Here is a 144,179-nt window from a genome sequence, read left to right as displayed (position 1 = left end):
TTTTTAGGATGCCCTAGCCAAAATGACAAAAACGCAACCCTTAAAGTATTGTCATGTCCGTCTCTCTGTCAGTCTGTATATGTAATATCTGGGAGACCGAGCTTTGCTCCGAAAACATATAAAAACTCAGAAATTAGCGTTTTTCCAGAGATAAGACCTAGCTAGATCGATTTTTCGCCCCCGAAAACCCCCATAAATCAAATTTCATCGAAATTGTTAGAGCAGTTGTCGTAATAGAATAGAATAGTTTTTTATTCGTAAACACAGACAAAAGACATACATAGAAATAACATAGTGAAAAATAAAGTGTCACGAAATGGCCCCATCTCAGCATGTTGCTGGCGACTTCCAGCGCTGACCTTCCGATGAAACCATCAAGTGACAAATAATCACGGAAGGTAACAGACAAAAAAAAAATAAACATAAAGGGAAGAAACATAAAATAAGCCGAAAAAATGTATCCTTTTTGTTTTGATCGAAATTCCTTTGTTAAGAATGATCTTCTTCTTTGCTCATTCCCACGTTAGGTGGGGTCGGCTCTCCTAATGTTTCGTCCAGTTAAAACAATTGACTAAAGTCTATTTTTTTAATCGGTAGACTGAAATGACAGTTAATAGTATGGAATGACATTTCATGTTCATACTATTAACTGTCATTTCAGTCTACCGAATAAAAAAATAGACTTTAGGTATTTAAAAAAAATAGGTGCCTCACGAAATTTAAGACTATTTCGAGTATTTTAATATAACGAGCCGAAAAATAAAATTACACACAGTTTACACAACTAATACAAAAAAGAGTCACTACATATAAATATACATATAAATAAATAAATATACAAGAATTGCTCGTTTAAAGGTATAAGATATTTTCATCAAATGATTCAGGTATCTATCGTTAATAAAACAAAATGGTAGTGACATCTACGTTCGAGTCAAGTCAACGTTACAGGAAAAGAGAATTTTTAAAGAGGTACATTATCTGCTAGCATTACTTCCCGCCAGGCTTAGTAGCGCACTCTGAAACTACGGAGCCAGGAAAATTATTTTTCATTAACGCTTGGTTGCGTTTCAAAGTAGTGCCAGCGAAATTAAAATCAATTACGTTCTTCATGCAATAAGAAAATAGAAACGAAGCATTCCTAGACGATGAAAATTGTTTCGAATTTATTGGACACAGTTTAATGTTAACTTCTTTAGAAAGCGTTCTTATTTTATTTTATTTTTTATTTCTCCTCTTAGGTTAGGGTTTTTTACAATATTAATATAAAAGTAAAATATAAAAACACTTACAAAACGATAAAAAATACATATAAACATATTATAAAAAACCTAACCTTATTTATTTTATTATTATTAACTTACTGCAAAAAATAAATAGAGTAGATGCCTATTCCTATCCAATATTAATATAGAATATTAATTTCATTGAATCCCTTTCGCACGAATAGCTACATTAAAAAGCGCACTCGAACTGTGGTCAGTTATTATTATTAACCAAGTGGTTTTGGAAATATAAACAGTGCCTACTCAAAAGCTATCAATTGAACATTTCTCGGGCTATTGATCTCGGATAACTACCTCGACTGAAATTTGAGTGCCTTTAATTCCTCGGTTACCAATATACTATTGTAATGTCGCATGTTCCAACTAAGACGCGACATTTGTTATTACTACACGCGATATATACATATTATACATGTATTAATGATAAATAAATAAACTTTATTCTCAAAACTTAGCCTCCTACTACATATGAAAACATCACTTAACTACTTTACCAACCGCCCGAGTTAAATATTAAATGAATAAACAATAAATAAATAAATATTACAGGACATTATTGGGTGTTTTTTTTAAGTTGTTCCCTACACTTTTTTTTTCAAATTTGGGATTTTTTATGTTACGAGGGCTGTTTGATAAGTACCCGTTTTCCAAATGTATTAATATCACGGGCCGAAAATATGTATACAATCGTTTTAAGCCATTTTTCAGAGGTGGGAAAATTTAAAAAAAAACAGCATTCTTTTGTTTTTGTCTCATTTGACAGCGATTCAGTGAAAGCGTGAACTTAAAATTGTGAAAATGGAGAAAGAGCAGTATCGGTCTGTAATTAGATTCTTGTTTTTGGAAGGAAAAACATGTGATGAAATAAAAGTAAGAATGCAAGCGGTTTACCATGAATGTGCTCCTTCTATGACAACCGTCAGATACTGGTTTAACGAGTTTAAGCGGGGGAGAACAACCATCTTTGATGAGGATCGCCCAGGCCGCCCAATTGAGGTGACTACAGACGATATGGTTAAGAAAATTGAAAATATCGTTTTAGCCGACCGCCGAATTGAACTTCGAGAAATCGTTGATGCTGTAAATGTTCCAATCAAGCGGGTACAAAACATATTAGAAGAAAAATTGGGTATGAAGACAGTATCGGCGAGGTGGGTGCCGCGTTTACTCACGGAGGAGCAAAAACGGAACCGACTGACTACTTCGGAGCAGTGTTTGGCCGTGTTCAAACGTAACCCGAAGGAGTTTCTGCGTCGTTTCGTGACCGTGGACGAAACGTGGGTCACCACTACACCCCGGAAATAAAAGGGCAGTCGAAGCAGTGGATTTTACCGGGTGAACCTGCGCGAAAGATAGCAAAAATCGTTCCATCGGCTGGATAGGTCATGGCGATCGTTTTTTGGGATTCGCAGGGTATTATACATATTGAGTTCTTAGAAAAGGGGAAAACGATAACAGGGCAGTACTATGCCAATTTATTGGATGAATTTGACGCTGTGTTGAAGGACAAACGACCCCATTTAAAAAATAAAAAAGTACTGTTTCATCACGACAACGCACCAGCTCATTCGTCTAGAGTTGTGATGGCTAAATTAACACAATTACGCTACGCCCTATTGCCTCACCCCCCGTATTCTCCAGATTTGACCCCATGCGATTTATTTTTGTTTCCCAACCTGAAAAAATGGCTCGGTGGTAAGCGATTTGGATCAAATGACGAAGTCATTGCCGCCACAGAGGCCTATTTTAATGACTTTCCGAAATCATACTTTTTGGATGGTTTATTGAAGCTTCAATATAGGTGGAACAAGTGTATAGAGTTAAAAGGAGACTATGAAGAAAAATAAATGCATATAAACAAAAACAACTGATTATTTTTTTCATAAACGGGTACTTATCAAACAGCCCTCGTATTTCTACTCAGAATCACGAGCTCTTTCTATCCTAATAGGAGAAAAAAAGTGTCCCAAAATTTCCATACATTTTTCGGTCTTTCCATTCCGCGACCGCCATACAAAGTCTATGAAAAATGGTGACGGAATGGAAATAAAAACCTTAGGACACTTTTTTTCTCCTATTAGGATAGAAAGAGCTCGTGATTCTGAGTAGAAATAACATAAAAAAACCCAAATTTGAAAAAAAAAGTGTAGGGGAAACTTTAAAAATAACGCCCTATTACACAAATTGATTGTGGGACTTACTGCCGTATTCGAACTTCATCAACTTCAAGATATTCACAAGAGACGACACGTATTAGAACCATTCTAGATACGTTATAGTTTAGATTTCAACTAGTTCTCTTTTGCGGCGCAATTCGGGCAACCAATGTCACTTTTACGATAGATCGTGTTAGATATATATTAGATGTGAATTAGATCTCTAAGTAATATCTTGTGGAAATCGTTCAAGAGTATCTCCGGAATCGCGGAAATGTCAAATTTGACAGGTTAGATCTTAATCATATCGTTATCGTTTCTTGGCGATGTCTAAAAGACATCTAATAGATGTCTATTACAAAATCCGAATCGGGCCCTTAGTCAATTTGTGTAATAATGACCTTGTTTGTGTCAATATGAGTAACGATAATATAATATAATATATTCATACTTAAATACATGAAATATTAGATAGGTATCTTAGGTTATCTATATACTTACCTATATACTATTGAATTTCAAGCACATAGGTAAAGAAAAGTAAAATTATACACTCGTAAACCCTTTTCAACCGGAATTCAATAAGTACCTATGACGACCTTTTTTGACGCTCTCAGTAACTGGATTATTATTTTATGATATTGTTAAAGAACCAGGGTGCGTAGGCAAGATGCCAATCGTTAACGATCCATAGCGAACAAAACGCAACTGTCTCTGTCGCGCTAATACGGAAGAGTGATAGAGAGAGATAACTGCGCTACGGATCGTGAACGATTGGCATTTTTTCTACGCACCCAGTTCTCGCCAAGCCACTGACGCTATAAGAAATACGTGACTGTTTTACACTATCGCACCCGCGTCGTGAAAAATCGGTTGGATTCGATAGTGTCATGATATAAAGATTCTAATAGGCATTCATTCGATCACGCCGGTTACAGCGCATATTATAGATACATAGCTATAGCATATTATAGATACATAGAGTTAGACCAAGAAAAGTCTGCAACGATTTCGATAGCATACGCAGTGCAAGGTGTTATTTATACGTCTTGATTAATTTCATAGAAGTTTGACGTTTAAAATAACACTTGCACTGCAAGGAGTACATGAGGGAAGTTTTAACATACAGGCCAATACTAACGTACGTCGTACACTGACATCAGAATGACATCTAGCTGACGACAGTGTACGTTCAAATTGACATGTTAGGAAGTCAATCTTATGCCTACAATAACCTATGTAACTCATAGAGTCAGACCGAGAAAAGTCAGCAGCGATTTTGATAGCCCACGCAGTGCAAGTGTCATTTTAAACGTCAAACTTCTATGAATTTATGACGTGTAAATAACACTTGCACTGCGTGGGCTATCAAAATCCCTGCAGACTTTTCTTGGTCTAACTCTAGTAATTATTTATAGATAACAGTTTTTAGTTGCAGGCAGACTACGGAGTTTCATAAACAAATGCCAGAGAAAGAGATGAACCGAACTCGATCGCTGTGTGTATATTGAAACGAAATGGGCTCACGCACCTATAAGTACCGCCACGCTATTGGAAAACATACAAACGGCCTCGTGTCAACGCTTTTCTATTATCACTTTCATAGATTTATTGCCAGTTTTGTTTTACTCCGACGGCTGGACTGGAAATGACGTCTTTGTGATTAATTTGAATATCTTTAACCCTTTAACAATTTGACATACCTTTCTAAGTAGTAATTCGATTTCGGCCCGTAATTCTTAGAGATGCGTTTTGGTACAAATGTATTTGATTAAATAAAGTTTATTCCTGCGACGAATTAGGCTGGATGACGGCTAAAAGATGACTAGAACGGATGTAGTGACATCATTACTCAGGATATTGTCTCTTTCAACAAGGATATTGGTCTACCACAGGTCTGACAAGAGAGATTTCCGGAAAACGGCACTGATACGCCTTGTCGTCGTTTTTGCCTCTTGTCAGCGAGTGCGCGGTGAACCAGGTCTCATCACAAAACTTGTGACCCACCACAACACGTTTGTGCCAATCCGTAATATTGGGCAGCTGTAGCTATCTCAAGGCTTATAAGGTAGACAAAACCGGACTCATTTTGAGTCTGCTTTAAACTTTCCTTAACTATTGCCTTAGATAGAGTAGATATTTATTTAGAAGGGAAAATTTACAATACTTATCCAAAAAAATAACCGTTCTTTTCATGCTTTCACAAGTACTTGAAAATAACTCGGTGGGTTTTCGATTTCAGAAACTTGAATTTAACAAGAGTTATTTTGTCACTTTAATTTACAAAAACCATCTGACCCATATTGAATGCAATTAGGTAAATGGAATGAAGCAATTAAATGGGCTATTACGTTATTATATTAATTTGAAATCGTTTAGGTTTTTAGGAAATTAAATAAAATATTGAGGAAAATTAATTAAATCTTGCATCACACTCCGGTAAGGGCATTTATTTGTGTGATGAGCACAAATATTTGATCCTGAGTCATGGGTGTTTTCTATGGATTTAAGTATTTATAATTATATAGTTATAAATATAAACCTTAATATGAACCTTACGAGTTACAACCTTGCCAGTATTGGTAAAACAAATGCCTATAATCTTGGTAAGCCCAAAACTACCCTCTCTACCCACTTGACCGTCCGACGATAGCATAGTATATAGTATCCGAAAAAAATATGCTCTTAACCGTCCGCGGGAACCTTACTATCCAAAGGGGTGGAAGAAATAATTGATTTCAGAGCCATCTAACGGAATATTACGGCATTATTTACTAATTCTCTTGATGCAACAACGTAGCCTAACTAAATAGTTTGCTCTAAAAAATATAGATGGCAGTGTACGCTAGGGTTTTGTAGAAAGTTGCGGATGGGCAGCGCGGGGCGTGAGACGCAAAAAAAAACCCGGACGGTTGAGAGGAAAACAGTCTCGCGGGCCGGACGGTCAAGTGGCTACACTACCGCGCATGAGTTAATACCAAATCAAACACCTCACAGCAAGTTTCACTAAGAGTCAAACACATTTGCTATCTCATAAAGCACCAGAGTGACAGTAAATTGTGCTGGAGAAGGCTCGAGCGCTTTAATCTCAACTTCTTCGTATATTTTTCTTCACACTTCGCTAGAGTTAACTGTATTGTAAATCGCGTTAAAGTCCGTCTGCTCGCCCGTAAATATATTTTTACGTTTTAATATTGAATACTTCATAACCGTCGTATTTCACCTACTGTATATTGGATTTATCTATAACAAATGTTGTGTGTAGAGTTTGCAATCCGGATCCGAAATGTATGAATTGCCATACATTTTGGATCCGTCGTGCAAACCCTAGTTGTGTGTTCATATAGCTTGATTTGTAGTTAACGGATATATATATTATGTAGGTAATAAATAGCTAAGGATGGAATTCTAGTGCAGAAGTGCTAGGGCTGCTTTGCTAATTTAATTCAAAGAACAATCAGCCAATATTACATATTATGGTGCTATAGGATAATATTGAGTTATCTTGTATACCTTCCCCACGCTATTAACACATTTTGTTACATTTGGGCACATCTGAATGTGCAGCACTAAAACTGTAATAGCGTTGATTTATTGCATACTTAAGCGCGTGGAAAAGCGTGGTATTTTGTGACTAAAGGCTCTTAAGAGATGAGATATTTACAAAAAGCAACGCAACAATATAAAAGCCGACAATTAAGTATTTGTAAGTTAATTTTATCTATGCCCTCATCTCATAAATAAATATCATAGGACATTTTTTTTACACAAATTGATTAAGCCTCACAATAAGCTCAGGAAGGGTTGTGTATTAGTTTTATCATTTAATTTAGTTTAATGGGTGAATTGCAATGAACATATAGTCAGAATAGTTATAAGCGCACAATTCAGAATGTTCTCATTTATTGTTTGCCAACAGCTACCCGTCAATCAAAGCATTTTATTCACAACTTCACCGTATTTTTATTTGAATTACGTAAAAAGTTCGCCTGCCGCGTGGAATAGTTTGACTGTGCTTGTTCACGGAGCGCAAAATAATATCCTCTCTGTCGACGCATTGAGCAGTAAGCGTTTAAAATATTGGAATTTTATTTAAATAAAAAAACTATTGGCACGGTTGAAAACGACCGTTGAATCCGACCCGTTGCTCGTGATATGTCGTTCGTATGGCAAAGATGTACTTGGAAGACTTTTATTTCGCATTTATTAAATTCTTTTCGTCAAGGCTGGTGATAGCGATCCTCTTATTCAATTACACGCCAACGAAGGCATGAGAATGGTTGACAATGAGCCGTAAATGTCGCTATTGAAATGTAATGCTCATTTTCCTGAGTTTGAATTTTTTTGAGGACGGTTGGTAAAATTGGTTTCAATTACATGAGATAATATTAACCCTAGTATTAACCATGCTGTTAGCGTTTAAACATAGAATCGATGACGAATAGAATCTTTGACAAGAGATAGTTAGTGTATTATTTGGATTAAACGTACGGCTTGGTACGGCCTAAACATGAAAAAAAAACGAGAACGTTGCAAAGGACATACCTAAGTTATCATGTTTTCATGGTCCCTTTGACCCTAGCGGGGATTTAGTAACAATCATAACAGCCTGAAATAGAAATGAGCACCCAAAGATTGGCCTCTTAACTAGACATTAAACTTATAGCATTTATTATTTACATGACAACTCATGATTTTACTAATCTAAGTACCCGAGTGTATCAACATTCTTATAAAAAATCCTTAATCGGGTGTTACAATTACTAGACATACATATCTATTATGATTTATGAGTTATGACTAGCACATTGATATAAATATTTAGGTTTCTTCATAAAGACACATTAGGTGGTTTAGCATTACGAGCTATTTTATTAAACCTAAAGCGTATAGATAAACGATATAGCGCCAATCATCAATCATGGACATGAATATAGTAAGTATTTATTGGGCAGCGGGGACCTCAGTCTGCATAATACTGGTGGAGGCCCATATATCAAGTTATCTTCCATCACAATGTAATCTATCCGAGGACCCGATCCGATCAGATGAATTAAACAAAACGATTGTGTTGCTTGACATTATAGAAGGTTAAGCCGAGCTTGAAAAATGTTGATATCTATATTGGTGAGTCATAAATATCCCAAATCCAGTATTTTAAAACAGTAATTTGCGGGTAAGTGCGTTTTGCAATTAGAATTATGGATTAGGTACATTTCGTCCGTCAACCTGTCGAGGGTCGCTTGAAAAAATCTATTTGTTGTGTGCTCAATCTGCGCTTTTTATATATGTTATACCTAAAATATTAAGTCAAAATATGGAATTTAACTAAACATTTTGTAGAATACTTTGGTTCACACGGTAATGCCTTTGCGGTCAAAGTGATAATGCAATAAGTCAAATTAAATCAGTCTCTAAAACATTTTTAACAAAAAATATAATTTTACTATTTAAAAAAATAAACAGTATACATATAGATTTATATTTCAAAAATATGTTTTTAACAATTTTAACGACTTGTTTCTACGATAAGTAAAGGTAGACGGCAAAAAACAAGTTTCCTCCAACCCCATTAAAAAGCGAATGATTAAGTTACTAAAACGATTTCTTGCTTTCATATTAAATTAAAAAATAATACATAACAATTACTTAGAGTCGTTTGATGGACATATATTTAGGTAGACAATACATATCCTCTTAAAAGAGCCGTAAAATGTAAGGGCGCGAACATCTACTCGTATTTGGAAGTTTCGTTTATCTATGTACTTACCCTGTAATGATATGATAATTCGATTGCCTATTGTGTATTATTGCGGTCGGTTTCGGGCTTGAACCCACAGGGAATATAAATTTTGAAAGGTAAATACGTAAAAGGTATTCCCATGAATCTTTTTATGACGCTATTGTATAGAAAAATAATATCGTAAAGTTTAAGAAACTCGTCTCCAATATTGGAGTAGGGTGGAATATGTAACTTACACCGGCATAGCCAAAGTAATCATGACCGCCGTAATTTATGTTGAAGTTGTTCGGTGCCTACTCGTTTCTCATAATCCGTTTCAGTAGAAATTTCACTTGTATGACGGGAAACTATGTCTCCAGATGTAGGGAGATTTTTTTTAAGTTTAACTAAGCTGTAAGTAATCCTTTGACCCTTTGGCTTAACTGACAACACGGCGGGGTAATGAAGATCCATCCCTCGTGAGCCACCCATCACTTTTTGGAACGAAGCGTTTTTGCTAAAGAGGGATTAGTGTACCCTCCTCGGGCTCGATTTTCCTAAGATGCTTTATCATTGGGGTTTCGGACTAACATGAGGTTAACTTGTAATCTTAGCTTTATTTGGTCGTTGTAGCAACTTAATACCCCCAATCTCCAAAATGAAGTGGTTTTTATTAAAACCCTTCCTCGTTTCATTATGAATCACTTTCATTGGTTTTTATGTACATCGAGAATTGTAAACATAGTCTGTGCGGGAAGAGAAGAGTCGTGGAATGTATGGGAAGTTCCCATACATTCCACGACTCTTCTCTTCCCAGTCCACTCTTCAGTTCCCATTGGGAACCAATACTTTCTATGACTATTCTCTTTCTGTACCTAATTGTAACTTTTATTTAATTTGCATTGTTCGTATTTAATATAACTATGTAGGTTATAGGATATAGGTTTCCGCGGGCTTGGTTTCCGTAACTTGACGTCATTATACTGCGCCTATTTTGCGTAGGTTATGTAAGTTTCTTTTTTCAAAATTTGGTAATTATTTTTCCACCACTTGTTGTGTTATGCAGGTGACATTATAATACTGTAACAATGGCGAGCTGAACTGATTATGAAGGTGATGATGATATAACCTTGTCATTTAGGAACAAAAGCGTTATCAAAATTGCCGTAATTAAAACTTGAACCTGACAAAAAACACTTTTATAAACAAAAGCGCATACTATTCATAGGTACTGTAAAATTCTATTGTATGTATAATTATTGTTGTATTGTAGTCTGATATTTTGAATAGTATCGAAACAAGTATGTCAACGTCATCAATCTCATATTCCTAGCGTTTTCTAGGTTCTTGTCATTCGGCCAATTCGAACGAGCACTGACATCAGAACAACTTTTAAAAGTAAGATTATAAAGTATTTAATCGATCTTCAAACTTCCAACACATAACCTCACGTACTGTGCTAGATGTTGTTCCAGCACGGTTTATGTACTGTTTTAGTCTAATTATAGTTTTAACTTCGTTTTGTTTTCACTTGGTTGCCCTGAAAGCGCCATGGTATGCTGAGTGGCGTCCATTTTGATCTTTTGTAATATCTTATCTCACCAAATAAACTACTTATTTATATTTCTATAAGTATTTCGTTTATCAGAAAAAACTCTGATTTCTGACAAACGTTGACTATTTTGTATTGTGTTTTGTAGCTCAAAACAATATATTTTCAGGTTTCTCATCCTATACCTAGCCAGTTCATTACATACCTACTTATTTACGTAAGTAAGAAATAAGACGGTCATTTTATTTAGACGTCGTCATTCCAGAATAGGTAAATCTAAGCTTTGTAGGGAATTAAAGGTAGTTAAATCTACGAATTCGCGTTAACCACAGATTTTAAAAAGATGGGTATTTAATTAGCAGAAGGTAAAGTACAGAAAGTCTGGTAAATTGCCGTATTCGAACTTCAAGATATTCACAAGAGACGACACGTACTAGATCCATCCTAGATACGTTATAGTTTAGATTTCAACTAGTTCTCTTTTACAGCGCAATTCGGGCAACCAATGTCACTTTTACGATAGATCGTGTTAGATATCTATTAGATGTGAATTAGATCTCTAAGTAATATCTTGTGGAAATCGTTCAAGGGTATCTCCAGAATCGCGGAAATGTCAAATTTGACAGGAGTTAAACATATCGTTATCGTATCTTTTTATTTTTATTTTATTTTCCTTATTGGAGAAACAACAGAAGTAAGTAGGTACAGTAAAAGTTAATGATAAGATATACAGTTCAGAAGATGTGCACCTACCTCCTAAAACGCTCTCACTAAGAACTATGCATAATATAGGTAAGGTAATGCTACAGTAAACTTAACTAAACTTAACGCACACTAATAGCGACTAGATAGCAAGGAAAAAGCTTGGCGATGTCTAAAAGATATCTAATAGATGTATATTACAAAATCCGAATCGGGCCCAGTCTCTCTAAATAGGGCGCTTCTTATGTAAAAAATATGGAATACGGTGAAAAACGTCGAGTCAATTTGTGAGCATTTGTCTGGTCGCCTTTATTTGCCGGTCGAGCGGTCACGAGAGCCCCTGGCCAGCCACGGTAAATCAGCTTACATTTTTTCAAAGGTTTTCTGTGTTTGGCGGCCTCGCATCAGTGAAACACTTACTCCGTAAAAAACCTTTTCATTTGTACGCTAACTTGCTACCTAATGCTGGATAAGTAGATAAGTGACTTAGCTTAGTTGCTTGGCAAATGGTTGATAGAAGACTTATTCCGAAAGTAAACAACCCTGTTTAAAATAGTCTACTTTCCTTTCAAAGAAGTATTAACAACATCTTTTGTATTCTAGAAATTATCAGAGAACTTTAATAGATATTCATTATTAAGTACCTTTGAATGTGCCAGTAACTTGATCAATAAGTTCTCGTTTTTGTCTGATGCGGTGATCTCCCTGACTCTAAAATGTATGAGGGTGGTCGAATAGTAAATGTGATGCTGACGACGCTACGTGAGATAGTGTACCTGCTTATTCCGACGTGACTCCGTTCTAGTACAAGGGCCCGGGCCAGAACTACTTCGGCGACATTCTCAATATAATACGTATAAAATCGGTGCACTTTTCCTAAATACGAATCTAATAACCCATTCCAGGCACGTCTGGCCGGAGTCTATCGTAGTTTTCAATCCGAACTCGAAACTAGAAGATTTGTCACGTACATTTCTACTCTTATAAAGGAACAGTAGGTATCATTTACGTTTCATTGAAATTCGTATTCGTATTCTGGAATAAATGGGATTTTTGATTATGTGATTACCTATAGTATAAAATAAATATAGTATGCAATAAAATATATAATAGGTTTTATAAATTATTGTTCTTGACTCAATTCCGGGAAAAGCTTTTGGATATTTTTATGACTAAATAAAATAACATATAGGTACTTATTTATACCCGTTATATGCGGTGGTGGCCGAGTGGATATGACGCCCGACTTTCAATCCGGAGGTCGCGGGTTCAAATCCTGGCTCGTACCAATGAGTTTTTCGGAACTTATGTACGAAATATCATTTGATATTTACCACTAGCTTTTCGGTGAAGGAAAACATCGTGAGGAAACCTGCATACATCTGCGAAGAAATTCAAAGGTGTATGTGAAGTCCCCAATTCGAATTGGGCTAGCGTGGGGACTATAGCCCAAGCCCTCTCGCGCATGAGAGGAGGCCTGTGGCCAGCAGTGGGACGTATAAAGGCTGAATTATTACTTATTTATACCCAATATTTCAATTTTCTGACCGAGCCGTTGTAAAGGAAGATTAAATGACCAAAGTAAATGTAATACATGATCAACGAGGCAGTCGATCACAATCCATCAAATCGAGACACTGTTTACGGCTGAAGCCTAGGTTCAGCGCAATCCTATGAAAATCCTGGCCTTTGAGTGACTGGATTTTACATTATCCCATGACAATGGAGAAAAAACCTGACGAAAAATAAGAAGTTCACAGCAGGGCTCCAGACAAAGGTTCTTTTTCTGTAAGCTACTCAAGGTGACACTTTACCCGGATTAAAGTTATCGTAGTCTGCCAAACTGAATACAAATGTGGGCACCCTGGCAGCGAATTCTTTTGACGGTCGACGGGCGGCTCGTTGTGTTGATTGGCCCGTTGGCCTGCTTTTGGTAACGCGCGCATGGGTTTTCAGTAGACCGTGTTAAATGTAATACTGTTTGTGTACATTTTTAGGATTTCTTTAAGTTTGTCTTAGTAATTTTATAGAATTTGGTAGCCTGTATCTATAAAAAACCGGCCAAGTGCGAGTCGGACTCGCGCACGGAGGGTTCCGCACCATCAACAAAAAATAGAGCAAAACAAGCAAAAAAACGGTCACCCATCCAAGTACTGACGGGGGCCAGTACGGGGTTGGGCGGGCCCGACGTTGCTTAACTTCGGTCAAAAATCACGTTTGTTGTATAGGAGCCCCACTTAAATCTTTATTTTATTCTGTTTTTAGTATTTGTTGTTATAGCGGCAACAGAAATACATCATCTGTGAAAATTTCTAATATCTCCTAATATCTTCCTAATAGCTATCACGGTTCGTGAGATACAGCCTGGTGACAGATTGACGGACGGACGGACGGACGGACGGACGGACAGCGGAGTCTTAGTAATAGGGTCCCGTTTTTACCCTTTGGGTACGGAACCCTAAAAATAATATTTTTAAGTTTTTATATTGAAAAAATCGTCACAATTAGGTACACAATATCAGGTGACTACCAAAATTCAGTAATAACAGTATTAGTGCTGAAATAAGGTTAAATAATTATTGTTTAATTTATTTTTTTAGTAATATGTGAGGTTTGGCGATGTGACATCGAAATATCGTGTAAATATCGTGAGAATGTATAATCTTGAGGTTTCCGTTTAGAGTCAACTAATTGTAGTTTTAAACTTGATTTTGGGTTAAGAAATATTATACAATACACACAACCACGTATCACTTAAGGGATCTCTTTTAGATAACCATTTATGTAGCAACTTCGAGAAATTGAGATAAGTAGCTCAGTCTATTTAGGCTGTCCTGGATTGTATGTACATAAAAACCCATGAAATGTTGGATAGAATATTTTGCTGCCATTCACTGAAACCAAAACTTTTATCACAATGTGACATTCTGCATTATTAAGATATTATTTAGTCACGACTTTCATTTACCTAAGCCAAGAGAAGCTTAGCTTAAAGTTAATTATTAAAAGAGGAAGTCGTAAAATCCTTTCACTGTAGCAAAACGAAACGTACAAAAACGAATGCGGATGTCTCCCGTTGCGAGTGCTCCCTCAGGAATTACATTATTAACTTCGTCCGTCGGCTTTTTAGACATTTTTACCAGTCGCGTTTGGTTTCAGGGAGATCATTTTCTTATCCTTATTTTAAAGGTCACGTCATACTAAAGCGTCATGCCGTCTGTCAACAATGGTTAGGGTCGTTATGTGTTATGCCAACAACTGACGAAAACCGAGGTTTAATATAACGAACCCACTGACTCGATATTTCTCCATCGTCTGTCAAATAGACGAGCACAATAAATGTTTATTGTCATCGAATTACTCAAGTGAGAAACGGTATAAAGAGAAAAGAATGAAGCGTGTGGAAGGGGCCACGACAAAGGCGATCCTTCTTCGGAATTCGGACCACCAGCCGTGACGGCGCTTACATTAAGGTTATCGTCATCCGCCAAACTGAATACAAAGACTCGCCCGGGAAGAGCCCTGTGATTCATGTGACCGACTTGCTCTATTATCATACCGTAATTCTGTATTGAGAGAATACGCCACGGATACTCGTTGACTTAACGACTTTCGACAATACACTGAGCCGCTGAATAAAGCCGCTCAGCCGCTAACTATTTCTGGCTTCGGACTTCAGACAAACGGTATTAAAAAATAAAACTTCTTGAAGTATGGTAGCTGCATATACATTTTGTGAAAAGAAATAGAGTTAGACCAAGAAAAGTCTGCAACGATTCTGATAGCACGCGCAGTGCATGTGTTTATTTATACGTCATAATTTCATAGAAGTTTGACGTTTAAAATAACACTTGCGTGGCGTGTGCTATCAAAATCGTTGCTGACTTGTCTTGGTCTTAACTCTATACATACTTAATAGCACTCAAAAATCTTCAAATTAAGTGAAAGGCAAATGATGTTCTGAAAACAAAAGACTCGCTCACGTAAATGTGTTTTCACGGGTGTTTTATTCACATTAATAATGAACAAGACATTGATTCATCTTCTTTCCGTAAATATAAGTAGATATTTCTCGGTGCGAGCATTCTTTTTGAGCCCTTCGGGATTTGCCGGGCGCGTAACAGGTAGATTGTTAGACTAATACATCCATTGATCAAGAGATAGGTTTTGAATCCATTACCATACTTATCAATAATTTCGTAAGTTTCAAATTATAAAATTAACCTTTTCGCCGCCTCGTCAATAAAGTAATAAAGTGCCGTATAACATATCAAGTCGTGGCGCGAGGGGCACGAAATGTACCTTCTGACTTTATATCAAGTCAATGGCGGCGTAAAGATTAAATGTGTTATTATGACCTCGTTGCCAACTACTACTTCTGCTAGTTAAAATTGCAGAAATTGAAGCTTAGGGCCTTAGCAAACACTTTTTTTTACAATCTCAGCAGACTTATTAAATTAAATATGTAATTCAAATTTGATATTATGTAAATACATATATCGAAGAAAATATAGTTCGATGTAGAAATCGATACGAAAATAAGTTGATATCCCGCAGCGGGAATAAAGGGTAATACAAATCCGAAGTCATGTTGATGGGAATCGAGTAAATGCACAAAATAGCTAGAGTTAGACCAAGAAAAGTCTGCAGAGATTTTGACAGCACACGCAGTGCCAGTGTTATTTATACGTCATAATTTCATAGTAGTTTCACTTTAAAATAACACCTGCACTGCGTGTGCTATCAAAATCTCTGCAGACTTTTCTTTATCTAACTCTATGCTACTTTTAATTGGTTATGTTAATTTAAACACATCTAATACAGACACACAAATGCGGTAAATCTAGTTTTTACTTTACGTATGCAGAGCGATAAATCGTCCAACCGCAGCACTAGCAGTTAATCACTTGCAGCTGATTCGATGTCAATTATCATCAACTTCAGCCGCTGCGCTGCTGCTAACCGCGCCGCAAACTTTGCGCTGCATCCACTTTCAGCTTCAATTTCGACTCTGTTTAGGTTCGATGGCAATAAATTGGATGTTTACCTAACTGCAAAAGAGAGACGGTAGAACGGAAATTACTTACCTTCTACTAAGTACTATCATGAAGCTTTGTGAGGTTCTGCTCTATTGGTGGATTGAAGAACGGAAGCGGACCAAATACGTAAAATTTATTGCATTATATTTAGTAACTACTGGAATTTTCCCAGTAGATACACTGATACATATGTTCGCATCGGATAGTTATATACCTATTTTAACACGCCTTTTTTTATACCACAACGGTAGCAACAAGCGTGCGGCTCGCCTGATTTTAAGTGGCCACCGCAGCCTATGAGCGCTTGCAACTTTACTCTTTATCTAGTGGAGCTACACGCGGGTTGCAATCTTATAAGGATTTAACTAAACTCTACCCAAAACTAAATCTTTTTGTAATCTAACCTATCTTCTTTTTTGAACTCGGTTATAAACAGAGTTTACACAAAAGTCCAAGTAACGTGCGAGCAACGTAGATAAGTACTCAACTATTACAGACACAGTTTCTATATCGAAGGCTGCATACTAAGTAAAAACAATTTTAAAGTAGAATAGAATAGAATAGAATAATTTATTGCATATCACAAAACGTTAGTTTAAGTGACGCCCTGTAAGGAAACGGCAACATATTATACCTATACTACAGTTAACTTAAAAACTACTAGCTTAACAATTACAAGTATTTACAATTTTCATTAGGTAGGTAGGTACATATTATGAGATCATTTTAATCATATTTTTCGTTAAAGTAGTCTTTCACACTAAGCACTTATTAATAAGGAATATTTTTATCTTGTTTTGGAATAATTTGGGATTTTGTAAGTTTTTCAGAGAATTCGGAAGGTGATTATAAATTTTGATACCCTTAAGATGTGACAAGGTTTAATGAGCAAAAAGGCAATTCTAGTTTGTTTAAATTTCGGTTTTTTCTTTTATTGTCTGTTAGTGGTGAACAAAAATTATTATGTTTTCTGACAAATTTGCTTGTTTCAAAGATATACATCGAGGCCAGGGTGCTTCTGGTGATCTGGTGCTTAATAAAATAAGGTCTACAAGAGTCTAGTTGATCAATATTTACCAGTAGTCTAATGCATTTTTTTTGTACAAGTCTTTAAGTATAAAAATACCCGAATGTAATCGTAAGCACCTACTACAGCCAATTTGGCGCTAACAAGTAAAACGACACTAATATTTAATACCTTTTATGTTTAAATACGTTAAGAAATCCAGACCGTGCCAAACGAGATTAAATGAATTTTCTACGTCTTCCTTAAATTTGATAAAAAATATCTACGAGAGTAAGTTGTGTTTATTTCTTTGCTAACTTGAGCGAACTTTTCAGCACTGAGCTGCGAAAACAGCCGATAGTACAGCTATATAATTAATGTAACGTACCTATAAGACTTATACTATACTGTAAAGGTTACATTCGGTTTGCGGCTTCCCTAGAGTTTATACTGCAGGCTTGCTGATGCAGCGCTGTAAGAGCGGGAGATAGATGATGTGACTGTTAATTTTATTGTTAAATTGCGTTGCTGTCGTAATCGCATTGCTGTTGTGATTAGACGTTCAATCGGGCACTCATTTTATCAAGAAGTTTGACAAGGACATCGCCCGTTAACGGCGTTAACGCTCTGCTGCGGTCGCAATACAAATGTAACTTTTTAGGGTTCCGTACCCAAAGGGTAAAGACTCCGCTGTCCGTCCGTCCGTCTGTCATCAGGCTGTATCTCACGAACCGTGATAGCTAGACAGTTGAAATTTTCACAGATTATGTATTTCTGTTGCCGCTATAACATCAAATACTAAAAACAGAATAAAATAAAGATTTAAGTGGGGCTCCCATACAAAAAACGTGATTTTTGACCGAAGTTAAGCAACGTCGGGCGGGGTCAGTACTTGGATGGGTGACCGTTTTTTTGCTTGTTTTGCTCTATTTTTAGGGTTCCGTAGCCAAATGGCAAAAAACGGAACCCTTATAGATTCGTCATGTCTGTCTGTCTGTCCGTCCGTATGTCACAGCCACTTTTCTCCGAAACTATAAGAACTATACTGTTGAAACTTGGTAAGTAGATGTATTCTGTGAACCGTATTAAGATTTTCACACAAAAATAGAAAAAAAAACAATAAATTTTTGGGGTTCCCCATACTTCGAACTGAAACTCAAAATTTTTTTTTTCATCGAACCCATACGTGTGGGGTATCTATGGATAGGTCTTCAAAAATGATATTGAGGTTTCTAATATCATTTTTTTCTAAACTGAATAGTTTGCGCGAGAGACACTTCCAAAGTGGTAAAATGTGTCCCCCCCCCCTGTAACTTCTAAAATAAGAGAATGATAAAACTAAAAAAAATATATGATGTACATTACCATGTAAACTTCCACCGAAAATTGGTTTGAACGAGATCTAGTAAGTAGTTTTTTTTTATACGTCATAAATCGCCTAAATACGGAACCCTTCATGGGCGAGTCCGACTCGTACTTGGCCGCTTTTTTGTTGATGTTGCGGAACCCTCCGTACGCGAGTCCGACTCGCACTTGGCCGGTTTTTTTCGTGGTAATATGAAGACTAAAAACGTCAATCCATAGAAATCAGAGGCATCACATCAGCCGGAATGTTTGAAAAAGACATTTTTATTGCGATTTCAGCATTTTTCCCATTATAAAAGTTGTTCAGTAACCTATAAAGTCACTATGCAGCATATGACTTACTTGACTTATTGTCCTATGTCCCCTAGATGGGGCAGAGGGCGTCCACAGTGCGCCGCCATCTGGATCGGTCTTGAGCTTCGTGCTTGACTTCGCTCCAAGTCTTCCCAATAGCCTCTGCCTCTGCAATAATAGTCCGGCTCCAGGTCTGCCTTGGACGGCAACGTTTCCTCTTTCCTTGGGGATTCCAGTCTAGGGCTTGCCTCGGTATGTGGTCAGGATCCCTTCGGAGTGTGTGCCCAATCCAACTCTATTTCCGGAAATGCAGCGTATGGCTGGTGGTTAAAATTTCATCCTGTATAGGTACTCCAGCTTGTTGAATAAAATGGGTCATGCGGAAAAGTTAGATACCTAATTTAATTGTAAGTTTCTAATTTAGTCTTAAGGCGTACCTACCTGCGACACCATCCTGCACCTAATTCAGATATAAGAACCATTAATGTGGAACAAGCAGTTACAAATGCCTTGACGCATGATCACAATCAAATTGTTAAGAGCTTCTTAAATGGGCGAACGTAAAATTGGGAAGCGTGCTCTTTTATAATACTGCTCTTAAGTATAAATAACTCCTGGGATTGAGTGAGAGACTGACATATTTCACAGTTCTTGGGAGCAACTTCCGGAATATTGATCAGCTGAATCTCTCATACCGCAGCGCCAGCTGCGCACTGAAAATTACTTTCAGATAAATCTGTTCAACTTGTTACAGATGTTATGTACTCCCACATAAAATACGTCCCGACGGAGATAATCAGTAGGTAAGTAACGTAAGGAGTGTCATTTTAATTTGTGCTAATGATAATTAAATATCTGTAAATAATAATATAAATATTGATGGTGGTGTCAACAGTATTCTCAGTTATTCGAAATCTTGAGTATCGAAACATATAGGTTACCTACCTATAAATTACCATTATAAATTATGAATAGTTTTAAAACTCACTTTTATCAGACACGTTTTCAACCAACTATCTATCTATCGATCTATCTATCTATCTAATACCTTTAAACGAGCAATTCTTGTATATTTATTTATTTATTTATATATTAATATGTATATATATTTCGGGGATCTCGGGAACGGCTCTAACGATTTCGATAAAATTTGCTATATGGGGGTTTTCGGGGGTGAAAAATCGATCTAGCTAGGTTTTATCTCTGGGAAAACGCGCATTTTTGAGTTTTTATGTTTTCCGAGATGTTTTTATGTGAATTAAATCCCGGAATGGAGTTACCGTAAGGCGCGAGTAGGGTCCAACCTGAAACAAGCGGCAGATTCCTGCAGCCGACCTGCCTCCACACGTATTGGCTCGCCTTTCCTGTGGGTTAAGACAGTGAAGCCCAGAGGGTAATGCAGGTGCTGGGCATCCCTGCGTTTTCATAATTCCGTCCCAGGCGGTGTTAAGTCCGGAGAGGTCATTGTCTCTCCGATTTGCACCATAAATCGTCTGCAATAGATGCAAAGGCCAATGGATATATATGTTTTCCGAGCAAAGCTCGGTCTCCCAGATATTTACATATAAAATGACACGGCTGTCTTGTTTTTACACTTAAAAATATACAGATAGGGAGACCAATTAGGACGTATATTTTGATGTCAAAATGACGTCTTTTTGTCATCAATGCCATTCATCCGTGCGACTCCCTCGCGCCAATTGATACATGAATGGACACGGACACGGTCTGTGTTCCTTATAGGCATAGATGTAAGTAAAGTGAGGTAGATATGGTACCAGGCGCACGATCGTGAGCCATTAAACATAGGTTACGGAACCTATATTTTCTTAGTCGTATGGGTGACGCCAACTTGTCAAATTTTAGTTTTGTCAGCTATGAACGTCACACGTCTACATAAATAAAAGGTCATTGCTGATATACTGGGTCAACCAAATCTTGTCAGTAAATAGGAACAAAAAAAACTATACTCATCCTTTTCTTTTGGGTACTAGCACTAGTGTAAGACAAAGATAGTATGATTCTCTCTGTCTATGTTTGAAATCAAATAGACCTTTGACACACTATAGGTATTTTATTTTTTAAATATCTTTTATTTATATTAGCTTCGTTTTGGATTTAACACCCCTCACTAAGCATGCCGATGAAAGGTGAAAATTAATAAGTTTAAGCTTGTGTATCATAAGGGGAAAAATATAATTATGTTCTAATTTGCTCGGATGCTAAAACGCAGAATTAAATATTTAAGCATGTACCTATGTATTAATAAAGTGCTGTAAAAAGTTAATAAAGCTGGTACCTATGAATGATCACGTTGTTCCGAAGACAATATCTCAGTAGGTACGCGGAATAACTGTATTATCAAGTAGGCAGCGGCGCGTGGCCGCAGACATGAAATATTACACACTTACTGTACCTCGTAATATTGCGTTCTCGTGCAATATGAAAATTTATCGCTATGCGTGTCTAGATCTTAGAAAAATGGGTTTTACATGAAATTAGATTTTGATTGCTTATTTTGAAACTAATGTGTACAATTTCAAAATTCATAACATTTATACAGGTATATTCTCGACGGTAACAAACCCTTCTGCCAGTTCTGCCGCTACTCTACATGTAGCCGCGCCATTTTAAAACCGTGGCCGCGTACAAACCTCCTTAGCCCATACAACATTGGAGACCGTGTCTATAGTTCGATTTTTTTAGCATTACGCGGTTTCTTAAACCGCGTCTGTAGACGCGGTTTAAAAACCGCAGATTATTACGGCAAAAAAACGTGCGTGTTATACAAGTGGTCTTAAACGTAAACTGATTCAAAGAATAACAAATCACAGCATTGCAGCAGTGGGCAGTGGAAAACCGGCGATGTCGCTGTCAATGCTGCAGTTGTCATCCGAATGTCCCTTCCTGTGTGTGTTCCTTATAACATTTTTTTTAATTTAATAGATAATTCTAAGATCAATTTAATTTAATTAGGTACTTAACGTATGCAATATTGGTAACTGATTTAATTGAGTCTCGTGTCTATTTAAACCGCTATGAAACCGTATCAACACAAAAGGAAACTCAATAATGTGTTGCGAATACAGTAATAGGATGTGAGGGAAAATCAGATCGGGCGGGAACACCGGGCGGGAGATAATGCTCCCTCCGGGCAAGGCGGCGCCGCGACCTCGGATTTGTCTTGCGTCCCACGGTATTATGAAGGTACCGACGACTCTTAACCCTTTGTCTAGGCCTTTGTTTTGAACATTTTAAATGTAAGTTGCGGTGTTTTTAGGGTCGCTTAGCTAATGACTGGAAAATTAGGTAGTTAGTCGGGTTAATGTTGATTAACGGAGATCATCAAACTTTGCGAAACTTTAAAAAGTAATAAACGTAATTATGAGATAATGTTCTACATATTAAGCCACGATCTAATATAATAACCGTCAAAACGTTCAACTTTCTTCTGTAATAGTAATAAATGTCGCTAATCCTCAAGCGTCTACCTCACTGTCTACCTACTAAAAGCATATAGCAGTAAACCGTTAACGCATTGACTGCCAGCGACCCGCCGGGCGGGTTCTCTGTTCGTAGTCGCTTTTTGCTACGTAATACTCGTATTGGCTACGCTCGTAGCGCGTAGCACGCGCTGGAACTGAATGTGTTAATACAGACTGCCGTATTCGAACAACACAAGAGACGGCACGTATTAGATCCATTCTAGATACGTTATAGTTTAGATTTCAACTAGTTCTCTTTTGCAGCGGAATTCGGGCAACCAATGTCACTTTTACGTTAGATAGTGTTAGATATCTATTGGATGTGAATTGGATCTCTAAGTCATATCTTGTGGAAATCGTTCAAGAGTATCTCCAGAATCGCAGAAATGTCAAATTTGACAGGTTAGATCTTAAACATATCGTTATCGTATCTTGGCGATGTCTAAAAGATATCGAATAGATGTCTATTTCAAAATCCGAATCGGGCCCAGAGTAATTGAACCAGGAATGAATATTCTAGAATTAACCTATTCATCGAAATGGGCAATTTCACTCTTCAGGGCCAAAATGGACGGTCAGAAGGTACCACGACAAGAATACTTAGGTATTTCAAGTATTTCAACAGCTTAACATAATGCTAGAAAGTTACTTAACTGATACACATGGATATATAATTTATTTCCTAACATTTACTAGGGGAATTGATGATTGCTTACGAGTATGTATCGACTGTCGTGTCATATATAAGTGTATAACACTTGCACTTACAATACGAACACACAGGATAAACGCCCGACCACCATATTTCCACCAGGTAGAAATAATGATGTGTGTATTATGCACTTCTGACGTATGTTTCATGTATGACTGTATGCGTTCAAAACAAAAAAAAATAGCTTTAAAAATCAATAATTTATTACTAAAACTTTAAAACAAAAACACTAAAAGAAGGTTCTCCCGCGGCTGGGTAGGTACTTACCTCTGAGCGTCGAGACCCTCGGCCCAAGAGGATACTAATCCACGGCTTCTTCAAGAGATCGTTCCGTGAGAGTTCACGTCAATAGTATTGTGACTCATTTGAATTTGAGAAGTGATTACAGGGCAATTTTTTTTTGGTGAGATTTTGATAAAAATTGATCGGTTTGAAAAGGGGCCCCGTTGTTTCCCATAAAGTGTTACGTCATAATGTATTGTTTGTCATATTATCATTAATCATAAAACTGAAACCGTTAACTTTTCAGGATTTTCGACAGGTTAGGTTAGGTTAGGTTTGTTTTATGGCAATCCTGAAAAGTGACGCGTTTTTGAACCAAATGAATTATGACTAACGAAAATGCAAGCAAACAATACATTATGGCGTAAAACTATTTGGGAAACAATAGAGACCCGTTTGAAAAGCTCCTTAATCTGGTCGGAATAAATACGAAATCCAAATCGGGGACAAAAATGTATGAAAATTTCGTAACTCAATGGAAGATTTTGTAGGGCATATAGTGAAACTACGCTTATGTTGTACAGACTAAGGAACTCTATCTATCCACTAAATTAAGTCAACTCACGCTTGACTGCACATTTCTAATAGGTTTTTATAGGTAAAGAACTATTTTGTGTATTTTTTTTTTCTAAATTTTAGACCCAGTAGTTTCGGAGATAAAGGAGGGGAATGGTAATTTTTTGTATTTTAAAATTATAAAAAAATATATATTTGAAATTCTCAAAATAAGCTCTTTCATTTGATATATAACACGATATAGTTTGATTTTTTTCATTTTTAACCCCCATTCTTCTCATTCACCCCCAAAAGTAGCCCCGATGTTTAAAATTCATTTATTTACGTTACATGTTTTTCTTCGAGTCACTAATTTACGTATGAGTACCAAATTTCAACTTAATTGTTCCAATAGTTTCCGAGAAAATAGGCTGTGACAGACGGACAGACAGACGCACGAGTGATCCTATAAGGGTTCCGTTTTTTCCTTTTGAGGTACAGAACCCTAAAAAACATCGTTGTATGTGAAGTCCATAATCCACAACTGTGTGGCTACCACCAGTTTGACACTGACATAAACCCATCGAGAACGAAATTTACTTTCTATGCATCTCGCTCGTACTCGCATATTAGGTCGAGCGAGATGTATAGAAAGTAAATTACGTTCTCGATAGCGTATATATGTCAGTTATGACACTGTCAGTGACTCATGGTACGGGCTCTGTCCAGCGTATTAATCACTCATCTACTTACGATGGAGATATAGGTAGGTATTCTGCGTCCAGACGATGATGAGGCAGTATGTGTGGGTAGGGCATTGACGTATAATAATATTATATATTATCTAAGGACGGGCTAATGGGGCACTAAACATCGTACTAGTTCAGCGGTGCTACCCACGAATTCCAGCCAATCGTGCAGTCTAACGCGACTAGTTGCGACCAATAGCGCGCGTAATGCGAACTCGTCAACCAATCGCGCGCGTGATGCGAACTCATCAACCAATCGCGTTGTAGCAATTTCACACCGCTGTACTGGCCCCTGTCGTGCCTCATTATTATTGCCCGTAAAGCCAGTCCCTAGATATCTATGTCAATGGGGTAGGGTCATTTGTATGCAGTGGAACGGTGGAAGTAAATTCAGTAGCATTTAAATTTCGTGTGACTTGAACAACCACAAAGAAACCAATTCTCAATAGGTTCCGAAGTCCAAAATAGTCAAAATGTAATTTTGTGTGTCCACAAGACATAACATTGTTACTATTTATTACCGGTCAGTGTCCAGCCACCGTTAAAATCGGCAAGGTTATATATAGCCGTACCTATAGTTGAAAAGGTAGGCGGATAGGGGATATGGGTAGGCACCTACTTAGGTAACTAAGTTTATATCAGGGCTATTAATAATCAGATATTAACCTGGAATTTGGCATATGGACTCCTTAATCCGATTATACAATAAGTTATCAATGAACACTCATCGATTAGGAATATTTTTATTTTAAAAGATCATAAAATGATATCAACATCTTAAAGTTAACACTGATAAATAGATTCGCATTCATAATGTCATTGGTTTAACATGATATTTGTATATTAGTTACGAGTACAATAATGATTGTCAAACTTTATTGTCATTAGAATAAAATTAAATGGTAATTGTCATGATGTAGTTCATAATAATTGTTTGCCATCGTATACGCACGAACGTGTTATGCTATTTCAGTAAGGGCAACATTCCATTTCTGACCGCAGCTGCCACTACTGGTACTGAACGCGTCGCTGTTACTGTCAATTTCCATAGTAAAATGAACAGTAGTGCAGCTGCGGTTGGAAATGGACTGTCACCTTAAGGCTCAGTATAAAAAGTACTGAGATTGACTGAAGTAGCTCAACAAACGCGAACGTTTCCGATAAAATACGATGGCAAACAATTATGTACTACACTTGTACGACTATTTTACAAGCGAAACACGTTTTATTGTTTATTATTAGAGCTTATTATATTATATAGAATGTACAATAAATTATTAATGTCATAAAGCTGTTTAATTCATCAATTTCATCATACATTTTGCAAGATATGCATTTGATATCGAGTCAGATGGAATAAGTAAGTCCTAAAGTACATAGTATTTTTACCATGAATACAATATTTCCAGCATACAACGAGAGAGTTAACAACGTTAAATTTAATTTAACCTCATGAATAATATAGGTCACCCTTGTTGAATTGCAAGTAACCTAACACAACGTTTTTCTTTTTTATATGATGTTAAAAAAGATATTTTGTTTCCCACTCAACTTATTATAAATTAAGGCCAAATATTGAACTAACGAAATTCATTAGACTAATGACAGAAACAACTAAAAATGCAGCATTTTCATACCTCTCGCGTCGAATTGTGGTCCCTATGACAATTCATTTTTATATAACGTAGTTGTCAAGTAAATTGTTTGTTGACATTTTTTGGAAGTTTAGCACATTAATTGATGTATAAAACGGTAAATACATATTTCTTCAATTTTTTTGTATCCAAAAGAGACTTAAAAGGAACTGCCATCATTCGACGCGAGAGGTAGGTACCTATAGTATTTTAAAGATAAGCCATCCAAGACACAGATAAGTATTTAACTATTTATGAAGGTTATTGCAACATTAGTAGTTTACCAGTGGTCAGTTGGTTGCTAATGTATAATGTAATAGCGTCATTCGATGTGTCCAAAATTATGCCGATGATTATTATTACGCAAAGTCGTCATAGTTTTATTACGTGGTGAATGTAGGTATACCTATATACTTACGTAGTTTGGATTTGTGATAAATATCGACGTTACGCTTATTTAGTTTCCCTTATCAAAAGTGCATGTACCTACACGCCTTCTATTTCTACAATAAATTCATCCTCATTAGTTATTTCTACAATAATTTAAGAAGTCCAAAAGGAACTCCTCTTTCTACGATTATTAAACTTAGATGTAAGTATAAATTTGAATGAGCCGAATTTATATTTTAAATACACTATTCGGAAGACGTAAATTTATTATAATTATACTTTCAGATACTTTTAGCTAACCTTTATAACTCTTAAAAGAGTAACACAAATCTTAGGAATTCTATTATCATGTAATCTTGATAAAATATGTTTAACAAAAATTTATAACTATGTCATCTCTATTATAACAAAATTTTATTAAGATCTACCTTTAATAACGGGAAGAAGCAAACCATGTTTTTTTTGTCCAATACTTTTATGCGAATACCCAATAATAAATATTGTACATATTCTACGTCATATTACAAAAAATACTCCAAGTGGTTCGATATCGATCTGTTAGTCCATTTAGCCGTACATAACCCAAAGATCGAGTACATAATATATATTGTATTTAGTAACTACATTATCTCTACACATGCATGTTACGTTTGTTTAAACAAGTACGTTGGTCTCTATACATCCTTATTCTACAGCTATTGTCTTTATACTCGTATTGTCATATTATGAAAATAGCGCTAATTATTATCATATTAACGGTTGGCTTATATTATTACAACATAAATAATTTATTTTAAAACTTTAACTACTACTCAAAATGTTATGTCCAACGTGTATAGACCTAACGTTCGACTGATATGATGACTTAAATGATACACATACACTTGCGAACATTATCATCAAAAATCCAGTATAAAGGAAATATGTAGTATAAAGGTGGAACAAAAATTCGACCTCGCATTATTTATTGTCTTCATTTCCAATCAAGGCATTTAACATTAAGCCTGACCGATAACGTCTAAATAACGATGTTAATGGGCAAACATTCTAACAACCTCAAAATATGTAATACAAAATTCAACAGCCATATTTTATCACTATGCTGCTAAGGTAAAATTAATTATTTATACAAATAGTTTGATAAGTAGCGCAAGCGCGAGTGAGGGCTTCAAACGCGTGGTTTCGCTGTTGTACAGAACGTATGGAGGGCCGGATGGACGAGCTTTCTTCCTCTCTGTCCTCTGCGCGTGTTCGTTGTGCGAGTTGTTGGGCGGGGCGTAGGCGTTGCTGTTGTAGAAATTGATAGCGTTGCCGAGGTCCGCCTGGCGCATATCGTCGACGATGACGTTCTGGTTTTTGTGGTGGCGCTTGGGCTGCCGTGTCGTCGTGCTCGGGGATGTCGTCGGCGCTGGTGTTGTCGTTGTCGTCGTTGTTGTTGTCGTAGTTGTTGTAGTCGTACGCTGCGGCGTTTCTGTTGAAAATAGAAAGATAATGTTAAAATTTCTGTTTGTACTCTGCTTAAAATTTGTTGAAGAGGATCACCACGGATCGTGAGTTCTTACAAACAAAACTCCACGAACATTTAAAACGTCATGTTACGAAACCAAAATGTTTGTACCTACTTAATATGTCACAAACGGGTGACTAAATAAATAAATAAATTATATAAATCCGCAGATAAGTGAGGCATAGTGCCGTGTCAAAAAGTGTAATTTAAGGCCCAATAAGTTCGTGTACTTCTCTCACTCTCACTGAGCGTAAGCGTGAGCAAGATGGAAGTGCGTGCGTGCCCTAGACCTATGTTTGTGATTTGTATCTATCAAGCGAAAGTCAAAAACAGCATTCGAATCGATACATTCTCTCCAGAAAGGCTTCAAGATTGCTAATTAAATATATAGCAGCCGTATTGTGATCCAAAAAAGCACTACGACTTTTTAAAAACTCCGTTTTCTGGACCTACTATACATTGCAAAAGCTAGGCGTAAACTACACACCGACCGCGACTGAGACTGCGGTGCACTGAATAAAATTTATAAAATATCAAGACAATACCTATTATTACGACTTAGAAAGGTAGGCTATGAAATCGACACGATTTATTACGCGTTAAATACATAGTTGTAATGATTCTAGTTAGAAAAAAAATTCAACAAGAGGGTCAAAGGTTCAATTCAGTATTTGGACGCTGCGCGAATGAAGAGTATTTTTTTTTTCAGAATCAGTATCAGAATGCTTTATTTGTAAAACATAGGTATACATGGGTCTTAGGTATATACATTTGAGTGCTATGTTTTGCTGGTTGGCATACAAATGTCAAAGAGAACGAAAATCTTATTGAATATTGCAAATGTACTTGTAAAATAAATTAATCACAGTTAAAATTAGTAGTAAATTAGAGTTAATATGTATGTATGTAGGTAGGTAATAGTTTATTAGAACTGAAATATAGACATTATGAGAATGTATTAGATAAATAAATATTTAAAATATGTAATACTGTTGTACAATGTATATGGGATAGGATATACTCTGATTCGATAGAAAGCATGAAAGTCAGAATCCACTATAGCTTCATTTTAGCTCATTTGTAATGTGTATTTGTATACGTGATATACGTCCTCCTTAGTAAGAGCTATGTTCGGTAGAATTTGAATATGAAAAAAAAAACTAAAAAATACGAGAGAGTAAAAAAATGAATAAACATCAAAATCTTATCTTATCTTATACCTTTAAACGAGCAATTCTTGTGTATTTATTTATTTATAAGTATATATATTTTAGGGATCTCGGAAACGGCTCTAACGATTTCGATGAAATTTGTTATATGTGGGTTTTCGGGGGTGAAAAATCGATCTAGAAGTTCAAAATTAGGCCTATTGATATATGTAGGTACGTGGTTCAAATCTGTCGAGTCATTGGACCATCTTGTACTCGTATTACACTATATTATTTCGCAGGCACCCGCTAGTTAACATTGAAATCGTGGTCCTGTTTAAATGTACCGTATCACTAGGGTACCTACCTACGCTCATAGCGATTCACCCTAGCCCGTAGCATATTGTCTCCGTAGAGTTTTGACGTCATTGTCGGGGCTAGTTCTAAATAGACGAAATAACAATTTCTAAAGGTTTTCATCAGGGAACAGAACCGGCTACCAACGAAGGGGTATTGGAAAGGGTTCGATTTTTTTTTACAGATCCTATCTGTCCAGAAATGATATCGTTAACTTACCTACTCGAAACGGTTACTAAATCTAAAAAGTTAATTTTGAGTAAGCGCACTTAATCCCTACTTAACTCGATGAAGTTTTTTTAAACTCTGTGGCCATTGCGCCATATTAAAAGTGTTTCCATATTGTTAGGCTAACACAATGATAAGGGACTCCATATCATCCAAGTAACCCTATCGAAAATATTAATCAAATGAAGGGGTTTCCGGTCCACGGTTTTTATCTTGTTTTGATATGACCTTAAGGAAGCGAGCGAGATGCCTGATGACTCTGATTGCATTTCGGGAGCACCAATGAGTGTGAGTGTGTATCTCGTTTGTCTGTCGGCTTACCTTTGAGAGTGATGACGCCTTCAGCACGCCCGAACGCGTTAACAGCGGCGCACGAGTATTCGCCGAAGTCGCCCTTTTTGAGCCGCGTAACAGTCAGGTTCATCCGCAGCGCGTATTCGCTTATGATCTCCTCCGATATTATATACTTTGAACTGTTCATTAGTTTGCCACCTTAAAACAAAAGAAAATCGATTTCAATTATTTTTATATACCTACAAATTAATAATTGTAGTATAAACAATATTGTAATTTACCACCAAGAAAACCCGCTAAATATTCGAAATACTTTTTAATCAAAAACAAATGTACAATAAATCAAAATATATGAAATAAACGCAATGTCTCTAAGCCGAAGTCTAAATCAAGAAAGAGGCGGTCGCCGGTGTCGCAGCGCTTTTTATGCTGGTGGAGGGGCGCCACCACCACCTGGCCGGCCGCGCAGCAGGTAGAATCTCAGGGTTGCCAACACGGCCGTTCTGCAACGTGTCAGCCCCTGACACCACCAAGGTCCATCCAGGGTCCTGTTGTCCTGTAATATACGAAATTACATGTAATTAAAATGTGTTATTTCGATAATGTTTTTTTTTTTCCCCAGTAATTATTTCAGCTGGTTTGCGCGACATGAGCTTTAAACAATAGACTAACCTTTTATCAAGTGTTGCACACTTAGTACCAGGCAATTAATATATGCCTATTAAACAGGTCCTGAATAATAATCACTCGCACTTATTGACTCCAAGAGACCGAGTTAGATTATAATCGAACCTATTTATTCTCATTATAAAGTCACTTGCACTTAAAGAGCGAAAAGCTTCACTTAAGCGTTCCAAGTTCACTTCATAACAAGATTAACAAGTCTTCTTTTTATATGGTACAGCACATGACAAAAATTAGTTGTTTAGAGCCAAAATCGCCTATAAAACATGTATTTGACAATACCTTTAATGTAACATTAATATTAAATAAATCTATATAGGTATTTATTATTATTTGTTTTTTTTTTCTATTATTATTATCTTGCCAACACGAAATAACAATAAAAATTAAGACTTACATTTAATCTGAAGGCCAATCTCCTATTCGAATCCACGGCTTCATGTTTTCCGCCGCGGCTGTGCCCGAATAGCACTTAGTACTTCGTTCAGAGCCTCGCACATCCGTCACCTCGTATCTGTCATTTCCTAGGACGCTCTTGACTTGAAATGGTCCCTTATAAGTTGGCATTAGCTTCCTACTTTGACCATCGTTATTTTTGCTTTGATTTTTCAGCAAAATAAGGTCACCCACCAAATACTTGCACGCTTGAATTCGTGATTCATCAAATCGCTTTTTCTGATATAATGCATCGGCTTTAATATTTTCATCGACCTTTTTACGCAAGTCAGAAATATCAGTTAATACCCCGTTATCAAGCTCGGAAGTCAATAAATTATCGCTAGCTGTTCTTACACGATATCCAAAGAACACTTCGCTTGGTACTGCTTTGGTGGTTTTATGTATAGTACTGTTGAGTCCCTGCTGTAATACTTTAACATATTGGTCCCAACAATCGTCATCCGTGTTAGCGCCTAACGTCCTCATAGCGTCTAAAATAGTTTTATTAAAGCGCTCCACCTGACCGTTACCACGTGGCATACCCGTAGCCACTGTATGCAGCCGAATGTTATTACTATGGCAATATTGTGTAAACTCACTAGACGTAAACCCTGTCCCCGCATCCGTGATCAAGCGCCTTGGATATCCAAACGTCTTAGACATGAGTTCTAATTCTTTAATGACGTGAGCAGAGTTTGTTGTTTTCACGGCATAAATGAATACAAACTTGGTGAACGCGTCAACCATCACTAATAAATACTTATTTTTCTGTTTTGTCTCGACAAATGGACCTAAGTGATCCATATGTAATGTATGATATGGTTGAGCATGCTTAGGTAAAGGAAATAGTTCACCTTCCTTTGGCCCGCCTTTGTTTTTGAAATACAAACAATTTATACAGTTTTTGATGTATTTCTTAACTGTATATCTCACTCGTGGGAACCAATAAAAATGGTTGATGCGTTCGACAGTCTTGTCAACCGAAAAATGGCCCAGGTCGTCATGGGTGCTTCTTAGGATTTGCCAAATACATTTTTTTGGCACCACCCATTTTCGACCTCGGGGCGTTCTTCGGTAGACTTTATTACCTAAAAGCTCATAATTATTAAAAATGTCCCTATTGTCTTCGGCTTGTCCTGACTCGAGTATTTCTTTGATTTTTACTAACTCGGGGTCTTGTAATTGAACAGACAGCATCCAGTCAGCTTCTGTTATCGAAAGAACGACCTCACCCTCAGATCTTTCACCGGATGGCACGGGATTTCGACTCAACGCATCCACGTGTTGCATACGTGCACCTTCTCGATGTTGTATCTCAAATGAGTATTCCTGCGTTGATAAAACCCATCGTGCAATCCGAGGAATGATTTCCTTTTTAGTGAGTGCATACCGAACCGCGTTACAATCTGTCACAATTTTGAATGGGGATCCTAGCAGATATAACCTAAATTTTTGTAGCGAAGCAACAATTGCAAGCAACTCTAACTCGAACGAGTGGTAACGTTTTTCGTCTTGTGTGGTCTGTCTACTGTAATAATGGACGGGTTTTTCGCCTTCTTCCGTTATTTGCATAAGGATTCCGGCGATGCCCTCCCTACTCGCATCAGTATACAGTACGCGATCTTTTGACGGATCGAAGATTGTCAGTACGTTATTGGAAACTAACTTCTCCTTTAACATCTGAAATGCGCGCTCGTGTGTCTCTTCCCACGCCCAAGTACTATCTTTTTTAAGCAACTTCGTTAGGGGTGATGAAATCATGGCACAATTTTTTATAAATTTGCGAAAGTAACTGATTAACCCCAAAAACTGACGTAGTTGATGCACAGTCCTGGGCGTTGGAAAACACTTCACTGCTTCTAACTTGCTATCATTTGGCATCACCTTATCGGGTTTGATTTTATACCCCAAAAATTCTATTTCTGATTTGAAGAAATGGCATTTCTTTAAATTTAGCGTTAAACCATTGTCACGAAATATCTTAAGTACCTGTTCTAACAATTTTAGGTTTTCGTCTATCGTTCGGGTTACCAAATAAACGTCATCGAGGTAAACGATCACGTTGCCAAAGCGCAGACTACCCAGCACCTTATTCATCATCTGCTGGAAGCAGGACGGTGCATTTACTAATCCGAACGGTAAACGTAAAAAATTGTAGTGCCCATCCTCGGTAATAAACGCGCTTTTAGGTACTGAATCGGCACTTAGAGGTATCTGATAATAGCCACTCTTCAGATCAAGACTTGTGAAACACTTGTTACCCTGAAGCCTATCTACCAGATCCTCGATGCGTGGCATAGGGTACTTATCAGTTACTGTAACTTTATTCAATGCGCGGTAATCCACGCATAGCCTTTTCTCCCCGTTTTTCTTATTAACGAGAAGTGCAGGCGAAGCGTAAGGGGAATCACTATTGCAAATGATCTCATTATCTAGTAGTTCCTCAACCATATCCCGAATGATTTGCCTATCCGAGGGAGAGGACCTAAAAGGTCTACTTTGTACAGGACGCGGATCTGTTACGGTTATTGTCATTTCATGATTCTTTACCTTGCCTAATTCACTTAAATTCCTAGCCACACAATCACTGTACTTACTAAATAGACCAAGTAACTCAGCATGATTCGAGTCGGCGTCAATTTCAGTCTCATTAATTATCTTACAAAACTCATCATATTGTTTTGCATAATTAAATTGTAATACGTTGCCAATCCGCGAATACATTAAGTCAGGGCGCTCCGTCACATTCCGTCCTATTAAGATATCGCATCCTTCTAATTCATCGATTATGTAGAAATCAACATTTTCCAGATGCACTGAATCGAGTTTTAAGCTTGCATTTAACATATATCTAACCGGTTCTGAGATACCCTTTTGAAACCCATGTAAGAGGACAGGCGATGCGAGATGGTCGTATTTTAAACTGTGTTTTTGGGCAAGCGATTCGGTAATAAGAGAACAACTAGCCCCTGGATCTATAAATGCGTCATGGATAACCACGTTGTCTAAAACAACTTGTTTGACAAACTTATCCCGGGCATTTGTAGATGACACGAATTTAACCTCTTGTTTATCTATCTTTGATTCACTTTTTAAACCCTTTTTGTGGAAACAAGCAGATTCAAGGTGGCCCCTTTTACTGCAAAAATCGCATTTCACATCGCACTGACTTCTCTTATGATTACCTCCGCAAGTAAAACATTTAATCACCCGTCGCGTTTGTGAATGTGATCCGCTTTCATCAACACTACCGGAATGTGACGACGCAACCTGACCCACGGTTCCGCTCGAAGGTACCTTGGTAGAAATATTAGACACTGTTGACTGAGATTGACTCGACCTTGACGGTATGTTAGAGTTTGATTTTTTTATCTTATATGTACGACTATGCAAGAAGCTAGCTAATTGATCGCATGAGTTGAAGCTGTTTGTTTCGATATTTCCGTCTCCTATATTTCCTAGTATAATCGATATAATATCTTGATCCGAAAAATTCAAACGCAAACGGTCGATTCTACACTTTTGATCAAAATAAAACTCATACAACGATTGATTTTCGCGCGGTTTTTGTTCTACCACCTCTTTTAACAACTCAAACATATTTCTCTGAATCCTAAAGCTCGCGGATAGCTTGCTATGCCAATCAACCCATCTCCACGACGGCCATTGTTTATCAGTACGCAACAGGGAATCATACCACACCTTGGCAGAGCCTTTGAGTTTATTTAATGCTTGATAGCGGGTTATTTCATCTGACCAATCGAAAGTCTTCGCATACGATTTAATAATACTAAGCCATGCATCAATATCGTCTTTAAGCGGGTCGAATTCGGGTATGATATTATTTAAGGTATTTGAATTTGTGTGACTCACGGTTTCGCATCCAATTCTTGCCTTTTTTGTCGAACGATCCCTCGCCTTGCTTGTCGAGCGCGATGCCTTCTTGCGTCTGGGAGGCGGAGGTGACGGAGTTCTGGTACTTTCGCTGTCGTAAGATGAGCTGCTGGAACTGCTGGTAGCACGAGCATGTCTACGCTTACGGCTTCTTCGAGACCTACCCATACCGCGTGAATAATTTCCACTTCTGATATAAACAATATTGTAATTTACCACCAAGAAAACCCGCTAAATATTCGAAATACTTTTTAATCAAAAACAAATGTACAATAAATCAAAATATATGAAATAAACGCAATGTCTCTAAGCCGAAGTCTAAATCAAGAAAGAGGCGGTCGCCGGTGTCGCAGCGCTTTTTATGCTGGTGGAGGGGCGCCACCACCACCTGGCCGGCCGCGCAGCAGGTAGAATCTCAGGGTTGCCAACAGTAGGTAGTTAATAAACAAGTATAGGTAAGAAGGAACAAACAATTTTGCAATTTTTATTTAATGGAAGTACGTTATATATAAAGTGAGAAATCTCAAGAGTATTTTACTTTATGCCGTAACAAGAAGCATTAAAACGTATAAACTTTGCTAACATCCCAGCAGCAAACATTCGAAAGATACTTGTTTGAATAAAGTTTTATGCTTCAATGTAGAGAAGCAACCAGTTTTCCTACATGTTTACTTAGTATTCTATGTTGGCAAATAAAATATTCAAACTGAATTTATGTTGTAGTGCCCAAGTACCTATTGGATCAAAATAAACTTTTTTTGAGTAATGGAGTAATATAAATTAAATTAAGACCAAATAAAAAGTACCTTTATAGGTATTATTTGTCAACCGGTCTGGCCCAGTGGGTATCACTATATATTAGGGTCACTACCCTACCTATGAAGCCGATGGTTCTGGGTTCAAATCCCGGTAAGGGCATTTATTTGTGTGATGACACGGATATATGTTTCTGAGTCAGGTGTGTACTATATATTTAAGTATTTATATATTATATATATCGTTGACCGAGTAGGTACCCACAACACAAGCAGCCTTCTTGAGCGTACTGTAGGGCTTACTGAATTTGTGTACAGTCGACGTCAAAGATATATTTACATTTATTCCATTCAATTGTTATTTAAAGACACGCACTAACTGCAACGAATGAATACTTGAATAGGCACTGTCGGTACTTACAATCTGATTTCGAATCTTCGAGTGCCGTTTCATCAGGATGAGTGAGAATGAGATACCTACGCGAGTTGAACAGGTTTCTAATATACTTCAGCCAGTATGAGTTATGATTTTTTACTAAATAAGAACTGTTAAATAAGTTCTTACCGATTGGCGAGTTGTCCCGCTGCCAAGTGTTGAGCGACTTGGGTGAGGCCTCGACAAGGCACTGCAGCGTCACTTGTTTGTCGGCAGCCCGCATCACAACTGGATGTTCCACCTCCACGCTCGGCTTAACTATCATAAATGGAAAAGGAAATAATAAAAATATACTCGGCAGTTATAAACGTATAAGGTTCTTCATTGTTAAAGTCATAAAATAGGAGGGGCACAAGTTTAATACTATTAAAGTGTATCTGAAATTTTATATATATGAAGGTAAGTACCTACTTAACCTGTCGAATCCCACGATATGACGTCACCATAAGCGTTCTGGCTCATATATGAGCCGTGGGAGCTGACAGATTAAAAGGTTTCATCGTTGTTAAAGTCATAACAAAGCAGCACAAGCTTAATACTATTATAGTGTATCTGAAATATGAAGGTACTTGAATATAATGGTTAGATATTGTTTGCACATTAAGAATGTTCGTCATTCGTATATAAACTGCATGCTGCATTAAGCAATCCACAAATGATCGTAATCGACCACGCGTATCCTAAGATTCCTAAATACGCTTACTTTGGGAATACCATATCACTAGCATTGTCGCGTAAAAAATAGCGTCCATACTAGTTGTAACTCATATAGTCCGCGTTAAAGATATCGATAGTCGATAGAGTGCTTCGAAACATAATTATTACAATGACCATAACCTCATTTTTTCCGCTCCCATACAATGGAATTTACGGTGTCATTTTTCACAAAACTTCTACTCGCTCCATTTTAATTTTTACAAATTTTAGGAACAAAAGCTTAATGCACGACAGATATATTATGTTACATACTTACTTAAATGTTCATGCCAGGTTTCATGTAATATTAGAATGTAGTTTTAAAATGAGAGCGTAACTTCAATTGGATAGCGACGGCTTGGTTCTTTACAAGCCAACGTTCCAAAAATATATTTATTTTATTTTCAGTATCTTAGAGGCGTGAAAAACATTCTGAAATTCGGTCCGAATTGTTTACTTACAATGCACAGAAACCTCGTAGCTGCGACTCTTCGTGGGCGGGATGAGGTTGGATGCGATGCAGAGGTACGTGCCTATATCGCTGCGCTGCAGCCCCTTCAGCGCCAGCGTCGACCCCTTGAAGATGTCCATTACTGCACACAACATTTTTTTACTTGATTACTGCTTGGATTTTTTCACCTTTTTTTTCATTCCACGTCGGCGGCATACAAGTGCACAGCCGCTTGATAGTAGGCACTGGCACAACTGGCAAATTACTCTAATAGGCTAAGCATGCTGCTTAGCTACAGTAAGGTCAGGATGAAAAATCCTCGACCGAGTTCATTCCATAGCCAGACCGTTTCACGAGAATAATACCTTTTAAATAATACCACACATAGTATGCGAGCATTTAGATTGCAGGATGTAAGATTGAACGCCCTGGCAACGGAAAGCGATGCGACGAAATAGCCCAGTACTCACAACTCTATATTACGAATCATCATTGGCTAAATGTGTTCAATACACATTCTCAACGTCGATAAAGATAGGTACTTACTATAAGTAGGTAGGTATGAGTACTCTGGAAACATCTTTATCGCCGTGCTTAGAGTTAATCGGTATATACGCCATAACCAGCAATATGCTTACCAGTTCACCATTTAATATCAGCTGTCAAATTAAGTTAAATGGAAATAATTTATAACTTTATTACTTAAGGCTTACGACCCCCGCCCCTAAATTTGAGCGTAAACATAAAATACTGCGACTACGTAACGCGTACAGTATCAAAAGCGGGCATTGTATGAAATTGTGTTTTATTAAGGGGTTATAAAGTCGGGCTGCGACATGTCGTTGGCAACTTGTTACTCGAGTCGGCTGCGATTTGCCAAATTACGGGTTATACTGCGCAAACTAATTGTTTTCCGATTGTATCGGAGCGGAATTTTCTGCGTTTAAACACATTTGAAGTTGGCCGGCGCGGGCAGACGACAAAGGCAACCTTTTGAACAAGCCAGCGACCTAATGAACTGCGCCTGTGAGTGGCGGATGATTGAATGAATCGGTGGAAAGTGATAATAAGTAACAAATGGTACAATAGAAATCATTGTTCTTTATATTTTGGTATTATTTTAACCAAAATTTATTTTCAATAAGTGCTGTGCAGTTTAGACTTCGAAATAAAACTATAAAATTCAAATTCAATAAAATACGGTTTGCTACCTACTTCGTAGAACACTTAAGCTTCCAAACATATACCTAGTGTATAAGGGCCTGCATACCCTCATAAGGCTCAACAATAGATATCTACATCGCAACCAGCTATAATAAGTAGATAACTAAAATAAACTAACGCCCTCCCTGAAAGTGTCTTAAGATTTGAGTAACGGGTTTAATAATCTACTTGTTACGTTTTATAACTCGCCCGTGCTTTAATTAAGTCGACTCCAGCCTTCAGCGCGTGGTCTCGCCAGAAGCGAAGACATAATTAACTAATCATACTAGCTACAACTACACGGCACTAATTACCAACATGTGTGTAGAAAATATTTTTGACTCATACACACGTACAGTGGTAAGTAACGTAACGCAATAAAATGGGACTACAGGCAAAAAATAGTGGCAACACTGGTGGAAATCTCACAATAATGGCATTTTTATCAGATTTTAGTAACTATAATTTTTATTTTAAATATTTTGTTTGTGATGAAAAGAAAACAAAGAATGAATAGTCATGAAAAAAAATTAACGAAGAAAATAAATAGTAAACATCAGCATGAATAAAACAAAACGTATAGTTAACTCTGAAGATAGATAACGTTTAAAAGGCGGTTGGCCAACATTTATCGCTTTTTAGCTATAAGACCGCCTGTTGTTTGACCTCTTCTTTTCTACATATTGTAACTTAATGCACTGTAGTGTTGAGTCGCTCACTCGTGAGGCACCTCATTTGTACCACTCATTTTGTTAATTTGTCGCAGTACTTCGTACCGCAAAAATGTCTTATTTCACTTCTCTATTCATTTTACTCATTTACTCGCGCGCATTACATTAATCTGAGGTGGTAAGTTAGTCACTTCTATATAATAACTAGCGACCCGCCCGGCTTCGCACGGGTTAACAAATTATACATAAACCTTCCATAAAAAAATTGTCGCTGTTGGAATTAATGGAATAGTCGATGCTGAAAATATGCTAGTACCTCACCTCATTTGAAGTAAGACATTGTAACACCTCATTTTAGAAAATGAGGTGCTCATACAAACTCATTTTAAATTGATGTCCTACCCATCACTAATGCACTGTACACACTACATTCTAATGATAACTATTTTTACTGAAATAACAATTTAGTCCAAGAAATCTAAATACATATTATCCTAATACACTTTTGAAAATTAACTGAGATTATTCCAGATTGTTATCTAAACAAAAATGTAAAAAAGACCAACATCTATTATATGTATTTACTTAATCCATTATTCAATGACAAAATACTTAATAAAAGCCGTTACAAGAAACAAAGCAAAAACTTAGCAAAAGCTTCCGTAATACCTACAGCTTTAGAACAAAAGAAATGAGACTCTCAAAGAAAATAAAGAAAAACAATAAGAGCTTCTGTTTAACCAAATCGGCAATATTTACTTAGCAGAGCGTGTATAACATGTCCAATTAATACAAGGTACGGCCTCCACCACTCTGTTAACTATTACAACCGCCCTCTGTTTACCGAGCCCTGGCTGTCTTTTGTTTACGCTTAATGGCTTAAATAAAACGGGTCAAATTCGCGATACTACGGCTACAAAAGGTTTTAAATACCCTTCTAATGGTTCTCAACTCTGTACCTAGCGCTTCTAATTTTAGAGTATAAATTACGCTGTAAGATTATATCCGATTAAAAGGACAACGGCGTGTGTATGTGTTGAAATGAGTAGTCCTATAATTGCTTTAAACTCTGTCTTTTCACCTACAGCGTGGGATGGATCGTAAGGCTGTATCATTATAACTATAAGAGATAACAACCTTTTGTCAAGCCAACTCTAACTAATCCGTTCATTTAATTTCCTGGCGGGACCCGAATTGCAACATTATTTTGTTTAAGTTGTAATTGAGTTCTTTGAACAAGGTTTTTCCACGGAAATTAATTTTATCACGACGACGACCTCGAGTGCCACTTTTGAAATGCGTTAAGATCGGACAATCTCTTAGAAATATTTTAGGATACAAAAGAAAATAAGACGATAAAGGACCTTTGACGTTGTCATGTCTGTGTACGTAGTCACACATGTACACCTTTATATGAAACTGTTTCCAATAGCTAAGAGCGATATCTTAATAAATCCCATAAAACTCCAATGTTTTAACCATGGCGGCACCTGCGCCCGATCGAGGCGGGCTTTGAATGCAAAATAAGTCTTGTTTCTTTTTTACCACTTAGTTGGATCTCGCCGATGCGAATAAAATTCAAAGTAAAATTGACGTTTTATGTCTTTCTTTCTTTTTATATGCTTTTAAGACGGACGTCGATTATTGTTATTGTCATTAATTTGAAGCAGGTGTTCTATCTGCTGTAAGCGTATGGTGCATTAATCACTCCATAGCCGGAGCGTTATTATATATTACCTTATTTCTGAAACTGAATGATAAGAAAGTTTCATTTAACGTTATTGAATAAATGAATTATGTAATAAAAACTTTGATACATCCAGCATTCGCTTTTTAGCCGTGTCACATTGTCTGCAATCTGTGCGTTCAAGCCAAAATCAATTTTTTGACTTAACCTCGACTAGAACAATTTCGCTTCTTTCAGATAGCAAATTACATTTTCATGTGGCGCCACGATATGTTGCTGGAATAAGCACATTTTACAGAAATACGTGAACGACCGCCGCGTCGGGAGCTTTTCACTTCTTCAATCGATACTTTATCGAGATCCCATCAAATTATATATATCTACGCTACGTGTTTAGCGTTTAGCTTTACGCTTTGCTTGCGTAGCGATACAGCAACTATTAATGAACTCTGTTTTTTTTTTATACCACGAAGACAGCAAACAGGGGTTCCTGATGCTAAGCGGCCACCCCAGCCTTTGGGCGCTTGCAACTTTAGTGGAATTACATGCGCGTTTCCGAAATCTTCTCTCACTCTCACTTAGTGTATTAACCTTGAGCGAGGCGGCTATGCGTGCCCGGGATCGCAGATATCATGTTTTTTAATTATTATTTTTTTAAAGAAAAAAAATAGTATATAAAAGTAGATCAGAAATAAAATTACGCGTTTTCAGTTAGAAGCACTTTTCGTACTTTTAACTAAAATTTGAGAGACACTATGATTATCACGCTATCCATAGTGATTTATTTAGAATTCGTAGCAGCTAGTAATTGAATCCGCCTCCGCCACATGGCGCCGAAGAAAATATACGTCATTTATTGTTAGTAACTCATAATCTCAACCCTAGCCTTACGGATAGGATGCGTTTACGCAGTAACTAAGCACTTTTATGTCATACATATTAAGATAGTATTCGACCTTAACTTTCAACGCCGTATCGGTTGGTACTTTAAAATTACCCCACTTTGGCACTTTAAAATGATTACTATTGTTATATTGTTTAATGCACTAGCAGCTGAAAGCTGCTGCGCTGCGTAAGTGTGTGTGTGTGAATTGTAGCTTGATTAGTGCTAACGGTGTTAAAAGTTACCTTTGATCTGTTTCCCATTGTCGTCCCTAAACACAATGTTGCGCCCTCCCGTCCGCTTCCACGATATGGTCGGCTCCGGCACCCCGGTGGCCGTGCAGCGCAGCTCCACCGCGCCGCCCTCTAGCGCGCTCGCCTCGGAGCCGCCGTCGTTGGTGATGTCCGGGGGAATCACCACAGACAAGTGACCCATCTAAAACAACCAATTGAAAAAGCCGTTTAAGCTTTAAATACATGCTGCGTATTAAAATATGCCCACCAAATGGTGGGCCCGATAACAATAGCCGATATAAAACAAGTGACCCGTTACCCTTTTACGTTCTCAATTTTTAGTTTGGATTTCTTCAATTAGGTGAAATGCGATTGAAATTGACCACAAGTGACAAGTAAGTAGTACTTTTTAAGTAGTTGTTTATGTTTCTAAGCCGGAGCTAGTTAAGCATTTCATTAGGACAAACACCACTGCAAATGTTTTTTTTAAGAATCCCTTTTCTAAGCGTGACAAACGTAACCTTGCTAATGATCCTATGCTGTAACACAAGTATTTGTTCACAGAAAAATACGAAAGCAATTTTTTTTAAGTTTTTTTTTTTCACTTATTAAGTTATTAGGTATATAAAGCTCACCAAACGGCTTCTACGAATTGGATCCGGCCTCTACGTATTGGATCTATATGGACGCAAGCCTATCAAGACTGGGATTTATAGGCCCGTGAAATCCTAAATTAACACTAATAAATCTATACTTGCAAAAACTTGAACGCTGTAACTATAACCGGCCACCATCAGCAGCATTTTTATCAAAACGTAAATCAGACGAGTTACAAAGTCGTGATCTCCCGCTACCTTCATAATACCCAATATAACGTTGATAATGTAAGTAATACCGGGAGTCGGGCTCACCTGACTGACCCGAGTCCCGACCCTGTTTACGGGACTGTATTGCCGCACGTTGTTTTCTGCTCCTTCCCACATTATTAGGGGTGGTAGGGTAACGCTTTACTGCGGTTGTGTTCTTTTATTTTATTCAGTCTCGCATTATAGAAAAAACATGGTTTCGTCATTTGACTTATAATATTTTACACACATTTTAGATACCAGTGCACGAGTTTGTAGTCAGCAACGATATTGTCTTCGTCTACCTATAATACTATTTTAATATCAGCTTTTAGCTTGCAGGACTTGCAGGGGATAGTTTTCTGTTTTTTTTTAATGAGCCTGTTGTGTAACCAGTCACAATATTGTCTTCGATGATCGCGATAGTTACTCATAAAAGTCATGAAATAAAGCTATTTGTAACGTATTATAGCGCGTACAATGAATTTAATATACATCGCGACATTACGTTTGGGGTCAACGGGAGACTAAGGAAAAAAAATCACCTGTGCCAAAATTACAATGTGCATAAATATAGGTATATTTTTATTTATTATGTGACTGTGTGTGTATAGTATCACATCGGTCAAATATCGAGTCCAGCGTCAAATTGAGCTAACCAAATTTAATCAAAATATTAAATCAAAACATTCCAAAGCAAGTCCCGAGTATTTAAAAAAATATGTATCTTTGTAGAAATGCAGCGCGGAAATTCAGGCGCTGGCCAAAGTTCACCAAAGCAAATTGTTACAAATTGTAACCATAACTTGGCTTCCACTCAATTAGATACCGGCTGCAAAATACTATAAAGGCATGTAACCAAGCGTATTAGAAGTCGAATGCGACTCGAATACAATATTAATTGAGAACATTAACGAGATAGTTGCGCAGCAATGCGGACAAAGGAAAACATCGTTACAGCGCGCCCGCGGGAAACAACTAACTTACCATTTAATGTGGCCCCGGGTTAACTGAACCAGAATCGCCTCTAAAACCTGTTTTCTCTATGATAATGATATTGTCTAGGCCATATAGGTAAAAACAGAACAAAGCGTGTCTCGTACAGAGAACATTTAGTTTAAATATTAACGCAATATACCTACCCATAACAACTTATTACAGCGAGCAATACCAACATTTCCACGAGTAGGCAATCTTTCTTTCATATTAATTCAGATTCAGATTCAGAGTTTTATTTGCTTAAACATGGTATATACAGGTCTTAAATACTAATACAATAGAGCTACATGTTTGGTCATAGAGACATGCAAATATTGTGTGATGTCATGTGTGTCGCATGCATCATAATAGCGGATTAATAGCGGATTAGATAATCTTTAAGGCTTCATCTATATGCATGTACCTACACTGTATACGAAAATGGTAGGTAGTTATTTTTTCCAATAGGTACGTGGCAGGAATCCTATAGTTTATAAGACGGTTGTCCCTCCGGCTAATAATGTACGGGCAGGGGTCCGTGAATGTTGCATGAAGACATATTGTTCACATTCCAGGGTGCGCGGCGGAGTGACTTTGACAAAATTCCAGGGGCGCGCGGAGCGACAGGCCGGCCCAAGTATTTGTTAGGCCCCAGGTAAACTCGCCACTTGATTTTTACAATGATTATTATACCGTGCCGATGTAAACTTAAACACAGCGGCAAACAAATTTGCTTATTTAATAGGTAGGTACGTATTGTTGTCTTACTCGTATTATGTCATGTTAACCAATAATTGCATAATCAATAACCATCTTACATTTTATGTTAATCGCTGCATAAATTGCAGTATTTAGAGTGGAACAATAAAACTGTTTTTATTTTGTTCAACGTCAATCAGTGATCTATACTTACCTACTTTCAGCGGTTCCATTTTTCCAAAAGTTCAAACTCTGCGCCGCCTGAAGATGCCGATTTAGAATGTTGAAATTTCGCATGAAAACCTCTGAAAGTAAGTCATCATCGATTGACGACACCGGAATGAACAAAAAATGTTTTTTTTTTACTCCACCTTAATATGCATAAACCATTGCTTACCACAAATAATGTCTGTATTAGTTCAAACATATCTTGCTTAAGAGCCCCTGGTCCAATTTTTGAAGTACAAATATTTTATTGGTATCAGTTATATTAACATCTAAAACGAGGAAGGTCCAAAAAATTCGATAAGTACGCATCATCAGAACTACTTTGATAAAAGTCCAGCCGAGCGCATGTATAAATAAATAAGATAAATATTTTCTGCCCGGCACATGACGTGACGTCGAGAATATTGCTTCCGCATTATTTGAAATAGCCAGCCAGTTCCACAGATTTAATAGAACAATAAATGGTTTATTATAATATTTATAATATAAAATAATTAATGTATGGTATTTAGTATTTACTGTGAAATGGAGTATCGATACAAACTTCACTGGTTTAACGGTAAGTACCTTCTTTTGTAATTTAGTTCAGATATCTTTACACAAGTTTACTTCTTAGCTGTCAAGTACCTGTTGCTGAAGCTGTTTATAAAGTTTTTGTGTCCTGATTGATTCGTTTTAATACAGTGCTACATGATATGTAGAAATTACTTAAATAAAATGTAACTAAAGGCGAAACGTATTGGCAACAACAGTTTACTTGTCACATGTTTAATCGCATTTATGCCAGTTATTTTTAAACATGAATGATCTTTATTTTAAAATATTTCTTTGTTAAAGTAGTTATTTTTCTATGAGGAGAAATAGTAAGCATTAATAAAAATTAATAAAAAAAAACGTTGTCAAACTCGGAAGATAACGAACGTGTATTAAAGGCAATTGGTCAAAATTTCAAGTTGGCGGAATGAAAATTTCAGTTAAGCGGCAAAACTAGTTGGATACTGTATGGATTTTTGCATCATTGTGTTGACTGTTACAGCTCAGTGATGCTTTATAATTATAATGAATAGGTACATTTCTGGATTTTCTTGTCGGTCTGTACAACAATGATATAGCTGGTCAAACCAATTTGTCAGTCAGCAAGAACCAGGAAAACTATACTCATCCTTTTCTTTTGGGTGCTAGTATTAGTGTAAGACAAAGATAGTATGATTCTCTCTGTCTATGTTTGAAATGAGACAGTCCTTTAACAAACTATGAGTCAATATTCAAGTAAGGCCCTATGTTGAGTTTCTATTAGGTTGCAGAAGAATTAAAAACTGTCACATAAAAATACATATATTTGATAAGATAATTCATACCTACTTCCTTATTTTTAAATTTCCTTAGTGTGTAAATTATTCTTATACAGGCTGCTCGATGTCACATGAATTTTGCATCCGTTTGCACACTGCGAACCGCAAGGACATGAGATTTACATCCAAACAGCGGAGCACGCTAGCGTCATAGCAGATATGATAACAAAGTAAGTACTTTCATATAAGTGCAAAGGATTTTGATGTAGCACAATATTACATGCCACAGAATAAGTATATTCCTAATCAGTAATCAGCTGTAAGACGTGATTTTACATGGAATAAAAAATATTGTGTTCCTTTTTGTATTTTTAAGAGCCTGGCTACATGTTCACAGCGACACGTCGCCGCAGAAATTCACGGCACCACAGAAATCCACGGCGTCGCACGCCGCGTCGTGGAGATTCACGGCACTGCGCCGTGGAAATTCACGTCGTGTCACGACGCTACAACACCGTTTTCGGTGCCATGCTGCGTCATAAATGAATGAAGATGGTAGTGTTGAGTCGCTCACTCGTGAGGCACCTCATTTGTACCACTCATTTTGTTAATTTGTCGCAGTACTTCGTACCGCAAAAATGTCTTACTTCACTCCTCTATTCATTTTACTCATTTACTCGCGCGCATCACATTAATCTGAGGTGGTAAGTTAGTCACTTCTATATAATAACTAGCGACCCGCCCCGGCTTCGCACGGGGTAACAAATTATACATAAACCTTCCATAAAAAAATTGTCGCTGTTGGAATTAATGGAATAGTCGATGCTGAAAATATGCTAGTACCTCACCTCATTTGAAGTAAGACATTGTAACACCTCATTTTAGAAAATGAGGTACTCATACAAACTCATTTTAAATTGATGTCCTACCAATCACTAGAAGATGGTATATAAAAATTATGAGTATTTTCAAATGTCTCTATCATGTTTTGAAAGCATTTAAGCAAACTATCATTTCGTATAACTAAAAAACACATATTTAGATAAAAGATAAGGTAAGAAACCATAACAAATTTTGTATATTACTTAATAAATTTAATAATTTCGATATAAGTGTGACCATAATTGTTACAAAAACAAACAGAATTTAATTTCATAATGAACATTCATTTTGGTACTTATAATTCTTATAAAACTCAACAGCTTTTATATAAAATATAACTATCTAACTAAAAATAATCTTTGCATCAATAATTTCAATAGGTATACATATTATATATAGAGATTACTAATATACAAGCAAAATATATTATTTATGACGCAGCCTGGCGCCTTTAATTCCCACGGTGCTGTGGATCTCGAATAACCGGCCCGTGGCAAAGTGGATTTCGGCGGCGCCGTAAGTTTTTGCGACGCCGCCAGTTTCACGATGACGACGCCATGTCATGGACAGTATGTGGCCGGGCCTTAAGTTCTATTGCCAGAATTAGGATTTGTAGGTACTTATACACTTTGAGACTCGTTGAATGCACCATGAAAAACTGTACAGACTTTTTTGTCAAAAAAATGTATCCAACTGACAGATTTATATATGTATTATCTATCAATCTTTATAAAAATGTCCAACCGATTTTTGTATCGTTAATATTCCATTCACGGCTCCGGTGTCAGGTTTGATTAAAGTAAGTAATCACGGAGCGTTTGCAAGTCACGTTTCACGTTTCTTTTCCTCGTCACGCCGCGCGCCTCGGTCGGCCGTATGCCGCGTAGGCATCAACAGGTAAGCGAATCATTTGTTATCCTACTTATCCAACAAAAATATTTCACTTGAGTTAGGTCAACATAATAGACGCAGGGAACTTAACAAGATGGAAGGCAACTCGGACATGCAAAAACGCTTGCCTATTTGTCTGTTTATTTCATATCAATCCATCTTCCAACTTTGTCCATTCTGTGCTAACGAAAAAAGATTCTGAATTATAAAACTTTAAGATACTCGTAATGGTTTCATGAAACATATTTGTTGCCTTATAACTGTTTTACGTAATATGATAATTATGGTTTGATAAACATGAATACAATTTTAATGCAGAGATAAACCAATCATTCCCAAAAATACACATAGATTGTGGAATTTTTACCGTGCTCAGTATACCTAGTGTTAATGCACACAAAAATGTTTACTAGACATACTTATATATGTACATAGGCAACACTGAAAGTTCTTAGAAAAGGCCATAACAAAAAGAGGCATATACCTATAGGTAATAGTTTCTGAAAGTATAACTTATTTTTTTTGTCATTTGTATTTCAGCATGGTTGGCAATTTGATGTCCGGATTGTATGTTAAATTGTCGAGCGTTATGCATATTATGATTTTCATTGTAGGACAACGACAGGGATAAAAAGAGGCTTTTATAATGAAGTCTAGTTATCATACGATACGACTGTTTACACTTTGAATTGAAAATTTTAATTTAATCGCTTTTCATTCAATAGCGACGTTAAAAGTGTACCTACATCAAAGTTGTGCATTTTACGTTGTGAAAAACAACGTAAAATGACAGTAACAATTTCTAGGGTCAAAATTGTAGTAAGTACCTGAAATACAACTGACAACCGAATAACGGGATCGATGGGGCATTCCAATCAGCAAAAGACAGGTAGTTACGGTAGGTATTTTATATTTTAACTTGGCGGGTTTTCTATAGCGTTGGTAACAGTTCACAAAAAAGGCGACACAGTTCGCGAAGTGTCGACCCACGAAGAGTATAAAGAAGCAAGCACCACGAGTTTTTAAAAGTTCCCGAAGGAAAAGGCACAGAGCCACTGACACGTCGCTTAAAAACCGTATCGCTTTTCGAAATCGAATCCGTCAAATATAGATAAATAAAACTTGAAATTAAATATTCTATGAAACACAAACGCTTGCGCGATGTATCTCAACGCCAGTGCCATCTAGCGAACGGTTTACATATTAATGTGTAATACATGCCATACAACTATGAAGATGAAGACTATGAAGATGAAGAAGCCACTTAGAGATTCTCTAAGTGGCCGTTTCTAAGAACTTTCAGTGTATGTCATGTCTGTCGTAGATAAAACGCTACTGCTTGCCGGCGTTAGTCGATTTGCAAACGATGTTATGTAGGTACATATGACGCCGCATTACTCACCAAAGCGCTGGGGCCGTTTTTCCTGGTAATGACGATTCGTTTCCGAAACACGATGCGTCTAATTACTTATTTTCAGGCTTGCAGTCCAGCTCGTTCCCGACCGTCAGAAAGATAAATGATTGAAACATAAAGTTTTATTTAATACTAATTGACCTCATTTACATGTATTAGGTTACCTATCTTACCTTAACTACAAATACTTACCTACTTAATTTCAACATGCCGTTAAGAGAAACCCTGATTTTTCATCCTATTCATTTCTTGGTAATATTTTGTTAAACGAAGTGAATGTGTATTAATTTCTTACTCTACATGACGTTTAAGTTTCAAGCTTGCGTCGCCATATTAAACGTCAATTTTCATAATTCAGCGATTGACATGATTTGATTGCTTTGTCTCAGTAACACACAGAAATCTCTTTAATTTCTTTCCGTTATCATTCGATGTTCTAACACAAAATGTATTATGATAATTATGACCAACGAAACTATAAAAAAGGTAAAAGATTAGTAAATCATTGTTGATAGTTAGCTTCGATGTATTTTAATCTCTGAAGACTCTGAAGAGTGCAACTAAGTGTAAATGTCAAAAAATAACCTGATATCTAGATTACCAATTTATCAATACATAAAATGTTTGTTTTAAATAGTAACTCAATAACAATACAAGCTTAAACATAATCCTTTGAGTATAATAAATCCCGTTGGTACGGAGCTAAACCTTGCCACAATATTTAGGAAGCGGCTCTGGGTTTTAGGCGGCCGCTTTAAAGCCATGGTTTGGCTTTATGTTATTAAAGTAAAGGCCAGATATTTATGTTAGAGGTACGGTGGGCGCAGCGGGGTAACATTTTACAGCTCCGAGCTGGATTCCTTCGAGCAGTCTGACAAATTCCCCGAGCGCCCGAGTAAAGTGTTTGTTACGGCGTTAGTTGCAACATCAGGAGGCAACTATGTGTCGAAGAATGTGTTTACGGTGCCAAGAATGGAGCTCCTTAGCGAAGGGGATTCATATCGTAGGGGCTGCCTGTGAGCTACTTAGCGGAGAAATGGCTTCATTACCTATAGGTACAATTCCAATGTTTCTTAATTCTTGCCCCCAAATTAATAATGATTTCATTACTAAAATTGGACAAGTGAACGATCATCGAACATGACTCCAAACTGCAAATCCACACAACAACCACCACAATCCACCCTCGCTGAATAAATGTTGGTCAGTTGGAGGAGTTTAATTTTTTGCTCATGTTACAGGCCACACCCGGTATACTTTTTGATTAGGTTTGGCGGCCTCCTAGCCTAGTCGGTAGTGACCTGTACGGCTACCATCAGTTTGGCACTGACATAAACGCCGCCGTCGAGAACGTAATTAACTTGCTATACATCTCGCTCGTACTCGCATATTAGTGCGAAGGAGATGTATAGAAAGTATATTACGTTCTCGATAGCGTATATGTCAGTTTTGACACTGTCAGTGACTCATGGTACGGGCTCAGGTTCGAAATTCGAATACTTACTTGTGTTTATCACAAATATTTGTTCCTGAGTTATGAATATTATCTATAGTGCGTCAAGCAAATCTTGTCAGTAGCAATGTACTGCAAATTAAAGTAGGGTATTATCTTTAATAGCCTGAGCCGTGAGATTAAAGAGGCGGCTTCTTATGACCTGTTTGTTGAAAAGTTGAAGGCCTATTTGTTAGATAAGGCATTTTTTAACATTTGGAGAATTTTACTGTAAATTTAATGTTAAATGATTTGCATAATATTGACGTTTGTGATTATCTTATATGATTGTTTATTGTCCTTAATTATTATTATTTTGAACTAGTTATATTTTTAATTTAGTGTTGTTTATGTTGTATTTTTATTCTGGAAATGTGTCTATTTTAGTGTTAGTTTAGTTGTATATTTTGTGATTTTATTTTTATGTTATTGTAATTTTGACATGTGTTGTTAAGACATTAAAGTTTTTAAAATTGACATTGAAATTGAAATTGGTAACACCATGTAACACTCACAGAGCAGAATTGCTCTAAGAAAAGCAGCAATGTACATCGAACCAAAACGTGTTTATTTTTCCGCCCTTCATACGTCAGTTCGAGTGAATTATCATAACCTCAAATTTTAGTAATGTTTACCGTCAACGAGCATGATTGTACATTGTAGGCACCTTAGCTTTGCTTGAGGTCATGCATAATCTTGGTATTTAATGGTGACAGCAGAAATTTCTCTTGAAATAGAAACGATTCAGAATGTAAACAATAAGATGATGGCTGTCATTTACGATCCACATTCCACAGATAACACACCGATGACACGCGATTTTGGAATTATTCGAACACAGTGTTGCTAACCCGCGATTTTTCAAATTTGCCGCCTTTTACTACTGACAAGATTTGGTTGATCCAGTATATGTACCCATATAAGTTTTTATACATACTATATATTATATATATCGTCGTCTAGTACCTACCCTCAAGCCTTATTAATCTTACTGTGGGACTAGATCGATCTGTGTAAGTGTGTGTACGCCCTATAATATTTATTTATTCTATCCTTATTGAGTTGGTTTTCTTCTTTGGTAAAAAGTTTTTTTTTAGTTTTAAGATATTGTTAATAGCTTCTGAGTGAGATGTGATACATGAATAAAAACATATATTTAACGCAGAATCGTAAACTTTCCTAAATGATCAGTATTTATCTCTAGTCCACCTTGGTAACTATTCCTGTTACTAAATCCATCCTCCGCCCCATCGCTGACACAATCACAATCTCACGGCCCCTGAACCCCTGATCACTGAACTCCTCGACCCTGAACCTCCAACCCCTAATCGCCAATCTCCAACCCCCAACCCACACCCCTCAATTCCCAACCCACAACCCCTGAACTCCCGAACCCCGACCCCTCAACTCCTAACTCCCAACTCATGACCCCTCAACTCACACTCCCCTCCACCCCCCAGCCCCTCAAATACTGACCGCCTCAACTCCTTAAGCCACAACCTCAAACCCCTCAAACACCTCGCACGACTGGCTCACCTCTCAGTCTCGTTAGTCATCATGTGCCTTTCAAATTTGAGGAGTTCCCTCAATTCCTCCCATTCTCAGATCAAAACCAAATTAATATGGAACCACCTTGGATGATACTCGTATACGTCGTTTCAAACGAAAAAAATACTCAAATCGGACCACGAGGCTCGGAATATTCAGTGAACGTATATACGTTCACTGAATATTCCGAGCCTCGTAGAAGATTCTGTATTCGCTTGTGGCTATTGTAGTTATATAACTACAATAGCCACAAGCGAATACAGAATCTTCTCCTTCTTGGAATTAAAGTCGGTTTAAAGGCACTGGAAACAGAACATTAAGTGTGCATCACGAAATGGATCCAACTCAGCCTAATTCTAGCTGTGAAGAGCTGGTCTTCCGTAGGAATTTGTTTTGGTACTTGCGGACCTAATTTGCCCGTATTCAAATACAATACAATAGCTTCCTTCAAATGCCATTTCTGAGAAGAAAAATAAGTGTGCACCCTTATGTAGATATTATTAAAGATTAATTTTACAGCGCAATAAAGTTAATAATTCAATACTTTACCGAAGAATCCACAAAGTACTCTGTTCTATTACAGTTTTGTATTCAAAGAGGTCGTTCAAAGAATGTTAGTTATTTAAAATTTGCCGTTGTTTACAAGTCCGAGAGAAAGCGTGGAGCTGAAAAATATAGATAACTAGCTGTTGCCCGCGACTTCGTACGCGTGGATTTGTATATTGCTGGTTATAAATTCTACATTAGCTTAGAACATTATGCAGCAAAAGATAGCAGTAGGGACGGTTAATCATTTGTTAATTATTATACAACGCATGAGATTTGTCTTTCACAACCTGGCTACGAAGTTTCAAGCCCCTAACTGAATAAAATTGTTCTCGATAATCTCGATATAATCTCTCTCAACCCCCAGAAGATTTTCAAGTCCACTATTTAATAAAACCTACTACCTAACTACCTATTTACGAAGTTTGAAGTTCCTAGCTTTAAAGACAATTTGAACCCTCTACCAACTCTCAAGCCCTGTTTAAACTTTTAGGGGATGAATTTTTAAAAACGCTGAAATTACTTTTCTTGTAATATATATAATACGCCTTTATACAACGATTCAAGTCCCGCACTCCGATAAATGTTTGGGTTCCATACAAATTTTCGACCCCCTTCACCACCTTGGGGGATGAATTATCAAAAACTCTGAAATTAGTTTTCTTTTCTCTTAATAAAATACCTTTTTACGAAGCTTCAAGTTCCTAACTTTAAATAAAATTATAACCTATACAATCTTTCAACCCCTTTTTAACCCTGTTATGGGATGAATTTTTAATAACGCTGAAATAAGTTTTCTTGTGTTCTAATACTATGGCTTTATACAAAGATTTATGTCTCGCACTCTCAAAAATATTTGATCTCCATACAAACTTTCAACCCCTTTTTCACCTCCTCGGGGGATGAATTTTTAAAAACGCTGAATAGGTTTTTTTGTTTTTTAATAAAATACCTTTTTACGTTGTTTCAAGTTCCTAGCTTTAAATAAAATTTGAACCCTATACAAACTTTCAACCCCTTTTGGACCCTTATAGGGTATGAATTTTTAAAAACGCTGAAATCACTTTTCTCGTATTCTAATAATATGTCATTATACAAAGATTCAAGTCCCGTACTTACAGAAAATATTGACCTCCATACAAATTTTCAACCCCTTTTTCACCACCTTAAATGTTGAATTTTGAAAAAACGCTAACAATAGTTTTCTTCTCTTTTAATGAAATAACTTTTTACGAAGTTACAAATTTGTAGGTTAAAATAAAATATAAACCCTATACAATCTTTCAACCCCTTTTTAACCCTTTTAAGGGATGAATTTTTGAAAACGCTGAAATTACTTTTCTTGAGAATTAATAATATGGCTTTATACAAAGATTCAAGTCCCGCAATCTAAAAAATATTTGATCTCCGTACAAACTTTCAACTCCTTTTTCACCAACTCGGGGGATGAATTTTTAAAAACACTGAAATTTGTTTTGTTATTTTTTAATTTAATACCTTTTTGCGAAGTTTCAAGGTCTTAGCTTAAAATAAAATTTGCACCCCAAGAAAAAGTTTCATCCCCTTTTTTACCCCCTTAGGGGTTGAATTTCCTAAAAAGTCGCAATTCCTTCAAAAAGTTTCGCATTTGTAATGGGTTCAAACTTTCAACCCCTTTTTAACCCTGTTAGGGGATGAATTTTTAAAAACGCTGAAATTACTTTTCCTGTCTTATAATAATATACCCATATACAAAGTTTAAAGTCACACACTCACAAAAATATTTGATCTCCATACAAACTTTCAACCCCTTTTTCACCACCTTGGGGGATGAATTTTCGAAAACGCTGAAATTAGTTTTCTTATTTTTTAATATGAGTTTCAAATTCCTAGCTTAAAATAAATCTTGAACCCCATACAACCTTTCATCCCCTTTTTAACCCTTTAAAGGGATGAATTTTTAAAAACGCTGAAATTACTTTTCTTGAGTTTTAATAAATATGGCTTTATACAAAGACTCAAGTCCCGCACTCTCAATAATATTTGATCTCCGTACAAACTTTCAACCCCTTTTTCACCACCTCGGGGGATGAATTTTTAATAACGCTGAAATTAGTTTTCTTTTTTTTTATTTAATACCTTTTTGCAAAGTTTCAAAGTCCTAGCTTAAAATAAAATTTGCACCCCAAGACAAAGTTTCATACCCTTTTTAACCCCTAAGGGTTGAATTTTCTAAAACGTCGCAATTACTTTTTTTTTGTAATCGGCTATTATGCCTTTCTAAGAAGTTTCAAAGCATTTGTAATGGATTCAAACTTTCAACCCCTTTTTAACCCTGTTAGGGGATGAATTTTCAAAAACGCTGAAATTGCTTTTCCTGTCTTATAATAATATACCCATATACAAAGTTTAAAGTCACACACTCACAAAAATATTTGATCTCCATACAAACTTTCAACCCATTTTTCACCACCTTGGAGGATGAATTTTCGAAAACGCTGAAATTAGTTTTCTTATTTTTTAATATATAATAATACATTTTTACAAAGTTTCAAATTCCTAGCTTAAAATAAATCTTGAACCCCATACAACCTTTCATCCCCCTTTTAACCCTTTTAAGGGATGAATTTTTAAAAATCGCTTCTTATCTCTTGTACACTTTACAAATGCAACCTAGTGTGCAAATTTCAACTTTCTAGCTTTTGTAGTTTCGGCTCTGCGTTGATGAATCAGTCAGTCAGTCAGTCAGTCAGCGGGCTTAGCACGGGCGTATCATATTGCACGTGGTATGATACGTTGTCTTCTAACGTTATTGGTAAATTTGTCATATCGCTGAGCATGGCCCCGAGCTACGATAAGCCTACCACGTCGATATTGAATAAAGTTATCGACTATCATACGATAGTGACCACGACTGTCTATGCGTAGAGCTTATGAAAAATCTATTCAATGGCTGCCCTTATTCATATGTCGGACGTGTGTCGGACATAGTTTGAACATGAATAGTCAATTTTATTACTACACTTCCAAATTGAAAAGTGTTTAAATGAGTGACAGCTTTATACAAATTGACCTACATTATAACATGCACGGATAATCGTGTTTGACAATTGAGTCAATTGACAATAATTTGACATTGACAAGCATCGCGTACGCGCGTGATCAGTGAAAATATCAGAATACAAACCAAGTTGAAGAAAAATACTGATTTGCTGTGAAATCTAAAGAAAATGCCACGCATAATGTAAGTTTCTCTAAAAACCAATAATTTATTTACAGAAAAAGTTATAATTCGTTTGATCATAACTGATTTTGTCATGAATATGTTTTTCAGTCGATGCATTAACGCAGAAGAAAATGCTAGCAAAATATATAACTCAGCATCCCCTGTTCGCCTACAGGGAGTACAGGGAGGACCATGAGCCTCTCGGAAGCCAGAGATAAGTGCAGTGCTGCATACAAGTTCTATGAGAGCACGATCCGTACAGATCAGTGGCAGCAGGCATGGAAGTCGGTAAGTACTATGCTAATAATTAATACAGATCAACCTCATCTCAAACTAAGCAAAGTTTGTAGTATGGACACAAGAAACATCCATAACTTAGCATTACTTAAAACATTCAGTGCCAGCGCGAGCTACGCGCTACGAGTGTAGCCGATAACACGGGAAAAACCGTATGTAGCAAAAAGCGCCTACGAACAGTGAACTCCCCTAGTGAGTCGCTGGCAGTTAATGTGTTAATGTTTGTTGTTTATCTTGTTGATATTAGCCCAAATCCAGTTTCTAACTACCGTTGCAGGTAGGGTCATCAAGTCATCACTGAATACAATTTAGCTGTTAAATGTGTCAATTATCTATAAATTCTATTTTTATTGTCAGACTTGTCGTTAATTGAGCTGCAAAGTTAGAAAAATCAATGTGGCAGCAACCCAGGCTCCGCTAGCAGTGAGCGGTAACTCAACCAATTACCGGGAGAACTGGCTTGTCTAAAATGGATCCAGAAGAATCAAGGATTGGAGATGTAAGTACACCTTTCTTAAACTAAAATCATGAAGAGTTTATTGTGCCATTTAAAACTATTGACACTGATCTTCTACTATGACTATGTTTTACTAAGTGACAAAAGTTTGTTAAAAACTGTTCTATGACTACTATAATTGCATGAAGTTGTCATGGCAACAATGGATGTTGTAAAAGTTGATCCAACTGTAGATTAATTACCTAACTAGAAAGTTCTAGTTTGTTATACTTGTTTTTGGTAAACTAGAGTTAACAACATTGAAAGATACACTACTAAACTACCAATTGACATTTTTTTCACACTGCAGAAAAAGGTCATAATGATTGTAACAACAATTAAAAACTTTGGAACCCGTAGACCTCACTTTCAAAATTGTTTTTTTTTACCCTGTCTGAATATTGTAGAAGCTGGTTTTGTATGTAAGAATTCAAGTGTATTGACAAAAGAAAAACACCACCACACTTTGTGCCATGAATCTAAGACATAAGGATAAAATATTATTAATATTTAATTTTTATGTACAGTCTAACTGCACAGGTAAAAAGGCATTCGACTGCAGTTTCCAAACCGGCTTTACCTGTGCAGTTGAACTGTACAGTGTACATGCTAAACTGCGCAGGCATAGACTAGTGTGTATTGCCAGCAGTTTAATTGAAAGATTTAAGTAGGTACTCTTATTTTAAATGTTTTTATTTGCAATACCCTAAGTGGTTTGATTGTATACGTGACAATGGGAAGAATTATGATTTTAGCAGCCTATGTATGTAGGTATGTATGTATGTGTGTGGGTATGTTTGTGTCGTGTATTACCCTAGCATAAAAGCTTAACTACTGAGACAAATATTGTTGAATAAGATGTTCATTGGTATGTTTTTATGCCGCAGGTGGCATAGACTACACTTTAATACATAATAGGTACTCTTTAATAAAATAATAATAACAAAAATGCTTTAAATAACGGATTAATAGTTACTGGAACAAAATTTAATTTATTTTCAGTCGAAACGAAATCGGACCAATGAAACTATAAAATCCCCCTGACTTAAAAACGACAGCTTTCTAAAAATGACTTTAATTTCTTATAATTTGCAAATGAACCTCTGTACTAGCCTGCGCCACTATAGAATCATGACCTCATCTAATCTATTTGTTTCTGTTTCAGTCATAACATATTGGAGGACACTCAAGTTATCGAGGACACGATAGAAATTAACTAAAATCTGCAGCCTCAATTATTTAATGACTTATTTAGAAAAGGGATAGTCATAATATTTAGCTATAGAACGAGAGAGTGCGGCAAAAAAAAGTTCTGACTTTCTGCCTGGAACACACTTCTCAGCAGGCACGTCCATGCATTTCGAAGTCAATAGTAAAAGTGTTTATTTGTTAAGCATATGTAGGTGAAACTATTACAGTGGTATTTAAAAGGTTTTTTCTAACAAACCTTTAAGTTGCAATGTATCAAGTACATATTACAAGATAAATTAGACCCCACGTCTCTTTATTCGATTGAGCTAAAACTTAATATACATTATTTAAGTTGGGTGATAACTGATAACGCAATATTATGGTACCACCGAATATCTGATGATGGACGCAGGATGTGGTCAAAGAAACTCTTTGATATATATAAAGCAACCTAATTTGTGTTTGGGTTTATTAGAAATTGTTTTTATGAGTAGGTATTAATTGCCTGTTAAGGCCCCAGTACACAATGCGCCATTCTGGGGGACGCATTTATGCGTTAGAGGGAGCAAGTGATATTGCTATCTCATTCTACCGCATGGCTGCGTCCCTTGGTTTGGCCGGCGATGGCCCATTGTGTACAGGGGCCTTTATAGTCGGCAATAAAAACTTTTATCAAAAATATCATTTTTATTTGACAAGATATGTACTTACCACCTTATTCATAAAACTTTACGGACCTGATTTAGTTAAATAATTTTTTATCCCTTTCTTTCAAATACATAAGGGAGCCGGTCTACCTAGCTTTATTTGACGTTCATAAGCGCATTGTAATTATGCCTACTTGAATAAACTATCTTTTATCTTATCTTTATCTAAGTCAAAATGACAGATAAAGACAAACGATTCATAGCTAATTCAGGGCAGTAACACTTTTATGAATAATGCCACTAGGCTAAGCGTATTATGAGACGCAGGCGACGCAGTTCATGCAGCGCAGCACAGAGCAGATTTTGTAAAGTATGGAACGTCCTTACTCTGGAGTGTGTGTACCTAAAGGACGTTCTATACTTTACAAAAATCGCTCTGTGCTGCGCTGCGTGACCTACGTCGCCTGCGTCTCAGCATACGCTTAAGTTTCCGTCACACAGGCGCGTTTCCCGGGCGGGGCGTGAGCGTTTTATATGTAAAAGCGGCGCGCCCCGCTAACGCACCGCCCGGAAAACGCGCCTGTGTGACGAAGCCTTTAGCCTTACGGCTTGGCCATGACATTGCTCGACTGGCTTCGGCTAAGGCGACAACCATAGGTTGTAGCGAGACACAGCGATCGGACCTTTCGTTCCCATCTAGCCTTCCCTGCCTTAGCCGGAGCCAGTCGCGCAATGTGGCCAACGCGTTAGTATTTTTATAGTTTACCCCGCGACATCATTAGTAGTTTGTTTCAGTTCTTATAAATTGAAATAGATGTCATACACTAAAGATAAAGTGATCAAGTCCACCGGTGGCCAAGGCTGGAAACGAGGCAGGGTACGCGGCTAACGTCCCAAATTCTCTTATGTAAGTACATATATATGTTTTGACGACCGGTCTGGTCTAATGGGTAGTCACCCTGCCTGTGAAGCCGCGGTCCTGGTTCGAATCCCGGTAAGGGCATTAATTTGTGTGATGAGCACAGATATTTGTTCCCGAGTCATGGATGTTTTCTATGTATTTAAGTATTTGTATATTATATATATTAGTCTAAGAGCTAGCCACGGAAATAGGTACTTATGCAATTTATAGAGCAACGAAATCCCTCTAGTTAGTGGGCCATACTATCATTATTAATTAATCCAGCATGGCAGCAGTTCAGCGGTGGGTGTGTGAGTGGATGGGCAACAAAGGGGTTGTAAAATGATATCATAGCTAATTATATATTTAATTCAAATATAACAATGCCAGGCGTTTTATTTGGGGGAATAGTAGTGTCAGGTGATGAAAGTACACAAACCACTTGAGCGCCTGCAGGAAGACCATGAGCAAATTGCACCTGACTCACAATTGCTTCACGCATAGTTGTATATGTCTTCTACTTTTTCTTAACACATACCTAGGCGTAATCGAACAGAGTAGTACTATTATTTATTCTGTGACAGAGTACAAAAAGTACGATTGCGAAAAGTACGAGTGGATTATATACGTAAAGCAAAAACGCCTGGCATTGTTATATTTGAATTAAATACATAATTAGCTATAATATCACACCAAACACAGAGCTCTATAAATTGCACACCTTCAATTGATTTTACAACTCCGTTGTTGCCCAACCACTCTCACACCCACCGCTGAACTGCTGCCAGGCGACCGGATTAATTAATAATGATAGTATGGCACACTAACTAGAGGGATTACGTTGCTCTATAAATTGCATAAGTACCTATTTCCGTGGCTAACTCTCCGGTTATATCGTTGTCTGAGTACTCTGAGTGTGTCTGAGACCAAAACACTTTTTCCCTTTTCAGGTCATTACTATGTATACCTATACATTACAGCCCTCGCTCCGAGCCGTTCCTGGTGCAAAAGCTGCCCATAGTAATCCAGCGTTGAAAAGTTGCTAGCATCATGGGCACTTTCGCACCGGGGACGACAATTAATGATTTGTTTGTATACCATAATTTAATGTGAAAATAAACTTGGTTTATCTTTTTGGCAATAGTTGTGTTATTTACCCATTTATAATATTCTCTCCAGCAGCACAGAGCCGATATTGTTAAGAGCCCATCAACGTGCACACTAGCGCCACTGCTAAATAATCGTGATTATTTAAATTTAACGTCAGGTATTTAAAAAAGGGGGCCGCTACGTACTGTATTTTGTATTTGGGGCATTATCTATGAAAAGGGACCTTATTGTCGATGGCGCTTACATCGCGCGGCATTATATTTATATCGGAGCATCTTTAATAATGACGTAAGCGCCATCGACAATAAGGTCCCTTTTCATAGATTCCGTCACATTTAAGTACCTCTTGAATACATCAAACTAGTTGCTGGATTCTTCAATCTATGCGTCCAAAGTTAAAACGGCCGTTTTTGTTTTAAGTTCATAGATCGGCGAATCCAGCAACATAAAACTAGTTTGATGTATTCAAAAGTTACTTTAATACTATGTAGATACAATACGTAGCGGCCCCCTTTAAAAAAATCTTTCGTTAAATTTAAATTATCACGATTATTTAGCAGTGGCGCTAGTGTGCACGTTGACGGGCTCTTAACTTACCTAGTAAACATAGAAGACTGACAACAGTGCCAACGCCGCGAGAATATTGACATTGTTGTTATTGAATTTAACATAGTTTTTTAAAATTTAACATTAATTATTAGAGTATTAAACTCTGTCTGACCGTAGTTATAGTTACTAAAGTAGGTAGACTTATAGCATAATAGAGCATTTAGGAATATTCTTATTTAACCTTTTGACCGCCACAGACTAACTAGATGCGTCTTTAAATAAGAACGTGCTTAAAATGCTTTAATTATACTATAGTGTATATATATGAAAGTCGGATTAAATACGTTTAGAAGCTATAAGTAGTAACAGTGACAGATTTTGTACGCTAAAATGAAAAATAAGAATAAGCGACACCTACATGCGGGGAATGCTGTTTTGTATGAAGATTGACCATAGAAAAATAGGTAAATAGATTAGGTAGGTATTTGTGTGATAGTAAAACATAGTTGGTTATAGGCGAAATAAGTATTTATTAAGCTGGCTCGCACGCGCACATTCTCAAGAGCCCATCAACGTGCACACTAGCGCCACTGCTAAATAATCATGATTATTTCAATTTAACGAAAGATATTTAAAAAAAGGGGGCCGCTACGTACTGTATCTTGTATTAAAGTACCTTGTGAATATATCAAACTAGTTTCTATGTTGCTGAATTCGTCAATCTATAAACTTAAAACAAAAACGGCCGTTTTAACTTGGACGCATAGATTGACGAATCCAGCAACATAGAAACTAGTTTGATGTACGAGTATGCAAAAGGTACTTTAATACAAGATACAATGCGTAGCGGCCCCCTTTTTTAAATATATTTCGTTAAATTGAAATAATCACGATTACTTAGCAGTGGCGCTAGTGTGCAGGTTGATGGGCTCTTAACAACAGCCGGTTTTGTGCATGATGCTTAGGAAGTCCTCGGGGAGCGCCTTCCTTAATTTCCCCCTGTATCCACGAGAAGTTTTCTGGAAGAAAAATAAGGAAATAAGTAACAGCAGGTTCATGTGGCAGCTATGAATGAAATATTTTCACATGAGTGCAGGCTATTTGCACCCAAAATATAGCTACTAGTAACTAATCGACGGGAACGACCATTTCGGGGAATAATATCCATTGGTTTTTATATATATTATCCGCTAGTTTTTATATATATGTATTATCCATTGGAGTCTCGTGAAGAGCAATATGAACGCTTACTGATGCACACCAAAAATATGAAAGTTAAGATTTGTCCTAGACTCGAGGTTGCTGCTTGCTGCGCATTCCGCTAGTCATCAAGCAATAGGCCTGTATTTTTTTTTTTGAATAAAAATATGACTAAGTATGTTTGTCAACAATGCAGCACATTAGAACTAGAACTGGATGCCTTAGTTAAACCTTAAATGCATTCCCAGATTATGATATGATATGATTTATTTATCTCACAATATACAATTTCACTTAAAATTACACATGGTAGATTTTCAGGAATTTATATTGTGATTGTCAGTTTTTTTCACATAATGAATAATTGAATATGAAGAATAACAGTATGTATCCTAGACCCAGTAACTACTTAACATAACTATCAAACAATAGTTACCTATCTCATTGCACAATACAGCCACACTCATACTTATTCAAAAAAGTTACTAAGACACGCCTAGTGGAACGTCACAGTTTTTTATGTCTAGTAAGTACTTAATTCAGTGCTCAAAAGAACTTAAGTACCTTCTGTGTGCAAGTTGCTCGAGAAAGGTATTGACTTACAGTAGTCTGGCCTATGGACAAGCCATCATCTTGACTAGTCCCGCGTTGGTAGTTGCCATCAGCTACCAGTATTACAGCTAATACTGTTAAAACCTAAAACAAATAAGAACATAGATGTAATATTTTCAAGTACCTAGGTAAGTAGACTTTCCCCTTTAGGTTAGGATATGAATGTTGAGGTAAAAAGTGGCTTAAATAAGTAACCTCTGTTAGTAAGTTAGTAGCATAAGTATAAGATTGTGCAACAGAATATCTTAACATACTAATTTTTACAATTATAATATGAGATAGTATTTAAGAGTTTAGTAGCATTGTCATTGAGACGCCTGTCTTACATGGAATACATATTAACTTTAAAGAAACACTACAATTTTATTAAGCTTTACCTTTAAGATGTTTTGGTAATCCATCACCGTTTTGAGACTCTGCGTTAAGTTCGGCACATAAATGCACTGCACACTCCTTACACTCTGTAAATATGCCGAAACTCTTCGTCTGGCATATCAAACGGGTTGCAAGCGTTTCTTAAAGCTATGCACGAGATTTTTCGACGCTTTGTTTCTTCAACAGCAGCCGCGAGTAGGAATAATAAAATTTGACTTCCCTGCAAATAAAATATTGACTATATTATATAAAGCGGAACATTGTAACTAATAACTCTCAATATAATCATAGAAAAACGGATATTTACCTGTAATTTGTATTTGTAATAGGTTTATTCACTAGTTTTGCTTTCACGACAAGGCTTATCGTCACCTAAGAAGCACTTAGATAAAATTAACTAAGTTGAACTGTCAAAATGGGATAATATGTCAAATTATCCAACCCCCATGTTATGCAAATTGTCTTCTGTCATCTACCGCTGTCAAATGTGGATAACTCCATATATCGTCTGCTACCATAGTATGCATGATAAAATCGTCGGTAACTAACGTTTTATTCACATATTTTATACCATATTGCGTGATAACTGCTACCGTGCTAAGCCCACAGGACACTTGCATTTATATATATATAGATAAGTGGAACATTTACGAGTATCTATCATGAACAGATAGCGACTTCGAGTTCTGCGATGTAAACATTTCGCAAACGGGACTTTAATCCCGGTCATAAAAGTAATCCGCCCATAAAGCTACGCGACGATGGACGACATAAGGGTAGGGATTTACTCTCGAAAAGATCCTGAAGTAATTAAGATAAAATATCAAGAGTTTTTGATTGTAACCGCCGGGAGAAATTCGGCTGCTCGCTCGTTTTTCATTCGGTGCTCATATAGAGTTAATCCCCGAGCATGCAATAAAGCTCTTAAATTATTTGTGTTCCCGGCAAAATTACCCATATTGAAAATACCCTCTGGTGCCAACAGATCCGTTCCTACTTATGAATAAAGCGTTAAATTTGAGCCTTTTCGAACCTATAAATAATTCTTGTTAAGCCTGATGGACTTAAGAACTGTTGGCTGTATTGATTAGCAATTACTCTACCGAAATTGTTTCGTTTGAATAATTGGCATGGAATTTTATCGAACTATCGAGGGAAGCGAAGCCAAGTTCTTACATTCTACATCGAGGCTAGGGGCACCTCCCGGCATTTTAAAGATTTTTGATAGTTTGTTCCGCGATAACTTTGATACATTTGTTTCAATTTCAATTAAATGAGGTAAAAACGTGGATTAGTCTAGATCGTCTAGATATTCTTTTTTTAGTTCTAACGCCATCAAGGGGGTTATCGAGCTAGAAGGCCATAACGCGGTTTGATGAGGGCTCTTGCTATACTGGTCAACTTATTTGCAAGAAAGTATGATGTAGATTAGGTACATGGGTAGGGTAGATGGATCGATTTCTTGTCAATGGTGATGTGTAAATAACAAACTGGACGTATTAAGGTGACAGTCCATTTCCAACCGCAGCTGCACTACTGTTACTGTTACTGTTGTGTGTGTTACTGTTGTATTTTACTATGGAAATTGACAGTAACAGCGACGCGTTCAGTACCAGTAGTGCAGCTGCGGTCAGAAATGGAATGTTACCCTTAGAGTGCAAGGTGGCAAATCAAACATTAGTAGGGTGACTGTTTTAGTTATTGGCCCCTCCATAGTAATGGGCCACTCTAAATAAGGCACACAGTCTTATTCATTCGAGTTCAATGCTTCTATTGCCTTGTTTTTTTCTCTCTTGTTAAGAGTGGCCAATTAGTATAGAGGGGCCAATACCTATAATAGCAGTCGGGTGACTCAATAGGGATCAACAATAGGCAAAGTTCACCATCTTGAATTTCTTCATAATTGGTCTGATCATGACAACAATTTATAACTGAGGATCCGAGAGGCCGCTTAATACACGTGTAGATTTACAACGTGTGTACAAGATTACCTGTCCATCAAAAGTGCGACCAAAATGTCAAGTTTCATTGGACATTGAATTCAGAAATAAAATGTGTTTACGTAAATTATTTTCTGACATATTGTGATTACTTTTTTAATAACCAAATAGTGTAATAGTCACATTAGCTCTGTTCGCATAAAGAACCCTAATAAACAATTAGAAATATAAATGATGAGTGGCGTTTTTAATTACAATTAAGTTTGTACAATTTGTACCTAAGTTTTAGTGCCGAATAGCGAATATTAAAACGGTGTCTAAAAAGTTACGAGGTACCTAATGTTTTTGGTTTGTGCATAATTTCAACATGTCGGCGCGTCAACTCGGGGACGGGAAAAGGGTTAGAATGAAAAAATAAGCTCGTCCATCACCGCCTCTGTCAACAGGCCTCGCCATCAATGCCGCAAAAACAATTAGTAGGTCAATATTTATTTAATCGCCCCAACCGGTCGCCATGAAAGATTACCCCGACATCTGAACAGATATAATACTCGCGTAGCTGGTGAGATACTGCCCTACCCTTAGCTAAAATAAATTTTCTAATAAGTTAGTAATTTTTTTATTGGGACTTTGACATAGGTTTATTACTTACACATATACAAAATATGCTGCGACGAGTAATATTTACCTGGAGCCCTGATCTTATTGATGCCCTGACATTTAAAGATGTAGGTATGTATGTATAAAACTTTTCTACGAATCCTTTCTCTGAATTAAACCTTGCATTGGGAAATTGGAAGTTATTAATATTTACCTAATCGCACCTACACTATTGTGTCTACCTAGCTACCTACCTATACTTACTCGTAATCATCATTTATTTTGTAAAAGATTATCCATCGAATAAAGCTGCTTAGATTATTTTTAATTCACTATTACTCATATGTGACGTATTCTCACAGTACTGTAGGTACAAAGTGTTCTGTTAGATTCCTCAAATTTGTCTTCTTACTCCAGAAGTGTAACACCCCAACACCCGGTATGCAAATAGAAAAAGGCTCTTCCCGCTGTAATATCGAACCTAAGTCAACACACAGACGCGACAAAGCAAGGTGAGCAATTCGCTAGTTATATCCTACGCTTAATATGGGCATTCATATTTATGTTTCTATTTATAATGAAACTAATTAATTACCGCGCTTCTGAATTGCGAGCAGGGTTTTAAGAAGCCACTGTGAAGTGTGAGGTATGAAGTAATTTGCTTGAGCTTGTGTATATAATGGCTTAAGAGGGATTTAAATGTATTGTAATTAGTGGGATTCTAAGAATTTTATGTACATGAACGTTTAATTTAACTCATAACAATGTTACGCTTGGAATTCTACCAAAACAATAGCAAATTTCCGCAGACATAGCGGAGAGTATTCGAGTATTCGAGCACGTTACAGTTGTCACTGAGGGCATTTGGAAAGTTGTCTCTGTCGCATGAAGATGTCGCGGTGGCATTCCAGCCGCCCCTCTTTGGCAAGCGCGTGCATAGCTCGACTTGACGAAATTCCGGGCCGACCCGTGAGCAGCACAACTATTATAAATATACGGCCCTCAAAGCAATATCCTAGAACCGCTTTAAATATTTATTTTTGATGTTTTGGATGATCGGTGTATAGATAATAATATGTATGTAGGTAGGTAGGGTAAGTATGTATAGGTTAATTAAGTTAGTATATAATATAATATAGTATACATTTAAACTAAAAATTAAACTAAACTACTAAATAAAACAAAAATACGTCTAATTGATGCTGTTTGGCATGGTGTCGAAGATGCTGGCAGCATTTCTCTACTGTATTGTGATACTGATACGTTGTGCGAGGAAGCTGCCAGGTCTTCGGTTACCAGTGAAGTCGACCAGTCTTTAAGTAAGCTCTTTGAAAAGCTGGACAGCGTTAGGACCTCACTAAAATAAGACAAGGGTCTCAACCTAAAATGGCATAAAAATAAGATCGGGGTCGAGATCTCTGTACATTTGGAGTTTAAGTTTTTCGGCCGCACCTGCTTAATGCCTGCTGCCGGTGAGGTAGGAAGGGGCCATTGCATTGTGCCTACACATATAGCGTCCCACACTAGCATACTTCCTAAAGTAATGTAATAAAAATGTACTATTAAAACAAGTATTTTATTGTTAAAAATATTGTATGAGAGCGAAAATGATTTCTTTATTTGTAGAACTCATGTGTGGTGTTCTGTAAACCTCTAAATATTTTGCCCTGGTAAAGCAAACGTCCTCTACATACGAGGTTTACCAACGTAACGTCTGCGGTGAGCTGCCGCCAGTTAGGTACCACTTACCGTCAAAAAAGTAATGTTGGGTTCACGTTTATGTTGCCAATGTCCGGTATCCGAGTATTATTTTTATTTATCAGGGGCTTATTTTTATAAAGAGGTACCTAATTAGTAAATTTTGCTGACTAATGAAACTCATGAAAAAATCAAGAAGAGTGAAGTAATAAAAAATAAACACCGAACGAAGCTCCTCTCCTAGCCAGCGAATAGCGACGTGACGTCGTTTTGGCGCAGTTCAAAATGCAAGCCGGCGACCAGATCGATTGCATAAATTTTAATATTAGCCGTGGCATGGCTCGCCAGCATCCTGCACGCGTACTGGATTGGAAACTCATTATAATTACTATTCATCTGATAAGGATAGCTATTCGACGCTCTAATAATCAAATTGAACTGTTGCATTACCTTCCGGTACTGTTATCGAACGAGCGAGCGAAGCCCGGTATTTCGAAGTTTTTTTTTATAGTTTGTTCCGCCATAATTTTAGTACATTATACGTATACTGCTGCAGTAATGCTGCCGACTGCATTACTGCCATAAATATCAAAAATGTCATTAATTACGATAGTCCTTACAAATACGAGTACCTAGGTAAAGAAAAAATTCAACGTCTTAGGTGAGACTTTAACTCGCGGCTCCAGTATACCAGCCAGCCGCTCTACCAACTGAACCGTACCGAGACTTATTTAGGTACCTACCCGTTGACAGCGAACATTTCCACCATACCCTTCATATTATTATGGTTTAAGGAGGTTTATTGTGGAGTGGAGTTTGGATTAGACATGAAAATATTAAATTGTCACTTGCCTGACTCATCATAGGGTCCGTATTAACTTGACACATGTAGGTGCCAGAGTCCTCCGGATCCACGTTGCTGATGTACAGCTTCCAGGTGTTGTGACCGTTATGGGTGACGGATAACCGTGGGTTCAGCGTCACCATGTGTGTGTGTATCGCTAAGATCGTCTTTGTGTCTGACTTTATCCACGCCACCTAAAAAAAGTTTCATGTAGATTACAAAAGATACTTACTTAATTAAATTAAACTATAGTTCGTTTTTTTTAGCATTAGAAAGAAGGTAAGCAATCTTGACATGTCTGTTACTTGAAAAACGCTTTTTAAAAATCAGCAACTTATACTTATGAAAGCAGAAGAATATAAATGATCGTATTAGATTCATAATTGTTACATAATTGCCGTGACATATTTTTAAAACATGTTTTTCAATTAAAAGACACATCAAGATTGTTTACCTTTTTTCTAATGCTAAAAAAACGAACTATAAAGACACCTCTACAATATCTCATGTTACACCGCACTGAACCGTACCGTACCGTACCATGATTATATAATATTTAACAGGTTCGTGTTCCATTATTATTGAAATTTAGAAAGAAAGACTTACTGATTAATGAATGGAATCACACACATTGGTCAAAAATGTACCTAGTAAGTATGAAGATAAAAAATATGCATACAATACGGAGCTATGATTTTCATATCAATTCAGGACTATGTAAGTATGTATGTGTGTGGCAAATACCATAGAAGTAAGCTGGTGAATGGTAAAACTTAGGTTTTATTTCAACGATAAAGTCTTGGGCCACGCACGCAGTACCAAGAGTTGTCCTATGAAGATTTGTAATTTTATCCTGAGAACCGTCCTGACACGTTTTGAATTCACAAAGTTACCTACCTACTTTAGTTTGAGATAAAACGTATACGTGTGCAGCACGCTTTCAAAACAGAAATGCCAAGAAACTTTCAGTCGAGTTCGTTTTGACGTTTCTGAACATATCCCTACATCAGTTCAGTATATTTATATACCTACATGGAATAAAGACAATCTTAACATTAATACCTAATTTAAGTTTTCATATTTTTAGGTACGTAGGTACTACTTGTATTTCTCACTCACAATTTCTATAAATTATGGTCAAAATTGATAAAACAACAGACTGTGAATGTGAATCCGCTTTAAAAAATACATTAATAACTAATTAAAGCCCCCACTTGAAGGTACCATAGTAGTATAAAATAACTAGTGATACAGCCAAGGGATCAGACGAGTTTTTTTTAAACTGACGTATACAATTTACAGAGTAATTGAGATAAAAGATAAAAAAAACCCGCGCGACGGCCATATTTACCCAACAAACAATTAGGCGACTCTTAGCACTTATTTTATCACCTAAAGACATAAAACGGCTGTACAATAGCTACATATTCTAAGCTTACAGGCTCTGGTGACATTAAGGTCTTTAAGAGGTCCATGTATAGCTTTAAGATCCACAGTAGCCGTTTTGGCCGCCATAATGCATCTTAAGCAGCTAGTGTTATAGCTCAAAGTGAATTCTACCATCTTAACATCTATATGAGTAATAAGCAGCTGCAAATTTCACTTAAGGTTCTAAACAGGTGATAAAAAGTCTTTTATAGCTCCGTGTATCGCAATCGCTACTTAACTCTCTTGTATCACTTACTGTAAAAGAGAAGTTATGAGTCACTATTATAGGTCATATAGTCGCAGACGAGCGTTATTCAATACCTTAGTACATCTTATACTGTTATTAGAGTCTTACATACAACCTAAGGCTAGCGCCATGTTAAGATGACCGATGAATCAATAAGCAAAACAAAAACTATTAATTAGAACATAAATACTTAATAAAAATCGATACTTTTACTCAATATTGACCTAATGTTAGTATTGTTATATTTAAAACCGGACTTCACGTATATTGTGTAATTTTTCGAAAATTTAATACGGTGGACCACAAATAAAAAATATTATATTATGATAAATATGCAAAGGATCAGAGGCCCTTTAAAATTTTGTTAGCAATACATATAGTTATTGACAGTGTAATTAAATTCGCCATCATAAATCCGCAGATAAAGCCGGCTATCGAATCAGTGAACTAAAATAATTATTTGCTTTTATTTATCCGCCATTACATTTCACTTCAAGCTGTCACAGTGCAAGCTTACGAATAATAATACAAAATGGAAACATTGCAACCAAAGCAAATATGGGCTAAGGAAAAAATGCGCAGTTACCTTCTTGGGTGTTACAAATATTGACTTTGAATGCTAATATACCATCTAAAGCTGAAAATATCATCTATATGGCCCTACACTACTACTCAAATAGTTAGTAGTCGCTTATTTGCCACCCTTTTAAACCCTAAGTACTTAATCAACGCTATTACAGCACTACTTTAGCGCTCTTCTACCTCTTATTTCTCTATTGTAGCGCCGTTTTGCAACCTCAGGTGTTAAAATTTGTGCCCAATCCGGGGATATTACGGGGTTATAGCCGGCTATAACTCCTATTTTTAGAACATCAATAGAACCAAAGGAGCGATCGAACGGTTATATAGATCTCTTTTACCTCTTATATTTAGCGCCTAATGTTAGTTGGGTACCGTCGCAAGTTTCGGGCGGCGCGTCTTATTCTTTGTTTACCCCATTGACGTGCCAAATCTATCTATCTATTTATCTAAATAAAAATAAGCTTCGATCCTTGTCACTTTGAGTCATTTTGGGTCATTATTTCGTAGGACATTAAACAGTACACCTACAATATCGTGATAATCACATATACGTAGGTATATAAATACGTCATCGACTTAAACTAGGTAGGTACTCTTTTAAATTTTAATTGACTTTCTATTTTCATAGGTATGAAATGGATAGTTGTAAAGTTTGTGGAATGTGCGTAATGTAATTAGAGAGCTACATTGATATTAGTTTCTAATTGAGACTCTAAGGTATTAAATATCTTACACAAATTGTTAAGCATGAAAACTTCTTAATTATAATAAATGAACGTAGGTATAAGTACGTTGTCAACATCGAAAATGTACTAGCATTTATTTAAAAAATCTTAGGATTCCAATTTCTAGTTTCATAGTAAGTGTATTGTATAAATTATAAATGTAATTAAAGGTGCCATTGCGATTATTTCAAGATCGTTTCGTGTCTAATAACATAGGTACTAATTTATGTTTTAGCGTAGTGTTTGTCAAAATGATCGAAACTTACTTTATACTTGCCCAGCCTGTTTACAGTACATGTGAAGTACACCTCCCTGCCCTGTGCTACCGTTAAATTTTCTAAGGGTGACAGGAACTCCGGCTCCTTTTCATTATACCCCGATACTTGCAGCTGGCCTGTGAAAAATGAATTTCATTCCATTATTATTGAAAAGTTTAAAGTGAAAGCTTTAGCTTAAACTTTTGTGGTAGGTACAGTTTTAGCAAAATGTATCTACAGTCCCATGTCCCATCCCATCCCAACACGCCACAGAAGAATGTTTAAAAATAGAAGTGTAAAAACTCGTCAAGTGGTTTTCCCCCTCATTTGTATTCGAATTTCCGGCACTTATGTTTTTATAAATAACAAAAAATCGGCCAAGAGCTGTCGGATCATGCTCAGTGTACGGTTACGTGCAGTGGCGTAGCTAGAGGATATGGTGCCCGGGGCAGGCACCAAATTTGCGCCCCCCCCCCCCCCCCGAAACGAAATGAACTAACGAAAGGGTTACTTTTTATTTAATAAAGTTTACTTTTGATTTAGACAAATAAGTGTTTTTTTTAGTCCATCGGTGGCTAACAAGCTTACGGCTCACCTGATGGTAAGCGGTCACCGCATCCTATGGACGTCTACACTCCAGGGGCGTTACATGCGCGTTGCCGACCATTTTAAAACTTATACACTTCTTTTTTGGAGATCTCCTTAGACTTTTTGTTGTTATAGCGGCAACAGAAATACATCATCTGTGAAAATTTCAACTGTCTAGCTATCACGGTTCGTGAGATACAGCCTGGTGACAGACGGACGGACGGACAGCGGAGTCTTAGTAATAGGGTCCCGTTTTTACCCTTTGGGTACGGAACCCTAAAAATAACTGCATTTCCGTTGCCAGGGAGGTTTTGCGATTATACTGAGCAATTTTTACTATGAGACCAACCCCTAAGTCGCGAAAAAAAAATTTGACTGTTTCCTACATTTTGGCAGGTCCATTTTTTATGGGAGGTCTTTTGCCCATTTTGGCGCCCCCCTTTGGACGGCGCCCCCCTTTGGGTTAAAGCAAAAAAACGTTACGACCAAGGGCTTCAAATGGGAGGTAACGTAAAAAAAGGATTTTGTACTTTTTATTTTACTGTTCTGTTGCAAATTGCAGCATTTTAGCACTTTACCGTAACGTAACGTAAGTCTGGATAATACGATGATGGGATCCTGAATAAATTGAAGGAACTCTTCGATTATTAGATGCACACGTAATTAAAATTAATTAATTAATAAAATTATTTATTGTAATATTTTTTTTATTTGTATGCATATACAAATATCAAATTGATTACACAATATACTTATTTACCATTCAATTTAAATTGTTGCTTAAACCAACACTAATTTAAAAAGTCACACCGGAAGTCATATCCAAATGCCATTTGGTTCATTTGCAAAGCGAAAACAGTACCTAAAATCAGCTATATTTTCAGTGTAAAGCAAATACAAACAAGAATCGCAGGTCAGATTGGCCTTTCGGATTGGTTTAAATTGGGTCAGTCTAGCACAGAGTGAGGATATTGCTGACGATATAGGAATGAGTATCAATCGATCTAACATTGTTGGATAGGGAACTGGAACCAGAATGTAAATTCGCCGCTGTAAAGTGTGGCAAATTATTGACCTGTGTCAACTGCTTCCAGTACCTAGGTACAGTAGGTACTTAAAAACATTTGACTGCTAATTTAAATATTTCTCTAATCTTCTCCTCTTTCTGTACTAACTTAAGATTAAGAGTCGGTTGCACCAAACCGTCTGTCACCGTTAGTGTTTGCTAAATTTTATTTTATGACAAGTTTCATACCTAGTTCACTGCTGACTTGCTGAGTGACGTTAGCCAGCCGTCAACAAAACTGTGATTGGTGCGACCTAACCCAAGTTAATCGCAATTTCGTATTCTATTTTGACATGACATGACCATCACATCGAGTGCCTTTTTAAACATATTTGAAAGCATTTATTTATAAAAATAATCAAATACTACAGGTTCAAAGGCACTGAGAATTTCATCGTCTTTGTTATATTTGAATCCGTTCACCCCTACACGACACATTCGTGTCGTTACTACGCTTATGTCTCATTTTATGAGTGAGCAGTAAATGATGTTAAGTTAAACTCATTAATGATGACTCACCGGTCTAAATAGAATGTTTCTTAATCAGCACTGAGTGCGTCAATCGATAAAAAGATCGTAGGTAGCCCCAGTGAGGCGTATCGAATCCCCACTGACTATAGATTACCTATTCTATTGTTTTTTTTTGTATTCGTAACAAACAATAAGAACAAACATTCGGGAATTCAATGGCTTTACAAATGGGAATAGGCATTATTGAATTGATAACCTGAAATCCATCGTAATTGCAAGCGCATGTATGAGACAGTCATGATGATTTAATCAGCGTGCATTAAAAAGTAGCCAGTAGGTACATTACGTACGTACCTATACTTATAGCCAGCAGCAGTAAGCAGGTAGCTAAAGCAGTAGAGGTGTAAACGTAAGCAGACCATTTGGAACACTTCATTGACTTAGCCACTAATGCTGGTCACTGTACTGCCGTGCGAGGTTTTTGGAATTCACATAAATAAATTTCATAATTGATTAAGTATAATAACTATTTACTTTGAACGCTGCTCCGCAAAATAAACAAATCTTAAATAAGTTAACACTACTATTCTGTATTTAATGTTAATGAATTAATATTGACTTCGGTTGCCGCGATAGTTTACTCATGAAATAAAACTATGGAAACAGATTCATTATACGCGATATAATCCGTTACCATCATTGATATAGTATAAAGAACTGGATACCCAATCAGCCGCCAAAAATGGCCCCACAAAAGTGATGTCAAAACAGATCATGCATTACTTTTTCGTTTAGTCTTGTTTGAAACGCTCAAATGTGAAGTTGTCAACAATTACGAAATGTGCCGTTAAAATATGTAAAAATAACAATGATAAAGCAAGGAAAAAGAATGGAATGTATTTCTTTCGGTTAGTTCTTTGGATAGCATTACATAATTTATGTAATCTGGTGGTAATTTTATGGTTTTGAATAAATTAATTTGTTAGTACCAAAGAAGGGATGTCAAGGAACAAAATTCTAATGAGTCGATGTGAGGTCAATATTTATTTTTATTTTTATATGGAATTCATAAGAAATAATATTATGTTTAAATTGAAGATTTCCAAGAAAACCTATGCGACGTGCAAAGTGGACTGCTATTTAATTATAGCAAGAGATAGGGGTGATGTAGTTTTAAACAAGGCAAAACGGCACTTGTGTGTTCGGCCCATTTCCCTGTTTCCGACATATACACCACCAATAAGGGCTTATATCGACTAACTGTAAATGCTAAACCTGTCGGAACACAGTGACAACCACAGGATTTTTTTTATAAAGTATAGGTAGACTTTATAAAAAAAATCCAATCAGTATCTAAATTTCCCCGTGCACCCGTGCTATGAGTAAATGTAGATCTTAAATACACAGTTATTTAATAAGTAGAATTTATTTCAAGGAAATTAGTATTTAAAGACGTATACTTACGAATTAAAAATTTAATTTGTTTGAATTTGAACCACGAATTAATTTTATTTGAGCTCCCGATTAAATTAAATTTGTTTTATTTATTACTTCAATTGGTTTTCCTGTACAGTAATACATATTAAAGTGTACCAAAGTGACTCCATTCGTTCATTATTCTCGTTTGACGTTGTTTGACGTAAATACGTTACGTTTAGTGCCATCGGACTAAATTTTTTAACAGTGTTGGTACTTATGTTTGCAAATTTGACACTTAATGCTTACGACATTAAGCTCTTTTCTGTACGAAACATTTATCTTGACTCAAAATTTACGTAAGCGTTTTTATCATCAATGCAAATGGTGCGAAACGTCATTGGGATCCACATTTCTTGACGTTTTTGTTCTGCTTTGTGTGTCTATTTCTTTTATATTAAGTCAGTGGTTACCATAGTTTTATTTCGTCAATTAATTATTCAAACTCCGTGGCTTGCACGCCATAGTACGCTTTTCCAATAAGCTTTCGACACAGCAGGATCCAGGCTTTAGCGTCTGCCGATGCCGGCTAAACCCTATGATATACCACGCCCGATTCGGTTTCGGCGTTTGGCATTCCAGCGATTAGAAAGAAACATACTGGAACCGAGAAAGGTTGATGGTTAAAAAGGGTCACACTAAATGTCCCATACTGCGACATCAAAACGATTAATGACACCGTGAGAGAATCAGGGGATTTTAGAACACGTAATATTTTCGTTCAATTTAGCTAATGCTTAGGTCAGTTGGAAGTTAACGTTTCGCTTATTTAAAGCCGAGAGCCACACGACAGTCTAATAAAATTGATTTTTCTACTCGTCGACTGCAATGCTTGAATTTAAGACTTCGTATACCAAAGTGAAATCGCATACTTTTTTCACTATGGGACCCCAACTCAACTATAATATTCATTTCGATACAGTTTAGTCAACTATAATATTCATTTCGATACAGTTTAGTCAACTATAATGAAATTGACCAATTAAAAGCTGTCTAAAAATTGAATTTAGTGCGGAGCAAGTACCAGCCAGGGCCTCATGAGTTACGAGAGTCGAGAAGGTGTCGTTGACCAACCGGCCGGGGGCGCGGGGCGCGGGGGCCGGGTCGCGTACGAGTATGAAGGTATCGCGACTGCTCTGAGGGCCTACCGCGAACCACGTTCGACGTGTTACCTCCCTGTCATACTTACGTACGAATTTACAAGTGCGACAGAGAGGCAACACGTCGAACGTGGTTCGCGGTAGGCCCTCTGCTCGCGCATCTTAGCTGTATACTTTTGGTTTTTTTACCTACATATGTATATGATTCTTCTACTAGTTTTAAGTATTTTTTTTTGTTGACTCGTAGAAAAAGTATTGTATACAATGGTGATATAATCAAGCTTTTCAATCTCGTGCCTTACTTAAACACAGTACTCGACTGAAAAGCTCTCCATTATATCACGATTGTATAAAGTACTATTTCGTATTGACTTTCTTCTAGGTAAATAAATACCTACCTATTTGTAAATAATATCAATATTAGGTAGCTATAGCGGTTATTGAATGTCACCGTAACAGCCTACGGTCCAGCTCGGTATTTGGAACTGTTTTGCAATTAAATATGTTGCAAATTATCCCACTAATAATTATGTAACTAGTATTAAGCTTATTACTAATCTGGTCTTAGCTTCTATGACGCAACACTACATTTATAGATAGAATGGTTATTTTTTGAGTTAATAGAACGTTAACATTTTTCAATTGCTATTTTCGTATATTTCACGGCACTTTTTGACGAATGCATGTAACATTACACCTACAAATTTTTCATTTGCGTAACACGAAATATGTGGGCCACATTTTTCAAACCAACTGTATAATGGGCAGGCAGGTGTATAAATTTAATTACATTTTGCTTTTCGCGTCGCATCAATATCAAATTGAGCTGCGGTCGACAGAGTGTCATTATCCTGCCCGCATTTATTAATTCCCATTTGGGGGTACCCAGCCGCTCGGCCGGCTTGATTTCATTGAAAAATTACCCAAACAGCCACTAAAGGTTTGAATCAGTCAAACGTAAAACCGTAGCGACGAGATATTAACACAACATTTCCATTTAATACTCATATCGGCCTCTTTGTGCTCGATAAATAATAGGTATATAAAAGTAGAAATTCCGATATGACTAATATTAATCGAGAGTGTATATCCTGATAAGGATTAAGAAAATTTATAACTTCAGTAACTTTGCTGCAAATACGATCCTTTCATCCAGATCTTGATACCTGTCACCTGAAGTGACAGAATTTAATCAGTGCGCTATTTAGCCTAGTGGAGTTTCAATCATGGCTAATATAATTGAAGAGATGTTTACAAAAACAACATAACTGCTTAGAGCGGTTGACACTTTTTTAAGAACATTGTTAATCGTTTCAGGTGTCAACCAGTGTAGTCAGTTATGTTGTTTTTGTAAACATCCCTTCAATTGGAATCACAGTTTATTATTATTAGGTACATATATAGGTAGGATTAACTAAAGTAATGAATGTATGTAATTACTGTATCTGAATCCCAGTTTATTATTACTAGGCAGGATTAACAAATATATGTATTCTTCTTTTTCATACACAGGTCACCAAAATTAATACTGTAAAGAAGTTAAGCTGACCCTGGTATAATCTATTTATTTTTATTATGTTGCAATCGTAAAAGCAGAAGTATATATAACAGATGAAATAAAGAGTTATCGTTATCCGCTCTTAAATATTTACTCTTGCATACCTACATCCACGACATCCCTTGATGTTAATAATTACATTCTAATAGAATCGCATTAAATTCATCACATGATCGAATCCGATCCCTCCAATTAATCCTTTGATTAGCTCAATGTAATCCAATGCGGATTCCACAAACGCGAATTGCTCTGAACTTACTGCATTTACGAATAGCTTGGTTGACTCAAAATCTAGCTTTGTACAGATACATAATTATTACAGCACATAATTATTTTCCATCGTATTTTCAAGAAAACGTACGAATGTATTTCAGTCAGTCTCGGTACAAAAAGTCTAACGTTGACTGAACTAGCATGACAAATACGAACGTTTCCGAAAAAATACGATAGAAAACAATTATGCACCACATGTGTATTTATTTTAGTTTTAATTTAGTTTATAGTTAACTTTAATGTATTTTTAATGGAAATTTGTTTGTCATGAATTAATCCGTATTTACTTACTTATCTTTAATTTATTAATATAATTTATACTCATTAGTTAAGCAATAGTTCGCAATAGTTAATCAACAAATAGTTAGAAAGTCATATTAAAATCTCGCGCTCAAATAAACGTATTGATTGGTGATCAAGACGGTTATTATCAAGAAGCGTAGGAAGAAGAGAAGAAAGAACCGGGAGACTATTGGCAAGGATGTAGGTAAATCGTACAAATACCTACACATATCTAAAAATTGAGGCAAAAACGAACTTACACAATATACCGATATAATAACAACTGAAAACACTATTATACCGCGACGGTGGCATACCATCGTACACCTCACTTGATGGTAAGCCGTTTGCAACACCTGGGGTGTCAATGGTGGTGTACATGTCGGCGGCCGATCGTAAGATCAGATCGTAATGTTCCTGTGTAATGTTTTGACGATAGTGACATTAAACCAATATATAGGTAGGATAGGTTCGTTAAGTTGCTTTAGATGCCCGAAGGGCAAACTGCCCAAAATAGGAGCCCCGCGTAGCGGGGCTCCGTCGACTCAGGGAACGGGTCAAAGATTTTCACGTTTCACAATAAGTATGCCTAGGAATTTCACGATATGCGTGATCTTACGATCGGCCGCCGACATACATATAGAAATAGGGGCACACTATACAATTTCAAAGTCTTGGGCAGCTCTACATCTACAAAAAACTTGAAATATCTAAGTATATTTAACAAACTTGAACAACGGGTGAACTGTAAGTAAAACTTTAAATCTCGTGTATGAAAAGCTTTAAACGCTTAGACAAGAAAAAACTCTGTTAATGAAATTAAAAAGAAAAGGCTTTTGTATTTTTAGTTTAACTTATATGAGACGTACTCCACGTCAGAGCTGATGCGCGTCGGAATCTGGAGCAGCGGCTTGCATAGAAATGGAAGGCTGTAAGTGAACTTAGTCTATGATTGTTGTAATGCCCTTTGTCTCATACGAGTGCACTGTAGACGTAAGCTTCTTCTCATCGTTAAATTGCAACAATTTTCTCGGCTCACAACACGTGTGCGGTCGGATTTATCCCTTGGAAACTAGATACTTATATCAATATTGCAGACTTTTATGTTGTACTAATGTAAAATTGGGATTAAGGCAGATTAAAGCACACCTCCGCAGAGTAAATACGCGATTCTTTGTTTTTTTTTTTTTTAATTTTCATTTACGATAAACATCTGTTTTGTTTTAAGGAACAGATAGACCGCTCCACAGCGATAAGGACGCCTGTTATTGTTGTTTAGTTTTTCGTGTTGTTTTTTTGAAGTGAAAACTTCTTTAGCGGCGCTGGGCACTTTTTGAGGTGGGGAAAAAATGATAAACTCGAGACAGCGTAAGGCGATCACGTGACCGTAAGGCGATCACGTGATCGTAAGGTTTAGATGACCACTCATTTAGATGGCATTTAAATCAATAAAGAAAAACTCATTGACATTACATGAAAAAACTTCTAATCTTCTACGGGCTGAAATACGAGGATCTCACAGTTAAATTCTAACTGTATATCACTCAAATATAATTCAATAAAGCTAAATCTTGATGAAATCGCTAATAAAAGTGAACTCTAGTACTGGTGAATAAAACTCAAAATATCATGACCAAATATATTTAGATGCGAGGTCTGCAAGGTAACTTTACAATTTCTATTCGAATTTTAAACAATTAACGCTACAAATTTAAGCTCACTGGCCAGCTATTTCAGAACTAAAGTTTTTCAATAGAAAGGAGGATGGGTCAATTATACATAGTGCTGCAGACATTTTGGACTAGTCATTGAGCTGAAAACTTCTGTCGGCACTCCCGGAGTGCAACCCGTTGTTTTTTCTTTTTTTTTTAGATAATTAAGCGTGTTAATGCATTAACTGTAACAAAAAAAAATTAAATGTTCAAATAAGGTGGTTATTTTTTTATTCTTATTCAAACATGGAATATTTATCGTGATATTTTATTGAGTCACGTCGGATTGTTGTATTTGTTACCTACTATTTACTATAGTTCAGTAGATCAAAGGTTAAGCCACGGCCTTAGGCACCTAGTCACAGAGAGACCTGAGCGATGGTCGGATTTGGCAAATTAGGTCAAGTTTCACATTTGTTGTTCAACAAGAAATTTGATACAGTAAAAAGTCATAAACTGTATATTTCTTAATACCTATAAAGAGATTAAATATATCTACTCACCTGCGACGATGGTCAACAAGGCAAAGGTGGAAACCAGCGGCAAGCCCCCAGTTTCCATGGCGACGGATCTCGCTCGAGCGGAGCACCCCGCCATCATGTCAATAATCCTCACAGAACATTTCATATAAAAACCTACTTCAACTATTCTTCACATCTCGTTATTGTCAGAACAATCTTTGTCTTTAACATTAATAATATATAATATTATCTCTAACGTATCTCAAATATGAACATGATATTGTTAACAGTTTATATTATTTATCACTCGCTTTCATTTGTCCTGCTTCTCTTCTTTATGAATTCTGAAACAAAGAAAACTTAACATTTAAAAAACATATTATTTGTAGGTAGAAAACTGGTTATTCTATAATAAAACCATACAATTTTCTGTTCAACAAGAAATCCCTTACTAATATTATAAATTCGAAAGTAACTCTGTCTGTCTTTTTGTCTATCGGTTACCTCATCACGCTTAAACCGCTAAACTGTTTTAGATTAAATTTGGTACCAATGGAACAACCTATTTCCGGCCCGGGAAAGGACATACATATGATAGTTTTTATCCAACATAATCATTCTACGCAGGCGAAGTCGAGGGCAGAAGCCAGTATTGATATATTAGAGTACTGCCCGCATCTTTGTCTGTCTGAAATTATGATGACGATTGTTAAAAACTACCTATTCTATGTCCTTCCTCGAGACTCAAAAAGCTATATCCATACCAAATTTCATTTAAATCGGTTCAGCGGTTTAAGCGCGAAGTGGTAACAGGCAGACAGTGCTACTTTCACATTTATAATACATACTAACTAGCCTTTGCCCGCGCCTTCATCTGCGTGGAATTAGTAATATGGGTAGCTTATTTTGTTGTTCGTATTATAACAATATCAATTTAAGTTGAGATTTTAAACTCCGTAAAACCTATTCTCAAATGGTTTCCAAAACCATTATTTCATAAACTTTAAATAAATGTCATATACTAAGAAAAAGTGACCAAGGCCTCCAGCCTCCAGTCAGCCAAGCCTTCAGTAAGAAGTGCATATACTTGGAAAAATTCGACCTATGCCGCTGTGGCCCAGTGGCCGAATGGCACAGGCACCTGCCGCGATAGCAGAGGACGCTGGTTCGATTCCAGCCTAGGGCACTGGAGGCCTTGGTCACTTTTTCTTAGTATATGACATTTATTTAAAGTTTATAATTTATATAGTAGTGTGTTTACTTGAAATAAAAACAAATTAAAATATTTTCTGAAAATAATTTAATTTGTTCTAATACATAATTTCATAATCCGACGGATACGTGAAATGTGTTGTAGTTAATCCCAAGGGAAGTCGGGAAGTGACGAAGCTCGTCATCTAAATAATAGGTAAGTACTACAATACAGGTGTGTCCGTCACATGTTTGTGGGTAGGTTATATATGTAGTACCTATATATACATATGCAAACACATTGTATGTAGTTTTTTATTGCAGCAGTTTCCGCGGCGCAGCGTGGGCAAACTGAGATAAAACACGAATGATTGCTGCTCTGTCACGATATAGCTCCAAGAGTTTTGCCGCATTCGGTTAACTCTTTTTGGTGTTTTGACGAACCTGTTTCACTTTAGCAAAAGAAAAAATCTGTACTATCTGATTTGTTTTCGTATCAGAAATGAGAAAAAGGGCTCAACGGCATGTAAACATATTAGTTTGAAATGATTATATTAATTAGTATCATAATTAGTATGAAATATTTATGCAGATGAAATATAATATATATATAATATGTATATAAAAAAAATATTTCATTCATTCAAACTAATCAATTTAACATAGGTAACGCTGAGCCCTTTTTCTCATTACTCATACAAAAACAAATCGGATGGAAAGGAATATAAGTTTATTTCCTATTGGCATTGCTTGCGTCGAGTAAAGAGATAAATAATCGACTCAGCTTATGTACGTAAGCACCGTGAAGGCGACGTCTATTGAATACGATGTAAAGCTCCGACGGGAAAAGGTAAACGAGACGTTAAGTGAGGATAAGTATCGTTCGTGGGCAAATATATAATAGTTGCGCGGTAGGACTGTTCGATTCCATTGAAACATGCTGCCGTGCCTGCGACGCCGTCTTTGGCGTACGAACGACCGCCGCGACAATAAACAATACAAACAACCCTGGCCTGCGTTTGACACCAGCCCGTTCGGAGTGGATTTGAGCGCTCTACAGGGAGTTCGGCAGCATTTAGGGAACGTAATAGCCTTCCGCCGTGACCTGTTTTAGTTGCGACAAATAGAGATTTACGGGATTGCCACCGGGGGATTTTCAAAAGGGAGACTATTCGACGTAATAAAATTGAATGGTGTTTACTTTGTGGCCGATGTGTTTTCCAATAACTAATCCGGTGTTTTTTTTTAACTCAACGAACATTACGACTGTAAGGTAATACCATAGAGAAAAAAATACATAGAGTGCTCACTCCATACATCAGTTTTAGTACCAAAAAGACTATTAACATCTAGCATCGAGTAGCGGAACTATCAGTACTGCTACTTGACAATAGATGTAGCACCGACCGGAAAGTCTTATGCTGTTGAGATAAGACTTTCCGGTCGGTGCTACATCTATTGTCAAGTAGCAGTACTGATAGTTCCGCTACTCGATGCTAGATGTAGACACTGAAATTAATAGTCTGAACTGATGTATGGAGTGAGCACTCATGTATTTTATTCTCTATGGTAATACCGACTGAAATATGGAACAAAATCACAAAAGCCTAAATACGTAGGTACTTTCGCAGGCGTGCACAAGGAACAACAGAATCTGAAATTCTGAACCCAAACAAAGATGCGATAAATTGGCTGTAAAATGACAATACTCGTATCTGGGAGACCGAGCTTAGCTCGGAAAACATATAAAAACTCAAAAATGCGCGTTTTTCCAGAGATAAGACCTACCTAGATCGACTTTTCGCCCCTGAAAACCCCCATATAGCAAATTTCATCGAAATCATTAGAGCCGTTTGAAAGTGATGTCATTTTCCATAACTACCTAATAAAAGATATAGATGATTTCTCCGAAACCATGAATTTTCCCTAAACATAACTACATGAAGGACAAATTGGTGGCTTTCTTAAGATATACTAACAATTAAGTTGAATTACCACAATCAAACACAAAAACAAAACGTACTAAATTTCAGTTAAATAGTTCATATATGGAAACAACGACCATCAATTGATTGACACTTCAATCGACAACTTTTTTTGTAAAAAAAAAACATTGTAAGATACGGTCCGAATTGCGGATACTTACTGTTTTTGTAAACTATAGTAGAGATTCTTAAAACTATAATTATTTATTTTACGTGATATTCTGTGTATTTTTTTAGTTCATTATTTTAATCGTACAATAAATAACGTAAAATATAGTGTTTTTATCAGTTTTTATGAAATCTTAAATTTTATTTTCATTAATTAATTATGAAGAATCCATACTCGTATGTATTTTGGAACGATGCGTTCTGACGTTTTCGGGGGTCTATTATAAACCGTCAATGTACCGTTGAAAATAGTTTGAACTTTTTTTTGTCTCTTTCTTTTTGCTAAAGACGTGAAAGCTCTGTCCCTTTCACGTCTTTAGAATCCAAGTATTTCGAACTTGTATTAGACCCCGCATGTTGAAATGACATTTGAATATTAAGGTCACTTGAATATCATTTTGTCTCACTCAGTGAGCAAAATGCGATTTTGCTCACTGTTTTTAAGTAGCAAAGTACCCTTGTTCGAGCTGCTGAGGTGAAAATATAATTTCAGTATGCAAAAACTGCGTTCAAATCGTATTTTTCGCATGAGAATGAACTTGTAATTATACCGACGAGCAAATTGAGCAACCGCTTAACGACTGACGTCTAGAACCCTCGATACCAATGGCACCGGATCAACATTCCGTTGCTTAATTTTACACCCGTTCACAAAGACGGCATTCCGTTATCTCGCCGGTGGCACTCTGCCGATATGAGTTCCCACCAGCCCTCTCATTGTCATATTTACATTGTCTGTGTTCATTCCCTAATTCCGTTTAGTACGTAGCTAAAGTGGTCACATTCAAAAATATACATCTAGTTATGATTTGTGTTGAGCTTTGAAGGGACAGCCTAGAGGAAAGGGAACGGTCGCTTCTCCATACAAACGTATTCCCCATTTTCCTCTCTGGATATTAACACTATGAAAAATATTTTTACATAATTTGATGTATATTAACCATAGGTGTTCCCCTACGTTTGACTTTTACCAATATTTCGATTATTGTAAAAATTAGGAGCGAAAAACTGATTTCATACAATTTTTTAAATGCTCTTAACTCTTATAATACTAGAAATTTCGAAAAAAAAAAAACCACGGGTTGCACTCAGGGAGTGCCGGCAGAAGTGAAAACTCAATCACTATTGCAAAATGTCTGCAGCACTATGTATAATTGAGGTTAACGCCATCTAGCGTTATTTCGTCACATTCCTTGAAACCCCTAAGCACATCACTGTTAGTTCTCGAGTTATATTAATACCAGTTAGAGGGAAACTCAATAGATGGCATTTAAATCAATAAAGAAAAACTCAACGACATTAACAGTTTTTCGATCAGGTCACGTGTCCGTCTTACGGTCACGTGACACCTGTTACGAGCTAAACATTTTTTCCCCATCGCAAAAAGTGCACAGCGCCGTTAAAGAAGTTTTCACTTCAAAAACAAACGTAGGGGCATAGCTGTGGTTGATATGCATCTGTGTCAAAATATGTATTTCCAAAAATCCATTAAGCCTTTGTGAGTTTTCGCCAAAGTCTTCCCTTCTTAGTAAAAAGACGTTCAAGTGGTGCGAAGGAACTCCCTTTTCCTTTTTATGTGGGTAAATGATCCTATCATGATACGATGATAGGCTATTATGACGGATCGTACTCGTACACTAAGCATGGCCCGAAACGCTCTTGGTCAGTTTTTATTTGGGCTAAGTAAATATACTTATCAACGCTTCACTTCATCTTAAGTTAAACAACACATACAACTTAAGTAGTAAGGTGCACTACTTTGACCGGCTGACTGAGCGGCTAACGCGGTCTTGTTTATGTTTGGTAGTCTCAAGTATCTGTATGGATTCAAGTCGGGAAAGTTCCTCGTCGAAACAGGTAACTTTCCGGGGGACACCGAAAGAAATGAACCGGGATTAAATTGTGCCTGCTGCGGTCGATTTATTCCACAAGTATCGCTTAGCTTTCCGAATATATAATGACTATTTATTTAATGTACCTATTTGTAATGTTTTCAATGCTAATGGTGTGTACTGTGTAGGTAATAGCGTGGGTATGCTTACTTGTAGCTTACAAATTCATATTGTCTATGGGGATTGTTGTATTGCTTGTTTGGACTCGCACGATCTTACGCTAAGCCAATGCCCGGCAAATTAAAAATAAGATCAAAAAATAAGCAGATTTGTAGGTCTTTTTACGCGAGTCTGTTCATGTTTCGAAGTATTTAGCTTTAGCGCGCGTTGGATGTCTTCCTCTTGTAGTATAATTATACGCATGATGAATTTTAAGCGTGTTAACCTATACGTAACATAAGGTAGGTACTTATAGTGAAAGTGGAAGTGAGTCTTCATTCTTCAATTTAGCCGTATGTGCACTTATGAATGTCAAAAACTACCACCGGTTCTAACCCTACACCGCAACCTTGGCGCAAGATACTTAATAGGTGGTGATTTATTTTTCCTAATAATTATAAATAAATACGCAACGTGGTTTTTATCATGACTATCGACATAGACTGAAGATTATACTATACATACATAAGTAGGTATTTATTGTTATAAATCATACTTGTATGATTGTATGCTAAAATGAATATTTTTTACCATCTACCATTTTTAATTTTTAATTTAAAGTTAATCAGTGCATCGTGCTCACTCCAGTCATACAAAAATAAGTACGTTTATAGTGCTCACTCTATACATACCTAGGTAGTTAAAAACCCACTTATAATAAGTTCTAAGCGAAGACTTATTTGTAATAAGATTTAAGCTTAATAAGTAGCCTTTAAACGAGTTTCAAACTTATTAATAATACGTTTTACCATACCTTCCCCACAGCTTTTTATTTATTAAGTAGGTATGGAAACTGATGTATGGAGTGAGCACTCTCGTAAGCTCCAGTTATTTCTGCTCCAGTTTACCTCTGATAAACGCGATACATTGATATACAATTATACATATACATAATATTTTGCAGTAATAAATATGTGGCTTTCCATTACAGAAGGGTCCTTATCCTTCATGTGCAATAAGGTCCTTTCCATCTGATATTCCTACAGAAATTCTGATAAAGACGTGCTTATTTGGAAAGCCACATATATCTCTTTGTACGTTTCTCAATATCTACGCTGTATACATAGTCTCACAAAACTGAACGGAAGTACTAAGCGAAAAATGGCAATAAAATCTACAGACCGTGTTCAACCTTAGCACTCCCCGGTTTCTTAATTCGCAATTAAAAAGTTAAATTGTCCGGTTAATTGGGGCCATTGTGGTGGACGACGTTTACTCATTATTCACAATTGCCCTTTGAAATTTAGGTATAAAATTTGCTAAGAAACAGTTTGTAAATCACAATAAGTAATTAGCTTATCTGTCTGCGTCACGCGAACCCCTGGCCCTGGGGAAGGGGAGGGGGGAGCGGGGAGAAGTCACATCTTACGTTAAGCTCCCGGTGTTAATCTACCCCCTGCTTAATAAACGAACAACTTGGATTAAATAAATTACACTAGCCGAAATCGCGGTTAACTTCCTTTCTGAGATTTGAGTTCATAATTATGGTGCCCTTAAATCTTTTATTTGAGGTAAACTGTGTGGAGCTTTATTATTACAATAAAGTTTTCAATTTCTACGTTGTTTAGAGATGCCAAATTTGTGTTTTCAAAAGACAAGATCTCATAACCCGTGCTGGAAGCGCAGTTTTTGTGTTTATTCTAAACATGTATGGAAACTTGGTACCTAATTCTGTGTATACGTACGTGCTACGAACAGAACGAGGAAACTCATGACTTTTTATCTGTAAGTAAAACTTGTATATAACTCCAAAAATCGTGTCTACCAAAATTTAATTAGGTGTGTGCAATAAAGAAAACTTTTTTTAACGAGTACAGGCAATCAATTCAAGAACTTTTAAAATAAATAAATTTATGAAATAGGTAAAATCAGTATTGCAATCCATAAATTGAAGAAGTTAGGATTTCTTTTGAGAATTACATTCATTGAAGCTAAGAACTTTGCTCATTACCGGCGAATCCTTTACGAATTTAATTACTAAATCCCTTTGTCGCCTTTTGAAAAGAAAGATTGGTCTGTCACTACCAAAGAAAAATTAAAAAGGTGAACAAGGACTTTGCAAAAAGTAGGAGAGAATTTTTATAAATAATGTGAAGGGAAAAGTCGTGACAGCTAATCTTTTTCTAAAATCTCTGTTCTTTTCAAAATGTGTCAGTTTAAACAAAATAATGCATTAGATCAGAGCGCATTGAATTAGTAGAGGAGACCGAAGATTCAATTAACGGAAGTTCATTAACACGCAATTGTATCATAAAATACAGATTGTATAAACCACACATTACTATCGATTGCCTAAATCCATCCCGCGACATAAGTACAAGATTAGAGCTCAGATCAACGAAATTTTGTATTTTGGTGCTAATTTAAATCTGACCAGGGACCAGTAAACCCTTCATTTGATGAATCATTCCGATGGACCCTATCAAATGGATTATCGATATGGAGACATAATGTGCTTAGATAGCTTTTACTCTTTAAAAGTCTTTTCCCTTTCCCGTCTCTTTTTCGAGCAAATGTCTTCGCGTCAGAGTTTAGAATAAATTGATCACGTTTTTTTAAACACTTAATAGGGTCCCAAATCGTCTGGAAGAGATCGCTTTTTAGCGGTAAGACCGCCTGTTGTTACCTAGTTCTATTTTCCTTTAAAATGTCTTTGTAATTTTACATGCACAATGTATTTTATTGGTGCAATAAGGGTTTTTTGTATGGAAAGCGTTTACCCAAAATTAACTTTATTGATTTGGTTACCCTTTAGTTCGGGTAAGTCAATGATAAGGCTTCTGAACTGATAGGGTTTGTAAAAACAATTCTTTCAAATACACTATCCTATGCTTCTTTATTGGTAACCGGTTCCAGTCCCTGAACCGGACTAAATATCCTCGGAGTTATTTTTATATATTTAAGGAGTTAAGTGGTTAAATTATTTAATGTTTCGGTTAAGGAATCTATATAAGTTATTTGCAACAAGTGGATCCTAAATACTGACCCGCCTCTTAGGCCTTTAAAAGTGATTAAGGTTTAATAATTTTCTCAAAAACAATGAAAACTGTTTCAAATGAATGAATATATTATATTTATATGAGAAAACGTATTATAATGACTTAGAATAATATGTCAATTTATACGTAGAACAATAATGCGTGTCACATATCATCAAGTCTTCAGCTCTACTGGCCATACACACTAGGGTATGACTGCACAGTTTTGCATGTACAGTTGAACTGCACAGGTATAAATATAAAGGAGCGTATGCGTGTGGCGTTCTACTGTGCAGTTTCCTACGAACAGCACTTCAGGCAAAACCGCTCAGGCATAGGTACCCTAATGTGGATAGCCGCTTTGGTCAGGTTTGTTGCACGAAGGCGCAATCACCGCCGATTATGTTTACTTAAATAAGATAAGATAAAATTTATTTCATTGAAAAATATCCAACAATCATAATACGCTTAAATAGTTACTTAGTGTACAATCATGGTTTAGAAAAGTAAACAAATAAAATAAAAGATCTTGTAAGCAAAAATTGTAACTGGCTCTAACATATTTTACATCAATACCTAAACTAAGTAACTTAATACTTGTATCTTAGGTATTTCGTGTTAGTAGGTCAATGTAGTGTAAGTTAGGTGCTTATTGTGCATAACAATAAAGATTATAATTATAGTACAAGAACGTAGGTAAATAACAGTGAATTAAATCGTTTCAACTTTGACAATTTACAAGGTAGTTACAAAATAGGTAGTTTTTTAGAGATAAGTAATGAGGCGTTTTAGGCGCCCTCATAGTCTATGTTATTTAAATGTCTTATTTGGGCTCTTTTTTTCGCTGGGCACTGCTCATCTCCGGTTTGTAGCGCATTTCGAAGGATCAGATAGTTTAGTGTATTCTTTGATGGTGTGTCCTGATAATCTGCAGTGACTACATGTAGATTCAGCTTCCCTGGAGTACTTGGCAGAGTGACCGTAGAACTGGCATTTGTAACATCTACTCAAGAGAACAAAAAACAACATACTTATAACAAATAAACATGCTAGACGAATCTTATAAATAGTAAAGCCTGTATTTAGCAAAACAAAAGCTTTTATGTTCTCCTTTATTTAATTAATAACTAGCTACACTGAATGAGTGACCCAAATAGAATCTTGGCCTGGGACCCAAGGGAACGCGAGAATATATACGGTTGGACGATGAAGAATTTAGATATGTATGATACATATAAATAATTACATGTATATAATGTATATGTGTAGTTGTAGATGTACAAATAATTATGCTATTATTATGCTTTTTTTATCTTTCTTCTATACTATAAAATCTGAAAACGACCGGGTTAATTTTATTTGTTATCAATGATTTTCAGCTCGAAATATTTGTTAATACACCACTTCGTAAAGGCTCTCTTTTTTTTCAAAAACTGATGAGAAAGTAGCATTTTTCCCACATGATTGGCAAAGTAAGTTGATCCAATAAAAACCTCATATTGGCTGGTAGAAGATGAACATTTAGAAGATACTGATTTTGAATGATACCTAAATATTTAATAGCGTTCATTTGGATTTGATTTGTAATATTGTTGAGTTAGTATTTTCTTCGCGTTGGTGTGCTGACTGCTGACAAAAATTATGTTCCACTCGTTAGCAAGGTATGTTTAACCCTCGTACCTAGAACCCTCGCAATGCTCAAGTTTTTTTTTTTAATCTTTCACTTGCTCGGGTATCATTATTATTTAGCACGAAGGGTTGAACAAGAACTTTGTAAAACAAATAAGTATTAATCCAGGAAGAAATATGGCTAGATGCTTTTTACCATAACGCCAAAGAGGGAAACAAAAGGAAATATGTACTTACATAATATGTGCGTAAAAAAATATTTCATCTAATCTTATAGTTCAGGTAGCCATCTCCGTCTCCAATTACCTACTATGTTTTTGAATACATACTGGCGTTTAAGTTTGCAGTTATTATTTTTAACCAATTAAATATTAAAATGTATAATTTACGGCTATATTGTAACAAATAGAACCTATATTAATTATTACTGATATTAATCCTGGATAATTAAATTTCCCTTCAACACAAAATAGTTATCGCAGATAATTCAATATTGTTAATGAATACTCGAAACTATTTTAGAAAGTAATGGGTTAATTTGAATGGGGTCACGGCGGAATGTTGGGAATTCGGCAAAGGGATTGAAATCCCAAACTGTAAGCAGTCAGTAACCGAGACAGATTCCTCTATCTGCGAAAAGTTTGAGTAAGTACTTATATAAACTTAGAAGATTATCACAGCTGTGTTCTACTTAAATTACAGGATAGGTACCTATTTACTGTTTACTGGGTTTTGTGACTTGCTGAATTTTCCTCCCATATCACCGAATTTATTCTACATTATTTGAAGGCAGAAGGTAAAGTACTGGCTTTACCTAGGTACTTACCTACTTAGACCAAAAAAGGTTGCCTGGTACATATGGAATTATTTGCAAGAAACAGCTCTGAAAATATTACATCTTAATGTCATGTTTCACGAACTTACGTACAGGAAATGATAAGACGACATTGGAAAAGATTGGAATATGTTTCAAAATAATATTTTAGTATTACCTATCGGATTTCTAAATCATTGTATATATAGGTAGGTACCGTAAAACCCATTTCAATTGAAAACGCGTTTTCCCTAGTTAAATAGTTTTCCGAAACGCCTTGGTGTAAACTCGTTTTCACTATCTGGGTAAAACTAGTTTTCCGAAATGCTTTGATTAACACTTTTGGCTAAAAACAGGTTTCTAAGTTTCATATTATACAAGTTTACCCTTAAGTAAAAAACCGGCCAAGTGCGAGTCGGACTCGCGCACGGAGGGTTCCGCACCATCAACAAAAAATAGAGCAGAATAAGCAAAAAAACGGTCACCCATCCAAGTACTGACCCCGCCCGACGTTGCTTAACTTCGGTCAAAAATCACGTTTGTTGTATGGGAGCCCCACTTAAATCTTTATTTTATTCTGTTTTTAGTATTTGTTGTTATAGCGGCAACCGAAATGTCATCTGTGAAAATTTCAACTGTCTAGCTATCACGGTTCGTGAGATACAGCCTGGTGACAGACGGACGGAACGGACGGACGGACGGACGGAGTCTTAGTAATAGGGTCCCGTTTTTACCCTTTGGGTACGGAACCCTAAAAATATATTTAATAGGTAAGAACTTTAAACTTTAGGGACAACACTAAAAATAAGGTTTCCTATAGGCTGGAGTACGAAGAAAGACCTCTCCACAAATACTCCTAAGTGATATCTATCTATCTAATACCTTTAAACGAGCAATTCTTGTTTATATATATTTTTTTTAATTTATTGCTAATAAACAAAAAAAACACAACTATTACAAAACTTCGCCAAACTGCGTAACAGTTTGTTGGCGAATGAGATACACCCAATTTCCCTTCATGCTTATACTATGTTAATTTAATTACTAAACTAATCTAATTATGACTAACTTGCATTAGCGTAACTATTTAATAACAAACTTTTAATTTTTTTCTTAAATATTGTTTTAGTTGAGAAATATCGCTCGGGGGGTATGACGTTAAAAATACGCGGTATTAAGTACTGCCTTGTTCTTCGACCATAATAATTAGAGGCTTGTGGCTCGTCATATCTTTTCCGTGTAGACTCTCTAACTGAAGTAGAAGTCTAACTGTTGTAAACTTTTAAAGTCTTAAATTTATGACACTTACACTGTTCGACAGCTAACAAATATTTAAGTTTTTCGTGGACAGGTAATATGTTACAGCTCTGATAAAGTTGATTATAGTGTTTGTTACATTTTTCTTTAGTTTTCTTATCTACTAATATCTTAACAAGTCTAAGTTGTAAGTTAAAGATCTTATCAAGTTGAGTCTTAAATGTGCGACCGTACGCCACTAGTCCATAACTTATCACAGATTCGGCTAACGCGTGGTACAGTGTAAATAGCACCGCCTTATTCACTATAGGTTTTAAATTGATAAATTTACATAATATGGACCTTAACTTCTTACACACCGACTCCACATGGGTGCTCCAATTAAAACAACTATCGACATTTAAACCCAAGTACTTATAGTTAGTGACCATTTCAAGACGACTGCACTCACACGATACCATATCATTGTGCAAACAATCATATGTGTGCCCTACTATTCCGAATTGTTCACAGGGAATTTTCGGGTACGGAGACTTTATAAACATACACTTGGTCTTAGCTACATTAAGTATAATACCGTTATCGTGTGCCCACCTCAGAATGTTGTTAAAGTCTGCCTGCAGCCTGTCCCGCATGAGCGCGACGTCCCGGTCGGCGTACACCAGGCACGTGTCGTCCGCGTACATGTAGGTGGAGCAGTGCTCCACGACGTTGCTGATGCTGTTCACGTGCATGATGTACCCGACCGGCCCGTACACTGACCCAGTCGGCACCCCGTATTTTATATTGGCTTCTTCTCCCGTTTCATCTCTTATCTTCGTGCGAAGCGACCGGTTCTGTAAGTAGCTATGAAACCACAGACTAATTGGACCACAGATGCCGCACTCTTGCATAGCTTTGAGTAGCAATGTGTGGTCCAAAGAGTCAAAAGCTTTTTTGAAGTCAATATATAATACGGCTACATACATTTTTTTATCCAATATCCAAAAAGCAGTAGACGTACTGTGCAACCTTCTAAAACCATGTTGTGTGTCTGATAAGACGTAGTTTATTGTGGATAGAATAGCGATTGGCCTATAATTAGATTAGTCACAGTGACTGCCTTGTTTGTAAATAGGACGAATAATGGCCTTTTTAAGTAGTCTGGGTATACTCCTTGTTTGGCACACATGTTTATAAACTTAGCCAGCACTGGGCTTATTTTGTTTTTCACATATTTTAGGTCACAAACTCTAATATCGTCTATATAACCCCGGAGCTTTCCGACAGTTTAAGTGGTTTATGATTTTTTCAATTTCCTGCGAAGTAACAAGTTGAAACCTAAAAGAAACATTACTTGGCCTTACATAGGATGACCTGTCCAGGAATTTGCGGTCACAGTGGTGTTTAACACGGTCAATCTCTTCTGTAAAGGTTTTGGCAAAGTTCGTACATATATTTCGGACAGAATCCGTCTTCCCCAAGTATTTCATTATAACGGTATCGACATCATCTTTATTATTACCTAACCACTTGTTTATAACTGCCCAGATCTTTCTACAATCTCCATTACAGTTAAATATTTCCTCTCTCCGAAACTTATTTCTAGCTGAATTTATTAATTTGTTTGTTCTGTTCCGGTGTCTAGTGTAATCTAACCTTAATAACATATTTTTTGGGGCCGCTTTCCATTTTCTAAATAAATCATCCCTACGTTCTATCATCATTCTTAGAGAACTACTGATCCAAGGTTGATCTTCCCGTTTATTTACAGATTTTACAGTCTTTTTACTTCTAGCGTAAATATTTTTAAAATTGCTACACATCAAATTATATAACATCAGCGGACAGTCCAGTGACAACAACTCATTCCAGTTTATTTTATCTAATTCAGACCTCACCAGTTTGTTATCCAATATACACCGCAATTTAGAAACCGACGACTCACTTAGTTCACTGTAACTTAAGTTCACTCCTATCATGTAGTGATCTGATAATTTGCACCTAAGGATGTGTGTCTCGACGCTCGCGCGCATGCGTGTGCGCACCCACACATGGTCGATGCATGACGCTGATAGCGCACCTGCTACCACCTCCTCCCTAGTGCACTCGTTGATAACACTCCGCAGGCCGCATTCACACAAGGTGTTTCTGTAGTTATCAGTACTGCATGCTATTCGATTCTAACAAGTTTATGTTTGTGTCTCCTATTAATATAATATTGTGGTTGTTAGGTATTTGTTTCAAAAGGTTTTTTAATTCCTCTGTAAAATATAGCTTGTTCGTATCGGGAGGTCTGTACAGCGCAATAACATGTATTTTATTAGCTCCCATGGTAACTAAACAATGTAACATTTCTGAAGAATACACCTGTGTTGCTTGAAGTACAACGTTGAGGTCCGCTCTAAAATATACCAGAACACCACCCCCTCTTCTTGTTTCTCTGGTATAGCTGAACATTTCATAGCCGTCAATCTCATAAAAGGTCAACTCCGCTTGTTTAATATTTATCTCGCTTAAAATATTAATGTCTAGACTGTAGTCGCACTCTTTAATTTGCAGACAAATCTCAGAAAAGTTTTTCCTTAGCGATCTTATATTTAAATGTATTATCTGTAGCTTTTCAGACGTATTCTTAATATAAGTGACCCAATCATCTATTCGCGTAAATGTTTTAAAATCTATATTTTCATCTAAATTGAGATCGTTGAATTTTAATGACATTAAGGAAAACAAGTAGTGTGGTCCCCCGCACGTCCTTTATTGTTCACTCACCGTTATCACAGCTGAGTTTGTTTACGTCCGCCTCCGATCGAATATGGGTAATCTTTTTGAGATTATCGTCTTTTTTTACAAGGATTCGCAAGTCTTGCACCCATATATATTTATATTTTTCTTTTAACGTTGTTTTTGTGTACCAGAACAGCTGTCGCATATATTTAGGAAGCGATTCGTTTATATAAAGTCGATTATTTACTCCGTTCTCCAATATATCCTCATTAGTCAATCGCATTTTTTTCTTAGATATCCACTCATTCCTTGCACTCTTGGTACGCAGTGATACAATTATTGGGCGCGGCTTGGATTCATTTTGCTTTTCTCTACCTACCCTCTTTGCAACTTCTATGTCTTTGGGGTTTAAAACTAGCTTTTTAGCAATTGTTTCGGCTAGCTTCATCGTATTTTCTTCTTTGTTCTCTGCTACACCTACCACTTCGACGTTCTTCTCCACTTCTTTCAGCTCGAGCTGTGCCACTCTCGCTTCCAGAGCTTCGTTGACTTTTTGTAGGTTTATATTTCTGTATTCTAGTACAGTCAGTTTTTTTTCGGCACTTGCCTTGAACTCTTGCAGGCCCAGCTCAGCGTAAAAGTCTACAGAGTCAGATAATTCTTGGATTTGTTTTTGTACATCATAAAGTATCGCGAGTTTGTTGTTCACCTCCGTCAAAACTGTCTCCGCGCTATATAAATATATATATATATATTTCGGGGATCTCGGAAACGGCTCTAACGATTTCGATGAAATTTGCAATATGGGGGTTTTCGGGGGCGATAAATCGATCTAGCTAGGTCTTATCTCTGGGAAAACGCGCATTTTCGATTTTTATATGTTTTCCGAGCGAAGCTCGGTCTCCCAGATATTAATTTCTTAAAAAATATCGCCAGGATCAAGAACACGAACCAGTAGGATCTTTGGCGTTACGTGATACAATGGGCTATCACCAACAGCCAAAGTATACTTACTTTACTAAGTATATTTAAGTTAAGAAAGTAAAATTTTAAACCAAAATTCTTATCCCCAGTTTCAAAGAAAAATGGAAGCTCCACCTCTGTGGGCTTAGCACGGTAGCAGTTATCACGCAATATGGTATAAAATATGTGAATAAAACGTTAGTTACCGACGATTTTATCATGCATACTATGGTAGCAGACGATATATGGAGTTATCCACATTTGACAGCGGTAGATGACAGAAGACAATTTGCATAACATGGGGGTTTGATAATTTGACATATTATCCCATTTTGACAGTTCAACTTAGTTAATTTTATCTAAGTGCTTCTTAGGTGACGATAAGCCTTGTCGTGAAAGCAAAACTAGTGAATAAACCTATTACAAATACAAATTACAGGTAAATATCCGTTTTTCTATGATTATATTGAGAGTTATTAGTTACAATGTTCCGCTATATATAATATAGTCAATATTTAATTTGCAGGGAAGTCAAATTTTATTATTCCTACTCGCGGCTGCTGTTGAAGAAACAAAGCGTCGAAAAATCTCGTGCATAGCTTTAAGAAACGCTTGCAACCCGTTTGATATGCCAGACGAAGAGTTTCGGCATATTTACAGAGTGTAAGGAGTGTGCAGTGCATTTATGTGCCGAACTTAACGCAGAGTCTCAAAACGGTGATGGATTACCAAAACACCTTAAAGGTAAAGCTTAATAAAATTGTAGTGTTTCTTTAAAGTTAATATGTATTCCATGTAAGACAGGCGTCTCAATGACAATGCTACTAAACTCTTAAATACTATCTCATATTATAATTGTAAAAATTAGTATGTTAAGATATTCTGTTGCACAATCTTATACTTATGCTACTAACTTACTAACAGAGGTTACTTATTTAAGCCACTTTTTACCTCAACATTCATATCCTAACCTAAAGGGGAAAGTCTACTTACCTAGGTACTTGAAAATATTACATCTATGTTCTTATTTGTTTTAGGTTTTTACAGTATTAGCTGTAATACTGGTAGCTGATGGCAACTACCAACGCGGGACTAGTCAAGATGATGGCTTGTCCATAGGCCAGACTACTGTAAGTCAATACCTTTCTCGAGCAACTTGCACACAGAAGGTAAGTTCTTTTGAGCACTGAATTAAGTACTTACTAGACATAAAAAACTGTGACGTTCCACTAGGCGTGTCTTAGTAACTTTTTTGAATAAGTATGAGTGTGGCTGTATTGTGCAATGAGATAGGTAACTATTGTTTGATAGTTATGTTAAGTAGTTACTGGGTCTAGGATACATACTGTTATTCTTCATATTCAATTATTCATTATGTGAAAAAAACTGACAATCACAATATAAATTCCTGAAAATCTACCATGTGTAATTTTAAGTGAAATTGTATATTGTGAGATAAATAAATCATATCATATCATAATCTGGGAATGCATTTAAGGTTTAACTAAGGCATCCAGTTCTAGTTCTAATGTGCTGCATTGTTGACAAACATACTTAGTCATATTTTTATTAAAAAAAAAATACAGGCCTATTGCTTGATGACTAGCGGAATGCGCAGCAAGCAGCAACCTCGAGTCTAGGACAAATCTTAACTTTCATATTTTTGGTGTGCATCAGTAAGCGTTCATATTGCTCTTCACGAGACTCCAATGGATAATACATATATATATAAACTAGCGGATAATATATATAAAAACCAATGGATATTATTCCCCGAAATGGTCGTTCCCGTCGATTAGTTACTAGTAGCTATATTTTGGGTGCAAATAGCCTGCACTCATGTGAAAATATTTCATTCATAGCTGCCACATGAACCTGCTGTTACTTATTTCCTTATTTTTCTTCCAGAAAACTTCTCGTGGATACAGGGGGAAATTAAGGAAGGCGCTCCCCGAGGACTTCCTAAGCATCATGCACAAAACCGGCTGTTGTTAAGAGCCCATCAACCTGCACACTAGCGCCACTGCTAAGTAATCGTGATTATTTCAATTTAACGAAATATATTTAAAAAAGGGGGCCGCTACGCATTGTATCTTGTATTAAAGTACCTTTTGCATACTCGTACATCAAACTAGTTTCTATGTTGCTGGATTCGTCAATCTATGCGTCCAAGTTAAAACGGCCGTTTTTGTTTTGAGTTTATAGATTGACGAATTCAGCAACATAGAAACTAGTTTGATATATTCACAAGGTACTTTAATACAAGATACAGTACGTAGCGGCCCCCTTTTTTTAAATATCTTTCGTTAAATTGAAATAATCATGATTATTTAGCAGTGGCGCTAGTGTGCACGTTGATGGGCTCTTGAGAATGTGCGCGTGCGAGCCAGCTTAATAAATACTTATTTCGCCTATAACCAACTATGTTTTACTATCACACAAATACCTACCTAATCTATTTACCTATTTTTCTATGGTCAATCTTCATACAAAACAGCATTCCCCGCATGTAGGTGTCGCTTATTCTTATTTTTCATTTTAGCGTACAAAATCTGTCACTGTTACTACTTATAGCTTCTAAACGTATTTAATCCGACTTTCATATATATACACTATAGTATAATTAAAGCATTTTAAGCACGTTCTTATTTAAAGACGCATCTAGTTAGTCTGTGGCGGTCAAAAGGTTAAATAAGAATATTCCTAAATGCTCTATTATGCTATAAGTCTACCTACTTTAGTAACTATAACTACGGTCAGACAGAGTTTAATACTCTAATAATTAATGTTAAATTTTAAAAAACTATGTTAAATTCATTAACAACAATGTCAATATTCTCGCGGCGTTGGCACTGTTGTCAGTCTTCTATGTTTACTAGGTAAGTTAAGAGCCCGTCAACGTGCACACTAGCGCCACTGCTAAATAATCGTGATAATTTAAATTTAACGAAAGATTTTTTTAAAGGGGGCCGCTACGTATTGTATCTACATAGTATTAAAGTAACTTTTGAATACATTAAACTAGTTTTATGTTGCTGGATTCGCCGATCTATGAACTTAAAACAAAAACGGCCGTTTTAACTTTGGACGCATAGATTGAAGAATCCAGCAACATAAAAACTAGTTTGATGTATTCAAGAGGTACTTAAATGTGACGGAATCTATGAAAAGGGACCTTATTGTCGATGGCGCTTACGTCATTATTAAAGATGCTCCGATATAAATATAATGCCGCGCGATGTAAGCGCCATCGACAATAAGGTCCCTTTTCATAGATAATGCCCCAAATACAAAATACAGTACGTAGCGGCCCCCTTTTTTAAATACCTGACGTTAAATTTAAATAATCACGATTATTTAGCAGTGGCGCTAGTGTGCACGTTGATGGGCTCTTAACAATATCGGCTCTGTGCTGCTGGAGAGAATATTATAAATGGGTAAATAACACAACTATTGCCAAAAAGATAAACCAAGTTTATTTTCACATTAAATTATGGTATACAAACAAATCATTAATTGTCGTCCCCGGTGCGAAAGTGCCCATGATGCTAGCAACTTTTCAACGCTGGATTACTATGGGCAGCTTTTGCACCAGGAACGGCTCGGAGCGAGGGCCGTAATGTATAGGTATACATAGTAATGACCTGAAAAGGGAAAAAGTGTTTTGGTCTCAGACACACTCAGAGTACTCAGACAACGATATAACCGGAGAGTTAGCCACGGAAATAGGTACTTATGCAATTTATAGAGCAACGTAATCCCTCTAGTTAGTGTGCCATACTATCATTATTAATTAATCCGGTCGCCTGGCAGCAGTTCAGCGGTGGGTGTGAGAGTGGTTGGGCAACAACGGAGTTGTAAAATCAATTGAAGGTGTGCAATTTATAGAGCTCTGTGTTTGGTGTGATATTATAGCTAATTATGTATTTAATTCAAATATAACAATGCCAGGCGTTTTTGCTTTACGTATATAATCCACTCGTACTTTTCGCAATCGTACTTTTTGTACTCTGTCACAGAATAAATAATAGTACTACTCTGTTCGATTACGCCTAGGTATGTGTTAAGAAAAAGTAGAAGACATATACAACTATGCGTGAAGCAATTGTGAGTCAGGTGCAATTTGCTCATGGTCTTCCTGCAGGCGCTCAAGTGGTTTGTGTACTTTCATCACCTGACACTACTATTCCCCCAAATAAAACGCCTGGCATTGTTATATTTGAATTAAATATATAATTAGCTATGATATCATTTTACAACCCCTTTGTTGCCCATCCACTCACACACCCACCGCTGAACTGCTGCCATGCTGGATTAATTAATAATGATAGTATGGCCCACTAACTAGAGGGATTTCGTTGCTCTATAAATTGCATAAGTACCTATTTCCGTGGCTAGCTCTTAGACTAATATATATAATATACAAATACTTAAATACATAGAAAACATCCATGACTCGGGAACAAATATCTGTGCTCATCACACAAATTAATGCCCTTACCGGGATTCGAACCAGGACCGCGGCTTCACAGGCAGGGTGACTACCCATTAGACCAGACCGGTCGTCAAAACATATATATGTACTTACATAAGAGAATTTGGGACGTTAGCCGCGTACCCTGCCTCGTTTCCAGCCTTGGCCACCGGTGGACTTGATCACTTTATCTTTAGTGTATGACATCTATTTCAATTTATAAGAACTGAAACAAACTACTAATGATGTCGCGGGGTAAACTATAAAAATACTAACGCGTTGGCCACATTGCGCGACTGGCTCCGGCTAAGGCAGGGAAGGCTAGATGGGAACGAAAGGTCCGATCGCTGTGTCTCGCTACAACCTATGTTTGTCGCCTTAGCCGAAGCCAGTCGAGCAATGTCATGGCCAAGCCGTAAGGCTAAAGGCTTCGTCACACAGGCGCGTTTTCCGGGCGGGGCGTTAGCGGGGCGCGCCGCTTTTACATATAAAACGCTCACTCCCCGCCCGGGAAACGCGCCTGTGTGACGGAAACTTAAGCGTATGCTGAGACGCAGGCGACGTAGGTCACGCAGCGCAGCACAGAGCGATTTTTGTAAAGTATAGAACGTCCTTTAGGTACGCACACTCCAGAGTAAGGACGTTCCATACTTTACAAAATCTGCTCTATGCTGCGCTGCAGGAACTGCGTCGCCTGCGTCTCATAATACGCTTAGCCTAGTGGCATTATTCATAAAAGTGTTACTGCCCTGAATTAGCTATGAATCGTTTGTCTTTATCTGTCATTTTGACTTAGATAAAGATAAGATAAAAGATAGTTTATTCAAGTAGGCATAATTACAATGCGCTTATGAACGTCAAATAAAGCTAGGTAGACCGGCTCCCTTATGTATTTGAAAGAAAGGGATACAAAATTATTTAACTAAATCAGGTCCGTAAAGTTTTATGAATAAGGTGGTAAGTACATATCTTGTCAAATAAAAATGATATTTTTGATAAAAGTTTTTATTGCCGACTATAAAGGCCCCTGTACACAATGGGCCATCGCCGGCCAAACCAAGGGACGCAGCCATGCGGTAGAATGAGATAGCAATATCACTTGCTCCCTCTAACGCATAAATGCGTCCCCCAGAATGGCGCATTGTGTACTGGGGCCTTAACAGGCAATTAATACCTACTCATAAAAACAATTTCTAATAAACCCAAACACAAATTAGGTTGCTTTATATATATCAAAGAGTTTCTTTGACCACATCCTGCGTCCATCATCAGATATTCGGTGGTACCATAATATTGCGTTATCAGTTATCACCCAACTTAAATAATGTATATTAAGTTTTAGCTCAATCGAATAAAGAGACGTGGGGTCTAATTTATCTTGTAATATGTACTTGATACATTGCAACTTAAAGGTTTGTTAGAAAAAACCTTTTAAATACCACTGTAATAGTTTCACCTACATATGCTTAACAAATAAACACTTTTACTATTGACTTCGAAATGCATGGACGTGCCTGCTGAGAAGTGTGTTCCAGGCAGAAAGTCAGAACTTTTTTTGCCGCACTCTCTCGTTCTATAGCTAAATATTATGACTATCCCTTTTCTAAATAAGTCATTAAATAATTGAGGCTGCAGATTTTAGTTAATTTCTATCGTGTCCTCGATAACTTGAGTGTCCTCCAATATGTTATGACTGAAACAGAAACAAATAGATTAGATGAGGTCATGATTCTATAGTGGCGCAGGCTAGTACAGAGGTTCATTTGCAAATTATAAGAAATTAAAGTCATTTTTAGAAAGCTGTCGTTTTTAAGTCAGGGGGATTTTATAGTTTCATTGGTCCGATTTCGTTTCGACTGAAAATAAATTAAATTTTGTTCCAGTAACTATTAATCCGTTATTTAAAGCATTTTTGTTATTATTATTTTATTAAAGAGTACCTATTATATATTAAAGTGTAGTCTATGCCACCTGCGGCATAAAAACATACCAATGAACATCTTATTCAACAATATTTGTCTCAGTAGTTAAGCTTTTATGCTAGGGTAATACACGACACAAACATACCCACACACATACATACATACCTACATACATAGGCTGCTAAAATCATAATTCTTCCCATTGTCACGTATACAATCAAACCACTTAGGGTATTGCAAATGAAAACATTTAAAATAAGAGTACCTACTTAAATCTTTCAATTAAACTGCTGGCAATACACACTAGGCTATGCCTGCGCAGTTTAGCATGTACACTGTACAGTTCAACTGCACAGGTAAAGCCGGTTTGGAAACTGCAGTCGAATGCCTTTTTACCTGTGCAGTTAGACTGTACATAAAAATTAAATATTAATAATATTTTATCCTTATGTCTTAGATTCATGGCACAAAGTGTGGTGGTGTTTTTCTTTTGTCAATACACTTGAATTCTTACATACAAAACCAGCTTCTACAATATTCAGACAGGGTAAAAAAAAACAATTTTGAAAGTGAGGTCTACGGGTTCCAAAGTTTTTAATTGTTGTTACAATCATTATGACCTTTTTCTGCAGTGTGAAAAAAATGTCAATTGGTAGTTTAGTAGTGTATCTTTCAATGTTATTAACTCTAGTTTACCAAAAACAAGTATAACAAACTAGAACTTTCTAGTTAGGTAATTAATCTACAGTTGGATCAACTTTTACAACATCCATTGTTGCCATGACAACTTCATGCAATTATAGTAGTCATAGAACAGTTTTTAACAAACTTTTGTCACTTAGTAGAACATAGTCATAGTAGAAGATCAGTGTCAATAGTTTTAAATGGCACAATAAACTCTTCATGATTTTAGTTTAAGAAAGGTGTACTTACATCTCCAATCCTTGATTCTTCTGGATCCATTTTAGACAAGCCAGTTCTCCCGGTAATTGGTTGAGTTACCGCTCACTGCTAGCGGAGCCTGGGTTGCTACCACATTGATTTTTCTAACTTTGCAGCTCAATTAACGACAAGTCTGACAATAAAAATAGAATTTATAGATAATTGACACATTTAACAGCTAAATTGTATTCAGTGATGACTTGATGACCCTACCTGCAACGGTAGTTAGAAACTGGATTTGGGCTAATATCAACAAGATAAACAACAAACATTAACACATTAACTGCCAGCGACTCACTAGGGGAGTTCACTGTTCGTAGGCGCTTTTTGCTACATACGGTTTTTCCCGTGTTATCGGCTACACTCGTAGCGCGTAGCTCGCGCTGGCACTGAATGTTTTAAGTAATGCTAAGTTATGGATGTTTCTTGTGTCCATACTACAAACTTTGCTTAGTTTGAGATGAGGTTGATCTGTATTAATTATTAGCATAGTACTTACCGACTTCCATGCCTGCTGCCACTGATCTGTACGGATCGTGCTCTCATAGAACTTGTATGCAGCACTGCACTTATCTCTGGCTTCCGAGAGGCTCATGGTCCTCCCTGTACTCCCTGTAGGCGAACAGGGGATGCTGAGTTATATATTTTGCTAGCATTTTCTTCTGCGTTAATGCATCGACTGAAAAACATATTCATGACAAAATCAGTTATGATCAAACGAATTATAACTTTTTCTGTAAATAAATTATTGGTTTTTAGAGAAACTTACATTATGCGTGGCATTTTCTTTAGATTTCACAGCAAATCAGTATTTTTCTTCAACTTGGTTTGTATTCTGATATTTTCACTGATCACGCGCGTACGCGATGCTTGTCAATGTCAAATTATTGTCAATTGACTCAATTGTCAAACACGATTATCCGTGCATGTTATAATGTAGGTCAATTTGTATAAAGCTGTCACTCATTTAAACACTTTTCAATTTGGAAGTGTAGTAATAAAATTGACTATTCATGTTCAAACTATGTCCGACACACGTCCGACATATGAATAAGGGCAGCCATTGAATAGATTTTTCATAAGCTCTACGCATAGACAGTCGTGGTCACTATCGTATGATAGTCGATAACTTTATTCAATATCGACGTGGTAGGCTTATCGTAGCTCGGGGCCATGCTCAGCGATATGACAAATTTACCAATAACGTTAGAAGACAACGTATCATACCACGTGCAATATGATACGCCCGTGCTAAGCCCGCTGGTCTATATACCTATTCCTGCCTCACAAGCTTAGACATAAAACGCCAGTTACGAAAAGAGAGACCTAAGCCCTCCTACGTGTACACGGTTAATGCAGCTGGCCAACTTTATTGTCACGCGTGCAATAGAGTATTTATGACCAAGTTAGAATAGAATAGCTTTATTGCGCACATGTTGGACTGTTGGTGTACAGGTCTTACTCTAAAGGTACAATAGTTTTACAACATGTGACCCTACAAGGGAATTGCAATTACAAAATATAAAATATACACAATAAGAATAGTACACAAATTTATAAACATCTTTTTCTACGCATATAACATGATAACAAAAATATTATTTTATTATCTTAGAATTATACTTATTTGCATTGAAAAACTCTTGCAGAGAGTAAAAACTGTGGTTTATTTATTTGAGGTCACCGTCATCGAAAACGACGAGGAGGACTATATATACCTATTAATAAAGCTTCATATTTAAACGGTTATTCGAGTTGCTCTGTGTGCTGAAGTATAAATAGATGAACCTAGCTGATAAGTGTCGCGGACGAGTGCCGCAGGCGGAGGTATCGAAGCTGGCGCGGAGGCAACAGAGGCCGCAGTGCCATCTCGATCCCCGGCACTGTTATTGGGACACGTATTGAAAATCTTTATGTTATTATTACGCGACGAGGAATTTTGCGGCGCTAATACCCGTCGCGTTGTACATTTATTGAACTTTTTATTGAAAATACCGCCCCCTACATGCGGTGTCGCTCGTGAAGGAATTTGACTTATTCGTATTATGTTTCGTCTATTTTTTTTTGTTCTGCATGAAAAAACTCATTAAAATACCTCGTTCTCGATGTTTAGCTTCGGGATTAAATTAAAGAATTCTATTGGAATCCTGACAGTCTGCTTCAGCAATGTTGATTCTTCTTGACTTTCACCGTTATAAAAACTGCTTTAATTACCAGACAATAGGCTACATGACTAATTTTCATTTATGGTATCAATCGATCGGGTTTGTTTTTAGGATCCAATGTCTATATGGGACCCATTGCATTAAAGTAACACAAAAGTCAGAAATTGTAGTCAAAGGCCGACAGTCGCACTTCACTCGTGAAACGCCCTTAACAAAACGATATATGAACGTGATGTCAAGGTCTCTGAGAGCCCATCTTGTCGTATGGACAAAATAAGAAAATTGCGTTTTTGTCGGTGAAATATTGCGTTTATGTATATAGTTGGTATACAATATTTTTTTTGGATAAAATGTAAGGAATCGAATGGTACCCTCACTTTTATCGTCTTTGGAAGTTTAAAAAAAAACTTAAATTTTATAACTTTCAGGTCCTGTATTTTTGTAACATTTCCATATTTTATTTTAATATCCAGATCAGCCAGCCTATTATGGATAGCTTTATCCATCTTTATCCACGTGATAAAATAACTGTCACTGTTTAACACCGTGGGAAAGAAAGTGACGGACACCGTTTTATCACGCTGTCACGTAGACAAGAACGACCATCATATCCGTAATTCCAGATTATTGTGATAAATTGCTTGTTTGCTATCTATTTTACTAGATTTTGTTATTAAATTCAACATGTGTCATCATCCCTATTATATAGTTATATATATTCGTTATTACTGCTGTGTAGGTAGTTAAGTTTTATTATAACCTTTCGGACCATATTAAGAGAAAATGAGAAAAGTGGTCGACCACACGAAACCGTCTATTTAAAATTTATTTTAAATATTTATAATTAAAAACCATCATCACTTACAAGTTTATAGTTAATTCTACCGGTCATGAGGAAGCAACTTAAAATCTTCACTCTAGAGGACTGCTTGACACACTGTTATCAAAGAATAAAGAGAGCCTTTCCGACTCGTATATTTCGAGAAGTACTTTTTAATTCTTTTTTGAAAGTATTGTGAAAATATCTTTTATGTATTTAGTATTTTGAATTCAAAAAAATGTTTTGTATTTTGCACTTGAATGTCATATCAAGGAAGTATTTGTATTTTGTGTTTAAATGCTTTTTATAAAATATATTTCCCATCTTTGATGTGCAGACTACAACAGTACAAAGCACCTAATATTTAACTTGGTAGTCGATTTCAAGAGCACATACACACACAACATCAAAGATATAATCAAATATGATTATAATTGAATTTCGAGATTAATAAAACAGTTTTAATAAACGTCCAAGAGGATTGTTCTGAGTTCCTATTTAAACGCTCAAGGATACTTGCATGGAGTGCTAAAATCTTAACCTTCCTTTTGGCTTTTTAGTCGAGTAAATAACGTTATTCACGCATCGCGCATTCATTGTGTTGGTTAACATTTTCTGTAATGAAAAAGGTTAACTTCAATCGGCTGACTGGATTAAAAATATTAAATTATATAAAACTCAAATTTCCACTATATAATCCTCGTTTATTATATGATCCATATAATTTGTAATCGCGGGTTCTCATTGTCTGCATCCGAATGCTTTTAAATCTTACTTTATTACCGCTTATAGCTTCGCTATCAACAGTTTGCAGTGAGCGGGCGGCGGCGGCAAAGGAAATTGTGCTTCGTTGTATCAAACTGCTTCCGACGAACGCACGATACTGGCAATATTTGCATCTGCGCTTCGCCACAACACCGCTTACATCTGAACGTACTTAATGCATACCATAAAGCTTACCTACGTATAGCTTTGCTGCGGGTAAATGGAAATGTACTGTATAGGTAAGCGGTACATGTCCGTAGACGACGTTGCGTACTCAAATCGAGTAGTTACGAGTTATGAATACGAATCTTATAGAAAGGTTATAAGAATTAGAACACAACATAAAAATATATTTAAAACGAAACTTACATATATCTAGGTGTGAAGTATGAAAGCTGTAGATGGTGTAGATGTTATAAAATAGACCATTGTAACTAAAAACCTGTGTACAATTATCAAAACTTGTTGGTGGAGCTCCACTCTTCGATCTGACCACAAATCACATTTTTCAGTTTATTTGTTTCCCGCAAATAAAGGGACGCGTATTACAAAGACAGTAAGATAACATTTGGAAATATTATAAAATATATCAAGTTTCATTTGACTGACGAAAAAGTCACGGTAATTTATTTCAGTATGCTGTGTCAAACAAATTTTAATGAAAGTTGTACGAGTAGTCAATATTTAACACATGCCGCCCGATAAATACACTTCCATAACGAATAAAAAATAGTTAATATTTAGAATCTTAAGCGTAGTAGGGGTCGCAAAAGCGAACGAGATGTTAACCTTCGTGTAGTAGACATGCACACAGCAGTGAGAACATATAAGAAGAAAAATACAACCTGAAAAAATGTAGTTCTTCTTCATCACTTTTTCACCCCTGTTGTCGTATAGTATTCTACCAAAAAACTTAAATTACAGCTAAAAAACAAAAAAAGTAATGCAGGAGAATAATAAAAAAAAACCAATTAATCTAAAGGTATAGTTTTCCCCTAATTTTCATTTCCTTATTGACTGCTATTAGGTAGATATATTGCACACAACTGTACACCCACACACCCATTCACCCATTAACACAATTTGATTGACCATTCACCTAAACATCCATTCACCCGAACAACAATTTTCGAAAACACACATTTATCCATTCACCCAAACAAGGGATATTATTCTTTATAAATACGCTACAAAGCCTACAAACTTCAATTAGCTAATAATCGTTTGTCCTTATCTGTCATTTTGACTTTTGTATTAGTAAGAAATGGATAAAACATAATTTTACTAAATCAGGCCCGTAAGTTTTATGAATAAGGGGGAAAGAGAATACCAAGAACAACGTAAACAGGTTTTGTTTTTCTTTTAATCGCAACCGCTCACCGCCGTTGAATTAAAGATTGCATACTAAAATGCACAGAAAAATATTACTCTTTCAATACGGTTTAAATTACTATTAATAAGTTTTTGATACGTGTTTAAAAGTTTATTTAGAGAAAAATGTGTTAAATTCCACAGTGTCACCCGTAACCACCCCGTAACTTTACTGCATTGTTACTTATATTTACATTGAATACAATAAAAAAAACGTAGATACGTTAAGCGTCAGTAAATCGAGAGCGACTTTTAATCTAAAACGAGAGTAGTAGGTAGTACGTGTATGAAAGATAGGTACATTTGGCACCAAAAAAGCGCTTCATTTGTTTTCTGCGGCAACAACAATTTTATCCATCGACAGCTTATTCATCGCGGCTGTAACATTGACAGATCCATTGTTATCTTGAACAAAGGGACACCAGGACGAAATTGAAATGAGTTTACACACAAAATCGTCACATTTTTTCTTATCAGTGAATTCTAGAGATTCATGAATACACGATCGTATTTACCCAGTGATTAATAAGATCTTAATAGGAATCTAATACATGATTCGAACCCGTATATGGTTTCGGGATGCTCAGTAAATGCATCGTGGGATTCCGTAATGACGGATATACGAGTAGGACGGCCGCGTATCGGCTATTGCGGCGGGTGGACATTTCCCATACGTATAATATCTAAGCTATGAACTTATAAAGGTTTCAACGCCGTAAATATAATTTTCGTTTTCACATAGGTATTATGTCGTGCTAGAAAAAACAACAAACAACAAATGTGATACACAAAGCATATTAAGTATTTTATCTTTTAACAAAAAAGTAGGTACCAACTCAACATCCATTAAAAAAATCATGACTGCAATTGTTTTTAAGACTTTTTGTTAATTACCAGGCACCTGCCGCGATAGCAGAGGACGCTGGTTCGATTCCAGCCTGGGGCACTGGAGGCCTTAGTCACTTTTTCTTAGTATATGATATTTATTTAAGTTTTTGTTAATTAATCTTAAAAAAAAAATTCTAACTTGACTGTCTTTAAAACATGAAATTTTTTAAACTATACTTACAGTATAAATACCTGTGCACTAAGTTTACTTACATAAAGGCAATTAAAAACAGATCAAGGAATAACTTTTGGAAAAGCTTTATAGTGAATCAAGCAATAAATGCAATTTTATGAAAGTTTCAAAACGAAAACGAACTTTCGTATGCATGAACAAAACTATTAGCTAAACAACTGTATAACAACAAACTCCGGAGGAAAGTATGTTTGCATCTTACCTGGGAAACATCGGTCACCGGCCACTGCAGCCGCCCCTGGTTATTATTTAATGCACACGGCAGCGCGGGAGGGAGATGGCGAGAAGCGCTGCTAGGTAACTTTTTAAAGAGAGCGCACGAAATTACGAGCGCAGCGCGAGCCGCGGGTAGCGGCGATTCATTAAGAACGAGCATGGAGGCTGCGCCCGCCCCCCCGCGCCCCGACCCGCCCGCGCTTGCGCGCTCCACCGCTCCAATCGCTGCCCTGTTGCATCTGACGCGACGCGATATCAAAACGTAAACGCTATGAATACGTTTTATCATCGCTGAATCTGCCGACAATCGTACAGATGATCTACGCGCCGAGATTATGAAATTCGAAACGTACCTCCTTACAAAATGCGTACAGCAACATGCGGCCACTTTCTGCGTTTGTAGAACTCGGATATCTATCTAACCACAGATATTCTAAACGTTTTCTGGTGTACTAAAAGTTTACACTTTATAATCCTTTAGAGATTATAAAACCAGCTTTGTAGTCTTTAACCTAAATAAATTGGAATAACCCGCTGAACCTCCATCAGAGCTTAATCTCAATCCCTTAAATACGATGGTCTGCCTGATATTTATGGTAGGACTATAAGCACAAGTTAAGCCGGATACCACTCGCTTTGAATAACAATAATTAGGTTTATTTTTAGGATATCAAACAATCACAAATTTAAGACTTGTCTTTGAATTTTTTTCTGTTAGTAAAGTTCTTTTCTGAATTATAAGCTCATCTTTGTCTTTTTTTTTTCGAAAATAATTAGATGAATGAATGATCTGGAAAATCTCAGATCACGGTAGCAATTAAAATATGATAGTGGCTGTAAAAAACTAGTTCCTGCGTCAAATATTTGAGTTTTAGATTGCCAACCGAACCCCAGAACAACGCTATAAAGAGCTTAAAAATCTTAGAAGACTTATTTTTTACATTACCGTATAAAAACCTAGTCAAGTAGGAGTCTGATTCGCACAACAATCGTTTCGTACAAATTTTGACCAGTTTAGATTTAAATAAATTTACTTTTAGCTAGATCGTACAGGGGTAAGGTGGATTATTTACAGTATGTTCATGCTTCTTCTTCATGCATGTTCTTTCCACTGCGATACCACGAGGTTTTTAATTCACTATCTGACAAAGTTTCAATCGGGAGGCGACGACAAAAAAAAATCTTATTTGTGTGATTACAGTGCCTCAGCCTACCAACTGAGCGGCAGTTGACGTCCACGAAAGTTTGACGTCACCCTTAACCGCTTTACGAGTTTTTGCCCGGGATGCCATTAGTTGAGGAAATCTGTTCCTGGCCCATGGTCTAAGAGGGTGATTGTTTTTAAGGTTCTGTACCCAAAGGGTAAAAACGGGACCCTATTACTAAGACTCCGCTGTCCGTCCGTCCGTCCGTCCGTCCGTCCGTCCGTCCGTCCGTCCGTCCATCTGTCACCAGGCTGTATCTCACGAACCGTGATAGATAGATACAGTTGAAATTTTCACAGATGATGTATTTCTGTTGCCGCTATAACAACAAATACTAAAAACAGAATAAAATAAAGATTTAAGTGGGGCTCCCATACAACAAACGTGATTTTTGACCGAAGTTAAGCAACGTCGGGCGGGGTCAGTACTTGGATGGGTGACCGTTTTTTATTGCTTGTTTTTTTGCTTGTTTTGCTCAATTTTTTGTTGATGGTGCGGAACCCTCCGTGCGCGAGTCCGACTCGCATTGGCCGGTTTTTTTTTCATTTTCCTTTATGAAAAGTTTCTGAATTTTTCATTTTGTCCATTCCGTTACCATCATACAAATTCTAAGAAAAATAGTAACGGTATGAAAAAAGTCTAGGGTTTCATTTTTTTATGAAAGTATTATAAAGGCCAGTTGATAACTTTGAGAGAATAAAATAATACAAAGGTTAAATTTAATGGCTTTGGTGAATTTATATCTATACTCGTAAATATATCGTTGTACGGAGGTTAGGTACTTACTTAAAACTTACTGTCGAATAAATATGTATAAGCGAAAATAAAAATGTATAATTGGCAAAAAATTATATTAACCTCACCGTTTAGTCAAAGTATTTTATTACAACAATAAAACACAGAACCCGAGTCAAATTCCATAGCGCCCTCTCGCGCAACAGTAATCCGCGACCCGAAATCTGAAGGCTTTTCTAAATCCACCCCCCTTTTAAACGTCAAATCCCGATATTCTTGAAAAGTGAGAATATTACACGAGAATAATATATAAATCACGGATGTTGTACGTATTCAACGGGACTGGCTTTTCTCTTTGAGGATAAACACATTACTTACTTTCTAGTTATTGAACGCAAGCAACTGTGGCGTTTCTACAGGGTATACCACAAATTTTTGGAAAAGTAACATTGACAAATTTAATAAAGCCACGTACATAAAAACTAGCCAAGTCAAATCCTGAACTTTAATTACATCCCAAGCGAACTAGAACTTGGCACCCATATAGATCTCAATTATTTTTCCAGCGAAGTCAAGAACGACGCATAGGTACCTATTCTTAATATTGAACTTGGCTCTCATATCACATTTATGTTTTTGATGGGATGAATAATATTTCATTATGGCTAGAACAACCGACTGAAGATACAAAACATGTAAGTATAAAACAAAAAAAAATGTTTTGTTGTCAACAATGTGTAGCAAATGTGTATTTAAAATACATATACTTATACCTACGTAATTGTAGGTATTTTACCGTAGAGAAATAAGTAAGTGTTCACTCCATAGACAGACAAAAACCCATTTTTAGTTGAAAAATAATTAGTTCCAACCAAGCTTTGCAAAAGTTATTTATGATAAAATTTACGCTTAATAAGTATTAAGTTTTAAGCGAGCTTAAAACTTATTATTAATAATTTTGATCATACCTCGCGTACAACTTATTATTTAGTAACCAAGGCAATGCATGGAGTGAACTCTCTAAGCTTAGGTAGGTACTTATTTCGCTGCCTTATTTCTCCGCTACAAATTACATCAATTTAATCTTTAAATGAATAAACCGAACTAAAGACATTAAAAGGGGTCGGCCATAAGCACATGAGTGTAAAATCAAAGGTACACTCCTAAATAAGTATCGGGCCAAAACACATTTACATAATCCTTTCACTCCCAATGTATCAACATGATTTACGTATATGTATCTATGTAGCTATCTAAATACCAATACATACTAATATCTTACGGTGGAAATTGCCAGTAATTTCTAGTTAGTTATAGTGAGTTGGCGAATCAGCGCCTTAAACTCACTTTTAAATAAATTGTTAAACGTTAGCGACCCGTTTACTCAAGGAAGATATTCTTTTACAAATCACGCCCTTTCCGATACAATTTAGGAATACGGGCCCGGAACTCGTAACCGTAAATTCGCTCCTAAGCGCCTGAATGCCTTAGACTGAGGCTCTGTAGGCTAACGCATATTTAGAGCTTCGCCAACTTTATCCGACTCAAATACAACGAAACTTACCTATAATGCTTATACATATTAGCCTTCAGCCTGCATTGTTACTTATTTGTTAATATAGCTACCAATCAATGATTTTTTTTTACCACTTGACGCTTTAAAACTCTTAACATAAAGATGTATATCTCTCTAATGAAATAAGTGTGATAATTACGCGTGCCGTACAAGTGTCTTGGACACGGCATATATAGTTAGCAAGGCGGTTTCTCAGGTTTCTGTCTCAGCCACTGGCCACCGGCAACTTGGGCCCTGCGCTGCTAGGTTATGTTTTTTTATAAGCTTAACTTAAGATAATATAAATATAGTTCGTCTTGATTGTTAATTTGTCAAATTATAGATAAGAGCCTTTTAGTATCTCAAAGGAAGAAAATATCAAGTTTGTAGTCACTGACTTTTCCCTAACCAAAATTTATCTTAATATCCTGAGATCCTTTCTACTAAGAAGCACCTCTCATTCCCACTTGTGTGTCCGCCTAAAGTCGATTGCATTGAGGATAACCTTTTCTGGATGCAGACAAAAGTAATAAAAATCACGATATATATCCATGCACACAATATTTTTTGAAGTGAAAACTTCTTTAGCGGCGCTGGGCACTTTTTAAGGTGGGGAAAAAATGATAAACTCGAGACAGCGTAAGGCGATCACGTGACCGTAAGCCCCATAAGGTGGCCACTCATAATTTAAATGGCATTTAAATCAATAAAGAAAAACTCAATGTTATTTGACATTTATGTTGCGAACTCCTTTTCAAGACTCTTTACCTATGTTCAAATAATTTGACGTTGTCATGGCAGTAGGTATGTAAATAAACATGTCAATGAAAAAGTGTCATCTTATTTGAGAATGATAATAATATAATTATAATAAATAAATAGAATACCTCCGCTAAACGTATGTATCGTGTTACCGGGCGTCGGTAACATAGTGAGGTGAGTTTTCACTTCTATCGGCACTCCCGGAGTGCAACCGTTGTTGCTTGTTATTTAAAAAATCTACATGACTTCAATATTGAATGAGAATAACCTTGTGTTTCAAACAAGGATAAATTATTCAATAAAGAGTAGTTGTGCAAATTTGGGCTTGAGTAACACTGTATCATTCAGTCAAATTCGTGAAGATTATTTCCGAGATTAGATTACGTGAACTGTGAGTGTAGTGAAACCGCTCCGGACAGCAGAGGGGTGTAAAAAGGACATTGAAAAGGGACCAATAAAATATGCAGATTTGACTGCGGCCGTATTTTTCTCGGTGTAATCTGCATTATTCAGGCTTTGTCACGAACTTCGACAGTTTAACAGCGTTTATCTCTCGCCTTGCAAATTGAGCTACGACTTTAAGACAAACGGGAGTCACTTTCATTAGCATAATGGACATCGGCTGATTCTTTGTTGGTGAGCCGAGGATGGATTCCAGCTGACATTACACTAGAAATAGACTTTCCGGGCTTACCGTATTGGTCTCATTCGTAACTTCCAAGCTTTCGCTTGTTGTTATGCCTTTTGTATTTAGGTACATACCAGTAATTTGAGTTAATAATTTGAAACGGCAACGCACGCTTATACAATAATATAATATACATACATCGATGCGTGTGGTGGTGATGGTGTAGGATGCGAACAAAATGTGTAACATACGAAACGAAACTGCCAATGTATTTCGTACGTAATCTGCACTACAAAATCACCTGTAAAATATTATATAATCATTTCCATGAATCATAAAACTTAATTTCTTATAGGTATTCCCTTAATTTTTATTTGTACCTTACCTACATGGCTAGCGATATATATATATTCACCTAATAAATATGTATGTAATAGCATATTATCGACACATAATTAATTTATATTAACAACAACGGGGCAATTTCCATTAAACATTCGTGCAGTAAATAGTAAATCGCGATCCGTCTATAGCCTAGCTGTTATAACGCAAGGAGCGGGTCCACTAGACCAAAACTAATCGCTGATAGAGTGGTACGCGCTTGCCAACGATTGAACTATTGATTCGCTTCTTACTAGGCCTTTTACCTACATAGTATAAATAGCAATAGTTAAATACCAATGGCTGCTTTTGTATCGTGATTGTGCAAGGAAAGCCTTCTTAACATAGGTTACCTAATTATTTTTATCCACTCGCAGACGCAGAATTTAATAAGGGAACATAATTATCCTATGTAGTAAGATTCTAGAACGTACGTAAGTAGTTAAACTTCTTAAAAATGTATATTCATTAATACGTGATAATTTAATATTATATGTAGTAAAAAATATAATATGACTCAATGATGAACAAGTCGCTAGGTTGTCAAAATACCCGCCTGGTGTTGAGTAATCGCTGATGGAGCACGCCTGCTGTCTCCAGCCGATTTATGCCGTCTGCGAGTGGCTTTCCGCTGCATATGGGTTGGTTAAGTGTTTGCAGCTATGTAAGGACATGTTCATAATATGTAGCTATGGATTGTCTACACTGAACAAACAGAATGTAAAGTTATGCTCTCTGAAAAGCCCACATTGCGTTTTAGATTTTTTTTATTTGAGGATTTAATTCACAATTGGTACTTAATTTGTACTTACTATAAAAATTGTACATATAGATGTATGTATAGATTTAGTTTTTATCAGTTGCCACTAGTTACAAATCAACGTATTCACTGTCATGAACCAGAAACTTAAAGGTAAGGAGTTTCCCCCTAAAAATATTTTTTTATATTTATTTTTAAACTATATAGCGGCTCACAAAATACACATATGTTCTAAATTTCACGAAAATAATATAGCTTAAATATAGTTTTGAGTGTTATGGCTGTGATATACGGACAAACAGACGGACATGACGAAATTATAAGGGTTCCATTTTTGCCATTCTGACTACGAAACTCTAAAAATATGGAAATTTATTGATTATTGTGTAAATTGAAACTATAACGTTGTAAAATCAATTGTCCGTGTGCAAGTAGGCAACAATAATGTAGGTACATGTAGGTAGGTTGTAGGTATTTAGCCCGCTGAATGCTGAATTTTGTTTACGAAAACATTTTTTCCCTAATGGCGATACTTAATTTCGTTTAACTTTTGAAAAACAACATGGCACGCTACCCATAGCTTTAAAGGCATGTTCGTGCATCTGCCTCATCAATCTTGACATTTTTGTTGCAAAACATTCAAATAGAATACTTATACAATATTATTGGAGTGATAATAGATAGTATGATGACATATACAGTTATACACTCAACTATTCAGAATTTACTAGTTGGAAACGCATTGAATGGCATGATTAAATCTAATCAATTAGAATTCCGTTTAATAGATTCAGAATTCATATTCAATTATGCGACAAATGCTATTACATAGGTACATAGTTTGTCGACTACCCTTCCTCGTACATAAATAGCATTGTGTTGGTCTGTACATGCTTAATGCTTGTATAATTTGACCTAAATCATAAAAACTGTGCTTAATTAGTGGTCCGATTTTAAGAAAATAGTAGGTAGTGAAGCGTAGCAGTAAAATATGAGTTAATGTTGGGTTGATAGTTATAATGTAATAATTAGGGGATTTCCACAAAATGTTTATAGCTAAATATAGGTAGGTACTATCCTTGAACCCTTCTGTCAAGTAAGGGGTCATGGCTTCATTACACTGCCCGAACCAATATTGGTATTGAAACTACCCAGATCAAACACTTTGTTATTCAGATATGAACGTAAATATTTTTTACATTTTAAGAAAATGCCCACTATTAAGAAATAAATGAGGGGTTGACTGATTTCAAATTTATAGTTAACCTTTACAATTCTCTCAATAACGGTTTACTTAGTCCTCACGTCTTCAATTAATATACGTCGCAGAACGTGGGCGTAGCAAATTAGAGACATCACAATGATAACGTGCGATCATGCGGGGCACTATTTTCGGTGAAGGAAAACATCGTAAGGAAACCGGGATAATCCCAATAAGGCTTAAATAGTTGCCCGTCTGAGTTGGGTGGTCTGATGGCCGTTGCTTTCAGTAAAACTAGTGCTGGCACCAATTCTCTATAGTAAATAGATTACAAAAGAGTACCCTGGGCTCTAGGCCTAAATGATTTTTAGTATTTAAGATAATTATTGGTGTATGAGGATATATTAGTCTGTAAGGTATGAGGTATGTATGCCTTGATAGTTGCCTGAAAATAAATATTGTACATAGGATGTATCAGGGACAACAGTATTTACTAGGTGAGGGTGGCCGTAATAAAATAGCTGATGGTAATGTTCAATTGCTAAAAACCGGAGACGTATCGGAGGTTAGAAATCGCATAAAATGCTCCCTCTTGGACAAGAACATAAAGGCTCACCATTATTATGCTCTTACATTTCCTTATTAAATGCTCTATAAAAGAAAGATTTAGCGAAGAGGCTAAAACGTTGAATCTCAGATTTGTAGCAAAAAATGTGACAAGTCATCAAATCTACATATTTTATTAGCTTCTCCCTCGCCGACCAACTTCGACCCTCTGTCGTCGTGCCCGTTTTTTCTAGGGATGCTCAGCAATATTACTGTTGCCATGTCGATATTGCATTTCACAAGTTTGAGCTCGTTGTTTCCGATAGTCGTGGTTTTATTGAAACATGGATGAATGTTGTGAACCTAATTTAATCTCCTTTTCATTATATGTTTGAAAATGTATTTATAGATTTCTTTTGTATGCAAAATGCACCGCCTACAATCTTCTCTGCTTTGCCCTACCTAAGATTGACTGGTAGAGAATGCCTCATGACATTAAGTTCTCCTTCTGTGCATAAAGTTTTTCTTTTGGGCATTAAAGTAAAAATAAATACATATGTAGGTAAATAAAACTAATGATATTAAATAAGGTTTCCTCTGTTAAGTGTTATGTCTAAATATTATTAACTAGTGCTGCAGAATACTAATTTCAATATGTATCTGACACCGTAAGATTGTGAACCCGTTAGTTTATAATCTAACGTAGGTTAGGTTAGGTTAGATTATAATCTCCCTACCGTCAGTTTATAATGTAACTAGCGAGATTATAATATGACGAGTGTTTACAATTTTACGGTGACATATCCATATCCAAATAAGTCATTATCATAAAAATCACGGAACACATAAGAATAGATAAATACACAAAACAAACATACCTATATAGAAAAGATAAAATGTAGCAGTCCGTAACAACAGTGCCTTGGGCTTGTACAACACGCAAGCTTCTTCAGGGCTTTACAAGCAAGACAACGAGTACGTATCATGTAAGGAGTTGTGGAGTTCAACCTACATTCACAAAAAAAATCTCACAATTCAACATTATACTAAGTTCATTTTAATATGACTCAAACCTAAATGATGTGATCTTGTCTTACGTTCTGTATCGCTAAAATTATCTAGACTTAAACTAACATCTATCGATTGATTTCTTATAGTATTTTATACAATCGTGATATAATGGAGAGCTTTTCAGTCGAGTACCGTGTTTATACTTTTTCTACGAGTCAACAAAAAAAAACACTTAAAACTAGTAGAAGAATCATATATGTAGGTAAAAAAACCAAAAGTATACAGCTAAGGTGCGCGAGCAGCTGCGATACCTTCATACTCGTACGCGACCCGGCCCCGCGCCCCACGCCCCCGGCCGGTTGGTCAACGACACCTTCTCGTAACTCATGAGGCCCTGGTACTTGCTCCGCGCTTTCGATTGGTCAATTTCATTATAGTTGACTAAACTGTATCGAAATGAATATTATAGTTGACTAAACGGTATCGAAATGAATATTATAGTTGACTAAACTGTATCGAAATAAATATTATAGTTGAGTTGGGGTCCCATAGTGAAAAAAGTATGCGATTTCACTTTGGTATACGAAGTCTTAATTCAAGCATTGCAGTCGACGAGTAGAAAAATATAATATCGACACTGTGTGACAGTCGGACAGCCCGGTCCAATATTGCAGGACTATCAAGTAGGTATCAACGCCGGCCGGCGCGACTGCGGCGACACTTCATAAAGAACACTTTTCTACTCAAGCCCTTTATTTATGGCGCCCTTTCACATCTAACGCTTCTTTTTATTGTCTGATTATAAGAATCGTTGTGATATTGAATTCAGTGTAAGTACGTCTGTGGGCTTTTTATTGTAATGGGACGGCCGTAGTTATTTTTGTAATTACATTTTTTTAATGTTTAACTAGAAGTTGCTAATAATTACATAAGTATTTAAACAATTCCACTAGAACTAGAACTAACTATTAGTAGTTCTAGTATATGTGTGTATATTACAGGCGGTGCTGCATGTGTATGATGCGGCCTATCCACGTTAATAATAATAAATAAATTGTATCGGATTGCGAGTTGCTTATCGTAAACCTACAAATATAAATGATAATAACTCTTTTAAGTACTACGCGGTTCTTTCCGTAGCGCTACGCCGTAGTCCGCAGAAGTTTATGTAGAGTAGAGATAACTCTACGTAGCGCTTTGCAGCTACAGAAGCTTGACGCCTACGCCAAACTTTGGGCACCTAAAATGACAAATAAATATGAACAATAAGTCTATTGGAGCGAAATAAATATATATGGAACATAGTTGCAAAAATTATGATTATTTTCATACTAAAATACTTGAATTTTAGTTAAGCTTCGACACTAGGCACTTTGCGCGACATTACAGTACGTTTAAATAGTCCAAGCACGAGTTATTTGCAGATTCATAATACAGCGGCATTTTTTAATGACTTAAGACTATCCGCGGAAAGTATCCAGTGGGCAATGGGCATTGTGCATTCTCAGCATTTCTATCAATGTCAATACCCCTTTGTGACTTTGCAGTGTTTAATGACAACATGACCGATGCCATCAAACTATTTTGGAATTTTGTTTTGTTTTATAATGTTCCTCGTAAATATTTATTTGGTCAATATCCCTCCTAGCTTACATACTGAAGGCACTTGCGGAGGGCACTATTAAATATTACCTTCAACCTTCTGGGGCTACAATCTTCTGGGATTAATAATTCATACAAATACAAGTTTTTATTATTACTTTAAGTTTGCTTTTGTTAGGATCCATGGCACGCACTCTAAACTGTTAAATATGATTTGTTTCTCTGGTACATTATTCATACAAATTCCATTTAGCATCACTGTTGGGAGCAGGTAAAGCCCTTGCAAGCTCTTAATCTAACTTGACTTCATTAAACGTTAAAGCTAACCATCGACAGGTTAAAATGCTAAACTTTAATAATAATACGTTTTACAATAAAATAAAAGATTACTTAAATCTTGGAATATGGAATGCTCGATTTAAGAGAGAAGTGTTTTCTGAAAGAGAATCGCAAACGTCACGTTTGCGAATTAGAAACGCAGAATCCAGAATCCTTCTCCGTTACTAGTGCAGGGTTTTTTAACATATTGTATTATTCAAATCCAGCGTGGCGGGTTCTTTTTGCGGAGTGGCGGTGGCGGTACATCGCTCCGCACTCCGGGACGTGACCGACGAGCGCGGGGACCGGGCGCCGACCCTCGCCCCGCCTCGTATGCTGGAAGAGACTTCATTAACAAATACGACCTACCCAGTTTCAGATAACAGTTAATAACGCTGAAGTTTAGGAGAATTACCCTTTAACAAACCGCATTTATGACAAAATATGCCTTCATTGATGTAGGGCAAAAAACTAAGGAAATATTTTTTTGCTAGATAGCTGGATTGCTGTTACGTTCAAAAATGTACACCTTCTGTAAATACAGTATTTTTACTCTTAAAGGTATAGTAACTACAGTAGGTACACTAAGTAAGTATACATACATACGTTGGTATACGTAAACCGACGTATGTCTATGTACTTAGTTTATGATATAGGGTTATCGCATAGCTTGTTAGTTGTAAAAATTATAATAAATTGTAGGTGAACGAGAAAATAATAAAACAATTTACAAATATGGAAAGTTTCGAAAACTTCCACATACTTTAGCTCCAGGGCTGAATGTTTTATTCCAGCGGGAGTAGCCAGTGAAATGCTCCGAATGGCTCGGGGCCGAATTACTTGCAAAAATTGTATGGTTGACTCTTTTGTGACATGAAAATAATGGACCATTGATACAATATCACTTAGAACCAGTTTAACCGTGAGCTCAAGATTTGTATGAATTGGATAGGTAGGTACCTGCACTGCGATACTTAGGTATGTTATCGAGGAGACTCCAGATTTTTTTCCATCATATTTTTTTCCTACGTAACACCAGCACTGGCAACTAGCATTGGCTACTACCAAAATATAATGATAGTGCCTTTAATTCAATTTTCCTATATAGCCCTGACAAGATGTATGCAAGCAAGTTGGTGATCAACAGGCACCCTACCCTGCAACACTATAAAAATTTGCAGTTAATACCATATTTCCACGTATCTCCCGTTTCCCATTGTTGCCACCTTACAGTATTAACGTTGCAACAGCAATTTGTAAATGTTTAGGACTTGCACAGAAAACTTGCGTATTTTTGTTAAAAAAAAAGAAGTAAATTCTGATCAATTGTGCGAATAGTGTTAATTTTAAACAAAATGCGAAAATGCGTACTACGCAATGGTTTTAATTTTATTGGGAATCGCAAGCCCTTCAGTTAGAATTATTGGAAGTTTCCCAGCAGCGAGATAAATAAGTAGGTTCATTTCTGCAAAGGTCTACTCAGATACAGATCAAATATATACAATATCAATGGTATTAGGGAGTATTAAAAGGAACACAGTGCCCAATAAAGGGCACCTGTGGTCTCATAAAAAACTCGGGAATATAGCGAGAAAGCGCCCGCCCGATCTCATCTCGAAATAAAATTCTGTTCATATTAACCATCCAATATTTTACTTATACTTTTTACGTTTGCATAAAAACGATTATTCACCAGAGAGTGTTATTTCGTCTGATAATACCTTGTTATTGTAATGTAATATATAAGCAAGGAGTTTTCAGTGACCAAACATTATTTAATCGAATGACAGTACATACTCGCGAAACTATTTCAATTAAATTTGATAATACTGCTCATTTTGAATGCGTTGGCATGAACACTTGAACAGACAATTATAGGTACCGCAATATTTGATCTGTGATTGGCACTAATTGGCTTCATTGTATGAGCACATCCAATATCATAGTCTGTTTATAATACATTTAATAAGTCACATATACCTATGTCGTTAATAACAACCCCTAGATTACTTACAATAAATAGGTACATTTGAGTAGGTAAATAAACTAATAGATACAAAGGGCTTAAATTGTCAATTTTTAGTTCCCGTTTGTTTACGGATCGCTTCGGTCTTGCAAATCGGACCACCATCAGACCATCGGATCCGACCGTTTAACGTAGATACCTAACATTTGGATCAGTTATAGCAACATTAGCAACTACCACCACTAATACTGTGAATAAGTGAAAACCACTTGTTTCTTATTTTAGGCAGTAATTTAGGATGTTCAGAAGGATTAAGCTATTGAAGCAGCGTTATTGGTGCTAGATAAATTGAATAGGTAACGAATTTAGCCTTAACGTCATAATTACCGTTTAAACTAGCTTTAAACCGTGACTCGTTTTATCAAGGAAATTGACAGATACAGCGGCAACACAATTTTCCTATAAACTGTGCACGTATATTCAATATCAAAACTACATACCTGCGGCGTTTGGGGTTGAAATCCTGGCGCGTGGAGGCCTAGCGCGCGCTGCCAGCAAAGCTATAAGGAGTTAGCAGAATAGTTAGCAATGCGCCTAGAGGCTTCAGGTGACCAGTACCGTACCATGAGTTACAGACAGTGTCAATACTGACATACACGCTAAATTCTATGTAATTTGCTTTCTATACATCTCGCTCGCACTAATATGTCAATATGAGCGTAATGCATAGAAAGTAAGTTACACACACGCTAGCGAAAGCGAAAAGCCCAGAAGTCTGGCCTGTATTTCGCTCAGCGGATAAGCATTGCTATCCGAGGGGCAATCCGGCCAGCCTTCTGGGCACCCTACCAAGCGATTGCTATCCGAGGGGCAATCCGGCCAGCCTTCTGGGCTTACCAAGCGATTATAACTTAGAACAAGTGTTTTATTAAATGTTTACCCTCTTGTCTTCCGTAAATAAGGTTTTTTATAATGTGTTTATATGTATTTTTTTTATTGTTTTGTAAGTGTTTTTATATTTTACTTTATTTTTTATCCATATTATAAATAACCTAACTTGTGATGAAAAATAAATAGAGTGAAATAATAATAATAAATACCGCAGGGCAGCTTGTGGCGAGCTGTTGGGGAGTAACGACCCCACGGATCCGAGTGCTCCCAAGAGTCGGTCAGGGTCTCCGTCTCCGGCGTGTCTTCGTCGGTCGGAGTGAACCCCAAGGGGACCCGCAGGACTCTCAGCTCTGGCTTGCCTTCATTAGCCGTCCAGAGAGGAGTCGTTAGAGCTATATGCTCCAGGGGTGGAATTGAAAGATGCATTAAGACGCGAGTTGGCACAGTGGCTGTTAACAGCCACTGGGTAGAAAGCGGCGCACAACTGTCGACACCCCTGAGCCGCTCACACCGATGTTGCTCCTGGTCGTCTTCGCGACGGCAGTTACAGGGGCCCATCTAGTGCGCGGCAAGTCACCACCTGCCTCGATAACTTGTGTAAACATTGTTATGGCAGGTGTCCGTACGGCTTTGCAATAACCCAGTCTCATAGTCCACCCAAACTTCAATCCATAGACCGGTATACTGTCCTCTTTTTCTACAATAGTCCCAATGCCTGCTGAGACCGGTTCATGGGTGTCTATTGTTGCACCTGTGGACGGGTTCCAGCAGGCGTTCTACATGACAAAAGCTCTCCAAGGGGCCTCTACGCGTTGGATCTGTATCCCCACGCAAGACTATCAAAAGACCGGGATTATAGGCCCGTGAAATCGAAGGAGATAAAGTCTTACAAGTCCAGTAAGTACCTAGACTTGGCTCACGAGATAACCGCTATGTGGGATGTTGATTCGACGATCATTGTCCCGATAGTTGTTTCAGCGAACGGTCTCGCTAGGTGGTTGGATCAAGGGTCAGATGCAGAAGGCGGTGATCTTGGACACGGCGCGGATAGTCCGCCGGTTCCTCTCTCTGCGGCCCTGACCACCGCCGGTAGCTTGGGCCTTGCCCCGCTGCCGGCGGCACCCTAGGTTAGGTTTTTTATAATGTGTTTATATATGTATTTTTTATTGTTTTGTAAGTGTTTTTATATTTTACTTTTATATTCATATTATAAAAACCCTAGCCTAAGAAGGATGATGAGTAAAGTCTTAAATCGTTAAATTCAAAAGATCCATTTCATCATAGAGAAATATAAGTAAAGAAAGAGTGGTAAACTCCATACATCAGTTTTCTTACAAAAACGCGAGTTATTTCGTAGTCGCCATCTAACGTCAAGTAGTGGAATAATTTACAACTAATATTATAAGCAGAAGGAGTTGAAAATATACTTCCGGTGCATTCGGTTATAATATTAGCTGGAAATTGTTGAGCATTAAAGTTTTACTTTGCCGCGGCATCTATTGTCAACTAGCAGAACTGATAATGTTCACTACTTGACGCTAGATGTCGACTACGAAATAACTCGCGTTTTTGTAAGAAAACTGATCTATGGAGTTTACCACTCTTTCTTTACTTATATTTCTCTATGATTTCATGTTAGTATTATGTAAGTACAAACTAAATAACGTGTCATGTGATGAGATGTGTGTTTAGTGAGTAAGCATAATAATCTATTTCTGACCTTGCTTGTTTGGTACATGTGGTTTAAAGTTCGCCGGCTGGAGTTCACAAGTTCTACCCCATCTCCGAAACTAAGATGAACCTCGAGGCGATACCAAGTTTCGGTACGTCTATTGAGACTAGAATAGATGTTTGATGAATACGGAATGTGATCTTGGTAACATGTAACCAGCTTGTTGCGAAGTTTCCATTGGACTTACTTAGTGTGACAGATCGCTCTACTCGCCAAATATTTTATTTTAGCTCTAGTGTAGAGCGTGCTTGAATAAAAGGCAAACGGCGCTTTGGTTTAATAACTCTAATAGATTACTATATCGATCATATTATTATACAGGAAAATAAAAATATATTTTTGTTAAATGAGCTCAAAGGGATATCAAAGTTTTCTATTTTTAACTAGTTTTGAACTGGTAGGTACATTATGATAAAAAAACAGCCGAAACAGTCTGTCTTTATTTACTCGAGTCAAATTATATACATATGGTACCTAATAATAATACTTAATAAATTCTACATAGGTTAATTTACTAAAATTATCACTATTGTCCTCGGTAGCTTCGTTTCTAAGAGCGGCGGACTTGTATCCCTGAGTCGCCAGTTCGTGTTTCGCCTGTGACTATTTAAATTTTTCGATTTTTCCTTATTTCAAAAAACATTGTCGTATCGTTAGCAGACTGCTTAATACAAAGTTTAACACAGTTGTTATTAAAAACGATAAAGCATTTAATTGGCTCCGTCACGCGAGACGCGCGCAAGCGAGTGCTCATACCATTTACAGGGCTCGAGCCCCATCGGTTACCACCGGTTCAGCGGTTAGTGTGTCGGGAAGACTTTTTCATAATGCCATGAATGACCGTTTTGCCCCGGATTCCCCTACATTATCGGAAGCAAATATTTTAGAGTAGGTATGTCTTCATAAAAAGGCACTATATTAGAAACAGGCCAAATATTTTTGAAATGGTATGAGAGACAGACATCACTTACACACAGAATATTCAGTGATATTGTAAATTCATTCTCAAAGTTGGTAAAAAGGGGTCGATATAGGATTGAAATTACGAAAGAAAGCTGTCTTAAAATGCCATACGCCCCTCCGCTTTGTTTGCGATGAATTGGCAATGATAATGTGGCATACCTACGTCACGTTTCTTAAAGCGTGAGTACTTGGCGTAGACAGACATTAACTCTTTCCTGAAATCGATCGATATCGCTGACAAAAGCTACCGAAACTTCGTGGAATCGTTCGAATGAAAGGAAAACAAAATAACTCCCTATAAAAACTAAACGACCAAATAAAATCGTTATTTAATACACAACAAGTTTATTCCCCGCTGAACGGGTACGGCTTGTAATGAAAATAGTTGCAGAACCGCGTCCACTGCCCAGTGCAAACGAGCACCAACAAAATATTTAATTAGTTTTACACGCAAACTTTCCATGTTCACATGTTATGTCAACTGAAAGATATAAATGTCAGCATGCTCTCGTTGGCCTGTCCCATCTGTTAAACACACTGTTTTACTTTTGTAACATATTAAACATCATGAAACAAATTACTTTGTTCTACAAATTTTGATTTGATTTCCTATTCTGTTGCACTTAAAACCGATTTTTTTATTTTTTTGCTGGTACCCCAGCAAACCTTTAACTCTTAAGGACTACATAGCTACGAAAGCCGATAAAATACATTAAATCACAATGGTTTCCGTTAAATCTACTCGCTCCCGAGAGCGAGCGATACCGATATCGATACTCGTATTTGCAGAGACACGCAACCGATTGAGGATAAACAGTAGGCAAGGGAAAATGTTCTAGATACGAACCAACACTGTTAGCTATTCCGACGATACAAATGGAGCTAGCTCATCGGTTAGAGCCCGACTCTGCCGAATAAAAAAGTAACTTGAACAACATTATTTGGGTATTTTTGTATTGAGCCTATTGATAAGTCACCAATTGGCGCTTAAAGGTACCAGTATTTTTTTTATCAAAGTAATACTGATATTATCACAACATTCGCATAGCTGAGGCTGTTGGGATAGGTATCATATCAATAGTTTCCTAAACTACTTGATCTAATTGTCGAGTAAACTGTCGTGTATGATCTTAAGGTAAAATCGCCTAATTAGTATTTTATCTGCTCAGTTACTATAGTAGATATTTTGTCATGAGTAAGTACATAAATATACTTTTAAATAAAATACATATCAAAACGAATACTGTTTTAGAATACACATTGAAATTATCATTTGTTCACATATTCGGCCATAGATTTATAAGGCACAGATAGAGTGTTCGTACATACCATGTGAAGCCATTTCAAGTGCGACGTCACGTCGCACTCGTGTTACCGTATTCGAACCGCCCTGGCAGTTCTCAAGGTCAAATTGGTTTGTGTACACCTCCCGTTTAAAAATCAAAAACACAGGAAAGATGGTTGTTTGTGCAGTGAATGGGTGTCACAACGCATCATATCATAAAAACAAACAGACTGACATTACATTTCACGCATAAGTATCGAGTTTAATGTGATATTTTTACGTAATCATAAATACAAAAATCCTAAGTTTCTTCAGCCGCCATTTCTTATAAATGTTGCCAGTGTAGTGATTTTTTTTCCTCAAAATGAGACATGACGTTTTAATTCTAAAATAAATACGCTTAATTGAAGTTCCTTGTATAATTGCATAAAAATGATATATTTTTAAGTATTTAATTATTTTATTTCAATTTATGTATTATTTTTATTATTTTATGCACATTTTAAATAAAAAATAGTCAAAATGTATCCGTTTTTTATTGAAAACTTATTTCACAAAGTACAGAACTGCAAAAAATCCTTAAAAGGAACATAAAAAGCATTTGTTACAAAATGAAATCCACACACATATAAATTATTAATAACCAAGTGTTAAGGATGTGGTTAAAATACCCCACTTTGAGAGAAATATCTATATACTGGCAACACGTTTTTGTATATATGTGTGTGTTGCTGAGCGTAAAACGCGAGCCTCGCACGCACACATCGATCGAGTTTCGGCTTCACTTTTGACAGGTCAGCCGTATGGGGACTATCTGTCGATGCGTTATTCGTTTAAGTATTCGGCCATGCAAATATGTAACTAGCCTACATACTAAATTTGTGTTGAATACAGTTATTCATTACATCTGTTCAGCTAGTGTAGGATTAAAACTATTAGTTTGTCTTCTAGTTTTATTTGAAACTGGAATGCAATTCGTAAGATGTGGAAAATAAAATCACTTATGACCCATAAGCAACTTAATTAAATGATGTTTGGTATTAGTTTGTCTCAAATATCTTCCCATTCGAATGTGTACCCAAATGTAGAGGTCTAATGCCCAGTCTCAATCCGTGGTAAACGTGTGCCAGGAAATTGAAACAAACATTGCATTCCATCCAAAGCTGGACGCGCCGCAAGTATAGTTCGTTTTTTTTAGCATTAGAAATAAGGTAAACAATCTTGACGTGTCTTTTTATTGAAAAACACGTTTTAAAAATAAATAATGGCAAATATGTAACAATTATGAATCTAATACGATCATTTATACTCTTCTGCTTTCATAAGTAATAGTTACTGATTTTTAAAAAGCCTTTATCAATTAAAAGACATGTCAAGATCGCTTACCTTCTTTCTAATGCTAAAAAAACGAACTATAACATCCTATTGAAGTTGGAATCAAAAATTCATATATTGTTTACAACTATATTTGAAATGCAATAGTACGTATCGACAAAAATGTTTGCGATAGAGGAACTGGTGAGCAGTACGGAAAGTGCACTGAATATGCAAAAAACGGTTTAGTTTACAGTTCAGTGTAAACTCGTTAACTCTGTTCAGACAGATAGCTCAGACTTAGTTTTTTAGGAACAAATAGATACTTACTTATCTAACTCTGAAACTGATCTGAACTGATAGACTCAGTTTCCTAACGTACGTCTTACCTACTTTACTAATACCACGATCATATAGAATATAATATAGTTTTTTTAGCAATTATATTTGTGAAATAATCGGTAGTTCAAAAAAAGTGTAAACAAATAACTTATGCATTTTTTATCAAAACTTTTTAACTTATGCAAAAAGCGGCCAAGTGCGAGTCGGACTCGCCCATGAAGGGTTCCGTATTTAGGGGATTTATGACGTATTAAAAAAAACTACTTACTAGATCTCGTTCAAACCAATTTTCGGTGGAAGTTTGCATGGTAATGTACATCATATATTTTTTTTAGTTTTATCATTCTCTTATTTTAGAAGTTACAGGGGGGGGGGGACACACATTTTACCACTTTGGAAGTGTCTCTCGCGCAAACTATTCAGTTTAGAAAAAAATGATATTAGAAACCTCAATATCATTTTTGAAGACCTATCCTTAAATACCCCACACGTATGGGTTTGATGAAAAAAATTTTTTTGACTTTCAGTTCTAAGTATGGGGAGCCCCCAAAAAATATTTTTTTTTTTTCTATTTTTGTATGAAAATCTTCATGCGGTTCACAGAATACATCTACTTACCAAGTTTCAACAGTATAGTTCTTATAGTTTCGGAAAAAAGTGGCTGTGACATACGGACGGACAGACAGACGGACAGACAGACAGACAGACAGACAGACAGACAGACAGACATGACGAATCCATAAGGGTTCCGTGTTTCGCCATTTGGCTACGGAACCCTAGAGTATAACTTGAAACGGATATAAAAGGTATATTGAAAACTTAGATTCATCTACTGACCAGGCACGGCTAGCCTTAAGGAGCGCTTGTGCGGTGCACTCCCATAAATAATCAAAATGTAATTATACCACCTATTTAATATATTACTATTTAAGATCTATCGTAAAAAACTCAATACCAATTAAAAAATAACCTTTATTAATTATAAGTTTATAGACAGCTCACCACTACCTACTCGGCGTAATTTCATAGAAATCAAAGGTAACGCGCGAAGCGGAGCGCTTTGTATTGCGCTCCTATGGAAAAAGATTTAGTACATTCGATCAATAAGAAATTCAATAAGAGCGAAAGAGAAGTTTCGACACAGGTCCGCAGGTGAAACAGAACATTTTCTATGAGGGAACAGGCAAAATCGGTGCGGCGCTCCGAGCCCGGTTGACCTTGCGCGCGCATCCCGCGCGCCATGTTCATGTTGTTGTTGTCACTTGTTTCTAAACAGACCTTAGTCAATTTTAAAGGCGGGAATGCAATTTTGGCTTTCTTTTTCATTATAAATAATGAAACAAGAGTTTAAACAGCGAAAGCACATAATTTGTTTGTTGTGAGGTGTTTAAAAATTAATGAATTTAACGTGAGAATGTGAAAAAGTTTACAAAATCGACTCGAGTTCAATTATGGACGACCTTGAACTTTCGTAACAATGTTAGTCAAAAACAAAAACTTATATATTTACTATTCAGATCAATATGCAAAAACACCGTGGTTGTGTTGTGTGAATGTGATAAAATTAACTAGCTTATTTTGTTTTTCGTGTTACTTAAAGGTCTTAAAGTATATGTTTTGTGTTTGGCTCGGGCGCGGGCGACGTGCGGTGAGTTTGTTTGGAGCGAAATAAGTAAGTAGGTGTGTTAACAATTTAGTACATCTTTCCATAAAATTTAAATAAAAACATTACACCCATTTGTAAAATGAACTGCAGTTGGCGTCTATCGGTCGTCAAGATATTCGTAATACCGAAAATCTATGAGAGAGTTCAATGACCGGGTGGACGGAAACCGCCATCTAGGTACTTTGCGACGGTTAATTGAATGTGTAGGTTTAGTTTTTGTTTTTTATTGTGAGTGAACACCCATAATACATACGTAGCTACCAGCCGCCGCTGCTACTGACCTAAACTGTGATTGTAGATTAAATCTGCAAAAGGCATAATCGATTATATTTGTGATGATTTATATTTTTAACCGACTTCCAAATCTAAAAGGAGGATGTTATCAATTTGGTTGTATGTTTTTTTTTTGTTTTTTTTTTTTAATATTTGTTACTCCATATCTCCGTCATTACTGGACCGATTTTGAAAATTCTTTTTTTCATTGTACGTATATGCATACAAATTGGTCCCGTTTTTGTCAAAACCCAGTTCTGATGATGGGATCCATGAGGAATCGAGGGAACTCCTCAAATCTTAAAGGCATACATATAGTTATTTTTGGGTTTTTATCAACAAATCAAGCATATACATTCAAAAAAGTGACATTTGATGAAGTGGAACTGCTGATGATGATCAGAACGGAACTCTTCAACGACGCATAGTACACGTTTGACGATTTGTCCTCTTCGTTATGATTGTTAAGCAAGTTAAGTGTTTAAGCCACATTTTTGTTAAGCCACATTTCTGATGATGAGATCCATGAGGAATCGAGGGAACTCCTCAAATCTTAAAGGCATGCGTATAGAGATTTTTGTATTTTCATCAGAAAATCGAGCATTTTCATTAAAAATTGTCGCATTTGTTGAAGTGGAACTGCTGATAATGATCATAACGGAACTCTTCAACGACGCATAGTACACGTTTTGTGATTTTGAATTTCGAATTTGACTTGGACTGGGCCCCGGACTCCGGACTCGGACCCGTACTCGGACTCGGACCCGGACTCGGATCCGGACCCGGACATTGACCCGGAAAACTACTATGATACCTGAACTAAATAAACCACTATGATTACCATAAAATGTATACATATTACCAAATAAAGTATAAGCGCCGTTAAGTGGGTTAGACTAGAAGTTAGAGAAGTCGGTTTTTTTCTATCGATTCGGTCGATAAGTAGAGTCAAACTCTATTGCAATGGGATTCCGTTTTACGTAGTGAAACTCAATGAGATTAAAATGTATGATTTATTTTTATAACATAATATTTATTATAAATATTACATTATATCCTATATAATATAAGGGGGAAAGGTCGCCCCCGTACCACCTGGGGGCGCACAGCGGAAAAGGAGGCTGCACCAGTTGGCCTCAGCTGGGCGGAGCTGGAGGAGGCCGCGCTGGACCGCGAAAAATGGAAATCCCTTCTGAGAGCCCTATGTCCCTGATGAGGGATAACAGGATATCATCATCATCATCATTGCATATCCTAAGCTACTATATATTTTTTGGCCTTTTGGGATTCAAGTTATCACTACATAGTATAAAACAAAGTCGCTTCACGCTGTCTGTCTGTCTATCTATATTTTTTTTATTATAAACTGATCGGCGATTGGCTCTAGTCACACCTGATGGAAAGTGAAGACAGAGCCTAAGATGGAGCTCACCGGTTCAGTAATAGCCTATTCACTCTAGCTTATGTATGCTTAGATCTTTAAAACTACGCAACGGATTTTGATGCGGTTATTTTTAATAGATAGAGTGATTCAAGAGGAAGGTTTTTGTATAATCTGTTAACCCGTGCAAAGCCGGGGTGGGTCACTAGTTTTTTTTATAAAGGATTAGTGTGAAATGTCAATTACATGGAATGAAAAAAATCAAATAGGTACATATACAGTACCCATCGTGTTTAATATTAATAAAAATCACGCTACCAACATTGCCTAAATGAAACTTTTTTAAACAAGTTTTTGTTTTGAACACAAATCGTAATGTAATTACAACACAGAAGCTTCGGTGAGAAAACTTTTTGACAGCACATGCGATCTAAAGTTGATATAAACAGGGCCGGAGAGATGCGTCGCTGCAACGCAGAACTTTCCAGATATATCGGCGACACTCGCAAACAAAGCGCACTGCCACAATACCTGCCGCCGTGAAGGCTCGCATGCAACCACCAACATACATTTACACTCAACAAAACCACTAATACCTGTTCTAAAGATCCGTTTTCGAATAACACGCGATCTTCAAATTTTGAACGTTAAGTTTTGCAAACGCAAAGTTACCATTGTCAAGTTTTGCTATATGCAAGCACCGTTCGCGCCGCTCCATGAGATAACCACACATCATAAAAGAGCGCCCTCCTGAACTTTGCTTTAATTCCTGTTTCCCGCATTTGGGAATTCCGGTGTTTGTGTCTAAACGATAGCGGAAACATTACAATGCTAAATGTTGAAATAGTAATATTAAGTCGGTTCTAGATAGTGTAACCATGATAAAGGTTTCTTGCGAAATAGAATGCAGCAATCAGTTAATAGGCTTGCTCGGAACAGGGCAGGTATCTACTCTTTACTTAACCTCAAGAACTCACCATTCAAAGTACCTAAATATAAGCCTGTATAGTGCCCTCAGTGTAATAGTGTGTAACTACGATTACCATCAGGAAAAACTTATGCTTGTTTGCTACTGTCGCAGTGCAAAAACAATTTGCTCATATATCCATTAAATTTGCAAAAACTCATAAGAACAAAAAAGATAAGGTTTTTTTGCAAACTCTTGGACCAAAAGGAAACAAATTTCATTTACAGTAGGTACATATGGGGCTACTTTTCCACACTAGTGCGTAAAATAGCACGTTTCGTGCGTATGTCGAAACTTTAAAGTGCCATATGTACTGTAAAACGTTGTTCGATACACGTGCGAATAGGCAATTCGCAACTCGTGTCGATTTAAAACACTCCCTTCCGTCGTGTCTTAATTTATCGCCACTCGTTTCGAATTTCCTCTTTTTCGCACTTGTATCGAAAATAACTATTTTTACTAAATAGGTCGTAGCCTATTTTTACAGCTATGAGGAGCCTTGGTCTGTGTTATAATAATAATTCCTAACGCATTAGTTAGAGACCATTGTCTAACTTCAGCCCATTGCCTCGCCGATGTCGGACGCGAGAGTGAACGTTCGACAGTTACAGCGGAATTCAATAGCCGCGTAAGTAATAAAAGTGGTGGCCTATTGACAGCTCAGTCTGTCGCAATTGAGACTTCATTTCGGTTGGTAAATTTGTTGAGCGTTGGTCCGAAATTGCGAGCTTATTGCGTCCACCGCTTGTTTGTCTGGCCGGTCAAAGCTTTGTAAATTGCAAGGTGCAAAATCAAAAAACAAAATAGAATTATTTTTATTACGCGGATTACACCTTTTCGCTGCACCGGAAGATATTTTTAAGTCCTTTTGATTCGCATCACTAACTAATCTGTCTGATTGCGGACCTAGCACTATCAGTAAAAATGATATTAATAATAAAAAATCTTTCCATTCCAATTTTCATATTATTTCACTTGCACTGTCAATGGCCATAATTGATTGCTTAAAAGTGAAATTAATTACTACTGATGGTGTCCGCGTTACCTTTTAACAATGGTTATATAATAATCTTTAATAGAAAAAAACCGACTTCTCTAACTATAACCCACTTCGGCGCTTATACTTTATTTGGTAATATGTACTTATACATTTTATGGTAATCATAGTGGTTTATTTAGTTTAGGTATCATAGTGGTTTTCCGGGTCAAGGTCCGGGTTCGGGTCCGGATCCGAGTCCGGGTCCGAGTCCGAGTACGGGTCCGAGTCTGGAGTCCGGAGCCCAGTCCAAGTCAAAATCGAAATTCAAAATCACAAAACGTGTACTATGCGACGTTGAAGAGTTCTGTTCTGATCATCATCAGCAGGTCCACTTCATCAAATGCCACAGTTTTTAATGTAAATGCTTGATTTTCTAATGAAAATATATAAAATTATATACGTATGCCTTTAATATTTGAGGAGTTCCCTCGATTCCTTATGGATCCCATGTTCAGGACTTGAGATTGACATAAATGAGCCTAAAAACCTAACTTGCTTAACAAACATAACGAAAAGGACAAATCGCCAAATGCGAGCTATGCGTCGTTGAAGAGTTCCGTTTATGATCATCATCAGCAGTTCCAATTCATCAAATGCGACAGTTTTTAATGAAAATGCTCGATTTTCTGATGAAAATACAAAAATCTCTATACGCATGCCTTTAAGATTGGAGGAGTTCCCTCGTTCCTCGTAGATCCCATCATCAGAACTCGAGCTTGACAAAAATGTGGCTTAAAAACTTAACTTGCTTAACAAACATAACGAAGAGGACAAATCGCCAAACGTGAATTATGCGTCGTTGAAGAGTTCCGTTCTGATCATCATCAGCAGTTCCACTGCATCAAATGCGACAATTTTTAATGAAAATGCTTAATTTTTTGATTAAAATACAAAATCTCTATACGCATGCCTTTAAGATTTGAGGAGTTCCCTCGATTCCTCATGGATCCCATCATCAGAACTCGAGCTTGACAAAAATGTGGCTTAAAAACTTAACTTGCTTAACAAACATAACGAAGAGGACAAATCGTCAAACGTGTATTATGCGGCGTTGAAGAGTTCCGTTCTGATCATCATCAGCAGTTCCACTTCATCAAATGTCACTTTTTGTAACTGTAACTAATGTATATGCTTGATTTGTTGATAAAAACACAAAAATCACTATATGTATGCCTTTAAGATTTGAGGAGTTCCCTCGATTCCTCGTGGATCCCATCATCAGAACTGAGTTTTGACAAAAACGGGACCAATCTGTATGCATATACGTACAATCAAAAAAAGAATTTTCAAAATCGGTCCAGTAATGACGGAGATATGGAGTAACAAACATAAAAAATAAAAAAATAAAAATAAAAAAAACATACAACCGAATTGATAACCTCCTCCTTTTAGATTTGGAAGTCGATTAAAAAGATAAATTATTCGGTTACATATAGAATAAATGAATAGGAATAATAAACAAATAAATATTGGACAATTTTGCACAAATCTACCTAGTCCCACAGTAAGCTCAATACTGCTTGTGCTGTGACTTTGTATCTGATCTAAATGTACCAATGGTTTTAACCTTTTTGACGCCAATGACCGATATATCTGCACCGTAGGTTCAACGCCAAAGACCGATTAATCGGTCACATACAGAGGAACATCGACCTACGTGCATATACATAAAGTTCAACTTCAGTTTTGACACTTCAATGATGTGGCGTCCGAGTGAAGCTTTTGTGTTTGACACGGCGTGGAAAAGGTTAAATCTTAAATAATAAACATAACTCACAAATTTGATCAGTTTAAAAAGTAATACCAAACCTTGCTACAAAGCGCTATCATTGTTTATATTCTCACTACGAATCCATATTCGAGCCAATACCCATGTACAACAATTAGTGATAAAGTTACAAACTTAGGCAAGATCCTGTATACAGTAGGTACTATTTACTCGTTGTAGGTACTTGAAGATTAACCGAGCAACTATTTCAATGGTTTAAATCTCTCTACGGTCTGAAATGTAAGCACTCAAGAAGTGTTATATATTTAAATAGTAAGTATAAGAGATAGAAGATATACGTGCACTAGCATCAAATTGCAAATGTATTTCAACGTAATGTGTACGTGAAATTTTGGTGTGCGGGATTGAGCCCGCGGCTCTAAGTAATATTTGTTCAAGTGCAGAGCTCCGATAAACTTGCCGCCAAGTCGGGGCCTCTATTCTGTCATCTCCTTGGGTATCTGCTCATAGTATTTGTTCGTTCATGTATTCTTGTTTGCAAAGCAGTAACGTAGAGTCAATTATGTCCCTTACGACATGCATTGTCTGGCGGAGTGAGTTACGTATTTACGTGTAAGTACACTATGAAAACTATCAGGTGGGCAGATGTTAAATATAAAATAAGTTTATTACAGATTAAAAATAAGCTAAAGATTTGTGCTATGAAATCCTAATTTGATGGATATTATTTGTAAATGTATATCGTAGTTAGTTCATCAGATTTTATTCTAAAATCCAGTTTTATAAATAAATTTACAAAGTAAAACATAAACAAGCCTAGTATTTCTTACCTTAAATAAATACTTACCTTGGAAAACAGATTGCATGAATTCTTCGGGAACTTTAGTTAGGTGCTCCATGATTGCTATAATCAAAACATTATTATTGACTACCAGTGACTTGAAGGATTGGACTTGGGATTGAGGAGGCTAAAATGGAATTATAGGAAAACAAAATATTAATAATCCGCGAACTATGAGTAATATTGATTGAGTTTAACACCGGGTAAAATATGTTGAGTTAATGATTATTTATTTATTTTTAAACTTAGAATTCGTAAACTAATGTACGCTAGCACACCTATAAATAATACTTACACTTGTAGACTATAGTATATTATAGTATATTGTAGTATATTATTATAGTATATTAGTAGTAAGAACTTTGAAGACGCGCGTCTCACTGATCTTGATGCGAAACGTCAGATACGTAAATCCCGGCCGAAACCCTCCTACAATTATACTTACAATAGTTCTGTACGGATATGATGGTCGTTCTTGTCTACGTGACAGCGTGATAAAACGGTGTCCGTCACTTTCTTTCCCACGGTGTTAAACAGTGACAGTTATTTTATCACGTGGATAAAGATGGATAAAACTATCCATAATAGGCTGGCTGGTCAACTTTACTGCCCCACCTGCGATAGAGTTTTTAAAAGTAAGTTCGGCTTTGCCAGCCATATCAGAGCTCACGCTCGTAATTACCTAGGGTCGCCGTTGCCGATTACGGCATGGATAACTATATATATATATATATATATATATTATGCATATAAATAGAGGGTTTTGCTGATACTTATGAAATTTAAATCCAAAATCTCTTTATACCAAAACCACAAACTTCAGCCGATCGGTTTCCGAGACCATACTCTAGCAAAAGTTAGAGGGCTTAATATGAAGAATTCTTAAGTTCCCGATCGGGCTGGGGCACAAGTTAAATGTAGTGTAAACAACGCTAGTTATCGCGACACAGCGCGCCACTAAATCTTCCAGCGGTCCGCTCGCGCTGTTTCTCATGTCAACTACCGTCACTGCACTATGCCCTGGCACGGACAACCCGATTTCTTCAGCTTTAATTCGCTTAGCTTGCCAGTGCAGTAACTAATCGTACTGCAATTTAGCCTTTTCACCAAACGTTTGCGTTGCTAGATTTTAGTTTACTTTAGCTCAAATTTACAGAGCGTATTTATAACGTCTGGTCTTAACTTCGCGAGCTAAATAGGTCACGCTGATCAACTTTTACTACCTATGTGACCGACCCCGTAATCTTAAAAGATTTTATTTTCCGAACGGAGTACAGTCACCTGCAATAATATGTTCCACAACGAAGGCCGCAAAAATATCTAACATGTACTGATTTGTAGTTTATTTACTCTTTCTATATTAGTTTGAAAACTGGACCTTGGTATCCAAGTGCATATTTGAATAGGACTTTTTTGATAGTTACTGAAACCGATCCAAAAAAAGAAGCTTTGTTTAACAGAAAATATTTCCATGAGAGTAGTCTCGTTTGTTTTTGTGTTCTGGTATAGTTAGACCAAGAAAAGTCTGCAGCGATTTTGATAGCACACGCAGTGCAAGTGTTATTTTAAACGTCAAACTTCTATGAAATTATTACGTATAAATAACACTTGAGTGCGTGGGCTATCAAAATCGCTGCAGACTTTTCTTGGTCTGACTCTAATAAACGTATTTTTTTTACGCGACGGTCAGCCGATCGAAATAGGTTGATAGGTTTATTCTTAATATTTGTTAGTAAACGACGGACTCTGTCATTCAGGCACGATTTTATTCCAAAACCTAAATAATAATAAATATACCTATATTTACATAGGGAAAGAACTGTGATCGCTATGTCACAATCGGGGAGTGAAATGTTTCGTCACTGAGCCCAGATTAAACCATCCGAACGAGCAGTGTTATTTATACCGTTTTTTTTTTGCCAGCGGTCTGTTATGAGCAAGATTGCCCTTAACTATAACCGAGAAAAACTACTTAATCTAATATTTAGATGCTAACAAAAAATCAAAGCATAAACAACTTGCCAAAAAGTTCCAAACCTAGGGCTCATTAAATATGAATCACTATACTTTTTGCTCACAAAGTTTTGCCCTAACGTAAAGAGGATTATAATATATAAGTATTATAAGTAAGTATATTTGATAGAGTCTGTGCGGAAAGAGAAGAGTCGTGAAATGTATGGGGTGCAATACATTCTACAACTCTTCTCTTTCCGCACAGACTCTACGTTCGATTTTAATAATAGTTTGGCCATCGGTTAAGTGGTACCTAGTAAAAACCTGATCTCTAATCGATATTGGTGCATCTCATTCGCACTTATTATTCTGTGGTGTCTGCAGTTATTTGCAGTTTTTTCTAACGCCGATTTAGTATCACTAAAAATACATTGACTGACTGCCGTATTCGAACTTCAAGATATTCACAAGAGACGACACGTACTAGATCCATTCTAGATACGTTATACTTTAGATATCGACTAGTTCTCTTTTGCAGCGCAATTCGGGCAACCAATATCACTTTTACGTTATATAGACTTAGATATCTATTAGATGTGAATTGGATCTCTAAGTCATATCCTGTGGAAATCGTTCAAGAGTATCTCCAGAATCGCGCAAATGTCAAATCTGACAGGTTAGATCTTAAACCTATCGTTATCGTATCTTGGTGATGTCTAAAAAATATCTAATTGATGTCTATTTCAAAATCCGAATCGGGCCCTGAGTAGGAATCGAAGACAATTTCGTGCTTCGAATTTGACAGGTAAACGAGATGGCGCTGTAGAAGTCCATTCATTTTGCGGTAACTCTGGCTACGGGCTACGACGTAGCGCGTTGTACAGCGCTACGCATGCGACTTTCTTTGTTCCATGAAATCTAAAGAAGTATCAAAAACTCAAAATATGACATTGACAACCAATTTAAATACAACTGTCGACCCGATTTGAACTTTAAAATACGTCAAATATTACGTCTAGATACCATATGGATTAGATATGTCAGTGTCAAAAGCGACGTTACTTCAAACAAAATAAAAACACTTTGCATGTGTTACAGAATCTCCAGTTCATTGTGTCTACTCGTAAATATACAATACCTACTATATGTATAGTAGGTTAGGTACAGAAAGATTACACTATAACTATCTTTAATTACTTTCTTTGTAATGCTACAACCAGATTATTGCATGAGTCGAGTGCTGCGTAATCGATACTAATGATTGTTCTTTGCTCATAAATGCTTTAATATTAGCGGGTAACAGCTGTAGCGGTTTTAACTTCTCGTCGGATACCGTGCGATAGAGCCTGGCCTGATACTGCAATCGCTTACCAAGCCCAGGTGAGTTGGAGGAGCAGTCTAACCAATAGGCACACACATGCGCTCTCTGATCACGCATCTCGAGGTCACCATTATACTAATGGTACCCTTAAGTTCTATTATGCTTGTGTGCGGCAAGCAATGGGAACACGCGGCTCGACTTTAGTCGAGAAAAGTTAATCTATGAACAAATATCGAAGCTATCTCTACTATAGAACTAAAAGCCAATATAAGTTTGTAATTTTAATGCAGCTTTATTAGTTAGGTTATGCTCGTACGTAGTACTTAGACGTAATATTATAATAGTAGTAAAATATTTATATTTTATGCGTACTCGTACTCATCATTAAGGCATATTATTTATGTTTAGTATTAACAGTAGCAATCTACGAGTATGTCAGCGGCCGATCGTAAAGGTTCTGTGTAATTTTTTGACGGTAGTCACATTATGTCAAATGGCGATTAAAAAAAACATTATTTCAATTCCTTTTTAATCAAAACATACAGTCCATTGCGAATTCACTCCACTTTTTAAAAGTAGTTTGAAAACGTTTACAATGCATTAAAAGCTCAACAGCGTAACATTTCCAATTGTGGACGTGCAGCGCGGAAAAGGCTCGAGATTGGTACATAATATTGCAATCTCCGTCTGCAAACACTCGGTATGCGTTAGGAAGCAATACTTGCCGGCGCCCGCGGTACGCGGTTAAGCCGGCTGCGGGGCTATCTATTTGTATTGGTCGCGCGAGCCCGGGAGAGTCAACTAAACAGTGCTGTCTAGAGTTACATGAAGTAACGTTTACGGAAGCATATTAAATTAGATTACAAGGTTATTTTATAAATTTAACAAGGGGAAAATACCTAATTCACTTTTTTTTTACATAACATTTGTTTTTAAAGAGCACGCATGAGTGCAATATTAAATTATGCTTTAATGCCATCGGTCGTTCGATCAGATGCCCAATTAGAACTTACATTTTGATGTGAAAATGATGTAATTTTGTTATCAATCGCCCGTGCCTCTCGCTCGCGCCAATACATTGCGAAATAGGGTTAGATAGAAATGCGCGTGCGTCAAGGCCGCAGCAGTAATATCTCAACAGTAATGAAGCTGCAGTTGCCATCCGTACGTTTAAGTAGGTATGTCACAATTTGTTACAGTGTTGATCTTGTTTTGATAACCTTGAAGATCGCTCACGCTGATTGGTGCATGCGAAATCCAATGGAAGTCGTGCGTGAGATGCGCACCAATCACCAAGCGCACCGATCGTCAAAGTCGCATCAAAACCATAACAAATGTTTAAACCAAAATCTGTCTCGATTACCGTGACAACTCGCCATTGTCGCTGCCACGTCATAGCTGAGTTGTAACCTTGAGATCCGTAATGATTTAACGCATAGGTACTTGAAGAGCACGCTTTTGCAGATTCTTACAGCCATATTCGAACTTTAAGATACGTCAACTATTAGATATCTAAACGATATGGATCGGACATGTCAGTGTCAAACAAGTGTCATAAGACTCATAAGTGACGTTTCGTCAAACAAAAACTTCACTTTTGACACTTGTTTGACACTGACATATCCGATCCATATCGTTGATATATCTACCAAAAATTTTACGTAGGTGTCTTAAAGATCGAATATGGCTGTTATTAAATTTCGACTTTCCAGCGCTCTGTACCCGATTGGAATGACACCCCTATGAACACCAATCCCCTCTTTTGTATTTAACCACGTGATACCGCCTAGTTTCCGCGTGCGTGGACTTCTATCATAAATCGTAGGTATCTACAGTTTAATTCTTTACCGTTAGTCTTTAAAGACCTCACAAATAAACGAGATGGCTGAAATAGTTATTGAAAAAAAATCTTTTCATTCATAATTTTTTTCTTATAAGAAATTCATAAATTTTCTCGTAAATTTGTATAAACCTTTTCGTCTTTGTATACTTAATATCAATTGTTATTAATTAAGTTTTGCCCTCAGCTCGTGTTTAACTCCACCATTTTTTTAAATTAGGTTTATCATAATGTTTCACATAGAATAATAAAATTCTCGGTACAATCCAACTTCGGTATACAAGCACCTGGACCATTTTATTTAATGTTGACCCCTACACTTTTATTTCAAAATTGGGATTTTTTATGTTATTTCTACTCAGAATCATGAGCTCTTTTGATCCTAATAGGAGAAAAAAAATGTCCCAAAATTTCCATACATTTTTCGATCTTTCCATTCCGTGAGCGCCATACAAAGTCTATTAAAATGGTAACGGAATGGGAAAAAACCCTTGGGACACTTTTTTTCCTACTAGGATAGAAAGAGCTCGTGATTCTGAGTAGAAATAAGAAATAACATAGAAATTCACAAATTAAAAAAAAGTGTAGGGGACAACTTTAAATAAAATGGCCCACCTACTTGCTGGGCTTCCTGCGAGTCAAGCCATTGTGGAGTTTCACGTTAAGTATTGATGTATAATTAATGACATTGTCTTCTATGTTGATTACAAAACTATAATTTATACGAAGAAAAGCAAGTAACAAAATATAAAATAAAATGTGACCCACACTTTTATTCCTGACTGTAGGTACTTCTCGTATGCATGTCTATCAAGTACTTCTCGAGACCTTTCTACTGAGCTTACGCTCTACTCGTACATACATGCGAGCCCACACACATGTGTATGCTCTTCCATCGAGGAGTTCCTTTGGCTGCCTTTCGACTGCATCATCAGATCAGCTCCATGTTATGCGTTACAAGATTTGAATCAATCGTGCAAATAAATATAAGCAGTGAAGCTTATTAAAGTGTGCGAATTCTAAAGTTTTTCGAAAAACATTTCTATCTTATCTCAACATAAATGTACTTAGTGTATAAAAATTATAAGTCCATCCAAGAAATACACTTTTATTTTCCAGGATACATCAAAAATTTATTGTGCGCCGTCGATCCATCTTCCCGTTAACACCCGCGGCTAAATTCGTATGAGTCTGGCGCTCTATTAAACTTAGTGCATACTCAGAGATGCAGCTGTACGTAGCTTCGCCAGGTTCTACCTCCTCATTTGCCCATTAATTACCCGCCACTTACCCGCCACGCCGGTCTGTTGTGTCGCAGCATATTTACCGGT

The 144,179-nt window shown here is 36.7% G+C and overlaps 1 protein-coding gene across 1 annotated transcript; it reads right to left on the bottom strand.

Moving 5' to 3' along the window:
• Positions 1-27,817: 27,817 nt before the first annotated feature.
• Positions 27,818-110,869, bottom strand: LOC134658321 (lachesin-like). Its single transcript, XM_063513955.1, has 9 exons — positions 110,628-110,869; positions 81,183-81,484; positions 72,163-72,290; positions 68,923-69,108; positions 42,447-42,636; positions 37,768-37,899; positions 36,740-36,868; positions 30,431-30,601; positions 27,818-28,340 (listed from the first exon to the last, which is right to left on the bottom strand). The coding sequence occupies exons 2-9, from the start codon at positions 81,304-81,306 to the stop codon at positions 27,994-27,996; spliced, it is 1,407 nt and encodes a 468-aa protein (XP_063370025.1). The 5' UTR covers positions 81,307-81,484; positions 110,628-110,869; the 3' UTR covers positions 27,818-27,993.
• Positions 110,870-144,179: the final 33,310 nt, after the last annotated feature.

The sequence above is a fragment of the Cydia amplana genome, chromosome 2 (genome assembly GCF_948474715.1).
Source record: "Cydia amplana chromosome 2, ilCydAmpl1.1, whole genome shotgun sequence".
In the NCBI taxonomy this organism is placed as follows: Eukaryota; Metazoa; Arthropoda; class Insecta; order Lepidoptera; family Tortricidae; genus Cydia; species Cydia amplana.
This window is presented reverse-complemented; position numbering and strand designations above follow the sequence as displayed.

What these genes read in the sequence shown, in the direction of transcription:
- LOC134658321 (XM_063513955.1), bottom strand. Translation starts at nt 81,306, where the DNA reads ATGAAATGTTCTGTGAGGATTATTGACATGATGGCGGGGTGCTCCGCT. An exon ending in CTTGTTGACCATCGTCGCAG is followed by an intron (nt 72,291 to 81,182) that starts GTGAGTAGATAT and finishes CATTTTTCACAG; the next exon opens with GCCAGCTGCAAGTATCGGGG. An exon ending in CTACGAGGTTTCTGTGCATT is followed by an intron (nt 36,869 to 37,767) that starts GTAAGTAAACAA and finishes CATTTATGATAG; the next exon opens with TTAAGCCGAGCGTGGAGGTG.